The sequence below is a fragment of the Triturus cristatus genome, chromosome 1_1 (genome assembly GCF_964204655.1).
Source record: "Triturus cristatus chromosome 1_1, aTriCri1.1, whole genome shotgun sequence".
Taxonomy (NCBI): Eukaryota; Metazoa; Chordata; class Amphibia; order Caudata; family Salamandridae; genus Triturus; species Triturus cristatus.
Genome location: NC_140579.1, coordinates 161,061,744 through 161,205,922, shown reverse-complemented (window position 1 = coordinate 161,205,922; position 144,179 = coordinate 161,061,744). Strand labels below are relative to the sequence as shown.

Sequence of the window (144,179 nt, the reverse complement as noted above, 5' to 3'; positions counted from 1 at the left end):
TCGATTAGAACCGGAAATTCCTATGAGGACAGTTGGCCTGTTATACCCTTGAACATCACTATCGCCGAAGTGTGGGATAGTATTAAATCCAGCAAGGGTGGGAAGGCCCAGGGACCTGATGGGGTCCCTATTGACGTATACAAAACTGTACCTGAATTATGGGGCCCACTGCTGACAAAAGTTTTTAATACTGCTGTATGTTATGGGGTCCCACACACCTGGGAAGAATCCATTATCGTACCGATTTTCAAGAAAGGTGACAGGGGGGATGCAAAGAATTACCGCCCAATATCCCTCCTGGACTCCTCGGTGAAAGTCATGAGCGGGGTTCTCATGGTCAGGTTGGAAGAATGGGCCGAGTCCAATAATATCCTTGCGGACTCTCAATACGGTTTCAGGCCAGGCAGAGGAACATTGGAACAATGCCTTAACTTAGATTTAATCATAGGCAAATATACAAAGGCAAAAAAAGGATCGCTCTATCTCTGCTTTGCAGACTTGAGTAGTGCCTTTGACATGGTGGATCATAGTATCCTATGGTCCACGCTATTGGAATTGGGGGCCCCAGAGGCAATTGTCTACTTTTTAGCGAGACTTTATGCCAAACTAAACTCTAGTGTTCGCTACGGCCAGACCGGAGAGTGTACCCCCAAGTTTAGGGTTAGACGGGGAATCAGGCAAGGATGTGTGCTTGCCCCTTTGCTATTTATTCTTTTTATTAATAAGGTGGACTCAGTCTTAAAGGAAATTGTGGCTGACGCTCCAAAAATAAAAGATTTCAGCGTCCCCGTACTTCTTTATGCGGACGACGCTGTTATTTTGTCTAGGACCCCTATTGGCCTACAGCGTTTGATGGATAGGTTCCTGCTGTTTATCAATGACAGGAAACTGTTGATTAACAAAACTAAAACTTTTATAATGGAGTGCGGGGCGGTGTGTAAGAAACCACATGCTTATTTTTTAGAAGGCCATAAGGTGTCTACGGTGGAAACATTTAATTATCTTGGCATTACCTTTTCTAAATCAGGCAGCTGGACTAGTGAGATCAATAATGTCCAGGCTAGGATGGCGAAAAGTTCACATGGAGTGTTCAAATTCGCTACAAACATTGGAGATAAACGGATCAAAGATATGTTGACGATCTTTCAAATGAGATGTCTGTCCGTGGCCCTTTATGGAGCCGGAGTGTGGGGGCATACCAAGGCAGGGAACCTGCAAGTAGAGGAAAACCTCTTCTTAAAAAGGCTGTTGTGTTTACCTAAATCTGCCACAAATGATCTGGTTCATAGAGAACTAGGTATCTCCCACCTCTCAGATTTGTTAGCACTAAGGCCCTTAATGTTGTGGCGTTCTGTATGGTTAAAAGAAGAAACCTCCTTAAGTAGAGCAATTATCGGAGATTGTCTCTCCATTGACAGCCATATGAAAATTCCTTGGATTAAATATGTCATTAATTGCTACTCTGAGATTTATGGTATTAGCCTTATAAATGACTATAACGCCTCCTCCAGTCTGTCTAAAAATGTGATGAAACCAATTTTTATGAATTTTGTCCAAAAACAAAGGGAAAGAACTAGCAGAAATTTAAGTACATGTGTTTTTTATAACAGTTTTTGTGAAGATGAGGGTTTTCAGATATATCTGAGTTTAGTCACCCGGCCCTCCCATAGATATGTTATCACCAGATTAAGGTTTGGGACAGTTCATCATTTGGTGGCTTACCCATATATAAAAAAACAGCCGGTAGGCCCTTGCCCTTGCGATAACGTATCAGATCAAAGCACTATGCACTTTCTTTTATCATGTAACCTTTATGATAATTACCGTCGAGCCTACCTTAAACCCATCTTTTTAAAATATGGAGTGAGGAATAGGAAAGATGCTATGAAATTGCTTTTTAAACCCTATCCTGATGTATGCTTTTTTACCGCAACCTACCTCCTGTTAGCTATTAAAGTAAGGCCTGGTATGCTTTTTTAACTATTTATATTCTTAATTCATGTAACCTGTCTACATTTTAACCATGTAATGTTTGATGTATTTGATATGTATTTTGTTTTGCTTTTATGGACTTGTTTTAAGCTCCGAATAAAGCCTTATGAAACTGAAACTGAATGTCTATAACATTATATTTTATGAATTGCGTTTCAAAACTCATGTACATATGATGATGTGCAAATCGATATAGCATATCCACCATGCGTTTTGTGTACAGGCATTTTGCAATTGGGCAATCCGGTCGCTCCACTCCCAACGGACCACTTGTTGGAGGTTCTCCACCAGGGCTCTGGTGGAGTGGAGCCGCTTCTTCCATTTGAAGCTTCGCTTCACAACTCTCTTCTGGGGGCGTCCTGCCACGGGGCATCCGGTGTCTCAGCCGCTCCTTCACCGCCACCCTCCTGCCCTGCACGATCCAGTCTGCCTTTTTTCCCACCCATCTGCCCAGGGCCCTGTCCTGCAGACTGCTTTTCCTTCCTTGCCTTCGGTATTTCTCCCTCCGTCACGGGAGACCCGGTGGTTGGACTCCTGGGGCCGTAACATTTTTGCTTCCTTTAGTGCTGCTCTGCTCGCGCCCAACACACTTTGTGTCTTGACCAGGGCTACCTCTGACCTGTGGGATTCCGCAGAGTCCCTTCTGTCTCGCACCTCCCACAAAGGTGCCCGCGCTGATCTGCGGTACCATGTGCGGGATGGTCGGGAGTTGGCTGCATTTATTCTCCGTTCGGCCTTGGATGTCTCAGGTTCTCTCGCCCGCGCTATGGCGAGTTCTGTGGCCCTCCGCCAGCATGCTTGGTTGGGGGATAGCGTCTTTCAAGAGAATATTCGGGAGCATCTTATTGACCTGCCTTTTGATGGGATTCTTTTATTTAACACCCATGCAGTTTCCGCTATTCAACGACTCCTCGCGGGGCTCCGTCCTCCTCCCCCTCCGTAAAGCTTCGGCATGTCGGTCCTCAGGTGTCTTATGGGAGGCGTTTATCCCACCTTTCTCTTTGGAGCCTAGTGGTTCGGTTGGCCTGTCTGTGTGCTCTGTGTGGTTTGGAATGCCTTCAGGGTCCTTAAGTTGGCCCCTCTGTACTTTTGGCTGCTGGTACAGCCCTTCAGTTTTTGTGGTGAGTGATTTTTGGCTGTTAGTGAAGCCGTATAGGTCCTCAGGTTGGACCATCTGTGCATTTTTTTGGGCTGCTTGGTAAGCCGCCTGTGGTGATATCCTCGGGTCTTTTAACTTCTTGACCTCTGCGGCAGGTTTCCCGAAGAGGTGTTCCCCTGTTTTGTTTTGGGATGTGTCATACCCTAGGTGGGGTACTTGTAAGCTATTGTATAGCTCTGTCCTAAGCTGGGCGGGTGGGGATACCTCCTCAGGTTCCTCGCGTTTCCTGGCATCACTGTATACAGCTTGGTGCGGTCCTTTTTCTTCCGCCTTAGTGCAGCTTGGGCTGCTCCAGGTTCTGTCCTGCTCAGTATCCGATGATGTTTCTATCCTTCTTGTGCAGGGCTTGCCTGTCGAACATTTAACCTTTGTTCCTGCGGGATATCTGCTTCTGTGCGTTTTGCCTTCCCTCTTCAGCCTCTGGATCGCCAGATCGACTTTTGTCATGCCGTCTATGGCTTCGTGTCTTGGTGTTTCCACCTTCTTATCTGACGTTTCGGCCTGGTCCTCTGCCTTGTGTTCCAGGGGGGCTCGGATATTCCTGGTGTTCTCCTGTGTTCTGGTTGACTGCTTTAGGTCTGGACTACATATTTCTTGCTTCCCGGGGGTCGCTTCGTCCATCCCCCCCCCCCCTGCTGCTTTTTTGGGAGGTTCTTCTCCTCTTTATCTTCTGGCCAGTCCTTCTCTTCGTGGGCCGGGTTGTGCCACTGGGACGGTCATTCTCTGGGGCTTGTTCTGGGGTTCCCTTGCCTGTCTTTGTCTTGGGCTCGGCTTGTTCTGGGCACACTATTTCATAGTATTTACCAGCTGCCTGCTGCGCACGCCTGGTCATTATGGTCTGCCTCCGTGGGCCTCGGCGTGTACCCGTGTGCTCCTGTCCCTTGCTTTGCTGGAGCTTGGTGCGACTGTGTCTTCCTTCTCACGTATGCGCTTATCGGCTGTGGGGCCATTCCTGCCTTGTCCCCTGCCTCGGGCTGATGTCCGTTCAGCTGTCCCTTTTGATGTGTGTGTGTGTTCTCCTGAGGTGGGCTCTGCCTCCGTTGCACCTCTTCTCCTTGGATTTTGCGGGTGGTTATTTTCTTCCTTTGGAATTTTCTTGGTGCTGTCTGTCCCTCTGGGTTTTCTGGCAGGCGCCCTTTGCCCCTCGGGTAGGCTTGTGGTATCCTGGCCTTCCCTTCTCCTTGTTCTTGCATACTTCTGCTTGGTGGGGCTGGGCCATCCTTCCTGTCCCCATGACACATCCCCTCTTGGGGACCTGTGTTCTTCTAAGCTGGTGAGGTTCTCTCGCAGACCCTGCTCCCCCTCTGGGTATGGCTAAGGTATCTATTCGGCGTTAAGGAATCTGCGGCTAGTAGTCTCTATCAGATGTACAAGTTACTCACCTTCGGTAACAATGTATCTGGTTGAGACTCCTTCACGGCCCGCCCTTCCTTCCCGTTCTGCGAGGACCCTTCAGCTTGGTCTTCTGCACTCGCCTCCCTCCGGGTGGCTTTGTCTTCTGCAGGTGCCCTCTTTCTCTTCCTCCCTGGCGGGATGCTTCGTTCTGTTTCTTTTTCCACTCCTCCTTTTGTGGTCATTGGACGGTAGGTTCATGTGTACTTCTGCATCCATTCACCATGGTTATTCCAGTGTGGGGCCTACTCATACTCTTCTCTCTCTCTTTGTCATTGTTTGGGGTTCTTTGACTCCTCCGCAATCCTCTATGTTGGGGTTTCTTGGATGTTCCTCTGCAATTAGCTTCTTACGGGGATATGACACTCCTTGCTTGTGTTGTCTTGGGGTGCTTTGTCGTTACTCCTCTGTTCCAGACTTGTTGACCCTTACTGTTATAGATTGTGGTTGCGGATTTCTGTCGTCGGCCACGTCATTTTTGTCATGTTTTTTCCGCCTCCAGGGAGGTTATCGCCTTCACTTTGCGGGGTTGCTTCTCACAGTGGTGCTCTGCTCTTTCCTTTCCAGGATTTTCAATAACGCAGTGCTTGGCACTGTCCTTAATGGTGCTGTTTGTTGTGTCCAAATTTTAGTCTCAAGGTCCACACTTACCAGTGGCCTGCAATGTAAGTTAAATAATGAGCAGTTGGCAACGTAGAAGGTTCAAGCGTTTATTGGCCAGACAGAACTCTATATAGAGGAGCCTCATCGACCCTCACCCATCAGGTGCGCCGAGGAAGACTGAAGAATTACAGTCAAAACCAGACAGATATACTTTCAGTGAATACATGAAGTCAGCACATGGAAATCTACAAGTTGGCTCGGAAGAGAGGAAGACCCATATTTGGCGCATATAATTAGCTCAGCTCAGGCACAGGAATGTGCTTATCTCACAACTCGGCCTTGGGGCCTCAGACCGTTTACTTTCAGCTGCTCTTAGTAAATCACACTCCAAGAGGGAGGGGGATTGTGCCATGCACGGAGCTACAGAACAAATGTCTGCATCAGAGGTCTTTTCTGCCATTAACAAGCTTCTATTTCTTATAACAGAAACATACAGAAACATCCATATTATAGACTTAGCTGGAGGAAAGCAATGTAGCATAACAAGTCTCTTACTGAGAAGGCAAGAATAAGATAGAAGCTTCCACATTACAGAAACAATTCTATACACCTGAAGCTTGCACATTACAAAGATAGCTCAGTGGGTTGCAGCACATGAATAACAAACTGCGACTTCATATTGATTAGACATATTAGATACACTGGGCTTAACTATATATTTAACTCGATTACTTCATCCTAACCAGAGCATGATAAACTAAGGGTAAATGGTGGACAGAAAAGACCATGTGACCGAACAACGAGGGAGCCTCAAACCAAAATGGCCGTCGTTCTGCTCCCGGCCATTTTATCGCATTAGGCCTAACAGGAGTTTCGGACTATTGGTTAGGCTAAAACTACGCGGACTGGTTTTAGATATACTGTGCTAATCATATATTAATATTTGGTCACCACATGTTCTTCACCATTCGCTTCTTCCCTTTTTGTTTCACAGATTTTTTTCGTACACTGTTCCCATACTCTCACAGTTCTGTTGGTGATGGCTCCGCGTTGTGGCGTGGAAAAGTTCTCAGAAGAAAACGGACATCAGCGCGCTGGGGGTGGGACTTATGTGACCTCACTGACGTCACGTCCGCGGACGCCGTCAGGGCGGGGTCGCGTGGTACCCCCCGGCGCGCAGAGGTGCTGTGGCAAAGATTTTCCGGATCCAGGCTCACGCCTGGGGATAATTCTACGTTAAGGAATCTGCGGCTAGAATCGTCTCTACCAGATACATCGTTACCGAAGGTAAATAACTTGTACATTTGAGCAGGAAAACCCTTCTGGTGAGCATTCAAGCTCTGTAGGATCAGAAGGGGCCCCATCGGGTTGATGTTGATGACTCGGCGCGGTACCCGTGGGGCCTTGTAGATCCGATTCCGGATCTGGGTCGAAGTCGGTCGGAGGCCAAGTCGGTGCCTCCGGCGACGCAAGCCACATCCTCATACCTAAAAACTCTGAGTTGGATAGGTGTCACTCGATGTCGACTCCGGCGCCGATGAAGCCCAGGGGTTCTATGTCGCTGCCTGTGCGTTTTGAAGACGTTTTAGGCATGGGTGAGAATTAGGAGGGATCTTCGGACCCTCTTGAACATCATCTAAATGCTCCTATGGAGCAGATTGACTAGTATGATGATATTGGGATAGCCAGTAGACTGGGCACATCCCCAGCTACTGGTACGCTCTCTCCACCTAGTGTGGCTTAGGAGGTGGGAGTTTCTTATGCCATGGTGGTAAAGAGGGTGGCAGAGGTCCTTGGACTGGAGCTGCCCTGTGCAGGTCAGGACTAATCTCCTGACCGAAGTGCTCCAGCCTGAGGCTTCCACCTCCGAACCTCTATTACCCTTTAATGAATCACTAACAGATATCTCTCTAGGCACGTTTTTCAAGCCTAGCACAGGTGTCCTGTTGTTAGAAATGGGGTCGCTAGTTGGCAATGGCTGGGCACTTTCCAAGTAGGGACCCTTCTTCCTAAGTCAGAGTAAGCAGCCTACACCCTTTGATAACCCCTGCTCAACCCTGTGGTAACATAGCACGAGCAGCTAGGCTTATCTCAGAGGCAGTGTGTGAAGCATTTATGACCATAAACAGTAATACAATGAGGAACACTACAAATTGACACCACTCAAGTAGTTATAAAAAGTAGGTATATTTATATAGACTTAATCACAAGACCAATAACAGTAAAAATCCACAATACTAGAAAAATGGGGTTACTTTATAAATGCTGCAAAAATAGTTCAAGGTGCACAAAATGATGTTCAGTTCAATGCAGTGGTCTCTGCGACCCTTTTACTCACAAGGTATCTGGATTATGTAGCAAAGCAACAAAAATGTTGCTGCGGAGTTGTAGCGATAAATTTCCTCACGCTAACCAGCGATGCGTTGAATCCTTACCGCAAGGGAGGATGATGCGCTGGGTTGCGGGCAGGATAAAGCGTCAAACTTCTTCACGCTAAGCCGGTGATGCGATAAAATCCTTGCCGCTAAGGGAGGATGATGCACCGAGCCTGTTGCGTATGCGATCTTGCTGCGATGAAAGAAAATGGCGCTCCGCGAGGGAGCGACGATCCTGATGCGATGCGGGGAAAATGGCGAACACTCTGCGTCCGCGCTGCGATGAGCTTGATGCGATGATTTGGGGTTAGCGAGCCCTTTGGGGCACGCTAACAGGCAATGCGACAATCCTTGGGTTAGCGAGCGTTTTCAGACCCTCTGACAGGTGATTCAATAACTTGGGTTAGCGAACCTTTTCAGACCCACTGACAGGCTCTGCGACGATCTTCGGGATAGCGGGCATTTTCAGGCCCGCTGACGGGTGATGCGATAATCTTCGGGATAGCGGGCGTTTTCAGGCCCGCTGATGGGTGATGCGATAATCTTCGGGATAACAGGCGTTTTCAGGCCCGCTGATGGGTGATGCGATAATCTTCGGGGTTAGCGAGCGCTCGGCGGCAGCAGTGACTATTTTTCTCACGCTCACCAGCTGCAGCGGCCCGCTAACGGGGGTTAGCGACGATTTTCAGCACTCTTTTCTCAGCAGTAGAACTAGAGGCCCTGGAACTCACAGGAGCCTCACCTGCAGATAGAAATCCTCGCTGGGAGGACACAGGAGGCTGGTGGTGGAGTCTGGTGTGCCTGAGACTCCTGCAGGAGGCTAGCTCTCTTCTAGCCCTTGGGTGATTGCTGTAGCCACAAAATAAAAGTTCCTTCAAAGTCCTTTTCCTCTTCTTCCAAGTCCAGTAGTAACCACTGCAGGCCAGTCCAAGAAACAGCACACAAGCACAAGGACAGTCCTTCTCCTGCAGATTCCTGTAGTCACACGGACAGAGGTTCTTCTTGTTGTCCAGGAGCAATACCAATTGTAGGGGTTTGGGCACAAATATTTATACCCCCAAAGTCTTTGTTCTTAGGAGCCACAAGTCTCTGAACCCAGCCAGAACCAGTTCTGCCCAGCCCTGGAGCACTATGTTTACCAGGCTGCATCCTTCCTTTCAGAAAGAGGGGGTCTGCCTTCAGACGCACAGTGGGAGGTGGAGCCAGCATTCACCTTGCCAGGCACAGCCCTATTCAAGTGCAGAAGCTACCCCTCCCCTCACACCAAGGCAGATCTCTATTCAACCTAGGTCTGACTCAGCCTGCCCTGTCCCTCGAAAACCAGACAGCCAATACACATAATAGCAGAGCACACTGGAAGGCTTAGGCAAGAAAGTACCTATACTCTAAAAGTGGTAGTTTCAAACACAGAATATAAAAATAACCTTCACTAAAAGATGTATTTCAATATTCTGAGCTCAGGCATACTAAATTCGTTTTTCTACCATGTTCTGTGGGTCAGCTAGGACTATAGAATGTAATAGCCAAAACCTCCCATTCTGGCCTATGGAGAACAGGTAGCCTTACAGTAGTGAAAAACGAAATTGGGTGTAATTCACTACTAGGACATGCTACACAGATCAGAGCATGTCCTACCTTACATATACAATGCACCCTACCATAGGGGTGGCTTACATGATGCCAAGGGAAGGTTCAGGGGCTGGGAAGTTTGTGCACTTCACAGCCAAGATGGCAGTTCTGGACTGCACGCAGACACTGCAGTGGCAGGTCTGAGACACGCTTTACAAGCTGCTTCTGTGGGTGGCACAAACCAGTGCTGCAGGCCCACCAGCATCATTCGGTTTACCAGCCCTGGGCACACAGGGGCCACGCTACTAGGGACTAACAAGTAAACCAAATAAGCCAATCATGGATGTACCAATTCACATGTCATCTTTACAAAGGGAGCATTCGCGCTGTGGCACTGAATGGCAGTGGCACAGCGCCCAGAGCATCTATAACCAGCAAAAACAGAGGAGACACAGCGAAAAATGGAAGGGAGACTCATGCCAATGGTGCCAGGTCTAACACCTGTGAATAGGACAATTTCACACCGCCATCGACCGGTGCCGGGCAACCTAAGTATCCTCCGCCAACAACCCACCCCTGAGAGTTTGGTGGTTCAGGATTCACTGTCACATGGTGCATTCCCTCCCGCTCCTCCTGTCAGGGAATTCAAGAGGCTGGATGCACTTGGGAAGAAAATGCTTTCTTATACCAGCCTGGCATTGCGGTCAGTGAATACCGCATGCCTATTGGGCTGTATCTGAAAGACTCACGTTAGTGATAGATTCGTTACCGTAGAATATCCCCAGGCGTCAGACTGGATCCGTAAAGTTTTGCTTAGCAGTACCCCTGCACGTCAGTAGGTGGCGTCATTGACTCCTCGTCCGTCACTGGCATCGTAAGCGCTGAGATTACGTCACGGAGACTACTTAGGCGCCACCCATGCGCGCTGACGTCAGTTCATTCTTTTTCCGCGCCAGCAAGCGCATATCCGGATAGAGCACGTACCTTAGTCACGTTTTGACTACTCTTTTGAAATTTTTTGTCTCCCCTTTTTTCTCCTAGTGAACTTAGGGATGCCTGGCTTTAAGTCTTGTGGGGCCTGCCGTTGCAACATGTCGGTGGTGGACCCCCATGATGTCTGCCTCTACTGCCTGGAGACCGAACATGATCCCCGGTCCTGCCGGGACTGTCGAGCCATGGCCCCGAAAGCTCTGAGGGAGCGGCGCCGGAAGCTGCTGGAGGTCCGGCACTCGTCCCAACGCCGCTCCAGGTCCAGGGACCGTTCCCGGGACCACGTCGCTCCTCGGGCTCCAAGTCTTTGCCCTCGGATTCCGGTAAGCGACAACATAAAAAGAAGTTGAAGAAGCCTGTTCGCTCTCCGACGTCCCCCGGTTGGTCCTCGGATGCGGACGAGGGGGACAGGGGTTCTGCCCCTGCGGCCTACCTGCCTTCCCCGGGTCCGTCGGCGACTCCCAAACAGGTGCAAGAGTTTCTTGCCACCATGGACCGCCTTTTTAGACCATGGCTCCCGCCATCGCGCCTTTGGGCTCCGCGGTCCCGTGTCCAGATCCTGTTGGCCCGTGAGGTCCTCGACCTTGATCTTGCTACGGTAGCTCTCAAAACTAACCTACTTACCGAGGTGCTCCAGATGGCGTCGACTTCGTCGGAGCCACTGCTTCCCTTCAACGACGCCCTCACCAACGTCCTGTTGGGCACTTAGTCGCGGCCGGCCACAGGGGCCCCTGTGGATAAGAACGTCGCCAGGCGTCACCACACAGCGCCTGGTGACCCCGCGTTTCTGACCACTCCTCCCACGCCTGAGAGTCTGTTCATCCAGGCCTCGACGTCGCAGAGTGCCTTTCCCACGGCTCCACCGGATAAGGACTCTAAGAAGCTGGAGCAGCTTGATAAGCGGTTGTTCTCGTCAGCCAGCTTGGGGCTGCGGTCGGTGAACACCGCCTGTTTGTTGGGCCGCTATTCCAATGCGGTGTGGGACACGGTTGCTCAGGTGTTGCCTCAGTGCCCTGAGGAGGTCCATTCTGTGCTTTACCAGGCGGTTGCCGAGGGTAAGGATGCGGCTAAGTTCGCCATTCGGTGTGGTTTGGACACCGCTGCCTCGTTGGGCAGGGCGATTTCTACGACTGTGGCGCTGCATCACCACGCTTGGTTGCGGTCCACTGGGTTCTCGCCTGACGTCCAGAGCTCACTCATGGACATGCCCTTTGATGGCACTCACCTGTTTGGTTATAAGGCTGACAGTGCGCTGGAGCGCTTTAAGGACTCGCGGGCCACGACCAAGTCCTTGGGTCTTTCCACTAAGACCCCAGCCACTCCTGGGTTTTGTTCCTTTCGTGGCCAAGGCAGGGACGCCCAGGCACGTTCCTTCAACAAACCTGTGCAGAACAAGCCTCAGCACGGCTGGGGATGTGGCTTTGGCAGGGGCGGTTCGGGGAATCGGCATGGGGGCAGTCCACCTCCGCCCCTGCTGTTTCTATCTCCAAACCTTCCTAATCCGAGCTTTGTGGAGCACCCCACGCCGGTGGGTGGCAGGGTCCACCACCACCTCCACCACTGGCGTGCTATCACATCGGACAAGTGGGTGTAGCAGATCATCCCCGGGGGTTATTCTCTTCCCCTTCAGTCCTCCCCTCACGCCATGCCACCTCGGTGTCACCGCATGTCTGGGGGATCACTTGCTGCTTCTCCAGCAGGAAGTTTCAGCCCTCTTGGCCAAGGGCACCATCGAGCCCGTTCCTGGGCCAGAAGTAGGACGTGGTTGTTATTCCCACTACTTTCTGGTCCCCAAGAAACACAAAGGGGGCTTGCACCCCATCTTGGACCTCACGAATGTCAATCGCTTCCTCCGGAAGGAGATGTTCAAGATGTCTCTGGCTCAGGTCTTGGCTGCCCTCGACCCTGGAGACTGGATGGTAGTCTTGGACTTGCAGGACGTGTATTTTCACATCCCCGTCCTGCCGGCCCACCCGCATTACCTGCGGTTCACGATGGGCCGCGAGCATTTTCAGTTTGCCGTGCTCCCCTTTGGCCATACCAGCTCCCCTTGGGTGTTCACGAAAGTGATGGCGGTTGTCGCAGCTCATCTGCGCAGGCCAGGGGTGTCAGTCTTCCCCTACCTCGACGACTGGTTGTTGGAGGCAGGCTCGCCAAAAGGCAGTCGTCAACCACCTCCAGACTACGGCCGACCTCCTGCATTTGCTGGGGCTCCATCAACGTGCCGAAGTCGCACCTGAGTCCCTCTCAGAAGCTCCCCTTCATTGGAGCTGTTCTGGATTTGATGCTGTTTCGGGTTTATCCTCTCGAGCAGCGAGTCCGGGATATTCAGGCTATGATTCCGATCTTTCAGCCTTTATCCCGGGTTTCAGTCAGGATGACCCTCCGGCTCCTGGGCCTGATGGCCTCCTGCTAGTGCAACATGCCAGATGGCATATGCGGGCTCTGCAGTGGGACCTGAAGTTCCAGTGGGCGCAGCATCAGGGCAACCTGTCCGATCATGTCAGGATCTCGTAGGGCACTACACGACAATTGCAGTGGTGGCTCACGAATCGCGATTGGGTCAATGGCAGATCCCTCGCCCTTCCCCAACTGGAGCACACAGTGGTGACGGATGCGTACCTCCTAGGATGGGTAGGCCACTTGGGAGAGGTGGAGATCAGAGGCCTCTGGTCTCCGGCGGAGGCCCGGCTCCACATCAACCTTTTGGAGCTTCGGGCTATCCGTCTTGCACTGAAGGCATTCCTTCCCTCTGTCCGGGGAAGTGTTGTGCAGGTGTTCACGAACAACACCACCGCCATGTGGTATTGCAACAAACACGGCGGGCTGGGTTCCGGGACCCTATGTCAGGAGGCTCTACGCCTCTGGACATGGCTGGAACATCAAGGCATTACCTTGGTGATTCAACACCTGGCAGGTTCTCTGAACGCCAGGGCGGACGAACTCAGCCGCCGGTGCTTGATGGATCACGAATGGCGTCTGCACTCGGACGTGACGCAAGGTCTCTTTCAGCAGTGGGGAGAGCCTTGGTTATATCTATTCGCCACCGAAGTGAACGCGCAATGTCATCAGTTCTGTTCGTTGGAATTTCCAAGGCGGCACTTGCTAGGCGACACTTTTCGTCGCGAGTGGAGTTGCGGTCTGTTTTACGCCTTTCCGCCAAAACCACTTCTGCCCAGAGTGCTGAAGAAGATTCGGCACGACTGGGCCCAAGTCATGCTAGTGGCTTCGGATTGGGCATGAAGATACTGGTATCCCGAGCTACTCAGCATGGCGATCGATCCCCCGATCCAGCTGCCTCTTCGGGAGGATCTTCTGTCGCAGCAGCAGGGGACGGTCCCCAGCTGAACCTGTCCAGTCTCCACCTCCATGCGTGGAAATTGAGCGGCGGCAGTGGACAGCTTTTGACCTTCCTCCCGAAGTCTTTGATGTCATTCTGGCAGTCAGGCGTCCCTCCACTAAAACGGTATATCCCTGCAGATGGAACAAGTTTGTGGCATGGTGCACAGCTAAGACTGTGGATCCCCTTTCTGCCCCTCTTTCGGAAGTTCTTCTGTTCCTTCTTTCCTTGGCCCAGCAGGGCTCTGCTCTGGGCACCATCAAAGGTTGTCTTTCGACCATCTCTGCCTTTTTACGGCTTCCAGATCAGCCTTCTCTTTTTAAATCCCCGGTTGTTAACCATTTCCTGAAGGGCATTACGCACACGTTTCCTCCGGTGCCGTTCATAATGCCTCAGTGGGACTTAAACCTTGTCTTGACATATCTGATGTGCGCTCCCTTCGAGCACCCTCATACCTGTCCATTGCTTCTTCTTACTCTCAAGACGGCTTTCCTGGTAGCTATCACCTCTGCCAGAAGAGTGAGTGAGTGAGCTCCAGGCTCTTTCTTCCAAACCTCCTTTCCTTTCTGTTCATCCGGACAAGGTGGTGTTAAGGACCCGTCCTTTTTTGCCAAAGGTGGTCACGCCCTTCCACATTGGGCAGACCATCACTTTGCCTACCTTCTATCCGCCTCCACATCCTTCGAGGGAGGAAGAGAGGCTCCACCGTCTGGATGCAAAACGTGCGCCCGCATTCTATCTAAAGCGTACACAGCAGTTCCGGGTGGATGGCCAGCTTTGTTGGCTACGTGGGCGCCAAAAAAGGTCGGGCTGTGCACAAACGGACCATCTCTCGGTGGTTCGTTCTGTGCATCAAAGCATGTTACTCCTTGGCTAAGAAGGAGCCTCCTGTGGGGCTGCGTGCCCATTCTACCAGGGCAACTGCAGCCACTACTGCCTTGGGACGTGGCGTCCCCTTGCAGAACATTTGTCAGGCAGCTACATGGGCCTCGCTGCACACGTTTACCAAGCGTTACTGCCTTGACGCTTCAGGTCCGGAGAGACGGCTTCTTTGGCCGTTCTGTTCTCCATGACTTTCTGGTGTAATCTATTCGCAGACCCACCACCGGGGTTGGTATTGCTGGGATTTCTATTCTACGGTAAGGAATCTATCACTAACGTGTCTCTTTCAGATGCACAAGTTACTACTTGTATAACGATATATCTGTAAGAGACATTAGTTAGTGATAGATTACTTACAGCCCCACACATCCTCCCCGTTCTGCGACCTGATTCTAGGATTAAGGTCATCTCCCTTTCAGGGCCCTAGTTTCATGGCACCAGTGGTCAGTTTCTTGCATGGCTCTGCGTTCCTGGCGCGGAAAGTCGTGTAGAGAACTGACGTCAGCGCGCATGGGTGGCGCCTAAGTAGTCTCCGTGACGTCATCTCGGTGCTTACGACGCCAGCGACGGACGCGGAGCCGCATGACGCCACCTACTGACGTGCAGGGGTACTGCTAGACAAAACTTTCCGGATCCAGTCTGATGCCTGGGGATATTCTACTGTAAGGAATCTATCACTAACTAATGTTTCTTACAGATGTATCATTACACAAGTAGTAAGTTGTGCTTCTCCCACACCCTTTGAGAGACGCTTACACAAGTGATGCCGCAGATACCGGAGAAGGCCCGGGCCATACACTCCCAGGCAGTAAAAGATGTGAGAGATTCAGCAAAATTCACCATTAGGTGTTGTTTAGACTAGACTGATTCGCTGGCCAGAGGGATTTCGTTGACAGTGGCATTACGGCACCAGGCCTGGCCTAGAACATCTGGCTTCTCGGGTGATGTCCAGGCCAGTCTCATGGACATGCCCTTCGACAGGACTTGTCTTTTTGGAGAGAAAGCGTACTCGGCCTTGGAGCGCTTCAAGGATTCTAATGCTACGGCCAGATCCTTGGGACTCTAGGTCACACCCCGTGGCGAGTCTAGCTTTCACCCCTTTCGTGACTAGGTAAGGGGCTTTTAATCACGTCAGCCAGTATCCCAGCCACTGTCCTGCGTAGACTTCCCAAGTTGTGTGTGGACGCGGTTCATTCCGACCTCAGAATGGTAGTCAGATGTAGTCTACCACCCAGCCCACAGCAGCTGCAGCATCCAAGCACTCCTAGTTTGAATCTGCAAGACCATTTCACTCCAGTAGTAGGGAGAATTCATCTTCATCTCCTCCACTGGCGGTCCACAACATTATACAGATAGGTCTTGCTGATCATTCAGGAGTTCTATTTTCTTCCTTTTCCTCCTCTATTTCGTCAATTCAAGAAAGGCTGGTGGAGGATCAACTAACATTACTCCAAGAGGAAGTTACAGCTCTCTTGGCCAAGGTAGCTATAGAAAGAGTTCCGGTTTCAGAAGTAGGCAGTGGTTTCTACTCCTGCTACTTTCTGATTCCAAAAAAGAACAAAGGGTTGCGTCCCATTGAGGACCTTCAGACCGTCAAGCTCTTCCTCAAAAAGGAGAAATTCAAGATGCTCACATTGGCTCAGGTCTTAGACCGAGAAGACTAGTTGGTAGCATTGGATTTTCAGGATCGTATTTTCACATCCCCCATCCTGAAGACCCACGTGCGTTGCCTGTGGTTCAAGGTAGGACACGAGCACTTTCAGTTCACCATGCTCCACTTTGGCCCTACCATCACCTTGGGTTTTCACCAAGGTGATGACGGTGGTCGCAGCTCATCTACGTAGGTTAGGGGGTATCAGTCTTTCCCTACCTTGATGACTGGCTGTTAAAGGCGCCTTCGCCCCAGGCTGTTATCTCCCACCTCCAGACTATGGCAGACTTCCTACATTCACTGGGGTTCTCTATAAACATGCCTAAGTCACACCTGACTCCCTCTCAGAAGCTCCCCTTAATCGGAGCTGTTCTGGACACAGTGCAGTTTCAGGCTTATCGTCTTGAGCAGCAAGTCCAGGATATTCAGGCTATGATACCGATGTTTCAGCCTCTGTCCTGGATTTTGGTGAGACTGACTCAGACTGCTGGGACTTCTAGCTTCCTGCATCCTGTTGGTAAATTACACCAGATAGCGTATGTGGGCTCTGCAGTGGGACCTGAGTTATAGATGGCGCAGCATCAGGGGAATGGTTCAGATCCCAGAGAGAACTGCAAAAGCCCTGCAGTGGTGGTGGACAAACTGCGATTGAGTCAGAGGCAGGCCCTCTTCCTACCCCAGCCAGATCTCACAGTAGTGACATATGCGTCACTCCTGGGATGGGGCGGCCATCTGAGAGAGGTGGAGATCAGGGGACACTGGCTCTGGCAGAATCAGGTCTCCACATCAGCTTGTTGGAGCTTTGGGCAATCCGGCTAGAATTGAAAGCTTTTCTTCCCTCTTTCAAGGGGAGGTGGTTAGTGTACGTGTAGACGGACAACACCACCGCCATGTGGTAATGCAACAAGCAGGGTGGAGTGGAGTCGTGGACCCTTTGTCAAGAGGCCCTGAGTTTCTGGACATGGCTGGAACAGCAGGGTATAACCCTGGTGGTTCAACACTTGGCAGGTACTCTCAACAGCAGAACAAAGGAACTCAGCCGTCGATGCCTAGAGGATCACAAATGGCATCTCCAGTCTGAGGTGGTGCAAGGTCTCTTTCAGCAGTGAGGAGAGCCTTGGTTAGATCTGTTCGCCTCCAAAGAGAACACGCAGTGTCAGTAGTATTACACGTTAGAGTTTCCAAGGCAGCGATCGCTCGTTGTCGCTTTTTGTCGTGAGTGGAGCTCAGGTCTCCTGTACGCCTTTCCTCCCATACCACTTTTGCCCAGATTTCTGAAGAAGATCAAGAATGACCGGGCCCAAGTCATTCTCGTGGCCCCGGATTAGGCACGCAGAGTCTTGTATCCAGAGCTTCTTCAAATGAGCATCGATCCTCCGATCAAGCTGCCTCTTCTGAAGGATCTTCTGTCGCAGGAGCAGGGGAGGGTCCTTCACCCGAACCTGTCAACTCTCCGCCTCCATGCATGGAGATTGAGCAGCGACAGTTGATGATTTTTGACCTTCCTCCTGAAGTTTATAATGGTATTTTGGTGGCCAGACGACCCTCCACTAAGACGGTAAATGCCTGCCGTTGGCAAAAATGTGTAAATATTGTACAGATAGGTCTACTGACCCTCTTTCTGCTTTTCTATCTACTATTCTACTTTTAATTCTTACCATTGCCTAGCAGGGCTCTGCCTTGGGTACTCCCATGGGTTATCTTTCTGCTCCGTTTGCTTTCGTGCGGCTGCCAGACCAACCTTCTTTATTCAAGTCCCCTATTGTTAATAGGTTCTTAAAAGGGCTTGTTCTTATGTTTCCACCTACGCCCTTTGTCATGCTGCAGTGGGACCTTCATTTGGTCCTCACATTACCCGTGTGTGCTCTTTTCAAGCCGTTACATAATTGTCCCCTCGGGCTATCTTGATGGTAAGCAGCCATTCTAGTGGCAATAACATCTGCCTGGAGGGTGAGCGAAATGCTGGCTCTGTCAAGTAAACCTCTCTACTTGATGGCTTTTATGGATAAGGTGGTGCTTCACACCTGTGCTCCTTTCTTGCCTAAAGTGGTGACCCCATTTCATCTGGGTCAATTGATCACATTACCCATCTTTTTTTAAAACCCCCCCATCCCTCAAAGGAAGAAGGACATCTTCATCGACTTGACCCAAAAAAGAGCGTTGTCGTTCACCCTTGACTACACAAGAGAATTCCAGGTGGATGACCAACTCCTTGTGGGTTACGTGGGAGCTTAAAAAAAGTCGGGCAGTGCAAAAACTGACCATATCTCGCTGGGTCATTCTGTGCATTAAGATCTGTTACGCCTTGGCTAAAAAGCCCCTGAGGGCTTAAGAGTTCAATCCACCAGGGCAAAGGTTGCGACTACCTCGTTGGCTAAGGGTGTCCCAGTCCTGGACATCTGTCAGGCAGCTACATTGGGCGTGTCTGCCCAAGTACGCCAAGCACTACTGCCTGGACTGTCTGGTTCGCAGGACTCTTTTATATAAAAATTGTCCGCAGCCTACCCCTTGGATGGTATCGCTTGGTTATCTAATTCAAAGGTAAGGAATCAGCAGCTACAAGTCTCTATCAGATGAACAAGTTACTTACCTTCGGTAACACCTTATCTGGTAGAGACAATATCTGAAAGAAACACGTTAGTTATAGATTCCTTACCTTAGAATTACCCCCAGGCATCAGACTGGATCCAGAAAGTTTTTTCATCAGCAGTACCTCTGCCCGTCGGAAGGTGGCGTCAGTCGGCTCCGCGTTCGGCGTCGTGGTCGCCGGGATGACGTTGCGGCAGCTACTTAGACGCCGCCCTCGCACGCTGACGTCAGTTCTTTCTTTTTCCGCGCCAGCCAGCGCAGATCCAGGAAGAGCGGTACCTCGGTCATTTTTTTCACTGTTTTTCTCGACTTTTGTCGATGTCTTGTTTCGAGTCTCTGACTCCAAACAGGTGCAAGAGGGATGCTCTGTTTTAAGGCCTGCCGTTCCTGTAACCGATTGATGTCGGTGACGGATTCGCACTGCATGTGCCTCTTTTGCCTGGAGCGCAACCATGACCCCAAGTCGTGCTCCGACTGTCAGTTGTTGACCCCGAAGGCTTTGCGGGAGTGGTCAAGAAAGCTGCTTGAACGACTGCAGTCTGCTCCGTGCCGATCGAGGTCCCGGTCGAGAGGGAGGTCAAGGGACCAGTCGCGGAGCACCATCAGTCCGGCTCGAAGTCTTAGCACTCGGGGTCGGGTAACTCGAAGCATAAGAAGAAGTCGAAGAAGCATCGTCGCTCTTCACCTTCTCCTCGTCGGTCTGCTGACTCGATGAGGCGCGCGGGTGGTGCAACTACCGCGGCTCCGCGTGCGGAGCCTAAAGGGTCGACTCCGAGCTTCCCTCATTTCCGGGACCCGGAGCGACCCCAGCCCAGCTTCATACGTTCTATGAGGCGATGCATGCCATCTTTGGGTGGACTGACCCCGCATGCCCCCCTTGGATCCAGGCCTGGATCTTGATCGGCACCAGTTGATTTTATTACACCTCCACCGGCGCCGCTTCCGACGGCACCACTACCGTGCCTGACGCCGGACGGCCCCACAACCGGCGTCGACCCCAGCCTCCTTCGTGACGTGGACATGGCGTCGGACCGCCGTAAGTCGAACGCTGGATCCCGCGCCGGGTCGGGTTTTCCTGCCCCTGTTTACTTCTGGGTCCCCTTTCCAACCTGGCAACCAGAGGAAGATGAGGAGGATTGGAAGGGGTCAGGTGACCCTTTTACCTGACCAGCTTGGTTCTGAGCAGGACTGGAGAGAGGAACTGGGAGATGCTAGTAGTCTTGATACCTCACCCGACCTTGGCATTTTGTCTCCTACCGTGGCTACGGAGGAGGGAGCATCATATGCTGTGGTGTTGCGTAGGGCGGCCGAGGCTCTCAACCTTGAGCTTCCTACGGTGGCGGTCAGGACTAACCTCCTGACTGAGGTGCTTCAACTGGCGGCGAGCTCTTCGGAGCCCCTGCTTCTGTTTAATGAGGCCCTCACTGACATCCTTTTGGGCACCTGGTCCAGACCCAACACGGGGGCTCCCGTGGACAGGATGATTGCCCAGTGCCCCTGCCCGGCTCCGGGTGACCCCACTATCCTCTCCCAACACCCCATCTTTGTGGTCCAAGCCTCCACCTCCAAGAGCGCCTTCCCTACAGCTCCACCGGAAAGTGAATCCAAGAAGCTGGACCATCTTGGGAAGAAAATGTTCTCTTCTGCCAGCTTAGGGCTGCGGTCCGTAAACACCGCATGCCTCCTGGGCCGTTATTCGCACTCAGTGTGGGATACGGTGGCGCAAGTGTCTGGAGGAGGCCCGGACAGTGCTCTCTCAGGCTATCGCCGCCGAAAGAGATGCAGCAAAGTTTTCGATCCGTTGTGGGCTGGACACCGCCGACTCTCTGGACAGGACTATTTCAACGTCGGTAGCGCTTTGTCGCTACACCTTTATGAGGTCCACTGGCTTTTCAGAGGATTTCCAGAACACCTTGATGGACATGCCGTTTGATGGCCGTCACCTCTTTGGCGACAAAGCAGACAACGCCCTAGAGCGCTTCAAGGACTCATGGGCTACGGCCAAGTCCTTCGGCCTCTCCTCTTGTCCGGTGCAGTCTGCTTTTTGCCCCTTTCGTGGCTACGGAAGGGGTGCCCCGCTACATCCCAGCCAGGGCCACAGGCCGCAGCAAGTTACCCAGCTTTCGCGCAGCCAGGGACGTGAGAACCAGTGTCGTGGTTCCAGGGGCCAGAGGGCGGGCCAGTCCTCCAACCCTCTCTCTGCAGCAGCCTCCAAACCCTCCTAGTCTGACTTTTCAGGCCCATCAAATGCCAGTGGGCGGCAGGATTCGCCATCACCTCCCTCACTAGCACACCATCACTTGGGCCAGGTGGGTTTTGAAGATAGTCCAAAGGGGCTACTCCCTCCCCTTCGAGACTACCCCTCCAGCCATGTTACCTCGTTACCACCATGTGTCGGGGGATCATCTGGGACATCTCCCGCAGGAAGTTGCAGCTCTCTTGGCAAAGTGAGCCATTGAGCACGTTCCTGTCCCATAAGTAGGTCGTGGTTGCTACTCCCGCTACTTTCTAGTTCCCAAGAAGGACAAGGGCCTGCGTCCTATCTTGGATCTCAGGGATGTCAGTCGCTTCCTCCGGAAGGAGAAGTTCAAGATGTGGATGCTTGCTCAGGTCTTGTCTGCCCTCGACCCTCAAGACTGTATGGTAGCGTTGGACTTCCAGGACGCTTATTTTCATATCCCCGTCCTGCCCGCCCACCGGCGTTACCTGCAGTTCACGGTAGGCCACGAGCACTTTCAGTTCACCGTGCTCCCTTTGGCCTTACCAGTGCGCCTTGGGTGTTCACGAAAGTGATTGCGGTGGTCGCAGCTCATCTGCGCAGGTCATGGGTTTCAGTCTTCCCCTATCTCGATGACTGGCTGTTGAAGGCGGGCTCGCCACAAGCAGTCGTCTCCCACCTCCAGACTACGGCTGACCTCCTGCATCTGCTGGGGTTCTCCATCAGTGTGCCGAAGTCGCACATGATTCCCTCTCAGAAGCACCTCTTCATCGGGGCGGTTCTGGACTCGGCGCAGTTTCGGGTCTATCCTCCCAAACAGCGAGTCTGGGACATTCGGGCTATGATTCTGATCTTTCAGCCCTTGTCCCGGGTTTCGGTCAGAATGACCCTGAGGCTGCTGGGCCTCAATGCCTCATGGCCCCCTGTATCCTTCTGACTAATCATGCCAGGTGGCATCTGCGGGCCCTACAGTGGGACCTGAAGTTCCAGTGGGCTCAGCATCGGTGGAATCTGTCCGACTACGTTCAGATCTCGGAGGGCACTGCTCAGCAACTGCAGTGGTGGCTCATGAACCAGGATTGGGTCAGTGGCAGATCCCTCTCCCTTTTTCAACACGACCACACTAGGTGACGGATGCCTCCCTTCTGGGATGGGGCGGCCACATGGGAGAGGCGGTCAGAGGCCTCTGGTCTCCCGCAGAGTACAGGCTTCACATGAACCTCCTTGAGCTCCGGGCAATTCGTCTTGCACTGAAGGCATACCATCCCTCTGTAAGGCGAAGAGTAGTGCAGGTGTTCACAGACAACACCACCGCCATGTGGTATTGCAACAAACTGGGCGGGGGGGGGACGTGGACCCTATGTCAGGAGGCCCTTCGCCTCTGGACATGGCTGGAACATCAAGGCATTTCCTTGTTGTTTGAACACCTGGCAGGTTCTCTGAACGCCAGGGTGGACGAACTCAGCCGCAGGTGCATGATGAATCGCGAATGGCGTCTTCACTCGGAAGTGGTGCAAGGTCTCTTTCGACAGTGGGGAGAGCCTTGGTTAGATCTATTCGCCAACTAAGAAAACGCGCAAATGTCCGCAATCCTGCACGTTGGAATTTCCAAGGCGGCACTTGCTCGGTGACACTTTTCTTCGTGAGTGGAGTTGCGGTCTGTTGTACACCTTTCCATCTATACCACTTCTACCCAGAGTGCTGAAGATCAGGCGGGACCGGGCCCAAGTCATTCTTGTGGCTCCGGATTGGGCACGAAGAATCTGGTATCCCGAGCTGCTCAACATTGATCCTCCGATCAGACTGCCTCTTCGCAAGGATCTTCTGTCACAGCAGCAGGGGACGGTTCTCCACTCGAACCTGACCAGTCTCCACCTTGCGTGGAGATTGAGCGGCGGCAGTTGACGTCTTTCGACCTGCCTCCCGAAGTTTCTGACGTAATCTTGGCAGCCAGGCATCCCTCCACAAAGATGGTATACGCCTTTACATTTGTGGCATGTTGCACAGCAAAGGCTGTGGATCCCCTTTTTGCCCCTCTCTCTGAAGTACTCTTGTTCCTGCTCTCTTTAGCCCAGCAGGGCTCTGCTCTGGGCACTATCAAGGGCTACCTTTCAGCCATCTTTGCTTTCCTTCGGCTGCCAGATCAGCATTCTCTTTTCAGGTCCCCGGTAGTTAACCGTTTCTTGAAAGGCTTAACGCATCTCTTTCCACCAATCCCTTTCGTTATGCCTCAGTGGGACTTGAATCTTGTACTGACTTACTTAATGTGCGCTCCCTTTGAGCCGCTTCATAACTGTCCTTTACGTCTCTTGACTCTTAAGACTGCTGTCCTGGTAGCCATCACTTCTGCTAGAAGGCTGAGTAAACTCCAGGCTCTTTCATCAAAACCTCCTTTCCTGTCTGTTCATCAGGACAAGGTGTTTCTCCGGACCCGTCCATCCTTTCTTCCTAAGGTGGGCAGACCATTACTTTTCCCACCTTCTTTCCGCCTCCGCATCCTTCGAAGGAGGAAGAGAGGCTCCACCGTCTGGACCCAAAACGTGTGCTCTCCTATCTGGATCACACGAAACAGTTCCGGGTGGATGATCAACTTTTTGTTGGCTACGTGGGTGCAAAGAAAGGTCGGGCCGTACACAACACACCATTTCTCGATGGGTCGTGTTGTGTTTTAAGGCTTGTTACTCTCTAGCTAAAAAGGAGCCTCCAGAAGGGCTACGTGCTCACTCCACCAGGACGACCGCAGCCTTTACTGCCCTGGGAAGAGGAGTGCCTCTGAATGACATCTGTCAGGTGGCCACGTGGGCATCGCTGCACACATTCACCAAACATTACTGCCTGGACAGCCAGGTCCGGAGAGACGGCTTCTTTGGCCGTTCTGTTCTCCAGGACTTTCTGGTGTGAACTTGGTTCGCAGACCCACCGCCGGGGTTGGTATTGCTGGGGTATCTATTCTAAGGTAAGGAATCTATAACCAACGTGTTTCTTTCAGATGCACAAGTTACTTACCTTCGGTAACGATATATCTGTAAGAAACATTAGTTATAGATTCCTTACCGCCCCACCCATCCTCCCCGTTCTGCGAACTGATTTCTAGGGTTAGGGACATCCTTTCAGGGCCCTAGTTTTGTGCACCAATGGTCCTTGTCTTGCATGGCTTTGCGTTTCTGGCGTGGAAAGTCGTGTACAGAACTGACATCAGCATGCGAGGGCGGCGTCTAAGTAGCTGCTGCGATGTCATCCCGGCGACCACAACGCCGACGACTAATGCGGAGCCGACCGACGCCACCTTCTGACGGGCAGAGGTACTGCTGACGAAAAAACTTTCCGGATCCAGTCTGACGCCTGGGGGTCTCTTTTAACTGTACACCAAATTCTTCTCCTGTAATGGTCTGGGATTCTTTTAAAGCCGCTGCTAGGGGCTTCATTATCAAATTTGTCTCTCAAAAGAAAAAAACTTTTGAGGCTAAGAATTCCCAGTTGCTTGCCAAGATAAAACAACTTGAATACTCTTACTATCACTCAAATTCTGAATCCACATTACAGAGTCTTATTGAAGCAAAATTCACTTTTAATAAATTATCTACTGAAGCTGCATCTTCTTATCTTTTAAAGAGTAGCGCTCGGTATTATGGGGGTCAAAATAAGATGGGGAAACTATTAGCGAATTATCTGAAAATAAGACGTGAACGGACTAAAATAGAATCTGTACGGAATAGCGCAGGTGTTCCTATTTTTAAGGTTAAAGATATTTTGAATGAATTTGTTTCTTTTTATAAAAATGTATATACCCCTGAACGAAAACCAAATCCAATCGAAATTTCTGCTTACTTTTAATCCATAGTACCACCTTCTTCATACGACATTGACTTCTCTTCTTTAGAAAATTATATCGCCCTCTCTGAGATCACTCATGCAATCTCGGTACTGAAAAGAGGATAGGCTCCAGGTCCAGATGGATTCACTATTGAATTCTACGCTCATTTTGCAAATCTCTTACTCCCTCATCTTTTGGCTCTTTACAATACCTTTTCCAAGACAGGATCTTTATCTGGAACTTTTCAAGAGGCCATGATTTGCTTAATACCTAAAGAGAATAAAGATCCGTCGCTCTGCAAAAACTACCGGGCAATTTCCTTAGTTAATCTGGATTATAAGATCTTTGCAAAAATTCTGGCCCTCTGACTTGACCCTATTTTACCTAATCTTATTGGTCCGGAACAATCCGGTTTTGTAAAAGGTAGTCTTTCATCTGATAACTCCAGAGTCTTTTTTAATATTCTCGGTAAAGCTTCCTTCCTAAATTATCCCCTTGCTGCTATAGCCCTTGACACAGAAAAAGCGTTTGATAGGATTGGTTGGGACTTTGTTTCAGGCATTAAAATGGATAGGGCTTCCCTCTAAACTAATATCTCTTATTTCTTTACTATATTCCGGTCCCCGAGCTTGTTGTTAACGGCAAAACTTCTGATTATTTTCCACTATTTAGGGGAGTACGTCAAGAATGCCCCCTCTCTCCTCTTTTATTTATAATAGCGTTGGAACCTTTTTTAACAAAAATTAGATTAGACACTAAAGTTACTGGATTCCAGCTTGCTACCTCCCATGTTAAACTATCTGTATGTGCAGATGACATTCTTTTATATTGCTCTAATCCGTCTACATCCATTCCGGCTTTTCTCTCTCACGTTGACATATTCTCTCATTTATCCGGTTACCGTCTCAATTCAGACAAATGTGAAGTCCTTCCCCTAAATATACTTTGTTTGAAACAAGACTTCATACAAACAGGTTTCTCCTGGCAAACCTCTAAGATAAAATATTTAGGTGTTTTGTTCTCCTCAAACATTGCGGAAAAATTAAAGATAAATTTCGACCATCTTACTAAGATTCTAACCGACTCTATTGATCGCTGGCACCCCCTCTGTCTTTTTTGGTGGAGGCGACTAGACTCCATCAAGATGATGCTTTCTCCTTTGATTCTTTACCTTCTCTCCAGTACATATTCCCGCAACATACTTGAAGAAGATTGACTCTCTATTAATTAAATTTCTTTGGAAAAACAAACCCCCTCGAATAGCCCTATTGATTCTAAAGGCGGATAAGACAACTGGGGGTCTTAAATTTCCATATTTCAAATCTTATCATCTTGCCTTTTCTTTGAAGCAATCGTCTTGCTGGCTTTTTTTTTTTTTCCAAATTATCTTTATTGAATTTTATGAAAAAGAAGGAAAAAAAGAAGAAAATAAGAGGATCATAACAGGAGTTGGTAACATGGTCAAGTATCACAATGTACATAAAATGGTATTTCAAATGATCATAAAGCAATTACTGGCAATAGATGTACATCTTGACAATAAAATAACCTCTTAATCACCAGCTCAAGAGAGGATGAAAAGATAGAATGAGTAAAGGAAAGAGGAAAAGAAAACCAGAAGGGTAAGAGAAAAGACAGAAGAGACTGTCCAGAGCCTCGAGCCCTATACTTAACATAGCATAATACAGCAAATATCTGGCAAGCACAATTTTCATAAATGTAAAGCCCACATAGAAATTATAGTTCAAAATAAAGAGTTCATGGCGGCTTATGAGAAGCAAAGTATTCGTCCAGGGTAGACCACATTCTCCTCGTTGAGGGTTTCCAGGGCGAATTTTGCAAGACAATGTTATCTGCCCCCCTGAGGTGTATGACCCAGTTCATCCAGCAATTGTAGGATGCCTTGCTAGTATCTTTCCAATTGGTGAGTACCATTTTAACTGCAGAAATCAACAATAGATCAAGAAGAGCTCGGTCATCCTCCGACTGCAAATCCTCCTGTAAAAAAGCAGTTACCACGGTTGGCAAATCCCTGGGAAGTACACAATTAAATAGTTTATTCAAAAATAAGTAAACCTTATCCCAGAAGGGTTTCACTACAGTACAATGTAAAATAAGGTGAGCCAAATCTCCTCTGCCTTGATTACAATTCCAACACATGTCATCCTCCCAGATCCCCATGGAAAACAGCCTAGCCGGTGTCCAAAAAGCCTTATGTAATAGCCAGAATTTAGTTTGAGATAGAACTGGGGAAATCTTATTGTGTGAAACTGAACTCCATAATGAGGACCACGAGTCTTCGGTTAACTGAGTAGACGAAAGCAAGTTCCAGTAATCAACTACCTTAATATTAAGCTTTGAGGATTTTGGACGCAAAAGTTTGTAGATCTGGGAGACCTGATGGCCAAGCCTATTAATTTTCATTACAAATGTGGGTAACGATGGGGAACTAGGGGACAGTCTGGATTTCGCAATGGTAGCCCTCACTTTCAGGAAATTATAAAATTCTATTTCAGCTAATTGATATCTAGTTTGAAGTTCCCTGAACGTCAATGGGTATGCAGTATTTTCCAATTGATGGAGAAAAAAAATACCTTTTTTGCACCAGGAGTCAAGGAATAGGGGTTTACCATTATAAAGAATTTTGGAGTTTAGCCAAAGCGATTCCATGTTGGAACCCTTCATACTGACTTCCATGGTCCTATCTATTTTCAAGAGAGCTAATTTAGTGTTCTTAAAGATGGACCTAGAATGGGTGGCGACAAGACGATTGGCCGTGAGAATCGAAAGGTGGTTTATATTATTGAGGAGAGCCATTTCCACTTCCAACCACACTGGTATATAGTTACCAGGAGGAGAAACCCAAAATAGGCCTTGTTTCGCCAAGAAGGCGTATTGGTAGAGACGAAAGTCAGCCAGGTTAACGCCTCCCAGCGTCTTATCGAGCCTCAATTTTTGAATGCTAATTCTAGCTTTTTTCCCGCGCCAAAGGAAGGATGTTAAAAGAGTATCTAATTTATGATGAAAGGAGTCCGTCAGTATAAGAGGAAGCAATTAACTAAAGGGGTAACCAGCATCATGATAGTCACAATTCTCCCCCACCACGTGATAAATCATGGGGACCAGGCATCCAAAAGTTTCTTAATTTTCTCTAGAAGCACCTTCTCATTTTGATGCAGGGGGTCCATAATGTTGTTTCCAAATTCAATCCACAAGTATTTAATGTAACCCGATTGCCATGTTAAACCAGTCCCCCAACATATCGCTAGTGCAAAACACGTTTAATGGTTTAACTTCCGATTTGTCTCTATTGAGTTTATACCCGGAGTGTATAGAATATAATGCTATGGTTTCCATCAGGGCTGTTATTGAAGAATCCGGGCGTTCTGTAACTATCAAAATATCATCCGCATATGCGGCCAATTTGACTCGCACGCCATTGATATCAACTCCTGTAATATCTGTGTTGAGTTTGATGGCCTGAAGAAGAGGTTCCAATGCCAAGAGAAAAAGTGATGGAGATAAAGGGCATCCCTGTCTGGTACCCTGATAAAGAGGGAAGGCCTCCGAAAGTGACCCATTAACAGCTATACGGCCAGTCGGTTTTAGGTACAGTGACATAACCATCTTAATAAAATCATTACCCAAATTAAAGAAATGCAAACAACGTTCCAAGAACGCCCAAGAGACTCTGTCAAAGGCCTTCTCGGCATCTAACGTGATGGCAACAGAGGGTTCATTTTTAGTTGCAGCATTTTCTAATACATGGCATAACAGACGTGTGTTATCATTGGTTTAACGGTTCCGGAGAAACCCTACCTGGGAATTGCTTATCAATTTATGAAGGACCGAATTGAGCCTAACCGCAAGAATTTTGGCATATATTTTACAATCAACATTTATAAGTGAAATAGGTCTATAATTTTTTGGATATACAGGGTCTTTCCCATCCTTGGGGATAACGACAATGTTAGCTTCGGACATAGAGTCAGGCGTGTGACCTGTGGTGGCACTATGGTTAAAGACCTGTTTCATAGTAGGACCTAATTGAACTAAAAAGGATTTATAGAAGGTTGCCGTGAAACCATCTGGCCCTGGCGCTTTATTCTCTTTCAAGGACCTGACCGCCTTTTCTATCTCCGAACTATTGATTTCCATACCTAACATGGCAGAATCCACTTCTGAGAGTTGTGGCAGATTGAGATCACGGAGGAAATCAGTGCACCTCTCACTGTCAAAAGTCTGATTATTTGAATACAGGTCTTGATAAAATTGTTTAAAAGTACTGAGAATGCCATTATGTGTCGTATGAGTTTGATTATTGGCATCTTTGATTGAAGAGATGACATGTTGGTTTTGTCTATGTTTAAGGTATGAAGCTAAAAGTTTCCCTGCCTTGTTGGCCTCACATAAATTCAGAGCTTTAAATGTATTAATCCACACCCCCGCACGTTCACTTAATATCTTATTGTACTCATATTTCTTCTGTGTCAAAGTCAGCAATAGACTAGAATCATTTAAGGAAGCAATGTGGGCAGTCTCTAAATCTCTAATTTCTCGTTCTAGCTGGAGTAGTCCTTGGTTCAGGCGTTTATTTATTTTTGTTTTTATTGCAATGACTAGCCCCCTTACAGTGGCCTTCAATGCATCCCAGTGTATATTTATATTATTATCAGTCACCTTGTTATGTCCAAGATAGTCTGTAATGGCCTCCGCAATCTTCTCTCTGTCCTCAGGGTCTGACAAGACATCGTTGTTAAACCGCCATCTTTTAGGAGTTTGTTCCTTGTGACTTCCCGTTAATTTAAGAGAAATGCATGAATGGTCAGAAATCAACCTTGAGGCTATATCAGTAGACTCGATGAGGCAGGTGTATGCCCCAGAAACAAGGATATAGTCAATCCTAGTGTACGAGTTGTGAGGGGCCAAATAGAAAGTGTAATCCCTTGTGTCTGGGTGCTGGAGTCTCCAGGGATCTTTGAGATTAAGTTTAGAGCAAATAGTTGTGAGTACTGCGTGTGAGCTCGTGGGTTGATAATGGCAGTTGAGTTGGACTGCCTGTCAATTATCGGATCCAAGGGAAGATTAAAGTCTCCTGCCATTACTATAAGATCTTCCTGAGGTATACTATCTAACCTGTCTGAAACGCTGGACCAAAATGAGGGATCATCCGTGTTAGGACCATATATATTGACCACGTGTAATAAATCCTCGCCTCTCCTCAAGTGAGTGATCAAAAAACGACCTTCATTGTCGTGTGTATAGGATTCTAGCGTTATGTTAGCTGATCTTGAAATCAAGGTAATAACACCTCGTTTCTTCTTATCAGCTGGAGAGCATGCCATTTGCGAAATCCAGTTACATTTAATGAGTTTATTGTCATCCTCAGAAAGCTTTGTCTCTTGTAATATCACAATGTCACTTTTTGTCTTGGCTAAATACTCAAAGACCTTACGTCTTTTCACAGGGTGATTAAGACCTTTAACATTTAGAGACACTAGCTTCAAATCGCTCGATAGGGCACATTGTTTGTTAGTGGCCATCAGGAACGGTTTCAAATGGTGAACTCAATAAGTATGGGTCTTGACATAGGAACAAATGCGAATATTTTAAATACCACATAGCAGGGTTCATATGACAGCCATCAAATCATATATCTTCAACAGCATAATAAACTTGAAAGCCAGATATTCACATCCCGAAAATTGTACTAGGGATCCAGGGCACCAGACATGTCTAGCGAGTAGAAGAAGCCAGGAAAGGAGAAGAATGAAGGAAAAGGAGAAAAAGAAAAGGAAAGAAAGAAAAGTAGATGGAGAGCAGCCAAAGAATCAAATATAAAATCAGTGAAAACGTTATTGAGATCTTGGGCGCTCTCAACCCAATCACCCCCCTTCCCCCCCCCCCTCCCCTCCCCACCCCAACCTGAATACTTAGCATGTGGGAGGTGCGCCGACAGGAGTGTCCACCCGCACTCCAGAGGAAACAACATAATCAGATCATATGCAGAACTTCCCATTATCTAACTATCAACCAACCTTCGGCTAATATACAAGCCTAAATAGAAACAATTACCATCACAACCAATAAAGGACGTGTACATAATATCAAATTACTTATGAATAGATACAATACACCGGATCTTCTGAAGGGAACAATGTTAAAAGGTACAATGGAATCAACACTCGCATTACGCCGGACCTGGCGAGGACTTCCTCTTACTGGCAGAGAGCTGTGATGAATCCATGTCCTGAGTAGGAGGGCCTTCTAGATAATTTGCAAGGTCTCTGGGATCGTTGAAAAAAAGGTGTCTTCCACCATCAGTGATCTTAAACCTAGTAGGGCCAACAAAAGAAAACTGGATATTTTTGCTCCTCAACTTGTCCTTTAGGTTTAGGAAACCCCTACGTGTATCAACAGTTGGCTTCGAAAAATTGCTGGCTTTCTTTTGATCAATGTATTTATCCCCCTGTTTGGTTGAACATAGAAAAATACTTCATATCCCCTTTTAATTTTAAAGAAGCTCTTGCCTTTTCTAGTAATCTTTCTCTTTTTCGCCATCCTGTCATTTCACACACACATAAGATTCTTGTCCCGATTCGTCCTTCTTACCCGTCTTCCTCCTCATTCGATCAACAGCCCATTTGGCATAATAATTTATTACGCATTAAAAATCGTACCATTTACTGGAAAACTTGGAGACTAAAAGGATTGCTCTGGATTTCTCAGCTAATACACAATAATATTCCTATATCTTTTTTCGATCTAAAATCAAAATTTTCTTTACCACCCTCATGTAAACCTCAATATGATTTACTTTGTTCTTCACTATCTCAATATCTTATGTCCGTACCGCCTACTTCAAATCCCTCCTCTAGGTGCTTAACCCTCTTCCCATTAATATCAGTCCCCTCTTCAGCTTCCTCTTTATATAAATGTTTATTTCTTTCTTCTCATAGAGACAAAAGGAAGGCTGAATTGGCTAGGGAAAAAGACTTAGCAGAATGTTGGCCTACCCGTGTTTTGGACAAATTGTGGCTCAAAATTCATAAAACGTCTAGAGCTGCGAAGACCTCCCAAACCCTTTATTTTATTTACAATCGTATCTTATTCACTCCTGCAAAGTTGGCTTCTTTTTCTCCAAACTCCTCTTCAGCCTGTTGGTCATGTCCCTGTTCACAGGCTGATTTAAAACACATGCTTTTTGAATGTCCTCCCATTTTTCGTTTTTGGCAGTTAGTTTGGTCCCAAGTTTACAAAATCTTTAAAACCCAAATCCCTTATTCACCCACTAACATTTTTCTAGGCTCTTTATCTTCCTCCTGGCAGCATACATCTCCCACCCTCAAACTAGTAGATTTATTAATAGCAATAGCCCTCCACTTAATAACTTCCAACTGGAAACAGGCAGATAAAGTTACTTTCAAAGCGTGGTGGAATGCTGTTTGTTTTCATCACAGATTGGACACTAGGTATGTTATTTCCCTATCTCTGTCCATTAAAAGGGATACTTTATGGCTTCCTTTATCCACATATTTAACTTGTATTGCCTCAGCTAACGTTTTATCGGTTAACTTGTCTGATGAGTTTAAGAAACCCCCTTGAGGATCTCGTAGTCTTTATATTCCTTTTGTAAATACTTTTAAGGATAACTCCTTTTGTCGTACTGCTTATTAACATTATTCTGTAGATTATAAATGCCGTGTTTTATACATATAGAGTTTGAATTCAGGTGTTACTTTAATTTGTAATTTCAATTTATACTTTCAGAATATCATATTGTCTATTCCTTCCCCTTTTTCCCTCTTTCCCTGTTCCCCTCCCTCACTTTTCGCTTTTTGCTGAAATTCATAATCCTTATTTCTATGCACTGTAATATGCAGTTTTTCTTGTATTTCATTCACTTTTTCTTAATAAACTTAAACTTTAAAAAAAAAAGAACACGTACCTTAGTCACTTTTTGACTACACTTTTGAGACTTTTGTCTCCCCCTTTTTTTTCTCCTTGGTGCACGTAGGGATGCCTGGATTTAAGTCTTGTGAGGCTTGCCGTCGCAATATGTCAGTGGCGGACCCCTACGATGTTTGCCTCTGCTGCCTGGAGACAGACCACGACTCCCGGTCCTGCCGGGACTGTCGGGCCATGGTCCCGAAGGCCTTGCGGGAGCAGCGCCAGAAGCTGCTGGAGGTTCGGCACTAGTCCCAACGCCATTCCATGTCCAGGGAACGCTCGCCGGGCCGCAGTCGTCGCTCCTCAGGGCACCAAGTCTTCGCCCTCGGATTCCGGTAAGCGACGACATAAAAAGAAGTCAAAGAAGCGTGTTCGCTCTCCGACGTCCCCCCGTCGGTCCACAGATGCGGAAGAGGGGGACAGGGGTTCTGCACCTGCAGCTCCTTACCCGGGTCCGTCGGTGACTCCCGAACAGGTGCAAGAATTTCTTGCCCCCATGGACCGCCTTTTTAGGCCTCGGGCTCCCGCCGGCGCGCCTTTGGGCCCCGCGGTCCCGTGTCCAGATCCTGTTGGGCCGTCTGCGCCACCGGCAGATCCAGCTTCGGCACCACAGGATCCTGTGCCGTTGGCTCCAGCCCCGGCGTCATGAGGTCCGGCGCTTCCGGCCCCAGCGCCACCCTCTGCTCCGCCTCGGGTGCCGCAGTGGGTGCCGTTTGTCCCGCCCTTGCCCCGGTTCCAGGACCATTTTGTTCCTACCTGAGATCCGCATTGGGTCGCCGTTTCTGACGCCGTATGTTCCTTCCCCAGCTCCAGCTCTGCCGCCGCAGTCTGTTCCCCAGCAACAGAGGTGTAGGATGACTGGGAGGGGTCCGAGGACCCTCTTGCTCGTCCGTATGACTCCGAACAGGACTGGGTGGACGACTTGGAGGACGCCGGCGACCCGGGGTTTGCCTCTCTCCCGCCTACTATGGAGGAGGGCGCCTCCTACACGATGGAGCTCTGTCGGGCCGCTGAGGTCCTCAACCTCGATCTTCCTACGGTGGCCCTCAAGACTAATCTCCTCACTGAGGTGCTCCAGACGGTGTCCACTTCGTCAGAGCCCCTGCTTCCCTTTAATGACGCCCTCACTAACGTCTTGTTGGGCACTTGGTCGAGGCCGGCCACAGGGACCCCTGTGGATAAGAATGTCGCCAGGCGTCACCGCCCGGCGCCTGGTGACCCCGCGTTTCTGACCACTCATCCCACGCCCGAGAGTCTGGTCATCAAGGCCTCGACGTCGCAGAGTGCCTTTCCCACGGCTCCGCCGGATAAGCACTCTAAGAAGCTGGAACAGTTTGGAAAGCGGTTGATCTGAAAGAAACACGTTAGTTAGATTCCTCACCTTAGAATATCCCCAGGCGTCAGACTGGATCCGGAAGATTTTTGGTCAGCAATACCCCTTGCGCGTCGCTAGGCGTCGTCTGCGGCTCCGCGTCCGTCGTCGGCGTCGTGCGCCGGAATGACGTCGTTGGAGTACTTAGACGCCGCCCTCGCGCGCTGACGTCAGTTCTTCTTTTTTCCGCGCCAGTAAGCGCAGATTCGGGAGAGCTACCCCTTTAGTCACTTTTTGACTAACTTTTTTCGATCCTTTTTGATCTTGTCTCAACTCCGGTGCCGGTAGGATGCCTGGTTTTAAAGCCTGTGCTGACTGCAACCGCTTGATGTCGGTTACGGACCATCACCGCCGGTGCCTTTACTGCTTGGGCCTCGACCACGACGCGGCGTCGTGTTCGGACTGCAAGGCCCTGACCTCGAAGGCTAGACGGGAGCGGTCCCGTAAGCTTCTCGAGCTTCGCCACTCGGCTCCGCGCCCCTCTCGATGGAAGGAAAGGTTCAAGATGTTAACTTTGGCTCAGGTTCTAGCTGCCCTAGACCCTGGAGACTGGATGGTAGCGTTAGACTTGCAGGACGCATATTTCCACATTCCCGTCCTGCCGGCCCACCGGCGTTACCTGCGGTTCACGGTGGGCCAAGAGCACTTTCAGTTTACCGTGCTCCCCTTCGCCCTCACCAGTGCCCCTCGGGTGTTCACGAAAGTGATGGCGGTGGTCGCAGCTCATCTGCGCAGATCAGGGGTTCCAGTCTTCCCCTATCTCGACGACTGGTTGTTGAAGGCGGGCTCGCCCCAGACAGTCGTCTCCCACCTCTAGACTACGGCGGATCTCCTGCATTTGCTGGGATTTTCCATCAACGTGCCGAAGTCACACCTGAGTCCCTCTCAGCAGCTCCTCTTCATCGGAGCGGTTCTCGATTCGGCGCAGTTCCGGGTCTATCTGCCGGAACAGCGGGTCCGGGATATTCAGGCCCTGATTCCCATCTTTCGGCCTCTATCCTGGGTTTCGGTCAGGCTAGTTTAGCGGCTTCTGGGGCTGATGGCCTCCTGCATCCTACTAGTGCATCACGCCAGGCGGCGCATGCGGGCTCTGCAGTGGGACCTGAAGTTTCAGTGGGCCCAGCATCACGGCAACCTGTCCGACCATGTCTTGATCTCGGAGGGCACTGCACAGCAGTTGCAGTGGTGGCTCACGGACCGCGATTGGGTCAAGGGCAAGAGCCTCTCCCTTCCCCAACCGGAGCATGTCGTAGTGACGGATGCGTCCCTCCTGGGATGGGGTGGCCATATGGGAGAGGCGGAGATCAGAGGCCTCTGGTCTCCGGCGGAGTCTCGTCTCCACATCAACCTGTTGGAGTTGAGAGCGATCCGACTTGCACTGAAAGCCTTCCTTCCCTCTGTCAGGGGCAGTGTCGTGCAGGTGTTCACGGACAACACCACCGCCATGTGGTATTGCAACAAACAAGGCGGGGTGGGGTCGTGGACCCTTTGTCAGGAGGCTCTGCGCCTCTGGACATGGCTGGAACACCAGGGCGTCACCCTAGTGGTTCAACATCTGGCGGGCTCTCTGAACGCCAGAGCAGACGAACTTAGCCGCCGGTGCATGATGGATCACGAATGGCGTCTGAACTCCGAGGTGGCGCAAGGTCTCTTTCAGCAGTGGGGAGAGCCTTGGTTAGATCTATTCGCCACCGAAGAGAACGCGCAATGTCATCAGTTCTGCGCGTTGGAATTTCCAAGGCGGCACTCGCTCGGCGACGCTTTTCGTCACTAGTGGAGTTGCGGTCTGTTGTACGCCTTTCCGCCTATACCACTTCTACCCAGAGTGCTGAAGAAGATCAGGCGCGACCGGGCCCAAGTCATCTTGGTGGCTCCAGATTGGGCACGAAGGTACTGGTATCCCGAGCTACTCAGTATGTTGGCCGATCCTCCGATACGTCTGCCCCTTCGGGAGGATCTTCTGTCGCAGCAGCAGGGGCGGTCCTCCACCCGAACCTGTCCAGCCTCCACCTCCATGCGTGGAGATTGAGCGGCGGCAGTTGATGCCATTTGACTTGCCTCCTGAAGTCTGTGATATCATTCTGGCAGCCAGGCGTCCCTCCACAAAGACGGTATACGCCTGCCGGTGGAACAAATTTGTGGCATGGTGCACAGCAAAGGCTGTGGATCCCCTTTCTGCCCCTCTTTCTGAGGTTCTCCTCTTTCTTCTTTCTTTGGCCCGGCAGGGCTCTGCCCTGGGCACCTTGAAAGGTTATCTTGCTGCCATCTCTGCCTTCTTGCTCCAGGCTTTATCTTCAAAGCCTCCTTTTCTCTCTGTTCATCCGGACAAGGTTGTCCTTCGGCCTCGTCCCTCCTTTCTTCCGAAAGTGGTGACCCCCTTTCATCTTGGGCAGTCTGTCACCTTGCCCACCTTCTTTCCGCCTCCGCATCCTTCCAAAGAGGAAGAGAGGCTCCACCGTCTGGACCCAAAACGTGCGCTCTCCTTTTATCTGGACCGCACAAAGCAGTTCCGGGTGGACGACCAACTTTTCGTTGGATACGTGGGTGCTAAGAAGGGGAAAGCTGTGCACAAACGGACCATCTCTCGGTGGGTCGTTTTGTGCATCAAAATTTGTTATTCCTTGGCAAAAAAGGACCCTCCTGTTGGGCTGCGCGCCCATTCTACTCGGGCCACAGCGGCTACTACTGCTTTGGGACGGGGTGTCCCTTTGCAGGACATCTGTCAGGCGGCAACGTGGGCTTCGCTACACACGTTTGCCAGGCATTATTGCCTTGACAGCCAAGTCCGGAGGGATGGCTTCTTTGGCCGTTCTGTCCTCCAGGACTTTCTGGTGTGATCTTGGTTCGCAGACCCACCACCGGGGATGGTATTGCTTGGGTATCTATTCTAAGGTGAGGAATCTAACTAACGTGTTTCTTTCAGATGAACAAGTTACTTACCTTCGGTAACGATGTATCTGTAAGATACATTAGTTAGTTAGATTCCTCACCGACCCACCCATCCTCTCCGTTCTGCGAACTGACATCTAGGGTTAAGGTTATCCTTTTCAGGCCCCTATATTTTATTTTTGGCACCAGTGTCGGTCTTTACATGGCTCTGCGTTCCTGGCGCGGAAAGCTGTGTACAAGAACTGACGTCAGCGCGCGAGGGCGGCGTCTAAGTACTCCGACGACGTCATTCCGGCGCACGACGCCGACGACGGACGCGGAGCCGCAGACGACGCCTAGCGACGCGCAAGGGGTTTTGCTGACGAAAAATCTTCCGGATCCAGTCTGACGCCTGGGGATATTCTAAGGTGAGGAATCTAACTAACTAATGTTTCTTACAGATACATCGTTACCGAAGGTAAGTAACTTGTTCTTCTCTTCGGCCAGCTTGGGGCTGCGGTCGGTGAACACCGCCTGCTTATTAGGCCGCTTTTCCCACGCGGTGTGGGATACCGTTGCTCAGGTGTTGCCTCAGTGTCTTGAGGAGGTCCATGCTGTGCTTTCCCAGGCAATTGCTGAGGGTAAGGATGCGGCTAAGTTCGCCATTCGGTGTGGTTTGGACACAGCTGACTCACTGGGCAGTGCGATTTCTACAATTGTGGCGCTGCGTCGCCACGCCTGGTTGCGATCTACTGGGTTCTCTCCCGATGTCCAGAGCTCGCTCATGGACACGCCCTTTGATGGCACTCGCCTGTTTGGCGATAAGGCCAACAGTGCACTGGAGCGTTTCAAGGACTCGCGAGCAACGGCCAAGTCCTTGGGTCTTTCTGCTAAGAGCCCGGCCACTCCTGGTTTTCGTTCCTTTCGTGGTCACGGCAGAGGCGCCCAGGCCCGTTCCTTCAGCAAGCCTGTGCAGAACCAGCCTCAGCGCGGATGCGGCTTCCGCAGGGGCGGGTCTGGGAATCAGCGTGGGGGTCACTCCACCTCCGCCCCCGCTGCTTTTACCTCTAAACCTTCCTAATCCGAGCTTTGTGGAGCACCCCACGCCGGTGGGTGGCAGGATCCGCCACCTCACTGGCGCGATATCACATCAGACAAGTGAGTGTTGCAGAACATCCGCAGGGGTTACTCCCTTCCCTTTCAGTCCTCCCCTCCACCCATGCCACCTCGGTGCCACCGCATGTCGGGGGATCACTTAGTACTTCTCCAGCAGGAAGTCACAGCCCTCTTGGCCAAAGGGGCCATCGAGTGCGTTCCTGGGCCGGAAGTAGGGAGTGGTTGTTATTCCCACTACTTTCTGCTCCCCAAGAAGGAACCCCGGAACGTCAATCGCTTCCTCCGGAAGGAGAAGTTCAAAATGCTGACTCTGGCTCAGGTCCTGGCTGCCCTTGACCCTGGAGACTGGATGGTAGCGTTGGACTTGCAGGACGCATATTTTCACATCCCCGTCCTGCCGGCCCACCGGCGTTACCTGCGTTTCACTGTAGGCCAGGAGCATTTTCAGTGTGCCGTGCTCCCCTTCGGCCTTACCAGCGCCCCTTGGGTGTTCACGAAGGTGATAGTGGTGGTCGCAGCTCACCTGCGCAGGTCGGGGGTGTCAGTCTTCCCTTACCTCGACGACTGGTTGTTGAAGTCGGGCTCGCCCCAGGCAGTCGTCAACCACCTTCAGAATACGGCTGACCTGCATTTGCTGGGGTTCTCCATCAACGTGCTGAAGTCGCACCTCAGTCCCACTCAGAAGCTCCCCTTTATTGGAGTGGCTCTGGATTCAACGCTGTTTTGGTTTATCCTCCCGAGCAGCGATTCCGGGATATTCAGGCTATGATTCCGATCTTTCAGCCTCTGTCCCGGGTTTCAGTCAGGATGACCCTCCGGCTCCTGGGCCTGATGGCCTCCTGCATCCTGCTAGTGCAACATGCCAGAGGGCATATGCAGGCTCAGCAGTGGGACCTGAAGTTCCAGTGGGCGCAGCCTCAGGGCCACCTGTCCAATCATGTCCGGATCTCGGAGGGCACTGCACGGCAATTGCAGTGGTGGCTCACGAATCGCGATTGGGTCGGTGGCAGATCCCTCTCCCTTCCCCAACCGGAGCACACAGTGGTGACAGATGCATCCCTCCTGGGATGGGGAGGCCACTTGGGAGAGGAGATCAGAGGACTCTGGTCTCCGGCGGAGTCCCGGCTCCATATCAACCTTTTGGAGCTTCGGGTGATCCGACTTTCACTGAAAGTATTCCTTCCCTCTGTCCGGGGAAGTGTTGTGCAGGTGCTGACGGACAACACCACCGCCATGTGATATTGCAACAAACACGGCGGGGTGGGGTCCTGGACCCTATGTCAGGAGGCTCTGCGCCTCTGGACATGGCTGGAACATCAAGGCATTACCTTGGTGGTTCAACACCTGGCAGGTTCTCTGAACGCCAGGGCGGACGAACTCCGCTGCCGGTGCTTGATGGATCACGAATGACGTCTGCACTCTGACGTGGTGCAAGGTCTCTTTCAACAGTGAGGAGAGCCTTGGTTAGATCTATTTGCCACCGAAGAGAACGCGCAATGTCATCAGTTCTGCGCGTTGGAATTTCCAAGGTGGCACTCGCTCTGCGACACTTTTCTTCGCAAGTGGAGTTGCGGTCTGTTTTACGCCTATACCACTTGTGCCCAGAGTGCTGAAGAAGATTCGGCGCGAACGAGCTCAAGTCATCCTTGTGTCTTCGGATTGGGCACGAAGGTACTGGTATCCCGAGCTACTCAGCATGGCGATCGATCCCCCGATCCGACTGCCTCTTCGGGAGGATCTTCTGTCGCAGCAGCAGGGGATGGTCCTCCACCCGAACCTGTCCAGCCTCCACCTCCATCTTTCGGCCATCTCCGCCTTTTTGCGGCTTCCATATCACCCTTCTCTTTTTAAGTCCCCGGTTGTTAACGGTTTCCTCAAAGGTATTACGCACATGTTTCCTCCCGTACCGTTCATAATGCCTCAATGGGACTTGAACCTTGTCTTGACATATCTGATGTGCACTCCCTTTGAGCCCCTTCATACCTGTCCTTTGCGCCTTCTCACTCTCAAGACGGCTTTCCTGGTAGCTATCACCTCTGCCAGAAGAGTGAGTGAGCTCCAGGCTCTTTCTTCTAAACCTCCTTTCCTTTCTGTTCATCCGGACAAGGTGGTTTTAAGGACCCGTCCTTCTTTCTTGCCAAAGGTTGTCACGCCCTTCCACATCAGGCAGACCCATCACTTTGCCTACCTTCTTTCCGCCTTCTTCCAAAGAGGAAGAGAGGCTCCACCATCTGGACGCAAAATGTGCGTCCTCGTTCTATCTGAAGTGCACACAACAGTTCCGGGTGGATGACCAGCTCTTTGTTGGCTACGTGGGCGCCAAAAGAGGTCAGGCTGTGCACAAACGGACCATCTCTCGGTGGGTTGTGTGAGAAGTTGGTCTGATATATGATGTCATTAATTCTAGTGTACACCCTGTATCAGTCCAAACAACCCTTATGGTGATTGGTTGTAAAGTCAACCTTATAGACCAGCTATCCTAGTGGTAGCATGGACAAGAGCAGTCTTAGGCTAAACTCTGTATGGCATGTGAAGCCAGCTGTTATACCATATGTAATCCCTTCAATACCAAATGAAAGGACACCACAACAGATATATATAAAAAATAGAATGTATTTATTCTAGTCAAACCCTCAGCACTCTTTATGAGATTCGAGGTAAGTACAACACAGTCTTATTTAAGCATACATTAAGTCACACAGGTAAGTAATACAGTTAGGCCCTAGGGGCCACGCAAACCATATACTAAGTAAGTGGTATAAGAACCACTGTCAAGAACACAGGATAGGCCTAGGCCTAGGGAATCGCTGGGGCTACACTATACTACCAAAGGTTAGGAAGTGGGAGGCCCACGGGATTCAGGTGCAGAGTGGAAACACTCACGCGTAATGCGTAAAAGTCGATAGAAATAGAAGTTATTGGAATTTAACAGTTTTAGGACACTTCCGGAATAGCTAGGAAGTCGAGACTTGGAAACCAGACCCTAGGATAGTCAATACCCTTGTGAGTACTCAAGTTACCTAACCCACGGGCTGCGGGTGCATAGGTGTGAACTTGCGTCGGGTTTCGTCGTTGACTCCTATGGATGCCTGAAGGAAAGTTGCTGACAGGCAGTCAGTGAAGAGTGTCCGGTCGATCCCAAGGATGGAATGAAGAAGGAAGGATACCTGCAAGCAGAAGGGACAGAGTCTAGGTCACCAGCCAGGAGCCGGGAAGGAACCAGGAAGGAACCAGGCGATGTCGTGAAGATGCAGGTGAAGAGGTGAAGCTTGTCGCAGCAGCCACGGGTACCAGGAGGCGTCGAGGACGACCAGGACCAGGAGGTGAGCTGTCCCACGAAGGCTCTTGCTGTCGGCGGCGTCGAAATCGAGTCAGGACCCAACAAGCCTTGGCAAGCGGAACCCACGCAGGATGGAGGACTTGCTTTTGGTGCAGACCAGGAAGATCTGGGCTGCTTCTCTTTCACAGAGGAGCGGGTGCCAGTCTGGAGGAGCCGGACCAGTAAGATGAAAACAAAGGTTCGTCGTCGCAGAGGTCACTAGCCAACGGGCCAGCGACCGGACAACACGTCGAGCAACTCGGGTGCAGAAGGGCCCCACGCAGAACACGTGAAGTGTGGGGAGCTGGTCTTCTTTGCAGATGGTGCTCGGGATGGGGGCTTCTCAATTCCCCAAGCACAGCCTCGAGGAAGCCTTGGAAGTCGCGCTAGTCAGGTACTAGCCACTTTTCCCAAGTCGCCGGTCCCATGTCCCTCGTCGCCTCCACGGGTCTCAGCTTCGCTGTAGATGTGGATCTGGTTCAGAGGTGTCTGGAAGTCTCGGCGCTGGTCAGTCTCTGCAGTCGTCCCTCGTAGGATCAGTCGCAAAGCAAGCAGCGGTCGCTGGATGGTGCCTGGTTGCCCAGGGTGGTCACTCCTTCAGTCTTCAGTCAGTCTTCTTCCTGAGGTCGAATGTCGAAGGTCCAGAGTTTCTGTACAAGTTGCAGATTCAGGTTAATCTAATTTAGCAGGGCTCAGCTACCTACTGATATACTGGGCTAGTGGGCTGGGCTACCTGCAAGGTCCCTCCTAAGGGTGGGACCAGGAAGGGGAGTGGTTACACCCCCTTTCCTTTGTCCAGTTTCGCGCCAGAGCTGGGGCTGGAGTGCCCCAGCGCCGGTTTGAACTGGACTATACATGGGACACCTTGTGTGCCCCAGGCAGTGTCTCGTTTCTTTCAACCCTCCCTGCCCCAATACACTAAATCCTGTCTGGGGTGGTGCTCGCACCTCCCAAGGCAGGGAACCTATTGTCCAAGCCTCCCTCGCTGGAAGGACTCCCAGCAGCAGGAGGTCAGACTTGTGTCTGTGGCAGCAGCATCCATTTTGTGATGCTGGGGCTCTGGTTAACTTTAACCGGGTAGTAGGTCTTCAACATGTCTTCTCCCTCTAGAAGGGAGGAATACTATCCTCACCGCCAGAAATGGTGTGGGGGTAGTATTCCAAAGTGTTAGACACCTTACACGACATGTTTTGATAAAGCCAAACCATAGTTACCTTAACCGCGAGGATTATAAGGCACTTTAAGAGTATATGGTAGACGATATCATAGAACAGCTATAAGGACATGGTTCCGAAAGCTGCAGACAGGCTCAGCTCATGCTAGAGCACCATCTCACATGTTACCAAGCACTCTGCCTTCAGGATTGTTAAGGCCTGCCATAGGAGTGACTGATAGGTTACCCATGTGTCTATATATAAGGTATAGGAATACTACACCTAAGCAAGGGGTGATTACACGACCTTGCCCCAGCTGAGTGATCAGTCAGTTGTGTCATAATGGAAGGCCAGCCAGGGGTGGCATAATACATGCTGCAGCCCCTGGTAGGCCTAGGGTACACCTGTGCCCTGGGTACCTAAGGTACACTGTACAGGGCCCTAGAAGGTGACCCTTACCAATTGGGTTATGTACCTAAAGTACATAGTGTGAATTTAGAGAGAGAACAGCTGGGCTGTGGGTCTGATTAGCAGGCCCACAGCCACATCTAAGTCGAGAACCAGTGAAGCAAAAGCAAAAAGTGGGGGTGAACATAGAAAGCAGACCCTACTCTCCTACAATAGTTACCTCCCGGGAGGAGTCATCTGTCCATTGCATATCCAGGATCATCAGGGTGACTATAGGTACCATGATTAATAGCTGCAAGGTGTGCCGCCCAGTAGTACTTCTTGATGTCCGGGAGGCTAATGCCCCCATCATACCAGTTTAACGTAGCTTGGCCAGGGCAATGCGTGGTTTCCTGTCCCATAACAGGTCTCTCTGGAGGCCTTCGAGTTCGCTAAAATACTTCATCGGTACAGGGTCTGACGAGTTTTGTAGGGCGTACAGAAAACGGGGTAAAGACATCATTTTGAAAAGCACAGCTTTGCCCAGCAGCAGAAGGGGAAGTGCTTTCCAACTAGCTATATCTCGTTTCAATTTTTGTAGTGGCGGGAGGAAGTTGCGTTCATATCGGATCGTGCTGTCTAATGAAATAAATATTCCCAGGTATTTGAAGCCCACTGTGTTGACCTGGATGGGGCAGTTTATCGGCGGGGAAGGAGGGTCCCCTTTTAGAACATACAAGAGGGACTTGCTCCAGTTGACGGAGAACCCAGAGTATCTACCAAATACAGCCAGTATGTTTATAACCGCTATTAAAGACCTCCTGGGGGAAGCCAGGTACAATAGTATGTCGTCTGCGTAGAGTGAAATGCGGTCCTCCCCATCTTCGGGAGCAACGCAGACCCTGCATCTCTGAATCTAGTCGAATCCACGCCGCAAGGGGTTCCAAGGCTACGGCAAACAGGAGAGGAGAGAGCGGACATCCCTGACGGCTACCCCGACTCAATGCAAACGTGTCTGATTTTTTGTTGTTGACTACAACTTGTGCTAGGGGCTCATTGTATAAAAGGCGTATCCATTGAATAAATCCCGGACCAAACCCCATTTTTGCAAGGACTGCCAAGAGATAAGGCCATTCGATGATATCGAACGCCATGGTTGCGTCCAACGATACGATTACAGCTGGTTCTTGTATTGAATCTACTCTCCCCAGGACCCCATGAACTCTGCGCAGATTCAGGGCTGTGTTTTGGTGCGGGATAAAGCCTGATTGATCCGGGTGCACCAGGCCCCCAATAGTTTTAACTAGGTGGTTTGCCAGTAGTTTGGCTAGGATTTTGGGTTCAGCATTCAAAAGCGAGATCGGTCTATATGATGCACAGTCAGTTTTGGGTTTGCCTTCCTTATGAATGGTGACGAGGGTACGGTTCTTTGGTCCCTTGGCAGCTTCCCTGTTTCCTTGCTCTCCTCAAGCATGGATAGTAAGTGTGGTGCTATGCGGTCAGGTCTGAGCTCATACAGCCCGATGGGAATGCCGTTGGGGCCGAGGGCTTTTCCTGAGTTTAGTGATCTAATTGCATTTGCTATTTCGTCCGCAGTCAAGGCGCTGTCAAAGTCGCAGTCATCAGTAGAGTGTGGGGAGTTGTATGTCTAGCAAAAGTTTGTGTGAGTCCTCCTCGGAATAGGTTGCTACAGCAGTGTATACCGCACTAAAGTGGTTGGCAAATCTATCTGCTATGTCTTGTGGATCTGTCACGGAAGTATCCTCCAATCTTTACGTTCCGGAACAAGTATGCTTGCCCACTCCGTTTATCAAGCCAGGCAATCAGTTTACCCTCTTTGTCTCCCAAGTCATATATTCTGCCCAGTTTTTCCCTCCCCAAAGTTCTAACCCTATCAGTTACCAGAGCCTTATACTCATCTTGTTTGAGACGGATTGTGTGGAGTGTCTCCGTTGCAATCTCGGTTTCTAGTTCCCCTTCCAATCTATAAATCTCGTCTTCAGCTTCTGATATTTCTTTCTGTCTGTCTTTCTTCTTACCAGATATAAGAGACAAGGCCTGGCTCCGGATCACTGACTTAAAGGCCTCCCACAAAGTCTTGGGGAGTCTATTGTCTCCTCGTTTTCTTTAAAGTAGTCATCCATGGCCCTAATGAGAACTTTACAGATTCTGGGATCACGGAGACACCATGGGCTAATGGGGGCAATTCTCCCCACCCTCACTTAGTTAAGAATTATGTGTGCCCACAACGGGGAATGGTCTGAGATGCCCCTGGCTAAGTGCCTGATTTATTGAATATATGCAACTTGGGAGGCAGGAACTAGGATATAATCTATACGGGAAAGGCTGTGATGGGCCCCGGAGAGGAAAGTGTGTTGTTACTTTTCAGGGTTATATGTTCTCCACCCATCGACCAATCCTAGGATCTCCGGTTCGGGTGGGGGGTGGCGATCTAATATACCCGAGACCACTGAATTGAAGTCACCCCCAAGTACCAGCAGTCCCTCTGGTAACGAGAGTAAAATAGCGCTCAAATCCTTAAATGTCAGTCTGCAGGCCAGGTGGTATGTATATGGACATAAGAGTTATGGTGTGTCCCTCCAACATTCCCGTTATTCCGATGTATCTTCCCCTAGCGTCCGACCATGTGGAGTGTACAGTGAGTGAACACGAGTTTTTCATCATAATGCCGAGCCCCCTGGAACTAGTGGTGAATCACGCATGTGCTATCATTTTATACCCCCGTCTGTGCATCACTTTAAAGGAGTTCCCAACCAGGTGTGTCTCCTGAAGCATGACAATATCAGGTGCTTGCCGTTTAATATATTGGAGGACCACATTTCTTTTTATCTTATCCCCAAGTCCGTTTACATTCCAACTCAGCATTCTAATACTTTTGTCCCATTGCGTACTCATGAAGTGCAGTATCGTTGTTTATATCCTCTGTCATGATGCTAATATTTAGTGTGGATGAAGAAACAATAACATTGATAAAATAGAAACCCCTATCCCAACAACAGCCCCCCTCCCTGCTTCCCTGCACTCTGAGCGTAGAACTGCCCATTAAAAACTTGCAGAGTGCCTGTCGCCCTAGTGAAACTAAACGTAGATATGTAGGGGGCGTCTTACTCCGTTTCCCCGTCTCCCCCCTTACTAGTTACATCAGTGTAGTCCCCATAAAGAGTCTTATTCAACAGTTCAGTGTATACCAGTTCGGAAGCATGTCCCCGCCGGGTGGCAGTCATATTGAAACCCCGGTACCTGATTCACCACCGTTGGAAGCCTTCTTCGTCCAGTGCTGGTCTCATCTTTTTATAGAACTTTTCAACCCTTGGCCTGGGAGTCTGAGTCATTGCTACTATTATGCCCGTCTATTTGGCTCTCGAGCCAGTCAGAAGCAGCTTTGGATTGTTCAAAGAACCAGGCACGTCCCTCCGCCTCCACACGAAGGTGCGCCGGGTACAGCATAGCATATTTAAACCCCCTTTCTCTCAACTTCTTCTCTACCGCCTGGAAGGTTCTTCTCTGCTTTTGTCCCAGTTGCGTGAAGTCTGGGAAAAGAGTGAATGTAGCGTTGTCATAGCGCAAAGGGGCGGACGTTCTAGCATTTTGTAGGATCACAACTCTGTCTCTGAAGTTCAAAACTCTTGCCAGCATCGGGGGGAGGGGGGGGGACCTGGTTTCGGATGTCCTCCCGGGATCCTATGCGCCCTTTCGATGACCAAGAATTTACTGAAGCCTTGGGCTTTAGATGGTTCAGGATAAGTTCTTTTATAAAAAGATCTGGTGTTTGCCCCTCCGCTTTCTCCGGAACCCCCAATATGCGTAGGTTGTTTCTTCGTAGGCGCCCTTCATAATCGTCCAGTTTAAGTTCAGCGAATTTACGGAGCGAGTGAAGGTCCTGGACATCCCTCTGTAGGAGTGTAACATCGTCAGCAAGACTCATCGTGGAGATTTCCAGTTGCTTAACTATCTCATTCATTTTAGAGAGGTCTGCGCTTATGAGGGTAACCTCAATTGATATGGAGGCCATCTTGTGTTCCAGGGAGGTCTTTATCCCGGTTATGGCTTCCATAACATCTTTTAGTGTCAAGTCCTGGTTTTCCCCTCCCAGGTCTTCCGCAACTTTACCTCTAGCTTGGAGCTCTTGCATGGCCTCCTTGCTTAGGGTATAGCGATCCAGTTTGTTTGCTTGAACAGTTTTGGAGCCCCTCGCCCCCACTGTCTTGGCATTGGCCATTACTGCAACTTTGTAGGCCCAGAATCTATCAGTTCAGGTCCTCTCACGGCCCGACCCCAGCTGAGGCCTGCTCGTGCGAGTTCGGTTCTTCACCCCCGGCCAGCTCGATTTGGTCAAACTGCAGGCCAGGCACTCGGTAGAGAGGGAAGGCGCGCTTCTCCGATATCCCCGTTCGTGCCCTCTCAAGTATGGGGCTGCTCCAGGCGGCTGGAGCGTCCCGCTCCCATTCAGGTGGCGCGCAGCTTCACTGTGACGCAGTTAGCCCTCTTACTCGTTTCCTCACAGTGACCACCTCCCAGGTACTCAGGGGCATCTCAGGTGTTCCCAGGTCCCTCCGTTCTTTAGGCACTGCCGGAACGTATGCGGCACCCACGCCACTGGAGGGGGGTTGAGGAGGAGGGTATGGGCTGCCAATCTCTGCGATCGCGCCTTTGAGGCCTGGATAGGCACAGTGAAAACCAGATGGTAGGTGGGTGGGGGGAGCGGAGGGGGGCCCACCCCTTAGTACTTTTCCATGGTGATTTTGGCGCCATGCCACCAGTCCCTGCACCCCACCCCACCCCATATCCTCCCCGGTATCCTTTTCCACCAGTACTCGGTCAGGCACCCGCGGGTGTCTCTATCGGCACTTAAACTGCTTTCACGGTGGCCCATGCGTCTTGCCACTGGTACGATGTGCTCCGCTAGGTCCGGTGATATTAGGGTTGCGTGACCCCGTCAGGGCTCGGACACGCTGCCAGGCTGCGCCCCTTCGTCGGCGGCAGCCAGCACCCCAGCTCCCGGCTTAGATGTCTATACGGGCCCGTAGGGAACGGGACATGTAACTCTGCCCGAGAGCAACCCAAGGACTCCGGAGGCTCCAAGACAAGTTCGCTTGCCATCCGGTACGTTTCTGCTGGCGGGGGAACGGATTAATGGACCGGATAGGCGAGGAGGGAGACTGTGTCGACGGAGCCGATGGACTAAGCGGCCATTTCACTCCACTGCCTGGCCACGCCCCACATCGTTAATTTTCAAGTGAGAGTATCTGCACTTCTCAGCAGAGTTCTAATACGTTTAATGGTAGAGTACCAGCCCTTCTCTGTAGCAAGACGGTACTCTGGAATAGTAAATACCCACACTTTCCTATTTCCATTTCACGCATCTGTTATACTGTCCATGGAGTGCTCTCGAATGTTTTGTCCAATTGCAAATTATGTGTCATCTATCCTGAACTAAGTGTAAGCCTAAAGGGGCAGATGTACAATTTACATCTGAGCTTTACGTAGATTACAATTTGTGTACTAAAAAAGAAGTAATGCTGTTGGTCAAAATGTATGTATTTTTTAAATAGTGACATTGCTGTTAGGGAAATACGCAGCTGCCTTCTTTGAAAAAATTTTCTTTAAATGTATTTGCTTCTCGTATGTCTTGCAGGACTGTGTATTTGTTCTATCCTCTGATATTAAAAGTTTATTAAACATTTGAGTGCAAGTTGTTATTTATCCATTTGAAGACTGATCTGGTTAGTTCAGTTTTCTTCTCTTTTGCTACGTCAGACTGAAAATTAAATTTAGTTATTTACGTTAGATCTCTGTGAAGTTGCACTCAGCAGAGCTTCTGTTATGAACTGTGTAGGGCCCGGGCAGAATTCGGATGTCTCTTTCACTGTGCCATTTAAAATCGATTTGTTTTCTTTTCAGTACAAGTAAGATTCGATTTGAATTAATGTGCTATGAAATATAGACACATTATTTATTATCAGTCATAACTCGGGTCAGGTAGCCCGGCAATCAGGATTGTACAGCAGCATTTCGTCATCTGCAGTGGAATTTGCAAACGAGCCCCGAGTATGATCGGCACAGTGCATGGGGGCTGCACTTTTCCTACCATGTGATGTATGGTGTACCTCAACCATTAAAGTCCCAGACAGAAGCACATGTTATGAAACAAACATGAAGTAGTTATTAATTACTTACTGCCTTTTGTTTTTTTCAATTATAGGCCTGGTTCTGGGCGTCACGCTGCTAGCTTCCTTGAATGACTGCAGCTGCGCAGTATGGTGGGGCGGGCGAAAAGTCGAGAACTTAATCTGCATCAGTCCGACTCAGGAGGAAACACTTTCAATTCAAGGTCAAGGAGGGAGGATGATTCCCGGGCTAACAATTCATTATAAAGCAGGAATGCAGCATTGATTGGTAGCTGCCGTAGGGCACTCACGCTACCATGATTTACTTACGCTGAGCTGAGGCAAGGATGTCACGTCATCTCACCAGCTGTTTCTGGTGCTCCATGTGCGGGTAGAAGATCGTTAACTCGCACTACTAATCGTATGTTGTTGTCGCATGCACTGTAATAGGTAGACCCGGCCCTAAGAAATAAGTGCCGGTGCTATGCACCGGAAAGCACCAGCACAAATTAAGCACTGATGGTACCGCCCCCGGCGCGCAGAGATGCTGTGGCAAAGATTTTCTGAATCCAGTCTCACGCCTGGGGATAATACTACGTTAAGGAATCTGCGGCTAGAATAGTCTCTACCAGATACATCATTACCGAAGGTAAGTAACTTGTACTTCAGAACCTTGCCCTGCTGCTGCAACAGCAGATCCTCCCAAATGAGCAGCCTGAATTGGTGGACAGATGATTGAGCCCAGGAGGTCTGAATACTGTACTCTCTGTGCCCAGTCTTTGGCTACTAGACTGGCCTGGTCAGTCCCGATCTTCCTGAGCACTCTGGGCAGGATGGTATCAGTGCAAAGGCATACTTGAGTACCAAGTTCAACTCTAGGCAGAACATGCCTCAGAGTGAATTCCTCCATGGTAACTGCAACATGCAAAAGTGCTGACTTTGCACATTCTCGGCAGTGGCAAACGGATCGAGCCAAGGTTCTCTCCATTCGTGGAAGAGACCTTGTGTTGTGTAAGGAAACAGACTTTCAGAACGTTCACCCCCACTTTTTGCCCCTATGTTGACTACTATGCACTGGTGTAATGACTGAAATGCCCTGAGCGTTGCTAATCAGGACCCTGTGCATGTGTTCTGACCCTTAAAAAGGTACATGGTTGATTGGCTTGTCCCCAATTATCATAATTTGACTTACTTGTAAGCCCCTAGTATATGGTACCAGTGGTACCTAATGCTTGTAAGTTAGTGTCTCTCGTGGACTGCAGCACTAATTGTGTCACCACGAGTGTGACAAAGGCTAAAGTATGACTACCATCGCTGGCTGGCAGAGCAGATCTAAACTGCTAACTCTGCTTTGCCATTTCAAGCCATGGCAAAGCCCAAGACTTCCTTTTTAATATTTACAAGTCACCCCCTTAGGCAGGCCTATAGAGCCCTAAAGGCAAGGTGCATTATATTGAAAGTTTGGACCTGCAGTTTTTTGTCTTTTAGGTCCTAACAGTAAAAAACACAATTGTCTTGTTTTACTGTTGAAAGCCTAGTAGTCCCACTGGCAAGTACAGTTACAGATTGACTACTCAGCCCTGCTAACTTCTTAATGGGACTACTAAAGTTAGTACCCCATAGGTATCAGATAAGTTGGTGCATTAAAGCTGATTTAATAGTGAAATCGAATCTAATGTCACTGGTGGACAAAGAGCAACTTTAGTAAGTTGCCACCTTGTTGCGCAGGGTTTCCAGTGCCCATTTTCAGTTGCACACAAAGGTCTGTCCTTAAGACAATCTTTTGTCCTGGGGAGAAGTGTAAATGACTTCCAGGAAACTCTACAAAGGATCTACTGGGTGGGGGGGGGGGGGGGGGGGGGAGATATTATCTCCTCCGGGCAGGAACAGCTACAAAGGGTGGGAGCCTAAATGGCGAGCTTCAAACAGGAAACCGCCTTTAAAGGGCAAATTGCAAGCACCTACGAGAGGGCCTGCTCCTTTGTTCAGGTAGACAGGAGGGCGTCCGGTACAGCAAGGGGAAAACACTAGTCAGACCAGTTTTTAGCCACACTGGTAGGGTTGGCTACCAAGCTCCACTCACAGAGAGAGGGGTTCAGCCATCCTGGGAGTGGGCAGAATAGAACCCTCTGGGATAGCTAGATGCCACACTTCCCAGGGAGTTGTAATCAGGCTAATGGAATCTAAGTAGCCCATTGACTAGTGACCACACCCTCTCCTAAGGGCACTTTCCGGTCATAAAAGAGGCACCTCTGGCCCAAGAACTCGGATCCCTCCTAGATTGAAGGAAAGGATAGGATATCACTTATAAAGCACAGTTATACCCAAGAGTGTCAAGGCACTATAGCAGACATAGAGGAGACACGATGGAAGCGCGCAGGCAACAACCTAGGACGAAAAAAGCCAGGTATCTGAAAGAGACTATTGGTTATAGATTCCTTACCTTAGAATTACCCCCAGGCATAAGACTGGATCCGGAGAATTTTTTCTCAGCAGTACCCCTGCAGGTCGTTAGGTGGGGTCTGTCGACTCTGCGTTCTTCGTTGGCGTGATCGCCGGAATGACATTGCGGTATCTACTGAGACACCGCCCCTGCGCGATGATGTCAGTTCTTTCTTTTCGCGCGCCAGCCAGCGCAGATCCGAGAGAGCGGTACCCTTAGTCACTTTTCGACTAGTGTTTTTTGACTTTTTGTCGACATCTTTTTCAAGTCGTTCGACTCCCGGTGCACGCAGGGATGTCATATCGGCGGACTGGCTTCAAGCCTTGTGACTCTTGTCACAAGCTGATGTCAGTCACGGATCGGCACCTCATGTCAATCAATCAATCAATCAAAGACATTTATAGAGCGCACTACCTACCCGTAGGGTCTCAAGGCGCTGGGGGGGGGGGGGGGTGCCGCTACTGCTCGAACAGCCAGGTCTTGAGCTTCTTCCTGAAGGAGAGGTGGTCTTGGGTCAGGCGCAGGACGGCCGGGTGGGAGTTCCAGGTCTTGGCGGCCAGGTAGGAGAAGGACCTTCCTCCTGTAGTGGCTCTGCGGATGCGTGGGACGCCGGCGAGGGCGTGGCTGGCAGATCGGAGGTGGCGTTTGGGAGCGTAGAAGTTGATGCGGTTGTTGAGGTAGCTCGGGCCTTGATCGTGGAGAGCTTTGTGTGCGTGGGTAAGGAGGCGGAAGGTGATTCTCTTGTTGACCGGGAGCCAGTGCAGGTCTCTTAGGTGTCCGGAGATGTGGCTGTGTCGTGGGATGTCGAGGATGAGTCTGGCTGAGGCGTTCTGGATGCGCTGGAGTCTCTTCTGGATCTTGGCGGTGGTTCCGGCGTAGAGTGCGTTGCCGTAGTCCAGTCGGCTGGTGACGAGGGCCTGGGTGACGGTCTTCCTGGTCTCTGTGGGGATCCACCAGAAGATCTTCCGAAGCATGCGCAGGATGTTGAAGCACGACGAGGAGACGGCGTTGACTTGCCTGGTCATGGAGAGGGAGGAGTCCAGGATGAAACCCAGGTTGCGTGCGTGGTCCGTCGGTTTGGGTGCGGTGCCCAGGGCGGGGGGCCACCAGGAGTCGTCCCAGGCGGAGGGCGAGGAGCCCAGGATGAGGACCTCCGTCTTATCTGAGTTCAGTTTCAGGCGGCTCGTCGTCATCCACTCGGCTACCTCTCTCATCCCTTCGTGCAGGTTGGCTCTGGCGGCGGCGGGGTCGTTGGTCAGGGAGAGGATCAGCTGGGTGTCGTCGGCGTAGGAGATTATGTTGAGGTTGTGTTGGCGTGCGATGGCCGCGAGGGGGCTCATGTAGACGTTGAAGAGAGTAGGGCTCAGCGAGGATCCTTGAGGGACGCCGCAGATGACTTCGGTGGCCTCTGACTTGTACGGTGGTAGGCGGACTCTTTGTGTTCTTCCGTCGAGGAAGGAGACGATCCATTCCAGTGCCTTCTCCTGGATTCCGACGTTGCTGAGGCGCTGCACTAGGGTGCGGTGGCAGACCGTGTCGAAAGCCGCGGAGAGGTCTAGGAGGATGAGGGCCGCTGTTTCTCCGTTGTCCATCAGGGCTCGGATGTCGTCAGTGGCGGCGATGAGGGCGGTCTCGGTGCTGTGGTTGGCACGGAATCCGGACTGCGATGGGTCGAGAGATCCGTTCGTCTCGAGGAAGGCGGCCAGCTGTTTGTTGACGGTCTTTTCGATGACTTTGGCTGGAAACGGGAGTAGAGAGATGGGGCGGTAATTCTTGAGTTCGGTGGGGTCTGCTGTAGGTTTCTTGAGTAGAGCGCTGAGTTCGGCGTGCTTCCAGCTCTCGGGGAAGGTGGCGGTGTCGAATGAGGTGTTGATGATGTCCCGCAGGTGGGGTGCGATGACAGCGTCGGCTTTGTTGAAGACGTGGTGAGGGCAGGGGTCGGTCGGAGATCCGGAGTGGACGGAGTTCATCATGTGGACGGTGTCTTCGGTGTTGACCGGGGTCCAGGCGCGGAGGGTGGTGGTGGGTGGCGTTGCTGCGGTCGTGGCGTGCGTCGGTTGAGTGCTGAAGCTGTTGTGTATGTCCGCGATCTTGTTGTGGAAGTAGGAGGCGAGGGAGTTGCAGAGGTCTTGCGATGGGGTGATGTCGTTGTTTCCGGCGTTGGGGTTGGAGAGCTCTTTCACGATGTTGAAGAGTTCCTTGCAGTTGTGTGCGTTGTTGTCCAGTCGGTTCTTGAATGCAGTTTTCTTGGCGGTGCGGATCAATTGGTGGTGTTTCCGGGTGGCGAGCTTGAGGGTGGTCCTGTTGTCCGGCGTGGGTTCCTTTCTCCAGGCTTTCTCGAGGGCTCGGCAGTTCTTCTTGGAGCTCTTGAGTTCGTTGGTGAACCATGGGGCTCTCTTATTGCCGGGTCTGCTGGGCGGGGTCCTCAGAGGGGCGAGTTCGTCTGCGTCATGTGCCCTTGGTGCCTGGAGCACGGCCACAATCCAAAGTCGTGCTCAGACTGTCGGGCCATGAACTCGAAGTCTTTGCGGGAGCGGTCCCGAAAGCTTCTGGCGGCTGGGCAGTCAGCTCCGCGCCACTCGAGGTCCTGGTCAAGAAGAAGGTCGCGGGAATGGTCGCAGTCACCACCATCATTCCTCCTCGAAGTCTTCGTCATCGGGTAAGTCTAAGCACAAGAACAAGGTGAAGAAGTACCGTTGCTCTTCACCTTCTCCCTGTCCGTCGGCTGACTCAGGAAGTGGAAGGTCATTGTCCTTTGGCTCCGCCCGCTGAGCCTGCTGGGACGGCTCCGAGCCTCCCTCCCTTCCCGGGAGCCAGAGAGTCCCCTGCCCAGCTTCGTGCATTTTATGAACCCCGCCGGCCGGTACTTTTGTACCACTGTTCTATCCTGACGGTCCTTTTCGCCCTGAGTGGCAGCCAGAGGAGGGTAAGGAGGAATGGGGACTGGGAGGGGTCTGTTGACCCTCTGACAGACCAGCTGGAAGAGCCGGACTGGAGAGAGGAGTTGGGTGAGGCCAGTGGTCTGGATACCTCACCAGATCTTGGTATGCTTTCTCCCCCTACAGTGGCCACGTAGGAGGGAGCCTCCTACACTATGGTGTTGCGTGGGGCGGCTGAGTCCTTGGGCCTTGAGCTTCCTATGGTGGCAGTCAGGACTAACCTCCTGACTGAGGTACTTCAGCCGGTAGAGGCCTCTTTGAAGCCCCTGCTGCCGTTCAATGAGGTCCTCACAGACATCCTTCTGGGCACTTGGTCCAAGCCCAGCACAGGGGCTCCTGTGGATAGGATGATTGCCCAATGCCACCGCCCGGCCCCGGGCGACCCAATTTTCCTCTCCCAACACCCTACCTCTGAGAGCTTGGTGGTCCAAGCCTCAACATCCAAAGGTGCGTTCCCTACAGCTCCCCCAGATAGGGAATCCAAAAAGCTGGACCATCTTGAGAATATTATCTCCCAACAGCTTAGGACTGCGGTTGGTGAACACTGCATGTCTCTTGGGCTGCTACACCCATTTTGAGTGGGACACCGTTGCACAAGTGCTGCCACAGTTCCTGGAGGAGCGTTACAACAAACAAGTGATGGACGGAATGCTGACAATGCAGACATTCTCCCCCAGTCAAGAGATCTGGGTTAAATCCATCGTTCTTTTGCCCACTACGCCACCCCAGTTTAGACATGGCCATATGCAAATCAGTCTTGACCCTGTGCCTCATGGGGACAGTCCAGCCCGAACTGCCAAGCCATGTCTTCCCTGGACCAGAATCAAGCATCCTAGGACCGGTTTCTGGCTATCAGCCGTCATCAGCCAGGATAGCTTGACTCCAGTGGCGTAGTGAGCACGGGTCCCACGTCTGGGAATACCCATCCCACTTAGGGCGAAAAGCGTTACAACAAACAAGTGATGGACGGAATGCTGACAATGCAGACATTCTCCCCCAGTCAAGAGATCTGCGTTAAATCCATCGTTCTTTTGCCCACTACGCCACCCCAGTTTAGACATGGCCATATGCAAATCAGTCTTGACCCTGTGCCTCATGGGAACAGTCCAGCGCGAACTGCCAAGCCATGTCTTCCCTGGACCAGAATCAAGCATCCTAGGACCGGTTTCTGGCTATCAGCCGTCATCAGCCAGGATAGCTTGACAGTTCCTGGAGGAGGCCTAGGCTGTACTCTCCCATTCGGTCGCAGATGGTAGAGACTCCGTGAAGTTCGCCATTCGGTGTGGGCTGGATACCGCTGACTCACTAGGTAGTTTCTACGTCAGTAGCCTTGAGACGCACAAGTTTTGGGAGTACAGCATAAATGTCAGCATGTCCTTGCCAGCTCGTATGTGCTACCAGTTTGCAAAATAACCGTTTTCTCACCAAGCAACTGATTCAGATGGCTATTATTATGTACACAAAAAACGATGAGCTTTGTTGAAAGTAGATTTATGAATGTGTGTGTTGGCAACTTTGAATGAAAAAGCGAGTATATTTCGCACATTGCGATTTGGTCTTTGATAATTTGTTGGCGGAACAAAACCCAGCATTTAGTCCCAGGAAAATATATCACGCTCCGTGGCAAAGGAATAAGAAAGAATGCAAATGTGTAAACGCATGTGCTGGCCAAATAATAAGCCAGAATAATCAATGAAATATGAATCATTCGATTACAGCAACAGAAAAATATATCACCATTTCTCTTTCAGCTAGTATAAATTCACAGTATGGAGATGTGTTTACATGAACAACTCACGGGTTGTTTTTCATTCATGCTTTTATCTTTGCAGATACCAAAGAAACGCTATTTCCAATTAACAAAGGTCAATGTACCTTTAATTACTCTCCATTCTTGGAGGACTTGAAATTAAGCGAATAGGCATACAATACAATCAACATTTTGAGTGTAGTAGGGACATATTTAGGTCCTGATGAGTAAAGCAGTGGGGACTGCTTACGAAACATGTTGACCCAGTAGGGAGTATCTAATTGATATACATCCCTACGCAACCCCATTTTTTAACGTTCTCAGCTAGGGAATTGAATAAAGTTTGTTTTTTCCACTAGCTAGAGGATTTTTAAATTTTTTGTATTCACCCACTAACCCTATCACACTCACCATCACTTAACACATAGTCTACACATAGATTATCCTTTCACCCAACAACAGTGCTCCCATATACTTATTGGTCGAAGCACGCCCCGCCCCGTAGAGGGACGGGAAGACCCCCATGATGAAGCATGACACTATGGGAATTCATAGTGTGTGAGGGGTATTTTAAAAACATTTAGTGCCTTCATTGACATCACATAAGGCACTGCTTTACTATTCACTATTTAAAAGTAACAAAATACATAAAAATATTTTTTTATATCACAATTGGGTAGAACCATATTGTTTATTTGAAGTCTGACATAGGAGGAAGGTTCTACCAGGAATCCTCTCCACTCCCTCTCTTTGTTAATTTTCCGGTAAAGTTAGATATAACCTTACTCTCTAAAGTGGTAGCTTGGTCGAGCAGTAAGGCAGTATCAGAGGGCAGTGTAAAGCATTTGTTGTACGCACTCAGTCAGCAAATGGTCTCACACACTCAATAACTGAACTCTAGGCCAATGGTTTATATATAAAAAATATATGCTTGTTTTATTTTAGAACCAACAATCGGTATTAATATATACTTTCTCAGAATGAGATGCTTTATATAAATACTTTTTCAATATGCAATTGGCTTTTGTAGAAAGTTACAAGTGGTTGCAATAGGCAACACTATTTTAAACACAAAAATGCATTGAGTTCAGTGGAAGTTTCAAATTATTCGCAATAGATTACTTTTAGGATTACTTTTGTGATTCCAGGACTGGATCCTAGATTCAGTCCTGGGACAGTACTTAGAAACAAGTGCTATTTTAAAAGTTGACAGAAAATATTTCATAGAAAACAGTCAATGATTCCGTATGGAAAAAAATTCAAATTGCAGGTATAGTATGTTCTCGTTACTTTTGTAATCCAGTACTGGGCGCCTAGACTCAGTACTGGGACCTTTATCCAAAACAGGTAAGTAATTATGTTTTCACAATTTATACGATTTTTAAAGAATATTTAAAGTTTGCAGAAATCGACACTTAGAAGAAATTTCACAGAAAAACAATCAATGGTTTCCTATGGAAGAACATTGGGTTACTGGTAAGTACGGTTGTGAATATTTTTCAGAGTCAGTGCTGGGTACAAAGATCCAGCACTGGGAGCACACCTAATAGCAGGTGAGTATTTTCGTTTTCATTACTCTGCTGATTTTTGGTGAATATTTTAAGTTTTGAAAAGTCCACACTTAGAAGAAATTTCAGGAAAAACCAGTCAATGTTACCCTATGGAGAAATTGAGTTATCGGCTTTAAGGTAAGTGCTCGACTGGCAGAGTTAAGGTTCTGGGCATAGACTCAGGGGTCTCCGAGGGTCAGGTAGGTACAGTTGTTATACCCTCAGCGGCACAGGGGCAGCCGGGTGCAGAGAGAGTTAGGCCCGATGTTATCCTATGGGAGGCAGAGGGGGCCTTGGTTGGTGGCTGCTGACTAGCAGGCCACGCGTCTGTAGCAGCTGGGCTCCTGGTCAATTGCTCAGGACAAATGGGGAAGTCGATAGGTGTAGAGGGTACACTGCCAGGGCCACTCGGGCGGCTGGGTGCAGGGTGCTTTTGAGCCTAAGGGCGCTCAATTGGTTTTAATGGGAAAGCTCCGGTTTAGAGAAAGACTGCAAGCTCGGGGACGAAGATTCTTCAGGTGCCACCACCACTTTGAGAGGTAAGTTGGGTAGTTGGAGGATAGGTAGGTACCCCGGAGTTGGGCACAGGGGGCCACGGGGCGCCGGGTGCAGGGGTGCCTTTTGGTGTCGGGAAATATTACCCTCTGTTGATCGCGGTTGGGAGGGCACCTGGTTCTGAGGCTGCAGGCGTCTTCAGGAGCGTCGAGGGAAGTCCTTTGGTGCCGGACTCGGGGTCACAGTCGCCATGGGGTCGTCCTCGTGGTCTTTGTTCACTCCGGCACAGGCCAGGCTTGGCGGGTGCAGAGTGTGAAGGGTTCGCGGTTCCGGGCGGATGCCAGGGATTAGAAGTAGATTTTGAGTAGAGCCTCTATTCATGGGAGTCCCAGGGGCTTAGAGCCAAAAGGTAGCCAGGTCCTCTGGGGTTTGTGAGGTTGCTGGCCACAAGAGATGCCAGGTTGTAGCAGGAGCAGGTTCGAGGGTCGACAGGCCGGTAGGGCTGGGGCCAAAGCAGTTGGTGTCTTCCTCTTCTTAGCAGCTGCAGGGCAGGTCTTCTTTCTTCTTGCTCTTCTCTGTATTTCGGAATCTGGAATCTGGGGGAGGAAGGTTCAGGGTGCCCTAAATACTAGATTTAGGGGCGTTACAGGTAGGTGTAGGGCAGGGACCAATGGGTCCCAGTCCTGGGGTGGGTACACTCCCTATCCTGCCTCTCTCCTGTGGGAGGGGGGCAGAAGCATAGTCCTGATTGGGCAGGGCTTCCCATCTTCAAGATGGCGAGAGCCCGGAGATGTGCTTCACCTCGCCTCCCCCACCTGAGGGGTGGGGTTGGCAGGCTGGCACATCCCCTGTCCTTATTTGGGGTTTTCGGCCAAGCTTCCCGCCATTGGGGGGGGTCGGGGGGGTTGCAGTGGCCTGGGGAAGCTCACAGAGGTGGCATGCCTTTGAAGCTTCCCCCTGCCCATCCTGGGGGAGGAGATCTAGCACCTCGCCCAGGATGTGCATTGTTGCAGGCCCAGGAGAGCAGGGGCTCTCCTACCCAGGGGTCCAGCAACATGTCTGCTGTGTGGCAGTCTAGGCAGCCTCAGAACAGACGTGGATTGAAGGTTAGGTTTTAGGGGGCATCTCTAAGATGCCCTCTGGGGTGCTTGGTACATTAAATTCCACACTGGCATCAGTGCGGGTTTAATGTGCTGAGAAGTTTGATACCAAACTTCTCTGTCTTCAGTGTTGCCATTATGGTGCTGTGGAGTGACAAGCTCTCAGCACCATGTGCTCTTAAATGGCAGCACTGCACTTACAGTGCCAAGGAATGGACCTGGGTACTGTAGGGGCACAGGGCTCCTGCGCCCACACCACTGGCATAGGGCACCCAGCTAGAGGGGTGGCTGATGTATGCCATGGCAGTGTAGGTGGTGGGCATGGCACACAGGGATGTGTGCCATGTCGACTTTGTTTTGTCTTGTACCCAAACACCCAGCCTGCAAGGGCAGTGTGTGTGTGTGTGTGTGTGTGTGTGTGTGTGTGTGTGTGTGTGTGTGTGTGTGTGTGTGTGTGTGTGTGTGTGTGTGTGTGTGTGTGTGTGTGTGTGTGTGTGTGTGTGTGTGTGTGTGTGTGTGTGTGTGTGTGTGTGTGTGTGTGTGTGTGTGTGTGTGTGTGTGTAAGGGTACAGGGCCTCTAAGGGTGGCACAATGAGTGCTGCAGCCCTTAGAGGCCTTCTCTCGTCACAAGGCCCTGGGTACCATTTACCAGGGACTGACATGTGGCTAGGGTTTGCTAATTTGGGTTTTAGGTTATTAGGGAAGGAACATAGGCCCTGGGCACCTGATTGGCAGGAGTCCAGGGCACTCTCTGTCAAAGTACATTCAGCAATTCAGCAAAAAGTGGGGGCATACCATGCAAGAAAGATGGCACTTTCTCACAATAGGCCATGAGTATTTTCAGTTTACTGTGCTCCCCTTTGGCCTTGCCAGCCGTTTTGGGTGTTAACAAAAGTGATGACAGTGGTCACCGCTCATCTGCGCAGATCGGGGGTTCCAGTCTTCCCCTATCTCAACTACTGGCTGCTGAAGGCGAGCTTGGCCCAGGCTGTCGTCTCCCACCTCCAAACTACAGGGGACCTCCTGCACTCGCTGGGGTTCACTATCAACATGCCGAAATAACACCTGATTCCCTCTCAGAAGCTCCTTTTCATCAGAGCAGTTCTGAATACAGCACAGTTTCTGGCTTATCCTCCTGAGCAGCGGGTCTGGGATATTCGGGCTATGATACCGATGTTTGGGCTTCGATCCCGGATTTTGGTGAGAATGACCCTGAGGCTACTGGGCCTCATAGCCTCCTGCATCTTGCTGGTGGATCAGGCCAGGTGGCATATGCGGGCTCTACAGTGGGACCTGAAGTTCCAGTGGGCACAGCATCAGGGAAATATTTACGATTGCGTCCACATCTCGGAGGGCTCTGCACACCAATTGCAGTGGTGGCTGACGAACCAGGATTGGGTCAACGGCAGATCACTCACTTCCCCAACCAGAGTTCACAGTGGTGACAGATGTGTCACTCCTGGGATGGGGCGGCCACATGGGGGAGGCGGAGATCAGAGGCCTCTGGTCTCCGGCGGTGTCCAGGTTCCACATCAACCTTCTGGAGGGCCAGGCAATTCGTCTTGCACTGAACGCATTTCTTCCTTTTGTCAAAGGAAGGGTAGTGCAGGTGTTCACGGACAACACCACCGCCATGTGATACTGCAACAAACAGGGCGGGGTGGGGTTGTACACAATATGTCAGGAGGCTCTTTGCCTTTGAACATGGCTGGAACATCAGGGCATGTCCCTGGTGGTTCAACAGCTGGCAGGTTCTCTGAATGTCAGGGCGGACGGACCCAGCAGCCGGTGCATGATGGATTCTGAATGGCGTCTTCACTCGGGAGGTGGTGCAAGGTCTCTTTCAGCAGTGGGGAGAGCCTTGGTTAGATCTGTTCTCCACCAAAGAGAATGCACTATGTCTGCAGTTCTGCGCATTGGAATATCCAAGGCAGCACTCGTTCAGAGACGCTTTTTGTGCCCGCCTATACCACTTCTGTCCAGAGTGCTGTAGAAGATCAAGCGCGACCGAGCCCAAGTCATTCTTGTGGCTCTGGATTGGGCACGAAGAGTCTGGTATCCCGAGCTCTTGAACATAGCCATCGATCCTCCGATCAGACTGCCACTTCGAGAGGATCTTCTGTCGCAGCAGCAGGGGACGGTCCTACACCCGAACCTGTCCAGCCTCCACCTCCTTGCGTGGAGATTGAGCGGCGACAGTTGACAGCTTTCAACCTTCCTCCCACAGTCTGTAACGTTATCTTGGCAGCCAGACGTCCGTCCCACCAAAACGGTATACGCCTGTCGATGGAACAGTTTTGTGGCATGGTGAACAGCAAAGGCTGTGGATACCCTTTCTGTCCCGCTTTCAGAGGTTCCCCTCTTCATTCTTCCCTTGGCCCCACAGGGCTCTGCTCTGAGCACTATCTTTTGGCCATTTCGGCCTTTTTTTGCCTTCCTGATCAGCCTGTGGGACTTGAATCTGGTCTTGACTTACCTTATGTGCATTCCTTTCGAGCCACTACATAATTGTCCTCTCAGACTCTTGACTTTAAAAATTGTTTTTTTGGTTGCCATCACCTCTGCTCGCAGGGTAAATGAGCTTCAGGCTCTATCTTCGAAACCTCCTTTCCTTGCTGTCCATCTGGTCATGGTTGTCCTTCGAACTAGGCCTTCATTTCTACCCAAAGTGGTTACATCTTTCCACATAGGACAGACCATCACTTTGCCCACCTTCTTCCCGCCCCGCATCCTTCCAAGGAGGAGGAAAGACTCCACTGTCTGGATCCAAAGCGTGCGTTATCATTTTATCTGAATCGCACAAAACAATTCAACTCTTTGTTGGCTATATGGGCACAAAGAAAGGTCCGGCCGTGCAAAAACGGACCAGCTCTCGATGGGTCGTCCTTTGCATTAAAATCTGTTATTCCTTGGCGAAAAAGGAGCCTCTGGTAGGACTGCACGCCCATTCAAAAAGACGACTGTAGCCGGTACTGCTTTGGGACGTGGAGTCTGCCTCAGTGACATCTGCCAGGCAGCTACGTGGGCATCACTGCACACGTTCACTAAACATTAATGCCTGGATAGTCCAGTTCGGAGAGACGGCTTCTTTGGCCATTCAGTTCTCAGGACTTTCTGGTGTGAACTTATTCAAAGGACCACCTCCGGAGTTGGTATTGCTGGGGTATCTATTCTAAGGTAAGGAATCTATAACTAATAGTCTCTTTCTAATGAACAAGTTACTTACCTTCGGTAATGATATATCTGTAAGAGACATATATTAGTTATAGATTCCTTACCCCCATCCATCCTCCCTGTTCTTCAAACTGACTTCTAGAGTAAGAAACTCCCTTTCAGGGCCCTAGTTTTGTGCACCAGTGGTCAGTGTATTGCATGGCTCTGCGCTTCTGGCTTGGAATGTTGTGTAAAAGAACTGACGTCCGAGCGCAGGGGCAGTGTCTAAGTAGATACCGCGACGTCATCCCAGTGATCACGACGACAAACGCGGAGTCAACCGACGCCCCTACCGACGGGTAGGGGTACTGCTTAGAAAAAATTCTCCGGATCCAGTCTGACGCCTGGGGGTAATTCTAAGGTAAGAAATCTAGAACTAATATGTGTCTCTTACAGATATATTGTTACCGAAGATAAGTAACTTGTTCACCAAGGCTTGTTGGCTCTTTCCACTGAAGATCTTCAAACTCCAAGTAGCCCCTGCCTCCATCACTGTACAGCTCTAAGCATGTCATCCTGCCTAAATCCTCTGCCTCGTGGACCTTCGTCTCCTGTGTGCTGCTAGGGCTTCCATGCGACCTCCTGTGCCTGCTGCCAGAGGGTCCTCGAGGGGGCTCCATTGATCCCTGCTGGCTCTCCTGTGTGCTAAGGGCCAGCCCTGATTTACCCCTGCTGAGTTGGTCCCACTGACCTTGCTGGTCTGCAACCAAGCATCTTCTCCCAGGAACCATTGTTTGCATTTGCCACGGCTTGTTGGTGATCCTGCTGGCCACTGACCTTCCTGCACTTGTCGACTGGCGTGGGACAGCTCGTAAAAGGCTCCTGGGCTCCTAGAACGTTGCCTGGTCTCCACAGCTGCTGTTTCCTCTACTCCGTGCTACACCAAGAACCTTCAACCAGGGCTGGGGCTGGTATTATGCTGCTCCTGTGCCTCCTGGTCGCCTCCGGGGTGTATGGATTCTGTCCCCTCTGCTTTCAGGTTCTTTTAGGCTGGATTCTTCACCCTGGTTCCACCGGCCTGGTCCACAAGATGCTGTAGCTGCTGAACTTCCACGACCCTCCATTGGTGTCTACGTACGTTTCCGACACCACTTCACCCTGAAGCACCCTGCCTCCCTGGTGCAGGTATCCGTAGCTTCTGGGTATCCACGAGTGGGTTGACTCTCCAACCTACAAGAAGAAGCAAAGACTGCACCTCACATAAAGTTCAAAGTAGTAGAATACGGTGCACTCCTCTTCCAATCCCAGCGGTTGTATGGTATTACTGCAAAAGCAGACAGACTCCTGACAACACAAGAGAGTGGAATGGTGCACCCGGAAACACACTAATCAAAGAATCCTTCAGTCCATTAGGAAAGTTCCAACTTTATTGATAATCGTAAAATCCAATCTGTAAAAAACGTTCCAGCCAACGCATTTCGTTCAAGCAGTGTTGAACTTCGTCAGGGCTCGTATTTGTATATTTGTGAGTATCCCTCTTGTGTTAGATTGTCCACCAGTTGTAGTAAATTTATTTATATTAATAAATGTCAAAATCAATGAAAATGTTCCAGGGGGACAACTATCATTCCCCCAATCCAATACCCGAATCCGTATTGTCAGACGAAAACACAGCACTTCGGTCCTTCCTTGACCCAAGTGGTTCCTTCGGGGTCATTTGGGAAGGGTCCTAGAGCTCTAATTTTCCAACCGCGATTTATCCTGTGTTGTCCTATGGATGTCTGACCTGGTGTTACCACTCTGCATCCGCGCCCCTTGGGGTCCCTGGCTACTCACATAGAGTGGTTCCTTGCTTCCCCTGGGGTCATCAAACCTTGGGTACTAGTCCTGTTTTGGTACTCGCGTCTCATCCCACTATTTTAGTATATAGTTTGGCACCCTGGTTGGGCCATATGTGTTTTTCTATACTTTTTAAGGATTCTCAGTGTTTAATTGATATCTCCGGGTAGGAGATATACTAAGTTAGTGTCTAGTGTGTAATAATAAATATAAAGTATTTTTCTACTCACCTGGTATGGTTCTTTCTTGTGTGAAAAGCTTACTGACCGACATAGTGGTATATGCAACTGCTTTACAACCTCCTGGATAAGCCTTAGCTGCTCTCCACAGCTACCCTTTAAGAGTTTTGGTTTTCAGTGACCTAAACACTGTCACTAAGGGTTGCCTGGACTCAGTGCACAGTGCCTCATCGTAGGTGGACACTATTGTTGCGGGGATTCTGCTCATGCACAGAACTATGCGCAGGAAACCAGGACCTCAGTGAATTGTGATGTACCAAAAAACTCACCTTAGTACCTAGAACCCCTATCTGACTAGCATCTGTGTCTCATTCGCTCTCCGTACTATAACGAAGCTACCAATGATTAGACAACCCAGAACAAGCGATTTAGAATACTCTCAGGAATGGTGGGAATCAAGAACCTCTTTTCGTTGTTGTTCTTGTATCAGTCCACAACATGAGTAATCAGAGACTCGGAAAAGTTTAACATTTTTATTTTTAACTACGTGCTCTAAGATGCAGTATTTTGGCTAACATGAGCAAACACATTATAAGAAATAATACCATCAGCATTGTTACAATTCCATAGAAAACAAAGGGAGAAATCATATGACAATGATAGTGGAAACCGGTCCTATAATACCTTGTGTACCACCCTCCCCCGGCTAATAAGCTAGTTTTATAATAATAATAGAAGGTCTCTAGGTTTGAATGGGGAACCCCATACCTCCAAGATCAGCTTAGGTGAATCACATCACAGGATCAGCACTTCTCTCTGTGTGTGGAAAGGTTTTCTCCAAGAGTGCCAGCATCATGCATGCAATGCAATATTAAAGGCACTCGAGTTTCAGATATTTGCAGCTTTGTGCTTGTTGTGTCTAGAGCGTGGGCCGATCAACCTGAATTCAACAGCATACATTGTTATTTGACCTTGACGGTTTCTGCACACAGTGTTCAGACTAAGGTCGCGGTGCACGTCTAGGGATGTGAAAAACAGACTTTCTCATGTGAAGAAAAAGCAAGCAAGCAGTTTTACTTATAATAACAGCTACCTGTAGTGGTGTGTGCAAAAGCAGCAAAGTGGCAAGATGGCGTTAACATCTAAAACGCTTATGCTAACATAGCAATGTGTGCAGGCAAAACCCTGTCTCCACTACACTATACACTGAGCCAGCCTCCTACATAACTGTTCTTAGGGACATTGTGACTCGAGGTACCGCTCTCTCCTGATCTGCTCTTGCTGGCGCGGAAAAAGAAAGAACTAATGTCAGCGCACGAGGGCGGCATCTAAGTAGATACCGCTACGTCATTACGGCGACCACGACGCCAGTGACGGATGCGGAGTTGACCGACGCCACCTATCGAAGCCCAGAGGTACTTCTGAGGAAAAAATTCTCCAGGTCCAGTCAGACACCTGGGGGTAATTCTAAGGTGAGAAATTCATAACTAACCTGTGTCTCTTACCAAAGGTAAGTAACTTGTTTGTTAGCCCCTCTGACCTGCTCCCTGCCAGAGTTGGTCTCCCAAAGTGACTGGAAGTGCCCGCTTTTAACTTTGACACAAGATTTCTTGCAAAAGTTATCAAGTGTCAAATTTGTTAAATTTGCCAATGCTTGTTCACGGTAAAGTGAAAAGTTGTGATTTACTGTTTCTTCAAGTAGTTGTATCTCAGGAACCCTCTGGTTTCACATGGTGCTGGGCTGAGTTGCTGCGGGCGCCAGGGATCGAACCATGAGCACCGTGCTCTAGAGTTAGCCATCCTGGCTGCTGATCCCACTGAAGAGTCCACATATGCTACCTGGTGTGCTAGACATGAAGGGGGCCATTAGTCCCAGCAGCCTCAGAGCCAGCCTTTCTGATTTCCAGGACCGAGGCTTTACTATTGGGATCACAGCCTGAATGTTCTGTACTCTCTTTCCCAGGGGAAAGGCACGAAACTGAAGCATGTCCAGAATGGCTTAGATGAAGAGGAGCATCTGAGCAGTAGTTTGATGTGACTACAGCATGTTGATATTTAACCCCAAAGATGACAGGAGGTTTGTCTGGAGGTGGTTGACGACTGCTTGAGGCGAGCCTGCCTTCAACAGACAGTTGTCGAGGTTGGGGAAGTCTGGAACTCCTAACCCCCTAAGGTGTGCGGCTATCGCCACCATCACTTTCGTGAACACTCTACGACCACAGCAAACTAAAAATGCTCCTGTCCCACTACGAACTGCAAGTATCGCCAATGGACCTACAGGACGGGTATATGGAAATAGGCCTCCTGCAGGACTAATGCCACCATCCAGTCTCCAGGGCCGAGGGCAGCCAACAACTGGGGCAGTGTGAGCATCTTGAATTTTTCCTTCTGGGGAAAGTAGTTGAGAGAGTGCAGGTCTAAAATAGAATGGAGGTGCCAGAAAGTAGCAGGAACAACCAAGTCTTACTTTTGCCGTGGGCACCCTTTTGATAACCCCTTTGCCAAAAGGGCTCGCACTTCCTGCCGCAAACAAGACAGATGGTCCTCCAGTTGTGGGAACAATGGAATGCTCAGTGGAATGATAGGACAGGGCATACCCCTTCTGAGCAATTTGCAGGGCCCTGCTGTTCAATGGCATTGTCTGCCTACCTAGCAAGAATCGTTAGATCCTGCCTCCAGCCGGGTGGCTGTGCTTCAATAAGGGCATACTAAAGGAATTTGGTAGATGGAGCCATCAACCGGAGGCCATCTGTCTCCAATTGGATAATATTGGGCCTCAGCATTCTGCACCCGGCCGCACTAGTGCCACTGAGGGTGCTTTGAGAGTGCATTCTTGACCCTGGGGGAACCCTTGTTCTAACCCCAGAAACTCACCCCAAAGACCGAGTACTTACCTTTTAACCGATAAATCTATTTCTCTCCATAGGAATACATAGACTGTTTTTCCTTGAAACCTGTTGTGGAGTTAAACTGTATGAAAACCTGAAAAACTACAACTATACAAAATTGGTTTTACTTACCTTTTCTCCAGGAGATGTCCCAGTGTGATATCTAGGCATATCACACTGAGTAGAAAAAGTAACTTAAAAAGTAATCTAAAAAGTAACTGAAAAGTAATCTGTACAGACATTTCGAATCCTTGACATACCTGTATTTCAAACCACTGCATTTGAACTTGCATTTAATTGTAAACACTGCATAATATTTTACAAAGCATTTATTTCACTTACCTGTGCCAGGCTTGGATTGGTTCTAGAAATAAAATAACTTAATAATATTTGTATACAAAACGAACTGGTCTGAGTTCCGTCTGAGTGTGTGCAATCATTTGCTGATTGAGTGTGTACAACACATGTTTAACACTACCCTCTGATAAAGCCTTACTGCTAGCCCATACTACCACAAATAGAGAGAAAGGTCTATCTACTTTTACCTCTGCCTACCTCTGGGGTTCCACTGGACTCTGCACACTATACCTCCTTTTGGTATAGTATATACAGACCCAGCTTCCTACAGGGTATTGTCAACGTTCTTTTCATGTAACATGTTTGGATACATTTCACGATCCATCTTGCAATTCCTGATTTAGATATGGGATTGCCTTTGTGTGGTGGCAAAAAGGCAACAAAAAGTTGTTTTGTCATGTGAAATTCTTTTGTTCTTTCTACATAATATAGTAGAGCTCTTTTAATATCTAGTGTGTGTAGAGCTCGTTCTGCTACAGAATAAGGTTGAGTAAACAACACAGGTAACTCAACTGATTGATTGATATGAAAAGCAGAAACAACCTTAGGAACAAATTTGGGATTGGTTTTAAGAACTACTTTGTCTTTGTGAAGCTGAAAGAAAGGCTCTTGAATACTTAATGCCTGAAGTTCACCAACGCTTCTTAGTGAAGTGATTGCAATGAGAAAAGCAACCTTCCATGAGAGGAACTGTAATTGACACCTATGCATTGGTTTCAAAGGTGGACCCATTAACCTAGTAAGGACTATATTTACGTTACATACTGGTGCAGGTGGGACTCTTGGTGGTATTATTCTTTTTAATCCCTCCATAAAGGCTTTAATCACTGGTACTCTGAATAGAGATAAGAGTTGTCTGCTTTGTAAGTATGCAGCTACTGCTGCTAGATGCAATTGAATAGATGTATAGGCTTGTCCTGATTGCTGTAAATGTAAGAGATAAAATATGTTTTGCACTGAAGCACCAAGGGGATTGATTTGGTTACAATATATAACAAAATGTTTCCACGTTGCTGCATAACACGCCCTAGTAGTAGGTCTCCTAGCCTCCTTTAGGATGTTCATACAGTCTGGTGGTAATTGTAAATAACCAAACTATGACTTCAGGAGCCAAATAGCTAGGTTGAGTTATTTGGGATTTGGATGCCTGATTTCTCCATGGCTGAGTGAGGAAACTAGAGTTGAGATGCAGCTTTTGGTGTGGAACTACTGAGAGCCCAGCAGAGGGGTGAACCAAGGCTGACATGCCCATATGGGAGCTATGAGAATTAGTTTGAGGGATGTTTGTCTGAACTTCCGAACTACCAACGGAATGAGTGGGAGAGGCGGAAAAGCGTAAGCAAATATCCCTGACCAGTTCATCCATAGGCCATTGACTTTTGAGAGCGGGTATGGGAACCTGGAGGCAAAGCTTGGGAATTTTGCGTTTTGAGCCGTGGCGAACAGGTCTATGTGAGGAAATCCCCATTCCTGAAAGTAGGGGAGGAGAATCTGTGATTGAAATTCCCACTTGTGGATCAGCTCTCTGTTTGCTGAGAAGGTCTGCAATCCGATTGTTTACTCCTGGAAGATGTTCTGCTAGGAGATACATTTTGTGGTGTATAGCCCATTTCCAAAAGGCTTGTGCTAGGCGTGACAGTTGGAGAGTGTGTGTTCCGCCTTGTTTCTGTATATAGTACATCATTGTCATGTTGTCTGTGCGGACTAGGGCAGCTTTGCCTATGAGGTGAGTTTGAAAAGCTCTGAGCACTAGAAACACTGCTAGTAGCTCTAGGGGATTTATATGGAGATTCCCTTTACTTTAGACTCCATAACCCTTGGATTGTGTGATTCTGTAGGTGAGCGTCCCACCCAGCGAGCGATGCGTCTGCTGTTAGCACTGTCTGTGGAACAGGGTCAAGAAAGGGCTGCCCTTTGGATACATTTTGTGTATTCCACCACTGGAGAGAGCGATGGGTGCGGCCATCTACCAACACTAGATAGGTCAACTGACCCAGGGACTGGTTCCACTGACTTGCTAAGCATTCTTGAAGGGGATGCATGTGAAGTCTTGCGTGGGGAACAATTACAATGCAAGGTGCCATCATCCCTAGCAATTGCATGAATACTCTTGCGGTAATGATTGGTTGGGTTCAAACTGAGTGAGAAGGGACTGAATATTGTGAATTTTGGCTGTATTGGGAGAGGCCAGAGCTTTTTGAGCATTTATTGTGGCTCCCAGATAGGTTTGTGAGTTGGAAGGCTGTAGGTGATGTGAGAAGTTGGCCTGATGTATGATGTCACTAGTTCTAGTGTACACCTTCTATCAGTCCAAACAACCCTTATGGTGATTGGTTGTAAAGTCAACCTTATAGACCAGCTATCCTAGTGGTAGCATGGACAAGAGCAGTCTTAGGCTAAACTCTGAATGGCATGTGAAGCCAGCTGTGATACCATATATAATCCCTTGAATACCAAATGAAAGGACACCACAACAGATATATATATAAAATAAAGTGTATTTATTCTAGTCAAACCCTCAGCACTCTTTATGAGATTCGAGGTAAGTACAACACAGTCTTATTTAAGCATACATTAAGTCACACAGGTAAGTAATACAGTTAGGCCCTAGGGGCCACGCAGACCATATACTAAAGAAGTGGTATAAGGACCACTGTCACGGAAATAGGATAGGCCTAGGCCAAGGGAATCGCTGGGGCTACACTACACTGCCAACAGTTAGGAAGTGGGAGGCCCACGGGATTCGGGTGCAGAGTGGAAACACTCACGCGTAATGCGTATAATCGATAGAAATAGTACAGTTCTGAAATAAGCAGTTTTAGGACACTTCTGGAGTAGCTAGAAAGTCGAGACTCGGAAACTAGACCCTAGGATAGTCACTACCCTTGTGAGCACCGAAGTACCCAAGTTACCTAGCCCACAGGCTGCGGGTGTGAACTTGCGTCGGGTTTCGTCGTGGACTTCTATAGATGCCTGAAGGAAAGTTGCTGACAGGCAGTCAGTGCAGAGTGTCCGGTGGATCCCAAGGCCGGGATCAAGAAGGAAGGGTACCTGCAAGCAGAAGGGACAGAGTCAAGGCCACTAGCCAGTGACCACGTGGAACCAGGAGGGAACCAGGCGATGTCGTGAAGATTTCAGGTGAAGGGTGAAGCTTGTCGCAGCAGCCACGGGTACCAGGAGACGTCGAGGACGACCAGGACCAGGAGGCGAGCTGTCCCACGAAGGCTCTTGCTGTCGGCGGCGTCGAAGTTGAACTAGGACTCACCAAGCCTTGGCAAGCGGAACCCACGAAGAATGGAGGACTTGCTTCTGGCGCAGACCAGGAAGGTCTGGGGTGCTTCTCTTTTGCAGAGGAGCGGGAGCCAGTCTGGAGGAGCCAAACCAGCAGTGAAGATTTGAAGGTGTGTCGTCACAAAGGCCACTAGCCAACGGGCAAGCAACCGGACAGACGCGGCAAGCAGGAAAATGCAGAAGGGCCCCACGCAGGACTCGTTGAGTGTGGGGGGCTGATCTTCGGTGCAGATGGTGCTTGGGGTTGGGGCTTCTCAATCCCCGGTGCACAACTTCGAGGGTACCTCAGAAGCTGCGCTGGAAGATACTCGCCACTTTTCCCAGGTAGCCGGTCCCACGTCTCGTCGCCTCCACGGATCTCAGCTCGGCTGTGGATGTGGATCAGGGTCGGAGAAGTCTGGAAGTCAAGGCTCTGGTCGGGCTCTGCAGTCGGTCCCTCGTAGAACTTCAGCAAAGGGTAGTCTCTTGATGGTGCCTGTTTGCACAGGGTAGCCACTCCTTGGCCACAAGGGAGATTCTTCAGTCTTCTTCTTTCGTCGAATGTCGAAGGTCCAGAGTTTCTGTTCAAGTTGCAGGTTCAGGATAATCTAATCTCCTGGGGCCCAGCTACCACACTTATACTAATCTGGGGGGCTGGGTTGCCTGCTAGGTCACGCCTTATGGGTGGGACCTGGGAGGGGGGTGGTTACACCCCCTTCCCTTTGTCCAGTTTCGCGCCAGGACTGGGGCTGGTGTGCCCCAGCGCCGGTTTGAACTGGACTATGCATGGGACACCTTGTGTGCCCCAGGCAGTGTCTCGTTTCATTCATCCCTCCCTGCACCAATACACTAAGGCCTGTCTGGGGTGGTGCTCTCACTCCCAGCAGCAGGAGGTCAGACTTGTGTCGTGGCAGCAGCATCCATTTTGTGATGCTGGGGCTCTGGTTAACTTTAACCGGGTAAGTAGATTTCAACATGTCTTCTCCCTCTAGAAGGGAGGGATAATATCCTCATCCCCAGAAATGGGATGGGGGTATTATTCCAAAGTGTTAGACACCTTACACAACATGTTTTGATAAAGCCAAACCATAGTTACCATAACCGTTTAAGATTATAAGGCACTTTAAGAGTATATGGTATGCTATATCATAGAACAGCTATAAGGACATGGGTCCGAAAGCTGCAGGCAGGCTCAGCTCATGCTAGAGCACCATCTCACATGTTACCAAGCACTCTGCCTCCAGGATTGTTAAGGCCTGCCATAGGAGTGGCTGATAGGCACACATGTGTCTATATATAAGATAGGTATAGGAATACTACACCTAAGCAAGGAGTGATTACACGACCTTGCCCCAGCTGAGTGATCAGCCAGTTGTGTCATAATGGAAGGCCAGGCCAGGGGTGGCATAATACATGCTGCAGCCCCTGGTAGGCCTAGGATACACCTATGCCCTGGGTACCTAAGGTACACTGTACAGGGGCTAATAAGGTGATCCTATCCAAATGGGTTATGCACCTAAAGTACATAGTATTAATTTAGAGAGAGAACAGCAGGGCTGTGGGTCTGATTAGCAGGCCCACAGCCACATCTAAGTCGAAAACCAGTAAAGCAAAAAGTGGGGGTGAACATAGAAAGCAGACTCTACTCTCCTACACAACCCCCCCCCCCCCCCAAACTTAGGGACATTAAACTAACCTTGACCAGTTGAGTGTTCATGTTCTAAGTGGAAATATCTGGAGAGTCCATCTGCATTGGCATGGTCAGTCCCAGGTCTATGTTCCACTGTGAAGTCCATCCCCTGTAGGGAAATGGACCACATAAGAAGTTTGGGATTTTCACCCTTCATCTGATTTAGCCACAAGAGGGGCTTATGGTCTGTCTGAATCTTGAAGTGAGTGCCAAACAAGTATGGCCTCAGCTTCTTCAGGGCCCAAACCACAGCAAAGGCCTCCCTCTCAATAGCTGACCAACGTTTCTCTCTAGGGGTCAGCCTTCTACTTATAAAAGCAATGGGCTGGTCTTGACCATCTATATTAAGTTGTGAAAGAACAGCTCCCACACCTAACTCAGAAGCATCTGTCTGGAGTAGTCTGGACTTTTCAGAATAGGTGCACTGCACATGGCCTGCTTCAGGTCATCAAACGCTTTTTGACAGCTTACTGTCCACTGAACTTTCTTTGGCATTTTCTTGGAGGTCAAGTCATTAAGTGGTGTCACAATGGACCCATAGTTCTTAACAAACTTTCTGTAGTACCCAGTCAGGCCCAAGAAAGCTCTGACCTGAGTCTGGGTAGTTGGAGGAGTCCAGTCCTTTATGGTCTGGATCTTGCTCTCCAGTGGTTGAACCTGACCCCCACCAACTAGGTGGCCCAGGTATACAACCTTGCTCTGCCCTATCTGGCACTTAGTGGCCTTGATAGTGAGGCCTGCCTTTTGCAGGGCCTCTAAAACATTCCTCAGGTGGACCAGGTGATCCTCCCAGGTGGAGCTAAAGACAGCAATATCATCAATATAAGCTGCACAGTAATCATCCAACCCAGTAAGGACTTGATTCACCAACCTTTGGAAAGTGGCAGGTGCATTCTTCAAACCAAAGGGCATTACCACAAATTGATAATGTCCTCCTGGGGTCGAGAAAGCAGTTTAGGCCTTTGCATTCTCAGCTAGTCTGATTTGCCAGTAGCCTGCTGTCAAGTCAAATGTGCTCAAAAACTTATCAGCTGCCAGTCTGTCAATGAGCTCATCTGCCCTAGGTATTGGGTGGGCATCTGTCCTAGTGACAGCATTGAGACCTCTGTAATCCACGCAAAACCTCCTCTCTCTCTTACCATCTTGGGTGTGAGGTTTTGGCACAAGAACTACAGGACTAGCCCAAGGGCTCTCTGAAGGTTCAATGACTCCCAGCTCCAACATCTTTTGTACCTCAACTTTTATGCAGTCCCTGACATGGTCAGGTTGCCTGTAGATTTTACTCTTCACAGGCAGACTGTCACCAGTGTCCACCTCATGGGTGCACCAGTTTGTCTGACTTGGGGTCAGAGAGAACATATGTCTGTAGGATTTCAGAACTTGCCTGCAGTCCTGTTGCTGATGGACAGTGAGGCTGTCAGAAAAGACCACACCATCAACTGAGCCATCATCAGGGTTCTGAGTCAACAGGTCTGGGAGAGGGTCACTCTCTTCCTCCTGCTCCTCATCTGTAGCCATGAGTAAGCCCATGTCTGCCCTGTCAACATATGCCTTCAGTCTGTTGACATGAAGTACCCTGTGGGGGCTTCTGGGAGTCCCAAGGTCCACCAAGTAGGTGACTTCTCCCTTTTTCTCAACAATAGTGTGGGGTCCAGACCATTTGTCTTGGAGTGCTGCTGGTGCCACTGGCTCCAACACCCACACTTTCTGCCCTGGCTGGTAAACAGTCAGCACAGCCTTTTGGTCATGCCAAGCTTTTTGGAGTTCTTGGCTTGCCTCAAGGTTTTTAGAAGCCTTCTTCATATACTCTGCCATCCTGGAGGGGAGACCAAGTACATAATCCACTATATCAAATTTGGGTTGTCTGAGAGGTCTCTCCCATCCTTCCCTTACTAAACATAGGGGTCCTCTTACAGGATACCCAAACAAAAGCTCAAAAGGGCTGTAGCCAACCCCCTCTTGTGGGACCTCTCTGTAAGCAAACAGAAGGCAGGGTAAAAGGATGTCCCATCTTCGCCTAAGCTTGTCTGGTAACCCTTTTATCATTCCCTTTAGGGTCTTGTTGAATCTCTCAACAAGCCCATTGCACTGTGGGTGATAGGGTGTGGTGAACTTGTAGTTCACACCACACTCCTTCCACATTGCAGTCAAATATCCTGACATGAAGTTGGCACCTCTGTCAGAAATGACCTCCTTTGGAAAGCCCACTCTGGAGAATACTCCAAGCAGGGCCCTTGCCACAACTGGAGCTGTTGTGGTCCTCAGGGGAATAGCTTCTGGATACCTGGTGGCATGGTCCACTATCACCAGTATGAATCTGTGCCCAGATGCTGTTTGTGGGTCCATTGGTCCTACAATATCTATGCCCACTCTTTCAAAGGGAACCCCCACCACTGGTAGTGGTATGAGGGGGGCCTTTGTGGTGCCACCTGATTTGCCACTGGCTTGGCAGGTGACACAGGAGCGACAAAACTCCTTGGTATCTTCTGACATATGGGGCCAGTGAAAGTGAGGGACAAGCCTGTCCCAAGACACTGGCCTAAGTGTCCTGCAAGGGGAATATCATGTGCCAAGGTAAGAAGGAAGCCTCTGAACTTCAGTGGTATGACCAACCTCCTGGATGCACCAGGCTTGGGGTCTCTAGCCTCTGAATACAGTAGCCCTTCATCCCAATACACTCTATGGGTACCTTGAGCATTCCCTGCAGCCTCTGCAGCAGCCTGCTGTCTGAGGGGTTCAAGAGAGGGGCAGTCTAATTGTGCCTGCCTCGGATCTGCCCTGGAAGGTCCCCCTGTCCCAAGAAACTCTATCTGATCAGGTTCAAGTTCTTCTAGGACAGTTCCTTCAGGGCTCTCAGAATCATCCTCCTGTGAGGGCTGATCCAGTGCCTGAGGCAGGGGGGAAGGCACAGCCTTTACCCTACTGCTCTTTCTCTTGGTTTGTGACTGGTCCATAGTTTCAGGATCCAGCACTTGTTTAGTGGTGCACTTTTTGGCCTGTGACCTGGTCACAGCAAGGACATGTGCATCTATCCCTAGCATTTCTGCATGGGTCCTATACTCCACTCCAGACCAAACTGAAGTTTCAAGATCATTGCCCAGTAAACACTCTACAGGAAGGTCTGAACTAACAACAACTTTCTTGAGGCCAGTTACCCCTCCCCAGGAGAAGTTAACAATAGCCACACTATGGGAGGTAGTGGCATTGCTAGTGTTGGTCACTAGGTAGTTCTCACCTAGTATGATCTGTCCAGGGTCCACAAAGGCAGGTGTCACCATTGTGACACTAGCCCCAGTGTCCCTGTAGGCCTGAGCCATTCTTTGGTTGATAAAAGGAGTCTGTCTGTACTTGCCCAGGTTACTGGGGCCTACAGTAGAGGACAAAGCTAGGTCCCCATCACAGATCAGAACAGCCTGAGTAGGTATTCTGACTAGGCCAGAATCCTCCTCAGTTCCCAGGGTTAACCCTACTACACCCTTTTTCTGGGAACCACCACTTACAGCTGAACTAGGGGGTACAGTTGCCTTAGGGGCAATGGTGGTTGGGGGCTTATCCTTTTTGGTGCACTCACTAAACCAATGTGAGTTGGACTTACAATAGTTGCACCATGGTTTCTTTTGGCCATCTTTCTTTTTATCCTTTTTGGGACCACCCTCCCCCTGAGCCTTTTGGGGGCCTGGTGAAGACTTCTGGTCTTTTTGTTTCTGATCATTACCCTTCTGGTCTGCCTTTTTCTGATCACCGCCCTGGTTCTGGTTTTTCTGCTTAACTCTAATCCTGACCCATCATTCTGCCTTCTTTCCCAATTCTTGGGGAGACGTCAGATCAGAATCAATCCGGTGTTGATGCAGTAGCTGGTTTTGACAGTTGTTAAGGATTTGTTCTCTCATGATCAAATTATACAATCCTGTATAGTCCTTAACCTTACTTCCCACTAGCCAGCCTTCCAGAGCCTTAGTGGCACAATCTACAAAGTCAGTCCAGTCCTGAGTCTGTGTCTTCTGGGTATCCCTGAACAACAACCTGTATTGTTCAGTGGTTAGGCCAAACCCATCAATTAGAGCACTCTTCAGGACAGTGTAATTGTCTGCATCCTCATCACTAACTGTGAGGAGCTTGTCTCTACCTTTCTCAGAGAAGGAGAGCCACAAGATAGCTGCCCACTGACTTTGGGGCACCTGCTGTACTTTGCAAGCCCTCTCCAAAGCAGTTATCCATTTGTGGATGTCATCCCCACACTTGTAGGGAGGGACAATCTTGCTCAGGTTTCTATTATCATAGTGCCTGTCTCTATCCTTAGGGATATTGCTGCCACCAGTGGGTTCTAACCCACTTAACTTTTGCTCTCTAGCCAGAGCAAGCTTCTCCTTGGCAAGGGCAAGTTCTTCCATCTCAATCCTTAGATTAGCTTCCCTCATTCTGGCTTCATGCTCTTTTCTCTGGGGGAAAGTCATTCCCCTTTGAGAAGAGGCATTAGAGATGCTAGAGACATGGGAGTGGATGGATTCCCTTGAAGGGGATCTGTCTCTCCTGCTTCTCTGGTTAAGCCCACTTGGGGGTCTGTATGGGGGGGCCCCATGCAAACTCCCATGTAAGCTTAGGTTAGCCTGGCTAAGTCTTCCTCCTTGGCCCTGGCTGTCTACCTCTTCATCTGAAGTCCCCTCTGACTCATCTGTGGTGGGTAGACCCTCCCTTGTACCTAGGGTACCAGCCTGTGAGGCCCTAAGAGCATCATATTCCTCTAGGAGCTGCACTAGCTGAAGGAGGGTAGGGTTTTCACCCTGTTTTAACTTTCTGGAGGTACACAATTGTCTCTTCTCCTGAAAAGTTAGGGTATCATATCTAGAGGGGATCTTTCTCAGATCTGCCCCTCCTGAGAGAGAATCTCCTTGATCTCCTCCCAGAGACATGATCTAGTGAGGGTGTGGTGTGTGCACCTACCTACACTAGTTGCTTCTACTAAACCTCTCTAGTAGTTGCAGTCAGGGTGTGTTAATCCCTTCAACAACTAAGTCCAGTAGGACTTAAGTATTATAATCTGTTATATGTACCTAAACAATATCTGTGTGATCTTTCAATTTAGTATCTCAAGATTACAATGGTATTACAACAGCAAGCTCAGATCCCAACCGCTGCTCACCAATGTGAGAAGTTGGTCTGATGTATGATGTCACTAGCTCTAGTGTACACCTTATATCAGTCCAAACAACCCTTATGGTGATTGGTTGTAAAGTCAACCTTCTAGACCAGCTATCCTAGTGGTAGCATGGACAAGAGCAGTCTTGGGCTAAACTCTGAATGGCATGTGAAGCCAGCTGTGATACCATATATAATCCCTTGAATACCAAATGAAAGGACAACACAACAGATATATATATATAAAATAAAGTGTATTTATTCTAGTCAAACCCTCAGCACTCTTTAGGAGATTAGAGGTAAGTACAACACAGTCTTATTTAAGCATACATTAAGTCACACAGGTAAGTAATACAGTTAGGCCCTAAGGGGCCACGCAAACCATATACTAAAGAAGTGGTATAAGGACCACTGTCACGGAAATAGGATAGGCCTAGGCCTAGGGAATCGCTGGGGCTACACTACACTAGCAACAGTTAGGAAGTGGGAGGCCCACGGGATTCAGGTGCAGAGTGGAAACACTCACGCGTAATGCGTAAAAGTCGATAGAATAACTAGCAGTTAGAAATTAACAGTTTAAGGACACTTCTGAAGCAGCTAGAGATTCGAGACTCGGAAACTAGACCCTAGGATAGTCACTACCCTTGTGAGCACCGAAGTACCCAAGTTACCTAGCCCACGGGCTGCGGGTGCATAGGTGTGAACTTGCGTCGGGTTTCGTTGTGAACTTCTATGGATGCCTGAAGGAAAGTTGCTGACAGGCAGTCAGTGAAGAGTGTCCGGTGGATCCCAAGGCTGGGATCAAGAAGGGAGGATACCTGCAAGCAGAAGGGACAGAGTCAAGGTCACTAGCCAGTGACCACGTGGAACCAGGAAGGAACCAGGCGATGTCGTGAAGATTGCAGGTGAAAGGTGAAGCTTCTCGCTGCAGCCACGGGTACCAGGAGACGTCGAGGACGACCAGGACCAGGAGGCGAGCTGTCCCACGAAGGCTCTTGCTGTCGGCGGCGTCAAAAGTCGAACTAGGACTCACCAAGCCTTGGCAAGCGGAACCCACGAAGAACGGAGTACTTGCTTCTGGTGCAGACCAGGAAGGTCTGGGGTGCTTCTCTTTTGCAAAGAAGCGGGAGCCAGTCTGGAGGAGCCAAACCAGCAGTGAAGATTTCAAGGTGTGTCGTCACAAAGGCCACTAGCCAACGGGCAAGCAACCGGACAGACGCGGCAAGCAGGAAAATGCAGAAGGGCCCCACGCAGGACTCGTGGAGTGTGGGGGGCTGATCTTCGTTGCAGATGGTGCTTGGGGTTGGGGCTTCTCAATCCCCGGTGCACAACTTCGAGGGTGCCTCAGAAGCTGCGCTGGAAGATACTCGCCACTTTTCCCAGGTAGCCGGTCCCACGTCTCCCGTCGCCTCCACGGATCTCAGCTCGGCTGTGGATGTGGATCAGGGTCGGAGAAGTCAAGAAGTCAAGGCTCTGGTCGGGCTCTGCAGTCGGTCCCTCGTAGAACTTCAGCAAAGCAAAGGGTAGTCTCTTGATGGTGCCTGTTTGCACAGGGTAGCCACTCCTTGGCCACAAGGGAGATTCTTCAGTCTTCTTCTTTCGTCGAATGTCGGAGGTCCAGAGTTTCTGTTCAAGTTGCAGGTTCAGGATAATCTAATCTCCTGAGGCCCAGCGACCACACTTATACTAATCTGGGGGGCTGGGTTACCTGCTAGGTCACGTCTTATGGGTGGGACCTGGGAGGGGGGGTGGTTACACCCCCTTCCCTTTGCCCAGTTTCGCGCCAGGACTGGGGCTGGTGTGCCCCAGCACCGGTTTGAACTGGACTATGCATGGGACACCTTGTGTGCCCCAGGCATGTCTCATTCCTTTCAGCCCTCCCTGCCCCAATACACTAAATTCTGTCTGGGGTGGTGCTAGCACCTCCCCGAGCAGGAAACCTATTGTCCAAGCCTCCCTTGCCGGGATCACTCCCAGCAGCAGGAGGTCAGACTCGTGTCTGTGGCAGCAGCATCCATTTTGTGGTACTGAGGCTTTGGTCAGAGTTAAACAGCAAAGTAGGATTTTAACATGTCTCTCCCTCTAGAAGGGGGGAATAATATCCTCATCACCAGAAATGGTATGGGGGTATTATTCCACAGTGTTAGACACCTTACACGACATGTTTTGATAAAGCCAAACCATAGTTACCATAACCGCGAGGATTATAAGGCACTTTAAGAGTATATGGTAGGCTATATCATAGAACAGCTACAAGGACATGGTTCCGAAAGATGCAGACAGGCTCAGCTCATGCTAGAGCACCATCTCACATGTTACCAAGCACTCTGCCTCCAGGATTGTTAAGGCCTGCCATAGGAGTGGCTGATAGGTACACATGTGTCTATTTTAAGGGTAGATATAGGTATACTATATCTAAGCAAGGGGTGATTACACGACCTTGCCCCAGCTGAGTGATCAGCCAGTTGTGTCTGATTGGAAGGCCAGACCAGGGGTGGCATAATACATGCTGCAGCCCCTGGGAGGCCTAGGGTACACCTATGCCCTGGGTACCTAGGGTACACTGTACAGGGTCCAATAAGGTGATCCTTACCAATTGGGAATGTACCTAGGGTACATGGAGTCCTTTTTAAAGAGAGAGCAGACAGCCTGAGACCATGAATGGCAGGATCTCAGGCCAACTAAGTCGAAAAACCAGCTAGACACTTGGCAAAAAGTCGGGGGTAACCATAGTCAGATATCCACCTTCCTACACACCTAAAGTACATAGTATTAATTTAGAGAGAGAACAGCAGGGCTGTGGTTCTGATTAGCAGGCCCACATCTAAGTCGAAAACCAGTAAAGCAAAAAGTGGGGGTGAACATAGAAAGCATACCCTACTCTCCTACAGGTGAGACTTCAACGCGTTCACTGTAAATCCTAGTTGGTGAAGTAAGTGAATAGTGATTTGAGTATGTTGGGACACCTTGGTAAGTGCTGGCTTTGATGAGCCAGTCATCCAGGTATGGGAAGACGTGGATGTTCTGTCTTCTCAGATGGGCTGCGACTAGTGCCAGGCATTTGGGGCCAGATGTACGAAGTATTTTGCATGCACAAACTGGTTTATGACCCGTTTGCACATGCAAAAATACCTAAGGGCCATGTACAAAACCTAATTAGCGAGTCGCAATTTATTTGCGACTCGCGAATAAGGATTTGCGACTCGCTATTAGGAAGGGTCATTTCAAGGGCATCCTTCCTAATAGCGAGTCTGAGCCCTATGTATGACTGTCGCAATTTACCACTTACTTCAAGTAGGTGGTAAAGCATTCGGAAATGGGGACCACTGTCTGCCCTTAAAAAATGAAACGAAAACATTCCATTTGTCTTTTAAATGCATCCTGTTTTCCTTTAAGGGCTGCATTTAAAAATAAAAAACTGCTTTATTTAAAAGCAGTCCCAGACAGGGAGGTCTGCTAAGCCCAGCTGGCCACCATTTCTGGGAGGCCAGCCATTTCCAAAGGGGTCGCAAATTGAGAGTGGCTCATTCATATCCATGAGCATCACTTTTTGCGACCCCATTGGGAATTTACAATTTTTCACAATTTGCGACTCGCAACAGCAAATGGTTGTACATCTGGTCCTTGGTAAATACCATGGGAGCAGTGGTGACTTCAAACAGTAGTAGTTTGAATTGATAAAGGTGACCCACTATCATGAATCAGAGGTATTTTCAATGAGCGGGATGAATTAAAATGTGGAAATATGCGTCCTTTAAGTATAGAGTAGACCAAGTCGCCCCGCTGTAGAAGTGGGAGCACTTGTTGAAGTGCCACCATGTGGAAATGCTCTGAAAGTATGTAGTGGTTTAGCTCTCTGAGGTCCAGAATAGGTCTCAAGGAGCCATCCTTTTGGCGACTTAGAAAATATAGGGAGTACACGCCTGACCCTTGATATTGTAACGGTACAGGCTCTATGGCTCCTTTTAGCAAGAGAGACTAGACTTCCTGTTGGAGTAGGTGTAAATGTTCTGGTGACATTTTGTGAGAGCGTGGTGAAATGTTTTGAGGATTGTCGGTAAGCTCCAAGCAATAACCATATTGGATAATTCCTAACACCCATTTGTCTGTGGGGATAGATTGCCAAATGGGGAGAAATTGTACAAGACGTCCCCTGACAGCTGTTAAATGATTGGGGGGGAAGTGTAGGCAAGTCCCTGTTTGTTAGGAAAGGGAGAATTACGTGGTGTAGAACCTTTGCCCCTACCTTTACCGTTGTTACCTCTGTATCCTTCTCTAAAGAAACCTCTTGTAGAGGAAGATTGAATGCTGCCTTTGTACGAGGCGGTAGTAATATCTGATGACATGGTTTTTGAACCTCAACGATAAAAGGAGCGACTAAAGGAACCACAATTAGAAGGGGACTGCAGAGTTCCAATGGACTTGGCTACTTCTGTATCTTTTTTCATTTTTTTAATGATCTATCTACTTCGGGCCTGAAGAGCTGGTCCTTGTCAAAAGGAGCATTTAAAATAGTCAGCTGAACTTCAGGTTTGAAACCAGAAATCCTTAACCATGCATGCCTCTTTAATAATACACTGGTGTTGAGCTCTCTAGCTGTGGTGTCTGCAGCATCTAAAGCACATCTAATTGATGAATTTGAGGTGAGCTTCCCTTCCTGCATTAAATCTTGAGATTTTGCTTTGTGCTCATCTGAAAGATATTGTAGCAGTTGCTCCATTTTGTCCCAGTGTGCCCTATCATAACTGGCTAGTAGGGCCTGGGTGTTAGCATTGCGCCAATGATTTGCTGCTTGAGCGGCTACTCTTTTACCAGAGGCATCAAACAGTTTTGACTCTTTGTCTGGAGAGGGAGAGTCTCCTATAGTTTGTGATTTGGCCCGTTTATAGGCATTAGAAACAACCAAAGAGTCTAGTGGTAACTGCCCTTTAATAAAAGCTGGATCTGAGGGAGCAGGTTTATATTTTTGTTTATTCTGGGTGTGAGAATACAAGAACGCACAGGATCTTTAAAAATATCATCGGCATGTCTCATTATACCTTTGAGCATGGGTAGAGTGTGGCTATCCCTTTGTGTGTTACTGAGTGTTTCAAATAAGAAATCGTCCTCCAGAGATTCCTTGTGTGATTGTACTCCACGATATTCTGCTGCTCTAGCTAGTAATTCTAAATATCCCACATTATCATCAGGAGGGGAAGGCTTTGCAGGGTAAAGATTTGGGTCGTTATCTGTGGGTGAATCAGTGTTGTAATCCTTCCAGGGATCTACTGGTAAAATGTTGTCCCTGCCATCTCTGTCATCATCATCATCATCATAATCAGGTGGTGGTGGTGATGGAGAGTTAGATGGTGTAATGAGTAAATGCTTCAATGATGGAGATGGTGGTGCAGAGGAACCTGGTGGAGGAGGAGGAAGAGAGGGGTTAGTACCTACATTATTCTTCTTCAAAGGAATATGATCAAGTGTGTCCTCTGATTAAGGTTTGTGTTTCTGATGCAGTTTAGAAAGGACATGTCCTGTATGTGGATTTATATAAAGATCAATTTGTTTCGGTCCAATTTCGGTGGTGTGACGTTGAAAATCTGATCACGCGGCTTCGGAAAAACATTTTTTGGTTTTGGCGACGAGGACTTCGGTGCCGGGATGGAGAGACTTTTCGGCACGGAAGATTTCAGTTTCGAAGCAGTCTTTGATTTCAGTGTCAATGATTTTGGCTCCTAAGCGGTTTTCAGCTTCAAGCCTGAAGGTTTTGGCTCGGTACCTGCCTTTGGCCAACTTGATCCAGAGCCGGAAGGCTTAGTGGCGTGATTTGGTGCCGAGCCGGAAGGTGGGGTATCAGAAACATCTTCTCGGTATCAACAGTGGCCTGACAGGTTGTGTGGAACCAAAGCCTTTTGCTTGGGCTGTTGTGGAGTTTGGGGCAAGGGGTGTTCGGTACTCATTGGACGCTGACCTTGTGGCAAGTCTTCTTCCATCTCAGAGTCCAATTCCGGAATAGATACAAGTTCTTCTTGTTCTACCTTGGCCGCCTGTGCGTCGAATTTGTGCTCGGATCCTTAACCAAAGATGTCCAACATGTAACCGAAGTTTTGTGTCTGCATTTCACGACATCGAGCCAGACGATCACAAGCGTTTTCTTCGATTGGAAAGATTTACACGTGTCGCAGTCCTGTTCGTTGTGCTCCGGGGACAAGCACAAGTTGCACACTTCATGTGAGTCTGTGCGCGGATAGTTCGCGTGGAACAGAGGACAGAATTTGAATGGAGTCCATTCCATCAACTGTGGGGTGGACCGACGTGGTTAGGCCAGATGGCCTTCCCGAAGGCATCTGATCGAAATTGAGGTTTACCCAAGACGCATATGATACGCGGAGAAGTGGGAACGCATTAGAAAACAATACCGACACGGGTAGAGTGGATTGCGCACCGAGGTGAACCCGAAGAACAGTTTTGAACCGGAGCGCAGCAATACACATCCGAACCCGATGGCGGAAAAATACTATCTAACAATGGAGTCGATGCCCGTGTGCACTATCACCGAAAGGAGGAGTCACCTTAACTCGTGTCTGGAAAGGCCTCTTCAAAAAAAAAAAAACTTGCAAAACATCCAGACCCAACACTAGATGGCAGGAGTATGCAAAGCATGTGATCTACAGCTCACGTGCCTCGAACATCTCAATTATTTTTCATTTTGTTGCAGGACATCCATGCCATTCCAGGGATTCTCTATAAGCCACAATATCACCCGAGCATCAATATTTTATACAGCCTTTTCATAGTAGCAGATTCCTGTCCCCACAGGCCCAAGCATGTGCATCAGGTGGAGACTTCTGCAGCTGAAGGAAGCCTGGCCCAATATAGCATTCAAAGCTTTGCTACAAGGTCTGGCAATGGAAGAGACAGGTTGTAACACCAGCCAAGTAGAGTTCATGTACCAGGAGCACCTGAGTAATGGTGTTGAGACAGAGCAGGTGCACGGTCCACAACGATCAAGCAGGGGTCAATAAATTGGAACTAAAACGTTAAAACATTGTTAATAAGTCTATCAACCCAATATGCATATATTAATAACATCACAACAAAATAGAAGTGCAACATGTTGTCTAATGACGATGCTCTTTTGCGGGGTTCCAGGGCTGCAAATACCATTACGTGCTTCATATATAAGCTGGAAAGTTTCTTACCTACCTGACAATCACCTTTTCCCGAGATAATGTTGAAAACACATATTTTTATCTACCCTCACATACAAAAACAAGCAAGTAACTAAACTACAGTAGGACTATAAATAGTCACTCCTATGATTTAGTTTCTAATTCTGAATGTGACAAAAATATGGATGTGGCTGGGCAAAAGAATAACTTGCTTCAAAGTCAGAATTTCCAGGATTTTGGGAGCTTGAACAATTTACTTTATAACTGCCTCACCCACTGCCTGATTTAAGATGAGTGTCCCACAGTCCCTAGCGACGCTAAGCAACAAGGCCCAGCCCTGTGTTTATCACATCTTCAACTCCTACGTCTTCCCAGAAAATAGAGTGAGGGGATGGCCCACAGCAGTCCATGTCATGTTCTAAAGCCCCTGTGAACAGCCTCCTACCTTTTGCAAGTTTTGGCTCAGGAAGTCCAACTCAGCTTGGTTATGAACGGACACGAGATCAGCATGAAACCAGGTACAGATGCGCTGGGCTTGGGGCCAGGTAGAATGATGCTTAAAAAATTCATATTCAGCATCCTGGTACTTCACCCACTCCATACTGCCTGCGAAGAACACAAAGGTTTTACTGACATGCAGCAGTTCTGAGGTCACTCTGCACTGGCACCCGACCTTATTAGGCAGACCATTCGCTCACTAATGGCATGTCACAGCAAAAGAGAAAGTATCAACTCTGGATCAAAGGGCAGCTGTCTCTTCCTGTCTGGGCTCAATGCCAGTAAGGTGCACACATCAATTTGATTTAGTTCAACGTATTTAATACCACTTAATTTCCATTCTCTGCAGCATCAACAACAAATAATAATGCAGATAATTCCAATGTATATGGTGATATTTGTGGCACTATGCGGATCGACATAATTTTCGCACATATTAAAAAATATAACTTTGGACAACAAGAGAGTGCTAACTTGTTGAAAATACTTAAAAATCAAAGTTGACTCAAAGTACAGTGGTTCCGGGGACAGAATGACCCGACTATGAATCATTTTGGGCAAGTTATCCAAATACACAGATAAACAGAAGGAAGAACTAGAGTAATTGACTGGGCCCAAGGTAAATATAGGCGGGTAACTGATTTATGGGGATGTTTTTCACAGAGTGGTTCAGAGTGACATTGGAAAGACCACGAGAGCAAAGCTTGAGTTGTCTCTGATGTCCCTCAAAACCCAGAGATGAAAAGCATCACCGTAATTCACTTTTTACCCATCTATAATTTTATGTCATGTATTGCCCTCAAAGTCATCGGCCCCTGTTTTCAGCTGCTATGCAGGGGCAGAGGAGTAATGGGGGAGCCATACATAATATGGCCTCAATTATGTATCCCTGTCCCAAAGATAAAAAATAAAATAGAAAAAATACCTCACCTGCCATCCTTGACCAACCCCAGCACCTTCCCCCCCTTTACTCTCCTACAGCTGTGTTTTCTGCGTTCATTCAAAGCAGACATGCAGCGCTGTGCTGCCATGGTCTCAGAGAGCCCTGTCAGCCTGGTCTGGAAGACCTTTATGATGCAGCAACAGTGGGCAACGAGTTTTATCCACTGTTACTATGTCATAGCAGTGACTTATCAGTTTTAGAAACTGAAATAAATGATAGAGGCTCTATCTGAGTAAGTGGCGTAACTAGACCTACTTAGATAAATAAATAGCCTGAACGTTCAGGTTACAAGAACCTAACCTAGGGGTGTCAGGAAGACAATTGTTTCCCGAAGAACACCCAAGGAAAAGAGGAAGAAAGGGGCAGAACACTTCCTTTCTTGAGTCCCCTCACTCACCAGGGTTTCCCCACGGTGACATGCTTCATCATTGGGGTCCTCTCAGTCCTCTACGGACTGAGGCGTGCTGCAACTTGCGGATTACGTAGGAGCACTAAACCAAATTATGTGTGGTGCAAGTGTAGTGGTGTGGAGTGGAACAAAGTGAATTAAAATAATCAACTAGTGGGCCAAATACATTTTATTCTTGCTCCTAGCTAATTGGTTAAAAAAGGTGGGTAATACGCTAGAATAACCTACTGTAATGGGTAAGTGTACCTAGCATATGGTCAACTAGTTTCGAGCTTCCCCAGCTCTTCCTCAGGACTACACTGGGACCAGCCCAGTGCAAGTACCACTCCTAGTAGACCTAATTCCGGTGCAAAAATAAGTGAAAAACGCTGCACCTAATAAGCATGCGTTAAGGACAATACATACGTAAATGTACGCCTGGCAATGTCTGTAGGGTATAAAAATACAGAAGTTAAAGGGACAAAAAGGAAACAAAATATGCAATGTATATAAAAAACAATGGCGGTTACACTATACACCAGTGTTGTAATACTCATTTACTATTGGTTCTTATTGTGCCACTGTGTTGCTATCCAGCAAATACATCCTTCATGCGGGCGTTTCGCTATAATGTGAATAAAAAGTGTCTATGAATGCACACAGTGCACATACAAACAAAAACATGCGTCTGACACGACAAAAAACACATAAGACTGACATATGCACAACAATACATACATCTTAAGAAACAATGCTATGCCTCATGGTCAACGGAGGGGGTGTGGAAACTCGTACACCTAAGGAGATAGTACAAGTAGTTGTTAAAAGGTTGTAGCACCGTCTTGTTGGCAGACCTTGTGCGTGGAAGAAATACGAAAAAAATGCGATCTCCGTTAGTTAGGGGGAGAGGGTAGATCTTCCCCCAGGGGTGTTGTCACTCACTTGTACTTTCGAAGCCACACTCTGGAACACCTACTGGAGACCAACCTCGCGGACCGCATACTGTGTGGTTCCGAGCGAGGTGCCTGTTATCTACGAGAAAGGTGGTGGAAAGTAAGGAAGGACTTCCCGGTGGCGATCCTTTTTGCGGGGCGGCCATGTTGGCAAAGGAAGAAGTAATTCTTCAATAAAGGCAAAAAAATAAATACAAGAGTAAGGACCTAATCAAATGAATTGCTTGCTCTACATGGTGACTAAAATAACTTTAGTTACAGAGGATCATAATGGCTGTGAGTGCTAATTATCCAAACCTTCTTGTTAAGAAGACGTAGTTAGGGATAGAATCCGCCATGTTGGATCAGGAAGGGTTCGAAAGCCCGAAAACACGCTCATCCTGTGAGATGGTATTAATAGCCCTCATAATAGTTGTATAGGTTGGTCATGAATAGTGAGTGACCAACCAGTGCTTACAAAAAACGTTGTTGAGACAAAATCACTGTCAGAGAGAAAAAGTCTTAATGACACAGGGTAGGGGGCTATACCAGTTCCTACTCACATTGGTAGTTTAAAAAGAACCGGGTCACGTTCCAGTGATGCGCATCTTATTTTAGATAGTGTCATATACTTATATATACAAAGGATAGGCTGATATGAAGAGTATTAAACAGTTGTCATTCATGGAGAGGTTGCCACATTGATCTTTTCAATAAAGTTACATGGATTCAGTATTTACATGAAAAAATTACAAAAAATGAATTGACAAGAAAACCTTAGTTGGAAGTGAATTGGCCCCATGGTATATCATCGTTAAGGCCATTGTCATCCGATCGTAGTTTGAAGACCCAACGTTGTTCTTTTTCATGTAATTTTCTTTCAGTGTTGGGGTGGTTATTGATATGTTCAAGGATGACCCAGCTGAAATCATTGGGTGTGTGTTGTTGTTGTAGGAAATGCGTGGTCATTTTGGTGTTGCTATGTTTACATCTGAAATTGCTTCGGTGTTCAATCATTCTCGTGTTCACTTTCCTTGTGGTCATCCCCACATAATGGAGATTACACACGCAAGTGATGAGGTATATTACCCCTGTGGTGTTGCAATTCGTGAATGATCGAAGATTCCATGTAACGCCATTATTGTAGGTGACAGTTTTTGTTGCGCTGGTGAGGTGACATACGCTACAGTTACCACAAGGGTAGTGTCCCTCTGGTAATGGGTGGAGTAGGCGTACAGGTCCTACAGTCTTCGTTGGATTTGGCCTGGTGTGTACCAGGTAGTTCCTCAAGTTGATGCAGCAACAGTGGGCAACGAGTTTTATCCACTGTTACTATGTCATAGCAGTGACTTATCAGTTTTAGAAACTGAAATAAATGATAGAGGCTCTATCTATGAGTAAGTGGCGTAACTAGACCTACTGCCACCTGTGGCGGACACTAAGTTTGCCGCCTGGTGCAGGCAAGAGGGGGTGGAGGGGGAAGTCAGGGGTGGCTCATGAACAACTTGTTCCCGGGGTGGGGGAGGTTGATCATTGAGGGGGGGGCTGGCGGCCGACGGAGGACTTATTTTCGGGGGCAGCTGGTAGTCAAAAGACACGACTTGCTCACCTCCGCAGGCCCCCCCCCCCCAGCTACACCACTGATGAGTTATGCATAACATAGAATCATATAAGGATAGAAGTCAATAACATGGTTGTTTTCCTCCCAGGGGTACCAAGTGATAAACAGATAACGAGAACCATTTTCTGTTTTTTTTTTATTCTTAACACAGGCTAAACTCCTGTCAAAAAGATCAAAACATGGGCAAAGCATACAGATGTGGGGACTCTACACCAAAGTCTGTTTTTCTTTTACCACTGTACTACCAGAAAGCATTTAATAATAGGTGTCCTCTCCAAGAATAGTCTTGGCACAGAATTAAAACAGTCAATCTCAAATATGTAGAGTCTAAAAATAAACACCGCCTAAACAATTAGGATCTCAAGCAGTTTATCCCAAGTCTCAGGCGTTCCTGGTGTCCTGCTGACCCAATGTCTGATCACCTGTGCCTGTTGCCTTTATGACTTATCTGGTCCATTTGTTTTTTAATAGAACAGATAAGCATTGAAAATGCAATAGGTCTCTCCTTTGATTAAGTTAAAGCCATTTGCTTTGCTAATGGTATTGTATAGCAAAGCAAATGGCTTTAACTTAATCAAAGGCGAGACCTATTGCATTTTCAATGCTTGTTATTTTAGAGCGTTCTCTGTGCGGATGCTCTGCCTCTGGGCCGTTAACATGCCATCTTTCTTCTCTTGTTTCGGCAGTGTTGCAGAAGAGCTCTGGGAGCCCTTTCTTGCCCCTCGGTGTGAGGATAGGCTTGCTGCTCTGACTACAACATCCAGAATGCATCTGGGATATGTTGCAAAGTCATCCTGTGCCCTGGGCACCCCCCAACTTTTTGCTGACTGATGTTGGTGGTACCCGATTTTGACTGACCCTGTGCTCTGCCTAACCAGGCCCAGGCCCAGGGCCAGTGCTGAGCTGAAAGGAACACATTAGAATACAATTAAAACACCCAACATACACTAGGGTACACTATGGTATGGTGGGGTACACCTGTAATTGGCATGACCTACCCCATAGGCCCCTAGTATATAATAGGGCAGGGGATTGAAACTACCTAGAAGTCCCCAGTACCCTGGGGTATAACAGTTTAGAGGCCAGCAGCTTTTCCTGCACTAGCATGTGTGCAGTGCTGAAGCCTGAGGTCAGTTTAAAAGCAGCACTGGGTGCCAGGACTGCTTTTAAACAGTAAATTGCGCCCAAGCTCGACTTTGGTGGCAGGGGCACTTAAAAATGGAAAACCTACAATGTTGTGGCATATTAGGGACCCCCCAGGGTCTCCCCTAGGTATCCCACGGGTGGGGGGTCAGTTATCTATAAGGTACACCCTTATAAAATGAGTTTTTATATGCCTGGGTAAAGTGAAATTTCACATTTCACTCCCCACATTGTGTTAAAGTGCTGCTCAAATTCGACTTTGATGCTAGGAGCACTGGGTAAGGAGGATCTGCAATATTTCTGCAGATTCAAAACCCCTAAAGTCTCCCCTAGTTGAACATGGGGTGGGGGTCCTGTAGAAATTAGGGAAAGACTTATACAATATGTTTTTATAAGCCCTGGTGCTAGAAAACTGGCCCAAGTCATTTTCCTCATTGCAAACGCCATGGCCCATAGGTCAACATGGTAGGAAGTTATTGATGAATAAATATTGATAGGAGAGGACTAGCCGGACTATTCAAAGACTTCCCAGAATGGTAGTAGTAAATCCAACAATATTATATTGTTAATTTTCCCCCTAAAGCATACATACACGAAGTTATAAGACTTTCTTGTTTGCAAGTCCAAATTCATCCTTTCAGTGGTCTGCCCTGATTGGTCAGAGTTAAGTGGATTAGCCAGGCTGCTTTGAAGAGGTGATAAGGAACCCCTAGGGTTAACCGCTTTGCTGGGAGGGCAGTGTACTGGTCTATAGGAATGCCAGGCCAGGGGGTGGCGTCGTAAACCATGCTTTTCAAAGGCAGAGGGGAGGCCTGGGTTTCAGTTTCACTCTTACACTCTTGACCCAGAGTCAGGGCTAGGCTTAAGGAAGGTATGTGCAGATGGTAGGGGGAGAGGCCATGGAAATAAGCCACCCCAGGGGGTGTGGTAGCCAACTCTTACCTCCTTGCTGGAAAATCAGCCATTATGGATTTGGAAGAATTAATGCACTCTGGGACAAAATAATGCCACACTGTAAAGGATGTGGTCATAACTATGAGGAGTTACCCTGCCCTCATTGGTCAGAAGTGACCTGTGATTGACCCAGAGAATTTTGAATAAGTATCTGAGAGGGGCAGAGCCCTCCAGATCTGCTGCTTGAAACTTACTGAAGCAAGAAGTGCCCTGCTGTGAAGTTTTGCTGTGCAAAGATTTCTAAGGCCTGACCTCTGAAGACTGCACCAACTGAAACTGCAGCCCTGTGGATTACCTTGCTGCAAAAAGACTAAAGAGTGGACTCCCTGCAAGCTACAGGTTAACAGAGCTCACCTGGACATCCCCACAAAGAATCGCCAGCCTGGAGTACCAGTGGATTTGTAGGGGTTTTGTTCAAGTGGATTGCGGAATTGAAGTTTCACACTTTCAAGGACCCTCTTGGAGATTCCAGAACCTTGGACTGTGTGTTTGATACTTTGGGACCCACAAGCAGAACTTCAGGAAAGAGTTCTAACTGGACCCGCCTGCTGGGGAAGGCAACACATTTGGTGAGATTCTCCAGAACAATTTTAAAGGTGTCCCTGTCAGAGAAAACGAAATGACTAAAAGTGGTTTCTAAGCACTAGAAAGTGACTAATCTTTAAAAATTCATATCTCTGGTACAGTGGATCTTTTTCGTTTTGGTGTCATTTAAAAGATAAAAATATTACCTATTTTTATAAATTGGTGTTGGATTTTTATTTTGTGTAGTGTCTTAATTATTTACTGAAATTGTGTTTTTAAATGCTTTACATACCTGTCTTTGCTCGCAGCCACGTTACCAAGGGTTGAGCATAGGAATAATTTTCTAAGACCTATGCTGGGTCCTACCATATGGTAGTGGCCTTATTGCCAGTGGCAGACCTACATTTGCCCCTACCAATAACCCACTTTCCAACAGGATACTAATCTAAACAGCCAGCTGTTAAGGGGGTAAAAATAATAGTTTCAGAGATAGGAAGTAGTCTAAAGTGGCAGATGCTAGGACGGCCAAACAGGGAGGGTGTGGAGAAAGAGGGGTGGAGGTATAGGGAAGAGATAGAATTAGAGAGGAGAGGTTGGAGGGGAGTGGGGGAGGGATGGAGAGGACCGGACTAGAGGGGATTGGTCGGGAAGGGGATGGGAAGAGAAGAGGGGAGGGGGGAGGAGAGTAGAGTGGAGGCTAGTTAAACTTTAAGAGGGAGAGAAAGAGAAAGGTTTGAGAGAATGGGAAAGAAGGAAACAGGAGAGCGAAGAGAGAGGTCAAAGAAGACTGGGGGTAGGGTTAAAAACGGATGGGGAGAGTGGTCAAAAAAGAGTAGGGTAGAAAATAAAAGAGGGCATCGCAGAGGGTGCACGGGTGTGAGACAGATGAGAGGGCAGTCGAAGGCGGGAGGGGAAGAGGGGTCTGGAAGGAGGGGTTCCGAGTAACATGAGAAGGGGGTCCGGGGAAAGCCGCCGGCTGTTGGGGGAGAAGGGGCCGTCTGAGGGCAGGACTGGGGAGGGAGACAGCAGCTGCTCCGGAAGAGTGAAGGGGGGGACCCTGGGGCTGAGAAGCCAAAAGTGTCTGAACAGGGCAGAGAGACGGGGCTGAGAGAGGGAGGGAGGTGTCTGAGGCCAGGACTGCAGGGAGGGAGGAGCCGCTTGAGACAGGCAGAAGGGACCCCGGGGCAAGAAGGAGGGGGGCACTGACCAGGGCAGGGAGACGAGCTAGAGAGGGGAGGAGAGGGAGAGAGGGCAGTCATAACAATAACAACTGGTAGGGGAGCAAAGGACAGCACGGACACCATAATGGATTAAATAAACATTTTAACAACTCTGGGCCTCATTCCACTTAGAGACTTTTGTTTTTTTAACATAGTGTGCATATGTACAACAAGAGAGGCTGAAAAGAGTAATGCTAAATTGTTACAGTAGGTACTTGACCACGAACGAAGCCATAATGCATGTGCTAACAAAAAAAAAAAAAACAAAGAGGGAAAGGGGGATATGGAGACAGAAAGACGACGATGACAGAAAAGAGGAGAAATAGGCAGAAAGATATTTGCTGCCCTCCCTTGCTACTACTGGTGAATAAAATGTGACAACAAACGCTTTTCACCGGCCAGACTCCAGCTGGTTATATCAGATCAGCAACTTGTTGGTTAGAGATAGATGGGTGGGAACAGTAGGTAAAGGGCCGATAGGGTACTAAAACAGCGACTGCAGCACAGTGAGATATTCCTTGTTCCCGTCCCCTCTGCCAGCTGGAAAAGTTAATGGGCTGAGGGAGCAGAAATAAAGGGAGGTTTAACAGTGCTTAATTTGAGCCAGTGGTTTCCGGGGCTCAGCATCGTCACAGCACTTATGACAGGTGCCACATGGTGTCACTGTTTGCAAAATTTAGAGATAAGCAAAACAATAGTTGTATTAATTCGATATGCATTTAAATGACTAATGCCTGCTGCTCAAACCATTCTTATAGCTTTAGGGGCAAGGCGTTGTAACACTTTTAGAGTGCGGTGGTTAGGAATTGTACTGTCGCTGGCAGCGCTGAAAGGGGAAATGGGTGATGCAGGCTGTGATGCCCCCCTGACGAGGGCTCTGGCATTTATGTTTTTATTTTTTATTTTTTACACATTTAGCACTGGAGGTTTAGGCGCATTCCTGGCCCCCGGAAATTATCCTAAGATTGGTGTTGATTTCCTTGGGGCTGTGACGCACATTGCATAGGCACAACTTCAGAGAAATAAATTGTTCAGAAGAAGTAGTTGCGGCCCAGACTGCGGGTGCTGTCCGCGAGAGCCCTCACTGTACTCGTGCTTTGGACATTAAAAGCCAAACTTTCTGACTTTGCCAATGCTTGCTTGATGTTGCGGTTAATGTACAATTCCTGCAGTTTCACGGTGCTGTAAATAACAAAGGGCCGAAGTTAATTGCAACCACTGAGTGCAAACCACTCGCTCCTAGGTCATTTGCCAGATAATATGACTCGGGCCCTTTAATTCCGCACGCCCAGATTTACCGCTCCCTTGTGAAGTTGTGATCTGCATCCGCCACCGAAGTGAAACCAGTTGCACTAACACCCTGCACCCCGGGGCACGCCGGTGGGAGCGGCTCTGCCACGCTTGTATGGCGCCACAAGCAGTTTAACTGAAGACGTGCACCCTCCCCCCCCCCCCCCCCCCCCCCCGCCTCCCCCGGCACGGGCTTCCTCGTGCGGGACTGTATCTGAAAGAAACACGTTAGTTAGATTCCTCACCTTAGAATATCCCCAGGCGTCAGACTGGATCCGGAAGATTTTTCGTCAGCAATACCCCTTGCGCGTCGCTAGGCGTCGTCTGCGGCTCCGCGTCCGTCGTCGGCGTCGTGCGCCGGGATGACGTCGTCGGAGTACTTAGACGCCGCCCTCGCGCGCTGACGTCAGTTCTTCTTTTTTCCGCGCCAGTAAGCGCAGATCCGAGAGCTACCCCTTTTAGTCTTTTTTGACTAAATCTTTTTTGATCATTTTTGATCCTTGTCTGTCGACATCTGGTGCCGGTAGGATGCCTGGGTTCAAGGCTTGCGAGGATTGCCATCGACTGATGTCGGTGACCGATCACCACCGCCGGTGCCTCTACTGCTTAGGCCCCGACCACGACACGGAGTCGTGCAACGACTGCCAGGCCCTGACTTCGAAGGCTAGGCGGGAGCGGTCCCGCAAGCTTCTCGAGCTTCGCCACTCGGCTCCGCGTCGTGCGCGATCCCGGTCCAGGAGGAGGTCCAAGGATCGCTCGCGGAGCCCTAGCCGACGCCATCGATCGTCCGGCTCCAAGTCGTCGGGTAAGTCCAAACGCTCAAAGAAGTCCAAGAGGCGACACCGCTCTAAGGACTCCCCTCGCCGGTCGCGCGACTCGGCCGAGGGTCAGGGTGGTTCCACCCCCGCGGCTCCGGCGGAGCCGCAGGTGCCGCGTCCGCCCCCATACCTTCCGGTCCCTGGGACTGACGCGGCGCCGGCGGAGATCAGTGCCTTCCTCTCGGCCATGAGGAGCCTGGCCCTGCCGTCGACGCCCGATGGCGCGCCTTCGGGCCCCGCGGACTCGACTGGGCGATCTTGCCTGCCGGCGGCTCCGGCCCCGGCGCCGTCGACGACTCCGGTCTCGACGCCGCAGGTCCCCGCGGGGCCCATCCCTGGGCCCCAGTCGACGCCGGTTGACCTAGTCACTCCTCCACCGGCGCCGACGCCTGAACCACCGACGCCGTCACCGGCGCCGCCGGCGCACACGCCTACACCTCCGGCGCCGCCGACACCCCAGTTTAGCCCTCATCCGGACCCGGCGCCGCAGCGGCGTCGACCGACGCCGCATCCGACGCCGCTTGAGTCCTACCATCTCTACAGTCCGGTTCCGATCATTCCTCCTGTTTATCAGGAATCGGAAGAAGGGGGCGACTGGGAGGGGTTCGAGGACCCTATGGCTGTTCAGTCACAGCTTTCTCAGGACTGGGCAGATGAACTGGGGGAGGCCAGTGGGCTGGACACCTCGCCAGACACTGGATTCACTTCTCCTCCGACCGTGGCTTCGGAGGAGGGTGCAGCATTTTCTGTGGTGCTGCGCAAGGCGGCCGAGGCCCTTGGGCTCGAGTTGCCTGCCGTGGCTGTGAGGACTAATATCCTCACTGAGGTGCTTCAAACCTCAGCAAGCTCCACTGAGCCTCTGCTGCCGTTCAACGAGGCCCTCACTGACGTTCTGCAGGGCACCTGGTCCAAGCCCTCCACAGTTCCTCCTGTGGATAGGAACGTTGCCAGGCGCCACCGCCCTGCTCCGGGCGACCCCAGTTTCCTGTCCCAACACCCCACCCCCGAGAGTCTGGTTATCCAGGCCTCTACCTCCCAATCCTCCTTCCCGACCGCTCCGCCGGACCGGGATTCCAAGAGACTCGAGCAGTTTGGCAAGAAACTGTTCTCGTCCCTTAGTTTGGGCCTGCGATCCTTAAATACCGCCTGTCTCTTGGACCGTTATTCCCATTCCCTGTGGGATACGGTGGAGGACGTGCTGCCCCTGTGTCCGGAGGAGGTCCGGACGCGTCTTAACCAGGCTTTGGCCGATGGGAGGGATGCAGCACGGCACGCCATACGATGTGGGCTTGACACCACGGACTCGCTGGGTCGAGCGATTTCAACCACGGTGGCGCTCCGCCGCCACGCCTGGATGCGGTCCACGTCATTTTCCGGGGATGTCCAGACCACCCTCATGGACATGCCCTTTGATGGCACTCGCCTGTTTGGTGAGAAGGCGGACAGTGCGCTGAACCGCTTTAAGGACTCCCGGGCTACGGCCAAGTCCTTGGGCCTCTCGGCTCCGCGGGCGCACACCTCCGCTTTTCGCCCCTTTCGTGGCCAAGGAAGGGGCGCCTCCTCACGTCCGCAAAGCCACCAGCCGCAGAACCAACCTGCGCGCGGTCGCGGACGTGGCTTCCGCCGTGGCGGAAATGGAGGCCGACGTGGTCAGCCCACTTCCACCCCGGCAGCATCCGCCTCAAAGCCCTCCTAGTCCGAGCTTTCAGGCCCATACCACGCCAGTGGGCGGCAGAGTTCGCCATCACCTGCTCCGCTGGCGGTCCATAACATCGGACAGGTGGGTGCTGCAAATCGTCCGAAGGGGCTACTCCCTCCCCTTCGAGACGACCCCTCCAGCCATGCCACCGCAGCACCACCGTATCTCGGGGGATCATTTGCATCTTCTCCGCGAGGAAGTTTCGGCTCTCTTGGCCAAGGGGGCCGTCGAGCGCGTTCCGAGTCCAGAAGTAGGTCGTGGTTGTTATTCCCACTACTTTCTGGTTCCCAAGAAGGGCAAGGGGGGCCTACGCCCTATCTTGGACCTCCGGAACGTCAATGCCTTCCTCCGAAAGGACAGGTTCAAGATGCTAACGTTGGCTCAGGTTTTAGCTGCCCTAGACCCTGGAGACTGGATGGTAGCGTTGGACTTGCAGGACGCATATTTTCATATCCCCGTCCTGCCGGCCCACCGGCGTTACCTGCGGTTCACGGTGGGCCAAGAGCACTTTCAGTTTACCATGCTCCCCTTCGGCCTCACCAGTGCCCCTCGGGTGTTCACGAAAGTGTTGGCGGTGGTCGCAGCTCATCTGCGCAGATCAGGGGTTTCAGTCTTCCCCTATCTCGACGACTGGTTGTTGAAGGCGGGCTCGCCCCAGGCAGTCGTCTCCCACCTCCAGACTACGGCGGATCTCCTGCATTTGCTGGGGTTTTCCATCAACGTGCCGAAGTCACACCTGAGTCCCTCTCAGAAGCTCCTCTTCATCGGAGCGGTTCTCGATTCGGCGCAGTTCCGGGTCCATCCACCGGAACAGCGGGTCCGGGATATACAGGCCCTGATTCCCATCTTTCGGCCTCTATCCCGGGTTTCGGTCAGGCTAGTGTTGCGGCTTCTGGGGCTGATGGCCTCCTGCATCCTACTAGTGCATCACGCCAGGCGGCGCATGCGGGCTCTGCAGTGGGACCTGAAGTTTCAGTGGGCCCAGCATCACGGCAACCTGTCCGACCATGTCTTGATCTCGGAGGGCACTGCACAGCAGTTGCAGTGGTGGCTCACGGACCGCGAGTGGGTCAAGGGCAAGAGCCTCTCCCTTCCCCAACCGGAGCATGTCGTAGTGACGGATGCGTCCCTCCTGGGTTGGGGTGGCCATATGGGAGAGGCGGAGATCAGAGGCCTCTGGTCTCCGGCGGAGTCTCGTCTCCACATCAACCTGTTGGAGTTGAGAGCGATCCGGCTTGCACTGAAAGCCTTCCTTCCCTCTGTCAGGGGAAGTGTCGTGCAGGTGTTCACGGACAACACCACCGCCATGTGGTATTGCAACAAACAGGGCGGGGTGGGGTCGTGGACCCTTTGTCAGGAGGCTCTGCGCCTCTGGACGTGGCTGGAACACCAGGGCGTCACCCTAGTGGTTCAACATTTGGCGGGCTCTCTGAACGCCAGAGCAGACGAACTCAGCCGCCGGTGCATGATGGATCACGAATGGCGTCTGAACTCCGAAGTGGCGCAAGGTCTCTTTCAGCAGTGGGGAGAGCCTTGGTTAGATCTATTCGCCACCGAAGGGAACGCGCAATGTCAGCAGTTCTGCGCGTTGGAATTTCCAAGGCGGCACTCGCTCGGCGACGCTTTTCGTCACGAGTGGAGTTGCGGTCTGTTGTACGCCTTTCCGCCTATACCACTTCTGCCCAGAGTGCTGAAGAAGATCAGGCACGACCGGGCCCAAGTCATCTTGGTGGCTCCGGATTGGGCACGAAGATACTGGTATCCCGAGCTACTCAGTCTGTTGACCGATCCCCCGATACGTCTGCCCCTTCGGGAGGATCTTCTGTCGCAGCAGCAGGGGACGGTCCTCCACCCGAACCTGTCCAGCCTCCACCTCCATGCGTGGAGATTGAGCGGCGGCAGTTGATGCCATTTGACTTGCCTCCTGAAGTCTGTGATATCATTCTGGCAGCCAGGCGTCCCTCCACAAAGTCGGTATACGCCTGCCGGTGGAACAAATTTGTGGCATGGTGCACAGCAAAGGCTGTGGATCCCCTTTCCGCCCCTCTTTCTGAGGTTCTCCTCTTCCTTCTTTCTCTGGCCCGGCAGGGCTCTGCCCTGGGCACCCTGAAAGGTTATCTTGCTGCCATCTCCGCCTTCTTGCATCTTCCTGATCAGCCTTCTCTTTTCAAGTCCCCTGTGGTTACACGCTTTTCTCAAAGGCATTACACACACGTTCCCTCCTGTCCCTTTTGTAATGCCTCAGTGGGACTTGAATCTGGTATTGACATTCCTGATGTGCGCTCCCTTCGAGCCTCTTCACAATTGTCCTCTTCGTCTTCTGACTCTTAAGACTGCTTTTCTGGTAGCCATCACCTCGGCTAGACGGGTGAGTGAGCTCCAGGCTTTATCTTCAAAGCCTCCTTTTCTATCTGTTCATCCGGACAAGGTTGTCCTTCGGCCTCGTCCCTCCTTTCTTCCTAAAGTGGTGACTCCATTTCACCTTGGGCAGTCTGTCACCTTGCCCACCTTCTTTCCGCCTCCGCATCCTTCCAAAGAGGAAGAGAGGCTCCACCGTCTGGACCCTAAACGTGCGCTCTCCTTTTATCTGGACCGCACAAAACAGTTCCGGATGGACGACCAGCTTTTTGTTGGGTACGTGGGCGCTAAGAAGGGGAAAGCTGTGCACAAACGGACCATCTCTCGGTGGGTCGTTTTGTGTATAAAAATTTGCTATTCCTTGGCTAAAAAGGACCCTCCTGTTGGGCTGCGCGCCCATTCTACTCGGGCCACGGCGGCTACTACTGCCTTGGGACGGGGAGTCCCTTTGCAGGACATCTGTCAGGCGGCGACGTGGGCTTCGCTACACACGTTTGCCAGGCATTATTGCCTTGACAGCCAAGTCCGGAGGGATGGCTTCTTTGGCCGTTCTGTCCTCCAGGACTTTCTGGTGTGATCTTGGTTCGCAGACCCACCACCGGGGATGGTATTGCTTGGGTATCTATTCTAAGGTGAGGAATCTAACTAACGTGTTTCTTTCAGATGAACAAGTTACTTACCTTCGGTAACGATGTATCTGTAAGAAACATTAGTTAGTTAGATTCCTCACCGACCCTCCCATCCTCCCCGTTCTGCGAACTGACATCTAGGGTTAAGGTTGTCCTTTCAGGCCCCTAGATTTTATTTTTGGCACCAGTGTCGGTCTTTGCATGGCTCTGCGTTCCTGGCGCGGAAGGCTATGTACAAGAACTGACGTCAGCGCGCGAGGGCGGCGTCTAAGTACTCCGACGTCATCCCGGCGCACGACGCCGACGACGGACGCGGAGCCGCAGACGACGCCTAGCGACGCGCAAGGGGTATTGCTGACGAAAAATCTTCCGGATCCAGTCTGACGCCTGGGGATATTCTAAGGTGAGGAATCTAACTAACTAATGTTTCTTACAGATACATCGTTACCGAAGGTAAGTAACTTGTTCTTCACTCTGATAAGGGGGGAGTGGGGTTAATGCCCCCGTGCCACTGAAGATGCATTGCTCAATAACCTCTCCTTCAATGTGAGGCAGCACACTGGGTTAATAGACCTGCAGTCTCTTCGTGGTGCCAGCTCAGACTATACTTGTTCCATAAAGTTAAACAACGCCGATAAAAATGCCAGTTTGGAGGTTGGTAGTGGGGGTGCATGAATGTCTAACGTTAACGGCATTCAAAAATTAAATCAAATTAATCAAAAAACTGCCCCTTCTCTCCGTTTCGGCCCAGCCTCTCATCTTTTTCATGTCGATCGATCACAATGTAATGGCCTATATGCCAGAGACCTCGTGGCTATCGCGCTGCATCGCGCAGTAAGGCTCTCAGACACACGATGTGGTTTCCAGCGTGGTCCCGACTGCCGATTGCGGGCCACGCCTCTTTATTTATACCTAGCGCATGACGTCATCCGTCAGCGCTCGTTTCTCACCTCCGACGCGGGTAGACTATACCGCTACCCGACGTCGGAGGACACTACATTCCTTCTAACCTTTATCAAAACAAACAATAAACATTTTGACCTAGTAGGTCTGTTACCAGTCACTGGAATTCTAGTCCCAGGTCCGTCACACCAGGAAGTCAGCCAGCTGGGAGGACGGCGCCGGATTTCTTCTCAGGCTGTATCCGGACTGCTGTCCCCGCACTGCTGGTGTTGTCGGGACCACTCCTTGCGAGGCTGCGCCCCCTGGGGACCGCTCCTGAGGGCTGGGCGACCTCCCGCCTGGTGTTCCTGGCGGCGACGTCGCACTCTGGTCTGGGTGATCGGAGGGGGTGGGCCCCTGACTCCCTTCTGACCCTCCATCCGCTGGCAGCTGACTCGGCCAGTCGCCCTGGCGTTCCGACGGATGCTGGTCTGAGGTCCCGGGGTGCACTCTTTTGAAGAACGATATGTTCCTGGTTACCTCCTCGGTCCCTCGCCTCGCGGTGACCAGAGTTCCAGTTCGGCGGACTACTGTCCAAGGTTTGTGTTCAAAGGGGAGCCGGAATTTGCTCCCAGGATACCTGTCCTTGAGATAGACTCTGTCTCCAACTTGAATGGTTGACATCCGGGCTCCCCGGTCGGCACTGGCCTGTTCATTGGTGTGGGTCCTGTTGGCTAGAACCTTCCCCGCGTCGATCTGAGGCGGAATCCAGCTTGGGTGATGCGGGATGGTGTCTCTCACTATTCGGCCCATGCTCGCCGGTCCCGGGGCTGTCTCTGTCGTGAGATGAGGCGTCAGCCGGTATTCTCTCAGGAAGCTGTAGATGGCCCTCTCGAGCGGCGACCCTTCGGCGTGCGCAATGCGTACCACTTTGTTGAGGGTCCGCATGAACCTCTCCGCTTCCCCATTGGCTTGAGGCCAGCGCGGGGTCACTTTCCGGTGGTGGATTCCCCACTCCTTCAGATAGTCCTCAAATTCTTGCCCTTGGAAGGGTGGGCCGTTGTCCGTCTTGACCACTTCAAATATTCCGTGCGTGGCGATAGTCTAATCGAACTTTGTGATGACCTCCGCGGCGGTCTGGCTTCCCACCACCTCGACCTCCGGGTACTTTGTGTAGTCGTCGATGATCACCAGGGCATAGCGTCCATCTGGGAGGTGCCCAAAATCTGCGCTCACCTTCTCCCACGGTCGTTGCGGGTTTTCCTCGGTGATGACGGGGTGGGGATGCTCCGGCTGACCTGACGCCTGGCACCAGGAGCATGTTCGGACCGTTCGTTCCACCATAGGGTCCATCCCCGGGAACCATACCTTGGCTCTCAGCCGACTCTTTGTTTTCACCATGCCTTGATGGCCCCGGTGTGCCAGGTCTACTGCTTGCTGGGTCAGACTGGATGGGATCACCAGTCGCGGGCCCCGAAGAAGACACCCGCTGGTGTCAACCGAGAGTTCATCCTTGACCCGCGTGAGCGACTCCAGGATGGCCTTGGCTTGCAGCGTTCGTCTGGCCATGGAGGACTGGATGGGGCGCCAGTCATGTGACTGGACGGCCGTCAGGACTAGTTGCAGACATTCGTCCTCCTGGGTGGGTGCTACGATCATGTCGAGGCTCATGGGCAATGGCCGGGATCTCTCTGATACCATCCGGACATATTCTTCCGTGTCTTCAGCATCCTCCTCTTCCGCTTTAGTGGCTACTCTGGGATGTCTTGAGAGGTAGTCCGCGGGATTCGAGGAGCCCGGCTTGTACTCTACTGTGTAGTCGTACTCCTGTAGCTGAAGGATCCACTTTTCGATCCGCGGCGGGGGTTTTGATGCCGATCCCTGAAACAGGGGGATGAGGGGTTTGTGGTCCGTGGACACGGTGAATGGATTGCCGTACACGTAGACGTGAAAATGTCGGCAGGCCCAATGGATGGCGATCGCTTCTCGCTCGATCTGCGAGTACCTCTGTTCTGTGTCCGTCAAAGAGCGGCTCGCATAGGCTATCGGGGCCCACTCACCATTCTCCTGCAGCTGTGCGAGGACTGCTCCTAGCCCATACGGGCTGGCGTCCACTGCCACATTGGTGGGCCGTGCCGGATTGAAATATGATAGGGTGGTATCAGCCGACAACGCCGCCTTGGTGTCCTTAAAGGCTTGCTCCTGTTCTGGTCCCCATTGCCACGGGGTGGTGGAGTTTGTCAGTTCCCTGAGGGGCTTCGTGAGGTTTGACAAGTCCGGGACAAACCGGCCGCAGAAGTTCACCATCCCTAGGAAACTCCTTATTTCCGAGATGTTGGAGGGTGCTGGAGCGTCCTGCACATCTTTGACCTTGTCCGGGTCCGGGGCGACTCCTTGGTCGGAGAATGTGTATCCAAAGAAACTGATCTTCTTCTTTAGGAATTGGCACTTCTCCCTGTGTAGGGTCAGTCCGGATTCTTTGATCCTCTGGAGGACCCCTCGCAGCCTCCGGTGGTGGTCTTCTATCGATGAGGCGTACACCAGGAGATCATCGCTTACGTTCAGGACCCCTGGCAGCCCGCTGAGGACTTCTCGGATAGCGTTTTGGAACACCTCCGCGGCGCTTGAGATTCCGAAGTTGAGGCGTCGGTACCGCCTGAGGCCGACGTGTGTCGAGAAGGTAGTGACGTAGCGAGAGTCTGGGTGCAGCGGCTTTTGTTGATATCCGGACCTAAGGTCCATCTTTGAAAACCATCTGGCACCGTTCAGTTCTCCCAGGATGTCGTCAATGGTGGGAGTTAGGTGACGCTCCCTCTTCACTGCGGCGTTGGGGAGGCGCATGTCCACGCAGATGCGGACCTGCCCCGGCTGCTTCGGTTTTCTCGCCACTACGATCGGGGACACCCACGGGGTGGGTCCGCTGACCTTCTCAATAATCCCCTGTCTCTCCAGTGCCTCTAGCTCGTCCTCCACCTTCTTGCGCAAATGAAACGCAATGCGCCTGTGTCTCAGCGCCACCGGTTGGACCGACTGGTCGATGTGGAGGGATACTTCTTTACCTTTGAGGCATCCGATGCTCTTGAAGACGTCTTCGAACTCCTCTAGGATAGCCTCTAACTCTTCCTCCTGCACCGCCAGGGCGAACGATATCAGCCTCAGCTCTTCCGCTGACTGCCCACTGATCAGCATTCCATTTCCTTCAGGGGTCACGTATACTGTGGTGGGTATCTTGACATCGTTGTGGCATATCTCCGTCTTGAAACACCCCAAGAGCGGGATTGGTGTTTTCTGCCCATACGCAAACACTCTGATTCTTGCTTTGCTCAGTGGGGGGCTGGGATTTAGTTGTTCATACACATTGGCTGCCATGAGCTCGATCGACGCCCCCGTATCTATGGTGGCTCTCACGTCCTGGTTGTGGATCTTGACTTTGCACCTTGGGAGTCGTTGTCTCTTCCGTCGTGGTTGGTCTACCGCGAACACGTAGTGGACCGGGTAGTCCCCTGCGTCGTCATCCATGTCCTCTCCGTCCTGCTCTTCCGCCACCGTCTGGGCCGCCTCTTTCCGTGACTTTGTGGACCGGCAGACTGCCGCGAAATGGTTCATCCACCTGCATGCACTGCATCTTTTCCCTCTTGCTGGGCAGTCTTGCAGGCGATGGGGCGCGCCGCCGCAGTATCCGCATCCCTTTTTCCTGTCTTGCGGCTTTTTCCCTGCGTTTTGGCGCGATTTGGGCCTCACCACGTTGGTCGTGTCCACCGCGTTGACTTGCTCCGTCTTGACAGGGCGGTGGAGCGCCGCCTCCATGTGCGACGCCCTGGCTTGCGACAATTCTTTCGACCGGCCCAGAGTGAGGATGTCCGCCAGAGGCTTGCCGTCCTCCTGAAGAATGTTGACTCTGAGTTTGGACGAGTAGCATCCTTGAATAATCTGACCTCGGATCTCCTCCTGTTCATCGCGAAAACCACACGTGCTGGCCAGTTCCTTCAGGCGCCCATGGAATGCGTCCAGCGATTCTTCCGCTTCCTGCTTGGCCTGGCGAAATATGAACCGTTCGTAGTCCCTGTTCGCCATCGGCTCGAAGTGCGCATTCAGGGCATTGAGAAGCGTGTGGTAGGTCTTAGGTGTTGCCTCCACCAATGTCTTGTAAATGCGATGGATGTCCTTGCCTCCCAGGTGAAGAAGTAGGGCCCTGCGCCGCTCTCGGGCTATGCCCGCCCCTTCGAAGTAGATCTGGAGACGATCGGTCCAGTCTCTCCATCGTGGGGCAAGAGAGGAGGAAGTGCCGTCGACCACAAATGGCTCAATGGCGGGAATCGACGCCATCTTGGCGCAGTCGCAGATACACTCCGCAGCACGTGCGCTCCCTACCTTCCTGGGACAGCGACAGCCGCCTGGCTGAGGTCAGGATGGACACCCTTAGGGCCTCTTCAGTGTCCTGGCCGTGTCAGGCTTCGCAGCGGGGTCCTCCGCTCACCAGTGTGCCGGGCGCGAATCTCCGTAGGCTCCGCCGGCCACGTGCGAGGCGCACACCCATCAGCAGGCACGCCCCCGAGGAGATGGGCCCAGCGTGGGGTCTCCCACCCTGCCTAGGGCTCATCGCAGGCGAGCTGCACCCAGGCGAGACAGCAAGGGGCCAGGGTCGAGGGCACAGCAGTGGTGCACGAGGAGATGGCTGTCAGCACCATAGCATGGGGTCGTTTCTGCCCCTCGTCGCCAGTGTAATGGCCTATATGCCAGAGACCTCGTGGCTATCGCGCTGCATCGCGCAGTAAGGCTCTCAGACACACGATGTGGTTTCCAACGTGGTCCCGACTGCCGATTGCGGGCCACGCCCCTTTATTTATACCTAGCGCATGACGTCATGCGTCAGCGCTCGTTCCTCACCTCCGACGCGGGTAGACTATACCGCTACCCGACGTCGGAGGACACTACACACAAGAGTACCACGAAGCCCGGTGATAACAATGACTTTCCCTCCCGCCAGTAGATCAAAACAAGCCAGTTAGGTGATCTTGAAGTTAAATATTGCTGAAGTTTATCATAGTTTTTAGGATCCCGCAATATTATTGCTTTTAGCCTACAGACCGTAAACACCATCATATTACGCGGCTACTAGGGCCCAAGCGCCAAGAAGCAAATGTGTTTAAAGAGTGTGCTGCGGTTACACAATTACTTTTATTCGTGCCCGGTTTACCTCGATAGATTAGTGACACCACTAATTGGTAATAAGGCTGTATATTGTAATAAACATAATAAACGTTGCGAGCGCACAGAGGTGTGTGAGGGATGTGTGTGGACGGTGTGAGCTATGGGGATGGGGTAGTATATTGTTGAATGTCAAGAAATTCCAGAGACAAACAAGATTATGTGTAGGAGTTTTAGGTTTCCATAATAACCATTAGCAAGAATCCAGAGATGGAGGTAAAAAAAGCACTGGCAAAGACAACGTATTAGCATTTAATGTGCTGCAGCATAAAAACTGCTATTTTGCATGTATATGTTTAGATGCATTTATAAATTAAAGCCAGACTGTAAATTAACGCCAGATCTATTGCAGCTGCAGTATATGCCTCGTAGATATGTATGTATGTGCGTAAACATGTGTATAGGGACGTACGGACAATTTCTAAATTTATTACAACCTGCTGCAGTTAAAAATCAAACGAGGAATTCCAACCCTACACTGTGCAGTGTGCTACCTATTTAGGCAAGCGCTTCAGCGCCCCACATTGGGTAGTAAGCGCTATGTAAATGTTGCAACACAATACAGATGTGTTTTTTTAGATAAAACCAGGAAATACGTAGTAAAGCTAAAAGTGGGAGGTGAGGGAAGGGATGATAAGGGAAGAAAAGAAACACGCAGGTCAGAGTCCAGTGAGTGGGAGAAGGAGCGGATTGGTCTGAGGGCAGGAGAAAGGGGTGCGGGGAAGACATGTGAGTGGGATGAACAGTGTAAGTGATACAAATTCAGTGACACGCTTGTAAAAACATTTGACATGTTGTCCCTGTATTTGGCTTGGAAAATAATTTGCGGCGTTCCTACTGAAATGTAAGTGCACATGCTGGCAGTGGCGCTGACACGTTGTTATTCGAACCTCGCGAGTGGGTGCTGGGGATTACCATGTAACATATCTGCTTTCCTGCACCTTATCCTTGGGCTGTGCTCCGGCAGCTCGTGCACCTGCAGAGCCTCCATAATGAGCTCATGGCCCTTCACATTAGCAGCTTACCGCATCCCTATTCTACCTGTTTTTGTGCTTTAATTGTCGAATGTAGAAATACGGAACTCGAGAGGCCGTGGAAGGGACTCGAGGCGACCAATATTACTTACACAGAACCAAAGAAAGCCATGTAAGAGAGCGTCGTATATAACTGAACTCATCCAGTATTGAAGGACATCAAACACAGAAGACAGCACTGAGGGGCGAGCACAGTCGGTTCTGCGGACTGTGCCAGTGATGTCATAGCACGGCTTGGTGTCACAGTGTCAGCCACTGCTGCAGAGCAGTACGATCACACCGCGGGCAGGATGGTCAGAGTGTGCCCATCATGCGCTTCATCCATGAATCGAGCAGAGTTGCAAGTGGGGGAGCGGGCACTTGGAAAAGAAAGGAACACGTCCACTATTTTTTAAAGCGTGCCACGCTGCCCCAAAAAAACATTTTATAAAGCAAAAGGTGCAAGCGGCGCACTTGGAAAATATCACGCACGGCAACCATTGCTACTACTAGTACGCTGGGGTGGGGGGGGGGGGAATAATGAAACGCCGCAAGCCCTCTGAAGGTACACAAAAGGTTTAGAATAGGAGCAAACATCATCACATTAGGTGCACAGTGCAGGATCCCACTCCCAGCGTCCATATCAGCCCGGCTCACGCCATGCAAAAGTACACAGTTAAATAGATAGTAAAGGTAACATGACACCGTTTTCACTGCAAGCATTCTCACACTGCTCGTCCACCCTCGCTGTCCTGCCTACATAAACTGAAAACTCCCTCACACCGTGACTGCGAAGGGCAGATTCCACGATGCTTATCCGGGCATGATTTACAGGCAGGTGGCCTGTTTGGAGCTCCGTCCCCGCTCCGTGCCTCGGCTGAGACCACCTCACGCCACCCATAGCGAGTCCTGTCCAGATCACAAGTCCGGGCCCGGCGCGCCTTGTCGGTCTCATAAAGCCTGCCATTAAAATATTTTTTTAATCCTGACCTCTAAGTCACAGCTAATAAACAAGAAAGGCATTGAGAAATTGAAACACAAACTGGATGCAGCTGCTAGAGGGGGCCTTTCTGCGCAATGTTTAACAGCATCCTTTAATTTCGAGGCTATGAATCGTGCCGATACCACAGATTGCGTGCCAACGCGTTCATTTCACTGTATTAACATTTCCCCTTGGTGGCTCTTTGGCGCAATGGCGTCAGAAGAAGGGGTCGGCGGAACGAGCCAGACTTTTTAATGTCAGCTCAAGTACTTTTTATTATTTCATTCCTATCACCATCCACTTCTAAAAGCGAGAAACAAAGAACAGCTCAAACGCTGTCGGTCTGTGAAGGTGTAACAAGCGCTCGCCATTGCCTCGTCCTCCCCGTGACCCCGTGCGCCTCTGAGCTCCGTGCCTGCTTCACAGCTGTTGTGAAGACTTTTCTTATCTGCTTGTTAAATAAACAAGCTGATAAGAAAAGTCATCACGACAGCCGTGAAGCTGGCGAGGCAGTCCACCAAAAAGCCAAAGGGAGGCAACGAAAACCCCTCCTTTCCAATGGGAAGCCAGCGTTTACCATAAACGCTGACGCCACCCAATGGAAATTAAGGGCGGGGCTCGAGTCCCGTTCTGGAAACTGACTTATTTACTATAGCTCTCGCAGGCGCGGAGCGCATGCGCGCTCCAATGTCAGGCGAGACCTAAAAACAGAGGGGCAGCTTCCACTCTCTTGTCCCAAGGGTGAATAAACGTTAGGGACCTATAACGTGATTGATCATTCACAGTCAATATTTTTCAGTGGTAGCAGTACCCACGGGACTGGGATCAACCCGGACACCCGTTCCCACTGAGAACTGGTCCTGTTAGGGTTAGGCTAAACTGCAGCTTTAACCAATGATATATAATTACATGTGGGAATCTCGGGACGTCAGTGCTCACCTGTCCATCTGTGAACCACACATGACACATACATATACATGCCTACATACTTTCATCATACATTTTTCTACCTAGCATTAGACATGATGACAGAATAAAGCAAATGTATGACAGTCATGGAACTGAATAAACTTTTATACCGTTAAGAGCAGAAGACCGCCTTCACCCGTACCCATCCTCTCTCCAAATGTGGGTGCACTTCGTGTGTACCCTAATCATGAGAGCATAGCAGACAGGGCAGGAAGGCATAACTTTTTCAAGCCTGCAGATTCTTCCCTCTTAACACAGACTTCTCTGCTTTTTTGACTCTTCGGTGTCCTCTTTCTTCTTAGGTCATCAGGATCTGCTTCTCTGGTGCCAGGGGCTCCCCTAAATACTGAATTTAGGGCGTTAGGAGAGTTTAGAGTAGTTGCCAAGGGGCTACAGACTCTTGGGGTCATTACGCCCCCTATATAACCACTTCCTTTAGGAAGTGGGCATAACCCGGTCTCAGAATTCCAGAGTGTGCCATCACAAAGATGGCTACTTCTGAAAAGGAAAATGCTACTTACCAGTATGCATCTGTTCTTGGCATGTAGAGCTGCAGATCCGCATACTTTTGCATAGATCGCCATCTGGTGTTGGGCTCGGATGTTTGCACTTTGTTATTGTAGAAGTCTTTGTAGTCAAGAGATAGGTGACTCCTCCTTTGGCTAGTAGTGCGCATGAGCATCGACTCCATCCTTAGATTGTTTTGCCATGAAGGGTGGTGATGGAGTTAGTTAGAAATAGAAAAGATGTCCATGTGTAATGCATCTAAGTAAGATAGTACTGCAACACATATAGGTGTCCAGGGAGGCGGGTGGGCGTATGCGGATCTACAGCAGCTCTACATGCCAAGAACAGATGCATACTGGTAAGTAGCATTTTCCGCTCGAGGCATATGAGCTGTAGATCGCATACTTTTGCATAGACTATACAGCAGTTCCCCTATTAGCGGTGGCTACCTGTATGGGTTGCAGTAGTTTGAAAAAGTGTTCTTAGTACAGCCTGGCCCACTCTAGCTTGTTGTTTTGCCTGCACATCTACCCAGTAGTGTTTTGTGAAAGTGTGCGGTGTAGACCATGTTGCAGCTTTGCAAATGTCATCCATGGGGATGTTTCCTAAGAATGCCATGGATGGCCCTAGTTTGCGTGTGGAATGCGCTCTAGGGGGAATGGATAATGTACGCTTTGCTTTTTGGTAGCATATTTGAATGCATTTAACGATTCACCTGGCAATTCCAGCTTTTGATATGGGATTGCCCTTATGTGGTGGTGAGAAAGCTACAAAAAGTTTATTCGTTTTCCTGAAATCGTTTGTCCTTTCAATGTAGTAAAGAATAGCTCTTTTGACGTCAAGCATATGAAGAGCTCGTTCTGCTACCAAGGCTGGTTGAGGAAAAAAGACTGGGAGCTCAATAGACTGGTTAAGGTGAAAGGCCGAAATTACTTTAGGTAAGAATTTAGGGTTTGTCCTAAGAACCACTTTGTTGGGATGTATTTGCAAAAATGGTTCTTGTATGGTTAATGCCTAGAGTTCACCCACTCTTCCGAGAGATGTGATGGCTACAAGGAAAGCTACTTTCCATGTGAGGAACTGTAACTCACATTTATGTAAAGGTTCAACTGGGGGACCCATGAGCCTAGTAAGGACAACGTTTAGATTCCATACTGGAGAGGGTGGAATTCTGGGAGGGATTATCCTTTAATGGCCTTCCATGAATGCTTTGATGGGAGGTACCCTAAACAACGACAAGTATTGTCTGTTCTGTAAGTAAGCTGCTAATGCAGCAAGATGTAATCGTATGGATGTGTATGCCAGATTACATCTTTGTAGATGTAGGAGATAACAGATAATGTTTTGAGTGGAAGCATCTAGTGGATTGATTGCGTTGTTATTGCAGTAAATTACAAATCTTTTCCATTTAGCTGCATAGCATGCTCAAGTGGTAGGATATCTAGCTTCTTTAATGACGTTCATGCAGTCTGGTGGGAGATTGAGGTAACCAAACTAAGATTTCAGGAGCCAAATCGCTAGGTTCAGTTGCGCTGTTTCTGGATGTGTGATCTCTCCATGGTTCTGTGTGAGAAGCTTTGGGGAAAGGTGCAACTTTTGGTGTGGGACTACTGAGAGTTCCAGTAGTGTTGTGAACCATGGATGTCGGGCCCATGTTGACGCAACTAGGATCATTGTGAGAGACTGTTTGAGTTTGTGCACCAGTAATGGAATGAGTGGGAGTGGCGGAAAAGCTTACGCAAATCTTCCTGACCAATTCATCCATATCGCATTGCCTTTGGACAATGGGTGTGGATACCTGGAGGCAAACTTTGGGCATTTTGTGGTTTAAATGTGTGGCAAAGAAATCTATGTCTGGGTGGCCCCACATTTGAAAAAAAAGATGAAGAACTTGCAGATGAAGTTCCCATTCGTGAATCTGCTGTTGACGACTGGGCAGATCCGCAATTTGATTGTGAATCCCAGGTAGATGCTCTGCAAAGAGGTATATTTTTTGAGGAATGGCCCATCTCCAAATGCTTCATGAAAGCTGCAGAGAGTGTGTGCCGCCCTTTTTTTGTATATAGTACATTGCTGTCATGTTGTCCTTTTGGATGGGGACAGCTTTGCCTATGAGAGGTTTCTGGAATGACTTTAGGGCGAGAAATATGGCCAGTAACTCCAGGTGATTGATGTGGAGGAGCTTTTGTTGAGGGGTCCACATACATTGTATGGTGTGGTTTAAGAGATGAGGTCCCCAGCCGGTGAGCAATGCCTCCGCTGTTAGCACTATTTGTGGAACCGGGTCTAAGAACGGACGCCCTTTGGTAAGATTTTGCATGTTCCACCATTGCAGAGAGCGATATGTGCGGCCGTCTACCAACACCAGATCTGAAATTGACCCTGAGCCTGGTTCCATTGTTGTGCTAGGCATTCCTGTAATGGACGCATCTGGAGTCTTGCGAAAAAGATGATTAAGATGCAAGAGGCCATCATCCCTATCAGCTGCATGAACACTCGAGCTGGTAGTGAGTATTGCGGCTGAAATTTTGTTATGAGGGCTTGCATACTGGTTATCCTGGTTGGGTTATGCAAGGGCTTTGGAAGTATCTATTGTCGCACCTAGATACTGTTGGGTGTGGGACGGGTGTAGATGCGACTTGGTGAGGTTTATTGTGAATCTTAAGTTATGTAGCAGCTGTATTGTGTTGTGTGTGTCTTGTACACAATGGTTGCGTGACTTGGCTTTTATAAGCCAGTCGTCTAGGTAAGGAAACACATGAATGTGTTGTCTTCTTAAGTGGGATGCTACCACTGCGAGGCATTTTGTAAAGACTCTGGGTGCTGTTGTGACTCCGAATGGTAGGACCTTGAACTGGTAATGTTGTCCGTCCACTACAGATCGTAGGTATTTCCTGTGAGCAGGATGAATAGGAATGTGGAAGTAGGCGTCCTTGAGATCTAGAGTGGAAAGGAAATTGCCTTGTTGAAGCAGGGGGAGGACCTGTTGTAGCGTGACCATGTGGAAGTAGTCGGATTGTATATACAGGTTTAGCGGTCTGAGGTCTAATATTGGCCTGAGAGTGCCGTCCTTTTTTGGAATTTTGAAATAAAGGGAGTAAATCACTGTGTTTTGATGATGTATGGGAACCAGTTCTATTGCATGTTTTTGCAGGAGAGAGAGAACCTCCTGCTTGAGAAGCGTAACATGTTCTGGGGACATTGGACATTGTTTGGGAGGTATGTGGGGTGGAGTAGAATTGAGTTCCAGGCAGTAACCATACTGGATAATTTGTCTTACCCTCTGTCTGTGGTGATGGAATTCCATACAGGTAGGAACTGTGATAGTCTTCCCTCGACTGGAGTGGAATGGTCTGGGGGGAGTGGAGGGAAGTCACTCTTTTGTGGTGGGGGAGTTGCGGGTATTAGAACCATGCCCTCTCCCTCTGTTGTTGTTGTCTCTGTAATTCCCTCTAAAGTAACCTTTGTTAGGGGAAGTTTGAGTGCTTTTATAAGTGGAGGAGGTGGTTACTGTTTCAGTGGTCATGGAGGAGCCTCTATAAGAGGAGCGATGAAAAGAACCTCTACTAGTTGTTGCTTGTAGAGCTCCCATTGATTTGGCATGTTTAATCATTCCCTTGAGCATAGGGAGAGTATTTGTTGTTTTTTGTGGCTGGGAGAATGTCTCTAATAAAAAATATTCCTCTAGAGCACAGGTCTTCAAACTGTGGGGCGTGCCCCCTGGGGGGGCATGGATGGGTTCCCAGGGGGGCACAAAGGCCTCTGCAAATACATGTAAATGAAGACGCCTGGAAGTGCAGCGATGTTTATTTGCTGCATTTCCAGGCTGTCTTCATTTACTCTGAAGCCCTCAAGAGTGCTGTGGGGCCAGAGGTCAGTGGGTGTGCTGCTGGGGGCTCGCTGGGCAGTATCTGGAGTCTTATTAAGACTCCAGCACGCCTCAGTTTTTCACAGGTCTTTAAAGACCATTGGCACATTTACATACCTTTGGAAACTGGTTACCGAGGCTTAGTTTTCTTTTCTGTTTCCAGTACCCCCTGGGCCCCCACTCTGCTTATTTTTACATTGTATTTTACATTTACTGCTGTAGTGTGAGAAGGCATTTCAAGAAAAGGAATATAACGTAGTGTTGCCAATAGAAAAAATGCCAGCCGTGTATGTTTAAAGAGCCTGCAAAGACCTTGCTTTGACACTAAATAGGGTCTTAAATAAAAACGTATGTATTCATTTGTAATGTGACTTTGTCTGTTCCCTTTATTTTCAGTCATGAATCATTCAGGCAGCCCTAGAACACATTTAAAAGACTTTTATATTTGCTTTTTGAAGTATGCACAGATAAGTGCTGAAAATAGGGCTTTAGGTACTGTTTATTTTTGTACCATCTGGGACATCAAAATAATGAGCTGGCAACCCTAATCATAAGACTGAAAGTTTGTTGCAGGATCAGCACATTATTTCCTTCGCCCTCGATTCCATGATTAATACCATAATAGCAATAGTTTAACTTCTATCTGAAACCCTACGCCCCGTCAATAAAATGCTGATTAACTTCAAGTGTCTGGGAATTCACCCTGCATTTAGACAACTCACTCCTCATTCTCACCCTTCACTTTCACGCTCACCCTGCACTCACAGCGCATAGTTATGTTTTTTCCGCCGCATTTGCCACATAATCCATCATCTGATGCATAATTTGCAGATTAAAAAATGCAGCAACACATGTTACCTCACAGGGGAAGGCCCATTCTAAAGGTTGACTGGTCACCTTTCTGTTGCTTATTTCTATATGTAGGTGTTAATGTGGTAATTATGAGGGGCAATAAGGGCCAGGACAATGTTAACAAGTGTAAAAATAGCAAAATAGCGCAGTAATGCTATCACATGCAGCATAATTCGCCGTTGCTTGCTGCAGAATTTAGTCAACCATGCTGCATAATTTGGCTTTCTCCTGCCACGTAATTCCAATGGCCCGGTTTATAGTGCTGTGAGGTTCCAGCCTGTGGCAGAAAGCACTGTGAATATATAAGTCATTATTTTAAATCAGTATTCACCTACTCTAAGCTAGTCTGCTGCAAAATGATGCAGTGATTGAGATAAAACAAGTTCTTACAGAATATACCTTTTAGTAATAAGTAATCAAACTGTATCTAATGCAGACATTTTTGTAAGTGTCTCCAATATTCCAGCTGATAACTCCTTTACATTACATATTAAAAAGAACAGATCTTTGCCACCATAAAGCTTTAAGCAGATCCACTGGAATTATTTAGCAGAAGAGGACAACATTATGAGACACGTTTGACTAAATTATGCAGCAAGAAAAGGTAAATTATGCGGCACAATGCGCCACATTTTGTGGTTGCATTACTTCATTTTTTGTCATTTTAACTCATGGTAACGCTGTCAGGGGAAATATTTCACCTCATTAGTACCAGTTTAACACCCAAATACAGCAGTAAGCAACTACAAGATTACCAGTCAATCTATGCAAAGGGCTTTCCACTGGTCCGGAACACTTTGTCACGCTTTAAGTAACTTTTGTTCCGTTTGAGCTAGAATCAAGTTTTTTGTTGTTGAAATCTGCAGATTATGTAGCAAATGCAGTAAACTGATAATTATGTGGAAAACGCTGCTGCTGCAGGAACTCATAATTCCAGTGGCACTGGCTTTAAGTGACTCAATCAATTAATAGCGGATAAGAAGGCTGGTTTCTTTTTTAACTTTCTGCACTACCACCACACACTTCAATTTCAGACAGAGGCATCTCAAAGTCAGTATTAACCACTCAGCTGCAGTTTTTTTGTGAAAGCTGCGTCCATGGGGTGCAAGGTAGAAGGCCAGCAGGGTTGCATTCAGATGCAGAGCCCTAATCCTCTTGATCCTTGGGGCCTCACAGTAATGGTCCAGGAGACAGAGGAAAGGAGCGAGATTCATAGATATTGTCAAAGAGAAGGCCCAGAATAGGGAGCACTGTATGCGGACTCATTTTTATGTTTACAAATGGCCAGAGACCACTTCTTCAGAGAGATACCCCAAAGAAGGGGACAATATAAGTGTTTTTGTTTTTTTAAGAGGGGCATTCATTAGTGAAGCTGGTACGGCTGCCAAGTGTGTAAGTGGCCACTGCTGGTTATCATAAAGGAGCAGATGCAGCAGTAGTGGGGCCCAGGGATTTGGGGGGGCCCATTGCATCACAATTATGACTGTCTACCTCTAAAAAAGGGGCATCGGAGCTTATTGTCCTTTCAAGCATTAGGACAGAGGTGATGATCCATCATGGTGGGGAAGAGGTAAAAGAGGCAGAGTAGATAGCCTGCTACTCAGGACTGCAGTTATCATTAGTGCAGCAGGTATAGTTGCATTGGGGTCAAAGAGTGTGAGGGGCTCACAACACCCTAATTATGGGGAGCAGTTTGTTTGGGATATCTGTTTCTGTTTGATGCATTTGCTGTTTTATAAGTCTCATATTTAGTGCGGTTCATAAGCTATAGAAAAAGTATTCCTGAAATCATCTCATAAGCCCTGCTCCCTGCACGCAGCCATGTCCCTTCTGCTCCCCCAATCCTTGCCATAACGTTTTGAAGGGGGGGCCCGACCTCTAAACATTTTGCTTAGGGGGGGCTCAGAGTAAAAAAGTTTGAAGACCTCTGCTCTAGAGGGTCTGAATGAAGTTGAACCCCATGGTATGGTGCAGCTCTATTTATTCGTTGTGCAAACCCTACATTATCATCTAGGGGGGATGGTCTGGAGGGATATAAATCTGTCTCAGGCACATCTGGGACATTGTAATTGTCCCAAGACTCATGAGGTGGGGTACTGTGGGTGTTATCATCAGTATCTGTATGATGTGGGTCTATGTCCTCATCCTCACCCCCTACATCCTCATCATCCTCTTGTGGTGCAGGTGAAAGAGGAGGCACTGGATAGTGAGCTGGAGAGTATAATGTTTGGGGGTTGTGGAGGTGGAGAGAAAGGCCTCATAGGTGAGGTTGATGAGTCTTTTTTCTTGGAGGGTATCTCAGGTAGTTCTGAGTAGTCCAATTTTCTCTTAGCCGGTATGGAGGTGACTTGGCCGGTAATAGGGTCAATATGGAGTGTTCTTTGCTTAGGATCCGGTGGATCTGGATTGAAAAGTTCTTTGGATCCGTTGTCTTTTTTCGGCGCCGAGGACTTCGGCTCTGAGTGGTGTTTTGGCCTGTCTTCCTTAGCTTTAGGAGGGGTTTTTGTCTCCTTCTGCTTAGGTGGACTTTTCAACTCTGAAGATTTAGGCTGTTTTTTCGGCTCCGAGGACTTGGATTGAATTTGCTTCAGTGCCAAAGAGTCTGGTACCTTGGGTTTCTCTTTAGGTGCCGAAGATTCTGGCGTCGACGGGATCTTGGGTTTATGATTCGGTGCCGAAGATGGTTTTTCGGCACCGTGGCTCGATCCTGAGCTGCCTGAAGGCTTTGGAGCCGGGGCTTCTGAAGTCTTGTCTTGGTGTCGACCCAGACCCGAAGGGGAAGGTGTTACCGGAGCCTTTTGTTTCTTGGGGGCAGGGGTGTCGACGTCAGTACTCGCGCTCCATTGACCTGGAGTAATTGTCTGGTCTTCTGAGTCCGATTCGTCGGCTTCGGAGACGCTGGCCTGTTCATCTCCTGTCTCTGGTTTCTGATCGTCGGTGCCTGCCTTGAAGATGTCTCCCGGCATGAGACTGTTGATCTGGACATTTTGTGACGTCGAGCATGGCGATCACGTATAGTCTTCTTGGACCTGAAAGCCACAGGGCTGACAGTGTTGATTCTCGCAGACCTCGCGGAGATCTGTGTGTGGGAATTTAGCTCCACACTTGCATTTTTTAAACGGAGTCCTTTCCATATGTTGGTTGATGGCGCCGATCGGCCCAACGGCCCACGTCGACGACCGTAGTTGAAATTTCTTTGGAACCAAATACGCTTCGAGCGAGATCGCGATCGAAACAATACCGTCGAGCGGTGAGAGTTTTGCGCGTCAAAGGGGAATCAAAACTACGTCGACCCAGAGCGCAGCAAATTACATCCGAACCCGATGAGGAAAAAAACAATCTAAGGATGGAGTCGATGCCCATGCGCACTACTAACCAAAGGAGGAGTCACCTATCTCGTGACAACAAAGACTTCTACAATAACAAAGTGCAAACATCCGAGCCCAAGACCAGATGACGATCTATGCAAAAGTATGCGATCTACAGCTCATATGACTTGAACATTGTGTTCAGCTCACAGTAGCTCACCTTGGGGGTGGCACCAGCCTGGAAGTGGCAAGCCTTCCTCACTAGCCAATTCCCCCCTCCCCACCCCGTCCAGCTGCCAAGGGGACTCTGGACAGGCGGGTGGCTTCCTGTCCTGTGAGGACATCCAGATTCACATTCCAAAACCGGCAGCTTCTTTGAAGCTTGCCGGCCCAAGGAGGCTAATCAGCAGGTCATCCTGTGAGAGGGGTGTTAAATCCTCTTCTCTGGCAGGTCTTTGTTCTGAGTCTCCTGAGAGCAAAGGCTCTCACCCTAGGAGGTCAGAACAGTGCCTCAGGTGGCAGGCTGGCAGAATCCAGTCAGCAAGCACACCAGAAGCTGGTAGGTTTTCAGGGGGTTCCTCCAAGGTATCCTCTGAGTGCATGTATTGATAAATCCAACACTGACATCAGTGTGGGTTTACTAATGAGATGTTGATACCAAACAGCCCTATTTTCAGTGAAGCTATCTTATAGTTTGGGAGCTCGTTTTCACCAGTGTCCAGCACATTTTAAAAAGGCTTCCCTGCTCACTCATACCCACAGTAATAGAACTGACCAGCACAGGTATGCCCTCACATGTAATATTAATATTAAGCACCCTGCCTTAGGGCTGTCAGGCCTGCTGTAAGGGCGACTTTCAAGTATTACATTGAGTGTTAGGGACATGGCACACAGGGATGTGTGACATGTTGTATTTTCACTTTTGTCTGCACCAAGACACGCAGCCTGCAATGGCAGTCTTGCATGTGCTTGGTGAGGGGTCCCTTAGGGGTGGGACAATTTGTGCTTCAGCTCTTAGGGACCCTCTTTAGTACCTCAGGCCCTAGGTACTAGGGTACCATTTACTAGGGACTTGGAGGGTGCTAAAGGTTTTGCCAATTGGGGAAACAATTGTACAGTTTTCGGAAAGAGCTCTGGCATTGGGGACCTGGTTATCAGGAACTCAGTGCACTTTCAGTCAATATCGCATCATGTACCAGGCCAAAAGTGGGAATAACTGTTCAAAAAGGGGCACTACATCAGGGTAGATGCATCACTGTTCTTGTTATCTGTCTTTGAATGGCCCATCTCCGTATCTGCTGTGCCAACTTTGATAGGGGGAATTACTTTGTTCCCCCTTGATTGTTGAGGTAAAACATTGTTCTTTTACTGTCTGTTTGCATTTGTATTTCTTTCTTTCACAATTGCCTTTAAGGCTATGAACACAGTTTTTAACTCAAGGAGGTTTATATGTTGGACTGATTCTTGTGAGTTCCATTTTTCTCTGACATTGAGTTTCCCCATGTGAGCTCTCCATCCGATATTTGAGGCGTCCATGGTAATGGTCAGTGTTGGAGCTGTAGTCATAAAGAGTCTTCCTTCGGTTACATTTGTCTAGTTCCACTAACTCATTTCCTCCTGTATTTTTTGCATGACAACCACTGGATCCTCCCAGCCGCTTGTCGCTTGTGACCATTTGCTCTGTCTCCATTCTTGGATCCGTCTCATGTGAAGCCTTGCATGGGGTATTAGTGGTATGCATGAAGACATCTTTCCTAATAATTTCCCCACAGTCCACACTGTCAGACTGATCCTTCTGGTACCAGAAAGCTTCTTGCGTTTTGGTTTGTATTTTTTTCTTGCATGGAAAAGCATTCCTCTGAACTGTGTTTATTTTCGCTCTCAAAAAGAGTTTCTGTTCTTCTGGCTTGGGTGAAGACTTCATAGTTAAAATGTATATGGCTTCCCCTGCTAACAAATGTATCTCCTAAGGCAGGGACAAATCACTAAATTGTACTAGAGAATCTTAGGCAACTATATATTCCTACAATATTACTCATCTTAGTATCATCGGGGCATCAATAGCAATGACCGAGGATCCAAGAATTTTCAAATTAAATACATTTATTTTGCAAAAAATAGTATCTATATTCATTTTCATGTGCAATATATCATTAGCTTAAATATCTAAAAAGTATCACCAATATCATATTTCATAGTCATTGCAACCATACATGCATTCATACCCTCTCATCCTTCTACACAGTACAGCTAATCAGACCTTTCCATATTTATCGTGAATGTATTGTGAATCCCAGTTTGTGCAGTATCGTCATCACTGGTCTTATGTATTCTTTGCACTTCGGCGGTTTGTTTGCTCTTACCATCCAGTCGTCTAAGTACGGGTAAACAGGTATTCCCTTTCTTCTCAGATGCGCAGCTACAGTCGCTAGACACTTTGTGAATACTATTGGAGCCGACTTTATGCCGAAGGGTACTACTTTGAATTGATAATGTGTCTTGATTATCACAAACTGTAAGAATGTCTTGTGATCTGGGTTTATTGGAATGTGAAGATAGGCATCCTTTAGCTCTATGTTTGCCATGAAATCACCCTATTGGGAGTTGAGGAATGACTTCTTGTAGCATTGTCATTTTGAATTTTTGTGTTCTTCTAAACTTGTTTAAGAAACCGAGCTATAGTATTGGTCGCAGTGTCTTGTGTAGTTTTAGAGCAAGTAAGTATGTTTAACAGACTCCTTGATTTTTCTCCTTGGAAAGTACTTTTTCTGCTGCTTGTTTTTGTAGCAGTTCCTTCACTCCTGTTGGAGACATATTATCTCTTCCTTTGTGTGTGTTTTTTCTTTTGGATATCATGTTGGTGGCTGTTTCTCCAACTCTATGCAGTATCCATGTTGGCTTATATTGAAAGCCTACTTGTCTTATGTCACTTTCCTCCACTCATGGGGGGTGTTTTCTATTCATCCTCCCACTGGTGTTGTGTGTGGGTGGAAGGCTAATTTTGGTAAATCATTTTGTTGTTGCCGCCCCTCCTGATTGCAGGGTCTTCCTCTTTTTGGACCATGAAAGGAGTGTCTTTGTGCTGTTTGGAATTGCCACTGATGTGATGTTGACTGTGGCTGGCCCATGCATTTAAAGCTTTGGTGAGGCGTCCTGGTTTGAAACCCTCCTCTTCCGGCAGGTCTTCAAGTCAGGACAATTTCCCTTCTTGGTTGGCTCCTAAACTACAGGGCCCTCATTGACTTGGCCGTATCGTTGTCATTTTTAATTTGTTGCAGGGTGTCATTTGCTACTTTGCCAAACAAATGCTCACAATTGAAAGGGCTGTTAACTATGTTGGCCTGCACTTTGTTTTTGAAGCCTGAAATCCGTAGTCATGCATGGCGTCTTAATGTTGTCCTTGTCACCAACAGTCTTGCAGTCGTATCTGCAGCGTCTAATGCTGACTTTAGGCATGTGTTGGCAATGCCTTTTCCCTCTTCAGCTAGGGCTTTTATCTTTTCTGATATTCTTCAAGTAGGTGTTTCATTAACTCTGCCAGTTTTGATGGAAATATCTATTTAGCTATGCATTTGAGTTTGCGATTCTCCACTGAGTAGCAGCTCCTCTTTCAAATTTTTCTTCCCATCATTTCTGTCCTCTTGCTTTCTCTATCTGAAGGAGGTGGCAGGAATATTTGCTCTCTTCATGGCTGTGGATACGATAATTGAGTATGCCACCACATTGCCCTGGATGTATGCTGGGTCTTTAGAGGAGTGCTTGTATTTTTCTCTCAGTTGATCCATGATGCTTGGGAGCATTGGGAGGAACTAGGTTTTGTTTTGTGACAGTATCAGTGTCTAAAGTAAGAAACAGGTCTGAGCCTTTTCTTTATCAAGTTGTGCTCCATACCGCTCAGCTGCTTTTTTGACCAGTTGATTGTACAGTCACATCATCTGGAGGCAATGGCATCGAAGGATAGGTATCAATGGTTTCTTCGGAGGTTTCTGCCTTGAGATCCTGCCACTGGTCTTCGATGCCTTCTGATCCATCAGTGTCCTGGTATAGACTCTAAGCTTCTGTCTCTTCTTTTTAATAAGAGTTCCTGTTCCTCCGGAGGCTCAGGTGTTGGGGGGGGGGGTTCTAATTCCCCAGAATCCTTTTCCTCTCTCTTTCCTTCTACCAAAGGTTTCAATGGAATCCTAAAAGCCTGTAAAGAGGCACTATATTCCTTTTTCTTTTGTAAGATAGTTGCCATCTCACCTTTAGAGTCTCCTATTCTTGCACTCAACTTCGAGGGCACATTCCTCGGCATTGAGGGTAGATGTTGTTCTATTTTTCTATGTCGATGTCCAAAAATCTACTGTTCTTGAACAGCTACTGTCTTCTTCTCTTTATCTCTGAATCGATCGTCTTTTGATATTGAATTTTTTTCTGCAGTTTTTCCACCTGCGGTATCTTTTGTATGGGACCTGAGGGGATATTTGTGCCTTGTCTTTGGCTCGTCGGCAAGATTTTCATTGCCGAGACACACTTATGTTTTTGGGAGTCCGTTTTCGACTCAACCAGCATTATCTTTTTGGAGTTACCTGTTCGTGCTGTTGACAACTCCCAATCTTTGAGGGAGAAAGCTTCCTTTTGCCCCTGCATAGCGTAGTGTGCATGTCTTGGTTTGTCTCCAGCCTTCAGTGTCTTTGCCTTAAACTCTGGGCAGGCTTTGCAGGATTCCAAATCGTGGTCCATTGTCATGCAAAGATTGCAGACTTGATTGCTGCCCCTTTGAGCAACCTTATGGTAGCCCTGTGGGCAAAAGTGAAACTGTGTCTTCTCAATTTCATGACTAGCAGGGATCCTCCTGTCTGCGCATTCTCCCTCGAGGCAAGAAAAAAAAACCTCTTACTTTGAGTTTTGCTTGAAGTTTTAAGAAATTCACTTCCTTTGATATGCTGAAGTTTTTCTTTAATTTCCTTCAAAGGAAAAATCCCTTTGCTTCTTCTTATTCCTCGAGCAGATTGGAGATCTTCTGATGCTTTCCAGACCCGATGGCGAAAAAAAGTATCTGAAGATTGAGACCAAGAGTAAGACTTCCACGGAGGGCTTCTGATGTCAGAGGAGGATAGAACAAACACCAAACAGTGGGGACTACTGGGGACAGCAACAAAAAAAGGAGAAAACAGAAAAAGGAATACTACATATAATAAATTCCGGACCCAACCACTAAATGGCGGAATAATGCGCAGAATGTGAATCCAGAAAAGATACATGCTACAAAACCATTTATAATGCTTAGCAATGGCACGTACTGCAGTAATAAGCACTGAATAAACACAAGCATTCTTATCAAGTAACAATGATGTTTACAGTTCCACCAAGTGAACCGGATTTCTGCATGATAATCCTTATGAATAATTATTATTGACTTACATTTCAATCCAAGTCAGTGAGAACTAGGAATTCAAATTTCCAATATGGGGAGTAAAATTCCCATCAACGTTCTTTACAATGAGAACTGTAATGCAACTCACTGGGTATTCCGAAATCTTACTGGAAATTTAGAACGTTGCTTTTGATTCATCAGCAATTTATATTTTATATTTAACTGAGATTTATAGAGCACAAATCTGGTGAAGAGGCATCAGAGGTCATTACAACGTATAATAAAATCAAACAGCTCGCACAAAGCGAGGCAAGGAGTCAATTAAATTAGCAGAAAGTAAAATGTATACAACATACACAACAGATAAAATACACATAATATATAGCTATTTAACCATGATTGTATTGTTGCAACCTAAACACAAGAGAAGGGAATATATTATATTGAAGTATCCTATGTTTTTAAAAAGTGGACCTAGTAAAGATTTTGCAGATCAAGAATCCATCATGTTTTAGAAACCTTTCTGAAAGAAGACCACAAGCATTAGAATTCAAATTCGGAGTTTAAGGAATCTCAGTTATGTAACCATTAGAAAAAAATGCTATACTATGTGAAAGAGAGAGCTAAGCTATGAGAGAGAAAGAGTAAACCATGAGTGTGCCTACCTTGGGTGACCTCTGGCTCCTTCACATCGGACCCTTCAAAACAAAAAGAGCGAGCATCAGCTTTGAAATAAAGGGGCAACATTTTTCTCAAAGAATGATAGGCTTAATCCTCAGTCAGATAGGTTACTCAGAGGACTTGAAATGACACTAAGCGCATCTGAACATTACAGCAAGAGAGGAATCTGTTGCCCGTTCAATGGGTAAAAAGGAGTAAAAAAAAAAGGGTGAAGAGGGAAGAGAAAAGAAAGGAATGTTTGGCAGCAAGGACCTCAAGCAAGGATGAAGAGAAAGGTCTGAGCTTGGGGTGTGTTGAAAGGCGACACAGAACGAATGATCCAATGTCTTGATGGATGAAGGAAAGAAAATTAGTGGAGACAGAGCAAAAAATGAGAGGGAAATGAGGACTAGGAAATCTGGAGTAAGGAGAAGCAATCAACACTAATAGTTATTGTGAGGAAATAGGGTGTATTATATGGTGTGTTAGGGCGACCTCACCATGTGATACACTTATCAACCCCTTTAGGACCAGTGGAGACTAGCTATTTACGGTCACTCAATTAACAAACCGGCAGCGTTATTTGCTGTCTCTCAATGTATAAATCAGTAGCAAATCTGTGCCTGATAGTTAAACAGGATCCTTATTTTATATGTGCTAGACGTGAAGAACTGTTATTTGCGGTCACTTGATTAACAAAACGGCAACCTTGTTCGCGGTCTCTCAAATTATAAACCAGTAGGGAATCTGTAAGTCAGTATCCGGGCGACTTTTTCACCAGCAGCACACATCACAGTCGTCCGTAAATAGCTGGTCTCCAGGTCTAGCATATATAAATCCTCAAAGCTGGATGTATCCAACCGCCAGTTGAACTATACTGCAGTTGTTAATATTAATAAGATTTCCATTAAATCAAAAGGGTCTTTTTAAACAACGTTTTCTACGTCCTGAAGATGGTCTAAAGAACAAAGCCAATATTAGACCGAAACGTCGATTTGACACCTATTTTCTGCTCAAATGAAAGAGAGGCAATAGTTGCTTTATATATACTCAATAGATTGCCTTAAACAGAATTTTCAAAAAGGTGTTCACAAATGTGACTGTGAAGGATTTTTTATAGTTTATGTAAACATCACTTCTGGTTACATTGTGTTGTTGTTTATGTACCCTATACGAATGAATTCTTGATTAATACTAAATTTTGTTTGAATATACACACCTGTGTTTCTTCTTTTCTCTCTTTCGTTTCATGTTGTTTGAGGATTGACTCAGACAATTTAATGTCATTTCTTTTAATTGACTATTTGATTTATTCTAATGTAAGCTACTTGAACAAGAACTTACCCAAAACTACCTTGAACAATTGAATTGTTTCTTGAAATAAATCCATTGTAGGTGTACCTACCTGCGTGTTATGATAGGGGCGCACTTTGCCTTTTTGTGCCAAGGCACGCTTTCCAACAGGGACGCTGTGTGCAAACAGGGAAAGTGTGTTCTACTATGTGGAATGCGCTGCCCTCAGGGCAGCCGCAAACTAATGCTGCACTGGGGGCAGTGTTTTCAAGTGAAATACAGAGGCTTCAAAGCCGCGCTGTGGTTCACAGTGCAGGCGGCAACTCGCCTGCACTTTCAAGAAGGATTTGCGAATCCCATGCATGCAGGTGAGTGAGTGACTGTCTGCCTGCAAGAGGATGTCTGAGGGGTCCCTGGGACTGCCTTTGATCCCTCGAGAGGGATGCTCCCCCTTTTTGTGACGACTTTCAGTGCGCCTCCTGACAGCTTCTTTGTCTTTGTGCCCATGTCCACAATACAGTGCCGAAGCAGAGGCAAAGAGATTCCCTCATTTGCCCGTGACCCCATGCAAATGAGGTAGCACCCTCTTGAGATAGTGCTGGGGCTACATGTGAGCCAGTGCTATCTGTATTACTGAAGGGGACGCACAAGCGCCTGTGGCCCATTCTTTCAAACCATAGGACCCTTAGATCGACTAAAGCGGGTGCATATGCCCTTTGAGTCCCTGGGCACTTTCTGTAATACGGCCCCAGGAGCCTCCAGATGCCAGACTACACCTAAAACTCCCTACCCCCTCCCACTATATATGCAAAAATTACCTTTAGGCATCTTGCAGATCCAGTCCACCTGGGCATCACAGTGCATGGCCACCCAGTGCAGTTTTACCCGCTCCAGAATCACTGCACCGGATGTCGTCGTCGCCATGGCTACTGCTGTCAAAGTTATGGTAGGAGTACTGGAGGAAAAGAGAAATTGCTAGTGTGGTTGGGATCAGAAACACCACATTTAATTTCAGAATATTGTATTCATTTTATTCAAGAACCAACATAACAAGGTGAGCTGTCAGTCATATTCGTACATTCTCATATAACAAATGGGAGTAATACTACAGAAAAAGAAACCAAATTGTTACAATCGGCATTTCACATTGTCCCTTGCATGGTGAAAATACACTAAAGGTACGGAGTAATGATAGTATGGCAGGCGACTAGGGTTTAGGCCCTTAGTATAAACGCACTAGAGGGAAGGAAAGGAAAAAATAAAATATAACAATAAGAAAGTAACAACAATAGCAGAGAGTGGCCTGAAGAGTTAGACCTCAATCCACACAAAGCTACATTGTTGAGCAAAGAACATAGGTGGAAGGAAGGAAGGAAGGAAATAAATGGGTGTCGCTAGACAAAGGTGTAATGAGAAGTGCTCTTGATGAATACTTGTTGAAGTATTTATCTAGTTTGTTCTGTATGTGGCTGAGGGTACTGTTGAGCCATGACATGTTCAGCTCCTCTTATGTATCTAAACCACTGCCATCATGCATTAGCAGAGGATTTCTCCAGATCCAGATTCCCATTGGCTAGAATAGTTTTATGTGCAAGGGGTAACAAAAGGTCAAGTAACAAGAGTTCACTCCTCCCTAAACCAGTTGATTCCATGCATAGAGAAGGCCCTAGAACTGTGTAGGTAAAGTATTTATGTGGTATGAAGTTTAAAATATTGTGTATAAAGGAATATATTTTGTACCAAATTTCCAAATTAGGGGGCATTCAAAAACAGATGTGCAAGGTTGCCAGGGCTTGATTTAGAACTCCAACAATATTTATCTGATAAAAGTCCTAATTTTCAGAGTTTTTTAGGGGTCCAGAAGGATTCGATTCCAGCGTTGGATTAATTTATACATGCTTCCAAACGGCACCTTAGAAGTGCCCCCGGAAAACCTACCAGCCCGTGTGTTGGCTGACTGATTTATGCTAGCTTGCCACCAGAGACTAGTGTTTGACCCTCAAGGGTGTGAGCCTTTGATCTCAGGAGGTCAGAAAAAGCTGGTTCGGGAACAGGGTGACAACACACTCTCCCACAGGATGAATTACTGATTAGCATTCCAAGGCAGAGGAGTTTCAAAGAAGCCCACGCCTTTGAAATGAGAGTCTGGCTCCCCTCTCAGGAGAAGTAGCAGACCCCTTTTGTCCAGAGCTCTTTGGCACCTGGACAGATGTGAACATTAGCAAGCCAGGTAGGCATGCCACCCCCCCGGCTAGTATCACCCGTAAGGTTCCAGGTGCACCAAAAAAACAGATCCTGCCGTCCCAAAACATGAAGACTGACGTGAAGAGTCGCAAGAACAGAAGACCCAGCTGCTAACTTGGCGCAAACCCAGTCGACCTACATGCTGACTTCGGCAATTGCTCCAAAAGATGACTTATCCTGTAGCTGCGGAGTCTCCAAAATCTGGGAGACCTGCCAGCACTTCACCAAGGAACCAATAACTCCCGTGGGACACTGGAACTATCCATTGTATTCTGCAGACTGCCAAAGAACTGCAAAGACTCTGGAACAACCACATTTCGATGACGCCAAGCACTACTGCACCCGAGCCCCCCAGTCCATGTTGAAGTGGGGTGGTGTCAGCGTGGTCCCCAAGCCCTCAAGCTACAGATTCCTCTGTGAATTTGTCACTCGTGAACTTTCAGACACATCCTGCAGTCTCTTTGTGCAGGCCCCCTAAACCGCGAGTGTTGCCGGACGAAGAAACTGAAGGAAGCTGGCTCTGTATATACTAAACTAAAATGAGGTATAGTGTGCACAGAGTCCAGTGGAACCCCAAAGGTAGGCAGAGGTAAAAGTAGATAGCACCTTACTCTCTATTTGTGGTAGTGTGGGTGAGCAGTAAGGCTTTATCAGAGGGTAGTGTTACACATTTGTTGTGAACACACTCAATCAGCAAATGATGTCACACACAAAGACTGAACTCAGACCAATTTGATTTGTATAAAAATATTATTTAGTTGTATTTATTTCCTAAAACCAAGCAAGCCTGGCACAGGTAAGTGTATTTCATAATGTTGAAGGCAGGTTGAACAATACAAGCAAGATGAATGAAAATTACTTTGTTACAGGTTTGTAAATGCTTTCGATACAGTGGAAATTACTGTTGGATTACTTTGAATTACTTTGCAGATTACTTTCTGGATTACTTTTTCTGCTCAGTATGATACACCTAGATATCACACTGGGACATTTCCTAGAGAAAAGGTAAGTAAGCAATTTGTAGTTATTTGCAGTTTTTCAAAGTTCCATACAAAACCAACTCAACACCTAAACTTTTTCAAGGAAAAACAGTCAATGTATTACTATGGAGAGAAATTAAGTAATCGGTTAACAGGTAAGTACTTTGTTGTGGGAGTTGGTATTCTGGGGTTAGAACGAGGGTTCCCCCGGGGTCCAGGATGCACTCTCAAAACACCCTCAGCGGCACTAGGGCAGCCGGGTGCAGAGTGCTGAAGCCCGATGTTATCCAATGGGAGATAGAGGGCCTCCGGTTGCTCACAAGCAGGCCACAAGGTTGTGGGAGCAAAGCTCCTGGGGTTTAGCTCAGGGCAAAGGGGGATGCGTTTTAGCACACAAGGTGCAGCGGTGCAGCGGGTGCAGGGTGCTGTTTTGGCGTTGGGTGCCCTGTTTTCAACAGGAAATCTCGTTTTTGGTTTTTAGCTGCAGGCTCGGTCTAGGAAGACTTCTGGCAGGCATCAACAACTGGGCTGGTAATATGAAGGGCTTGGGGACGTAGGTGCACCTTGGGGTCTTTTCTCCAGGGCGCAGGGCGGCTGGATGCAGGGGTGTCTTTTGAGGTTGGATTTCACCTTACCGGGCCACTCACAGTTGGGGGCCTCTGTGCAGAGGCTGCAGGTGACGTTGGGAGTCCTGGAGGGGTCGGCCCATGGTGGACTCGAACTCTAGAGTGCCGGGGGACCTCGCTGGGACTGGTGGGCCACCCGAACTCAGGCCATAGGCGACAGGTGCAGTGGTGGTTCCAGGCATCAGGTTTCTTTGTCCTCAGCAGGCTCCGAGTCTTGCTTTGGAGATTCTTTTGAACAGAGCTGCTGTTCACAGGAGATCCGGTCTTTGTTGAAAGTAGTCAGTCCTCCCAGGGGTTCTGGAGGTCGCTGGCTGCAGGACAGTGCAACTTTTGGCACAAGATCTCTGGAATCTGAAGATGGGCTGGTAGGGCTGGGGCCAAGTCAGTTCTTCTCTGCTGGGTGTCTTCTTTCTTCCTCCTTTGTAGATTGTGGGTATCTGCCTTCTTGGTTCAGGGCTGCCCCCTAAATACTGTATTTAGGGGGAGTTTTAGGGGTCGACAGAGAATATGGTTGAGGAGCTCAACCTCACCCCTTATCTCCACTTAGAATTTAGGGAGTTAAGGTCTCTATGTAAACTTAAAAACATAACCATGGGTCCCATCCCTCCAAACAGCTGTTGGCAGGGTTTGCTAAGGACCATCCCTCTGAGAATGGTGAAGACCTCTCAGAAGGGGAAGAGGATGGAAGGGATGAGGATAACTTCCACCCCCCCTTACTTCCTAGGGAGAACAGGGCCCTGGTGCCCCTGACTCCAAGAATAAAACTCACAGCACCTAGATCCAACACAGGTGGGTCAGGTGCTTCCGAGACCATTGAGGACAGCATAATGAAGAGACTAACCTTTTAGTGAGGTTGGCCAAAAGATTATACCTAGAGACCCGACTCTAGCACCCATCAATGGTGGCAGCAACTTAATAAATAGGGTCACAGAGCAATCTTATGATCCCAAAATCCCCAAAGGGATTGCCCCTAAATTTGAGGATGGTGATGATATCACCAAGTGGTTCACAGCACTTGAGAGGGCTTGTGAAGCCAGAAAAGTAAAGAAAACTCACTGGGGCGTACTCCTTTGGGAACTGTTCTCTGGCAACTGCAGAGACAGACTTCTGACCCTTAGTCCTATGAACTAATGAAGGGCACCCTGATTGAGGGATTTGGACTCACTACTGAGAAGTATAGAATTAGATTCAGGGGGGCTCAGAAAACTCCGAGTCAGACCTGGGTGAAATTTGTAGACTACTCAATGAAAACACTAGGTGACTGGTTGACTGGAAGTGAAGTGCAAGATTATGATGGTCTTTATAATTAGTTTATGAAAGAACACATATTAAGTAATTGCATTGATGAAACGTTGCATCAGTATCTGGTAGACCTGGGTCCAATTTCTCCCCAAGAACTGGGAAAGAAGGTGGACCACTGGGCCAAGACAAGGGTGACCAGGACGTCCACTGGGGGTGACCAAAAGAAAGGGGTTACAATACCTCCCCATAGGAAAGACAGAGCATCTTAAAGATGAAAGTAAGGAGTCCCAGGTAGCTCCCCAAAAACCTGTCCTGGAGGGTGGGCCCAAAGACACCTTACAAACTAAAACTGGGTACTAAGGTAAGAGTTGGAATCCCAACAAGGTATGGTGTCACAACTGTCAAAGGACAGGACACCACACCAAGGACCCTAGCTGTCCTAAAATCCAAGCCCCTAGTGTAGCTCCAGGGGTCGCAAGTGTAGCTTTGGAGGGTGGTTGCTCAGATGAGGAAGTCCTCCTAGCCTTCAACTGGAAAATGGGCCCAAAAGGTGAGTTGTGATTCCAGAGGGTTGTAGACACTTCCACCACCTACTGGTGAATGGAATCCGAGCCACTGCCCTGAGAGATACCTGTGTATCTCAAACCAGTATGCCCCAGGGGAAAGAAAAAGTGTAAGGGCTATCCTAGGGGAGGTCCCTGTTAGGCCTGTGGCTGTAGTGCCTCTAGAAATAGCTGGTTCCCTCAGTTGGAGAAAGGTGGTAGTCAATAAAGACCTCTCCCTTGTTTATCTCCTTATGAATGACTAGCATGGGTTGGTCTGAGCAAAAGAGATGTAATGGTCCAGTGCCTGACCTCATCCAAGGAACCTAGGGGGCTGAACCTGCAGTTAGTGCAGATAAGCCCCAAAAGAAAAATAAGAGTGTAGGAAAGGTGGACAACTGTTAGCCATAGTTCCAGTGGGCCTGGGAGATTCTATCCCATTAAGGGAGAAATCCAAAATTGGCACTGGTGAAGTCCTCCCTAGCCAACAAAAAGACCTGGGGCGGAGCTTGGCTCGCATCGAAGATGGCAGCTTGAGCCTTGGGCTCCAGCACGCAGCATAATTATCCTGCATTGATCCTGCCCTTAACTGCTAGTAAACGCAGTTTGATTACAGAATTGAGCGCTGGACTGAACGCGCTTCCCAGAGCTGTGACGCCAGACCCGGAGGACCCCGCAGGCGCTGAGGAGTGGCTGACGGAGATGCGCGTGGCGCTGGGCCGCTGATCCCCGGCCGTCGAGTTGTCTGGGGCGGGCCTGCGTCGCTGTGCGTGCGGCCCGGGATCGGGCGGAGCCGCGGCCTGTTGCGCCGACCCTTACGACTGTGTCCCTGAATCGAACGGCGTAGCAGGTACGGCGCTGGGAGGACGATGGGAGCTCCTCCCTGATTATCGGCCCGGCAGGAGTGGCGCTGGGGAGTGCGGTGCCCCCCCCCCCTGACTTTGTGCACCCCCCCCCCCCCCACGACTTTGTGCACATCTAGGCCTGGAAGGGCCGAAAGAGGAGGCGGCGCTGTCGCGGGTGGCACGGGTGCCGACAGGGCCTGTGCAGACAGTCTGGGAGCTGCAAAGTGAAGTCCGTGAGGCTGTGCGGGGAGCGCTGTGGCCCTGCACGACGGGCACTCTGCGGGCGCAAGCAGTCAGGCACCCCGTGGGTCCGCATCTGGAGCGGCTTCACGGCGAGGATAGGCGGTGGAAATTGCAGCAGAGATCTGTGGGCCGCGGTTGCCCTGTGATGCGGTGGTGTCTGGTCGGCGGAGGCTCATTCGGGTCGCAACAGTGGTGATGGCCTGGTGACAACACCTGGCCCGTTGAGGAGGTGCTGGCGGCAGGTGACTGTACGGAGCAGGGACGAAGGGGGCCTGCGGCGAAACCTGAAGCTCGATCACGTGCAGCGTTGAGTGAGTTGGACAGCCGCAGGGAGCGCGGACCTACGGGTTGAGACGGGTATTGACATGGCGTTAAAAGTGGTGACATCTCCCCCTGGCTAAGCGCTACTCCCCCCGTAAGTGAGCGGTGAGACGCAGAGGTGGCACTGCTACGCTAGCAGTTATAAAGTGTCCCATCACAGGGATGCCAGGTGGTGATGCTATATAAGGGGAGAGCCACTGACGGCGCTGTACCCACACTTGGTGTCCCCCGTGATTTGAGGCGATAGGGGATTACTCCGGAGGACGCATACTCCGTAACCGTGCACCCCAGGTGGCATCTCAGAGTATAATCCAGTTCGAGGGGAGCGGCGCCACTCGGAGGCGGCTGCAGCAATGGGCAAGTCAGACAAGTCCCAATCGAAGTTGACATTTGAGCAAAAACGCCCTCAAACTCATGTTCCGACTGAAGAGGCTGCTAGCGAGCCGCGACCCCGCCGGCAGAAGAGCAGGATATTCGCGGGTTACTGCTATCTATGGAGAGAGGTTTGCAGAATGGAATCAACTCCCTGGGCGCAAAGATTGATGCACTCTCCTATAGAATGGATCGTATGGGGGAGCGAATTGACAAGCATGCGGAGAGACTTGATCAGTCGGACCAACGTATTGCCGAGGTCGAAGAAGCTCAATCTTCGTTGGACGCAGGCCACAAGCAGCTCGGGCGACTAATGCAGGTGCTACAGGATAAAACAGAGGATCTTGAGGCACGTACTCGTCGCTGTAACTTGCGCATTACAGGCCTACCGGAGACGACATCAACAGGACGCATGGAGTGCTTTGTGGAGACGCTGTTGGTCGAGCTGCTTGGCCGGGAGGTGTTCTCAGGGATGTTTGTGGTGGAAAGGGCACATAGAACACTGGGTCCCAGGCCTCCTCCGGGTGCGCCTCCGTGGCCGATCATAGCAAAACTACTGAACTACCGCGACAGGGATGCGGCTCTGCATGCGGCGCGGGAGAAAAAAACACTAGTATATGAGGGGTCGACCATCTCGCTCTATCCCGATTTCACAGTTTGCTCCAGCTAAAAAACAGTTGCGAGAAATGGGGCTGGATTACGCGATGCTGTATCCGGCTAAGCTTCGTGTTAATAGACAAGGGAAATCACACATCTTCCTGGATCCAAAGGCACTGCAAAAGGTGCTGAAGGTGTTGACTCGAAGATTCCTCGGGAGCGGATCGATGCCAAAAGGGGTCCACCTCTCGACAGCCCCAACCCTGGTGCTATTAAAGCACAGGTGAGTGGGATGGTCAAGCGGGGGAAGGAAAGGATGGGAACAGCAGGGAGGGAGATCTGAAAGGAAAAAACACTCAACACATTAGCTCTGCCAGAACACTGCGGGGTTAACTCAGTCTGTGGAGGGTATTGAACCTGTCGCACCTGTAAATCAATAAAGCTCGTGTTCTCCAGGTGTATTCATCCTGGGCTTCACACAAGCAACACTAGTTCTGCGCGCTATTTTTGGCTTCTAAGGATAAAGGGAAGGCATCATAAAAACACGCACCTTTCCACAGTAATCATGCGATATAACACACCACCACACACACGTAACCATACACACCAGAATTGTAGTCGTGCTTCACTTCACAGGGGAAGAGCAGAATGCCGCCTCTTAAACCCCCTGTTAATACACAAATGAAAAGGAATTAAAATGCCTCTTTTAATTCCATGAAACGTAGTACATGTTCAGAACTGTATTCCACAAAACATAGGGTCCTAAGCACCTAGTCGTTCTAGTCTTGAGCTGTACCTCAGACAGGAGTACCTAGGAAGACATAGTTCAACATTCACAAGTATGATGCGTCACTTATTTTCAGAACAAGCGTGGACTCAGCGTCCGCCTCAATGATAGCTGAATGTCAAGGCAAGGTTCGGTATGGTGTAACTTGACTTTTGTCAGAACAAGCGTGGACTCAGCGTCCACCACAATGTTAGCTGAACTGCAAGGCTCGGTTCGTAGTGGTGCAAGTGCACCCTTACCCTACACGGGTTGAAGGCTTGACTCGAATTTGTCGGAGCCTCGGAATCCTCGGCTGCGTCTCAGAATAACCAGCAGCGAGTGGAACGCTGCGTGGTGATTTAACCTGAAGCAATTTCCGGGTTAACCACGTGAGCGGCGTCAGTAGCGGAGGCGCCGGGAATCATGGGGGATGTCGTTTTGGGTTCTGTGGCGCCCGTCCACTTCCGTGTTTTCTGATTCCGTAGTTCCTTTGTTGCGCCCCCACCATCCGAGCGACCATTCCCACAGGGCTTGCGCCTTCAACGTTTCTTGAATGCCTTCACCGCTGCGAGGTATGTTCTTGGGGCTCTTTGGTTCGTGCCGGGGGAGGAGCGTGACAGAAGGACTGGAATTAAGAACAGAGGCATAGTCCGGAGAAACAGCGGCAGAGTGAGGAGACGGAGAGCGTGCTGGAGCTTCAAGACTGATATGGGCGGACTGGCAAGCATTGGTTGTAATTATTTTGTATTTGGGAGGCCACTGAGAGGGGGGTTGTTTGAAGGGAACCGGGTGGGCAAGGTGCATGGAGCTGCGTTGGGGAGGGGGGGGAGAGCTTGCTGAAATAAGGTCACAATGCATGAACGACAGACTGCCAAATATTAGGGGGTGGGAGCGCGCATACGTGCCCGGTCCCCAGCTGCCAATTCAACATGGGGAGGGGGGGTGTGCGCTGGTTTGGCGCGCTGCTTTGGGCTGCGGGCGGCACAGTGAGGTATACAGCGATGGGATTCAGATAGTGTGGTGGGGCAGAGATAGGTTTGCTGCGCTTGGAGGTCAGGCCTCAGTACACAGTGACAAACCGTCATATACTGAGGACTGAGCGACCTCCGCCCGCGAGTGCGTTCCACCATACCTAGGGGTCAAGTTGTTTAGGGTAGGGAGGTGGGTGGTGTGAGTAGTCCCACGATGGGATGAGGCAAGGCCGAGTTGTGGGTGGTCTGCTGTGGGAGGGGGGGGAGGGGAGTGGGTTCAAGTTGTTTTCTTTTAAGAGGTTTGACTGTCAGTATGCTATGATGTGTATTATTTGTTGTATCTGGCACGTACGGCACGCAGAGGTAGACGATATGTGCTACGGACGGGACAGTAATGGCTAGTAAAGCTGCCACAAGCGGATCGCTCGATTCTATCAGAGCGGTGACCTGGAATGTTAGGGGCCTAAACGACCACCGGAAGCTGCGCAAGGTGTTGCACTACCTCAATCAACATGATATTGATATAGCCTTCCTACAGGAAACGCACCTCCCCAATCATAGTCAGATGCTGCGCACCAGAGGGTTGCTGGGAAATACGCATGCTGCTGGTTTTACAACTTACGCCAGGGGGGTGCCAACTTGGTTCAACCCTAGGTCGGGTTGCAGAGCGCATTTGTTCTCAACGGATGTAGGGGGCAGGTTTGTGTTCTCGCGATACCAGGGTAAGGGACTGGACTTATTATTGGTTAATATTTACGGCCCTAACTATGACTGCCCTGAGTTTTACGCAGAGCTAGCCAACAGGGTCAGGGACTGTGGCATTGCGCACATGCTATGTGGAGGGGATTTCAACATGGTCATGAATCCACGTCTTGATAGATCGGGAGGCCCGATCAGATCGCAGACAGCAGCAGCTAAGACAATCAGAAGGGAGATGCTCTGTATGGCCCTTTCGGATGTGTGCTTCACGCACTACTCTGCTTATCATAACCTTCATACCCGTATAGATTATTGGCTTGTATCGCCGACACTACTCAGGTCCGTACGTGTCAGGTGCTGCCGCGTACCCTATCGGATCATTCCCCTATATTGCTCACCTTGGCTACACCCAGAAAAACTATACCACCATTTACGTGGCGGTTCCCCCCATACTCACTTCTGGACCCCCTTTTCAAAGAAGAAATGGCCGAGGTGATTACAACGTTCTTTGATGCCAATATTGGCTCAGTGGATAGTTTTCAAACGGTGTGGGAAACATTTAAGGTTTATATTAGAGGGGTGTCAATGGCTAAGCATTCCGGGGTGCTGCGTTCTTTCCGGCAGAGGCTGTCTACATTGGAACGCAAGCTGGGGGAATTAGAGGCTAGGCAGCAGTCGGACGCGTCGGAAGACATTGCAGAAGAGCTAAAGGCTCTACTGGCAGAATATCATGAGGCTGCGGATGCGGAACTGCAACATTTAGGGAAGTATGCCACTGCCAGGGTTTATAGGGAAGGTGAGAGGCCTGGATCAGTACTAGCCAATATACTAAAAGCCCGCAGAGGCAAAGCAGTGATTACCAAAGTTAGATCGGACGCAGGGGCAATGCTGACGGAGGAAGCAGATATAGCCGCACGCTTCAAGTCATACTATGCTAATATGTATGCCTCCCGACAGACGGATATGGAAGAAAGCATACGTGACTACTTGGATCATATTCAGCTACCCTTTCTCTCCAATGAGCACAGGGAGTTTTTAGCTCTACCCATAGAGAAAAATGAAATCCTGGAGGCGTTGGCGGGTATGCAGGCGAATAGCGCCCCGGGAGCGGACGGTCTTACGGTGGCTTTTTACCGCTCCTTTATAGACCTACTGCACCCGCATATATCGACACTGTTTGATGATTTGTGTGTTACAGGCCATATGCCACAGTCTATGCGAGAAGCCATTTTGGTTGCTATCCCCAAACCAGGTAAGGCTTTGGAAGAGTGCAGTTCATATCGGCCGCTGTCCCTGCTAAATGTCGATACTAAATTGTTCGCGAAGGTTTTGGCCACGCGCCTCGCGCTGCTTACCTTGGAGCTGGTGGCTCCGGAGCAGGCTGGATTTGTGCCTGGCAGGAATCTCACGTATAATTTGAGGATGGTGTTTGGCGTTTTGCAGCATGTTAGGCGGGATTCACGGGCCCTTGCGGTATTCTTAGATATGGAGAAAGCCTTTGACTCGGTAGAATGGCCCTACATGCGACAGGTTCTGACTAAAATGGGTCTGGGTCCTGTCTTTTTACAAATGATTGGGGTGCTATATCAGGGACCCACAGCGAGGATCCGACTGGGAGACTTGGTCACGGACGCTATACCGATCTCGAGGGGGACGCGCCAGGGCTGCCCCCTTTCTCCCATATTATATGCTCTTATAGCAGAACCGTTAGCATGCGCTCTCCGCGAATATCACAGCCTAAGAGGAGTGTGCTTTCCATCATATCGGATCGTGGTCTCCGCATATGCAGACGACACTCTGCTCTACGTTAGGGACCCTGAGAACAACTTGGCACCGGTACTGCGTGAGGTCGTGCATTTTGGGGCAATTTCTGGGCTAAAAGTAAACTGGACTAAGTCCATTGCTTTCCCGCTGACAACGTCCACCATGCCGTTTGAAATGGAGTACCCGCTTCAATGGTCGGATGACTCGGTCAGATACCTTGGGATACAACTACATAGGGATTCAGAGGTAGTATTCACTGAGAACTATGGGAGAGCCATTGATAAACTAGAGGATGATGTGGAGACCTGGATCGGGCTCCCCCTGTCACTGATGGGCCGGATATCCATTATAAAGATAGTGGTGCTTCCCAGATTTTTATTTTTGTTTGCCAATATTCCGATGGTACTGCCGTGTGCCTGCTTTGCTAGGCTAACCAGATCTCTGTTGCGACTGGCGTGGGCGGGGAAGCAGGCTTGTGTTAGTTGGAGCGTCTTGACGCTGCCCTACCATATGGGAGGCCTAGGGGCGCCTGATATGGAGCTATACTACAGGATAGCACAGGGAGCTCAGGTGCATAGTTGGGTGCATGGCGAGGATTCAGTCCCATATCTAAAGCTAGAGAGACTGTTTGCGGCGCCCCTCCCGCTTCCGGCGGTCATTTTTGAGCCGGCTGACCGTAGAACAGGATTCTTAGATTCATTAAACTCAACTCGACATGCATGGAATTGTATACTGCAGCAAACGGCGGGGGCACTACTATATTCTCCGGCAATGCCCCTTGACTGGGCGGTCTGGTTGACCCCTTGCAGGGAGCGCGGGGTGGTGCAGTCCCTTCGCGGGTTGGGTATACACCTGTTGGGGGACCTCTTCATGGATGGCATCGCTAAAACATGGGAAGAGGTGGAGTCGACAGTGGAGACCTATACTCAGTTACAGCGCTTTCAATTCCACAGGGTCAGGGGCGCTTGGCGACAACACCTAGGGGATGATATGGTTGAGCCCCCTGAGATTCCGGAATTATCGTATCTCATTAAGCATAAGAGCCCCCGTAGGATGATGTCTAAGCTATATGGCATAGCTATGTCACAGAGATCCCAGAAATATATCAAGGCTAGATTAGCCTGGCAGAGGGACTTGGACTCAGTAATTGACAACGCCATGTGGTCATATGCTGTGCTGGTACACGACGCATATCCTTGCATGGCAAGCATAGACTGATTCATTTTAAATTTGTAAACAGAGTCTGTTATACTCCGGAAAGGCTACATAGGTATGGCCTACGTGAGGGGTCGGCTTGTGAGAGGTGCGCACACCCCGCTGCAGATTTCATCCATTTAGCGTGGGACTGCCCTGGGGTGGGCAAATTCTGGGAGGCTGTATTTCGGCAGCTAGGAGAGATAGCGGAATTAGATCTTACCCCGGACCCGGCAGTGGCATTGCTTGGACACTCGAGGAGGCTGCCAAGGGCAGCACGTAGGCTCGTAGACATGGGTATGGTAGCATTGTGTTGGATGCGAGGTCCCTTGCCCACAATAGCACAGTGGACACGGGACGTACTTTACTGCTGCACGCAGTCAGAGGTGTTCAGCTAACTGCTCCCTCCGCGAAGTCGACCAAAGAACTTCTGGGGATTGTATGCTGACTATCTCAGGAGCGGTGGGGCAGGCGCGAGGCTCAGGACTGGGGAGGATGGCGAAACGGCCTCGGAGCCGGTCGCCCCCGATACAAGCTGAAGAGTGGTATTAGACGGATGATGGAGCTGTGAGAATGGGTGAGCAGGGGGGTACTTGCATTCCAGGGTGTCGTAGACGGGCGGGAGGACACAAAGGGTCACTTGCTGCTGTTCGCCGGTCTGGGATAGATGTCAGGTATGGCAGGCTCTTCTGAGAGGAGAAGCCATGTTTAGGCATTTAGCACGAGGAGAAACCTCTGTGGGCAGCTGAAAGTATACCTCAACAGTTGTGGGTAGGGGGTGGGGAGGGTGTTGGATCTTTAGTTTTGTGATGTTTCAAGCAGAAAACTCTGTGCCCCTGATGGGGGAAAGACTATAAGAAATGACATAGAGGACTGCAATACTTGATAGATATATCAAATCGCCACTTTTGAACACGGTGATGCCCAGCCTCCGGGATGTGGGATAAGCTATGATGTGAAGTGATTGTCAGTGACGAAGCAGCCGGCCTCAGGGTTGTAGGCGAGCAGCTGTGTATGCCAACATGAACGTTCAGTCAAAAAAAAAAATAATAATAAAAAAAAAAGACCTGACTTGTCAGGCAACTGTCCAGCCTGAGTTGGTGGTCCTCAGCTGACAGAACAGAGGGCAGAAGTAGGGTGTTCACTACAAAGTGTGGTGGCCCCCTACCCTAAAACAGCAAACAGGCCACCAGAACCCAAAGAAGCCTGTAAGGTAGCCACTTCATCTACCAGTGAAGAGCTAAAGGTGTGGCTCTGGGCACTGTCAGTAGCCTTTGCTGTGTGTAAGCCTTCATGGCAGCACTGCCCGTGGCATTGGTCTGAGTTCAGGTTTTGAGTGTGTGACATCATTTGCTGCCTGAGTGTGTACAACAAATGCTTAACACTACCCTCTGATGAAGCCTTACTGCTTACCCAAACTACCAGAAATAGAGATTAAAGTGCTATCTACTTTTACCTCTGCCCACCTTTGGGGTTCCACTGGACTCTGAACACACTATACCTCATTTTGGTATAGTATATAGAGAGCCAGCTTCCTACAAAAGGTCACATGGTCATTCAATTGGAGAATGGGCAGATGCAGGAATGTGCCCCTTTTTGACATGGTCACCCCCACATGTTGCTTACAGGTGCTGATGTTCTTGAGTGGATGTACTATGGAGCCTGCTAACCAGGTCCCAGGGTCAGTGCTCTTTCCCAAAAACTGCAAACATGTTCAATTGTACACCAATTAGCAAAGACTTTAGCACCCCTGTAAGTCCCTGGTAAATGGCACCCCTGGTATCCAGGGCATGGGTACTAAAGGGACCCACACACAAATTGCATGCAGACTGTCATTGCAGGATGTGAGGAAATGGTGCAAAACTTTCCGAAAACACAAAATGGCACACTCCCTCTGTGCCATACCAAAGTACACTGCATGCACTATATGCAAGTCACCCCTACAGCAGGCCTTAAAGCAGAGGTAGGGTACATTATATTACATGTGAGGGCAGATCTGCATGAGCAGATAGGCCTCTGTGATGTCTAGTTCTATTGTTAGACATTGCAAGTGATCAGGAAGCCATCCTAGATATATGTACTGGGCACTAGTCATTACGAGTTACCCAGCTTCATAATGGATTTACTGAAAATAGTGGCGTTTGGTATCAAATACCTCGCCTTAACAAATCCATACTGATGTCAGTATCAGATTTATTCTGACATGCACCCAGAGGGCACCTTAGGGGAGCCCCCTGAATCCTACTTGTCTCTTAGTGTGCTGGCTGACTGGTATCGTCCAGCCTGCCCCCACTGATGGGTTTCTGATACCCTGCAGGTGACCCCTGAATCATACTTGTCTCTTAGTGTGCTGGCTGAATGGTATCGTCCAGCCTGCCCGCACGGACGTGTTTCTGATACCCTGAAGGTGAGAGCCCATGCTCTCTGCGGTCAGAAACAATGCCTTTCCAGAGGAAGGTGATCAGACCTCCTCCAACAGGATGACTAGCAAATTTAGCATATCAAGTCCAGAGACTTCAAAGACTCTGCTGCTTTTGATATGCGCCCCCTGCTTTCCCACAAACCTGGAAATGCCACACTCTGCCCTGGGGCACATTTGACACCAGAGCAGGCGGAAAAATTAGATAGTCAGATGGCATGTTCACTTACATGCTAGTCACACTCCTAAGGTGGGCTACCTGAAGTAAACAAAGAAAGAAGGGTTTCACCATCGTGGATTGGGTGAAACTAGGAACTCTGTGTCAGGAATATGCCCACTCCTCGCAGGAAGTGATCATATAGGGGGTGTAGTCTCCCTGACGCCAGGAACTGAGATTATTCTACTGGGAACCAAAGAAGGACTAAGAGCCTACATCGTAAGAACTGTGGACCAGCTCTGAAATTGGCGCAAAACCCTGCCTGGCTGCTTCCGTCCCAAGAACTGCAAGGACCGAACTCGTCCAAAAGCTGAGCATCCTCCTAAAGCCTTGGAGGACATTCCAGTGCTTCAAAAACAAGCCAGCATCTTCCTTGGAGTGGAGGAGTCATTTCCCTGCAGCTGCAGGCAAAGACCGCACCTGTTTGGTACACTATCCTGCTGACCACCGGGTCCAGAGGGAGCAGCATCCCAGAAGAGGGTCTTTGTAACTCCAAGTCAGGCCTGTTTACCAGAGCCTCAGAGCACCAATACTCTGAGTACTGGACCAATTGCGGCAACCAAGGCTTAATGAGTGTCTAGTCCTGACACCACCACCACCACAAAGACTGACCTACCAACGAGAGACATCAGAACTGATGAGGCCTATGCCGTCCTTTCTTCCCCCTCCAGGTTGACCGAAGAACCGTGAGAGCCTTAAACTCAAGTGGCCAGACAAACAGCCCAGGTTCACGACAATCGACACTAACCCCTTGCTCCAGAATACCTCACGACCACAACCCCACTTTGTGGCCCCACTTGCAGCCTTTCTTTTTCAAGTACCCTTCCAATTACTTAAACTGTAGTGCTCGATGTCTACCAACTTGAGCAACACCTCTGCACCCGGGCACACCAGACCAGGTAAAACCAAACTGCTGGTGGTTTCTTGGGCTTTGGCCCCTAAGCACCTTAAGTCTCAAAAGGCAACCTCAAGAAACTACTGCAAATATATGTATGCAGTGCATGTTTCTCCCATAGGATAACATTACCGCGTTCGAGGTTCGTACCTCAAAGCTGTCATTTCTGCATTTTACTGTTATTTTGTAAAAACGATAACTCGAAAAGGACTTACCTGATCCAGATGATCTTGGTATCTAAAATTATATAAAAATGTGTTATTTTTCTAAATTGGTCTCAGATTTATTTTTGTGTGTGTCTTTTATTGACACTGTGTGCATAACAAAGCTTAATATTCTCCTCTAATAAGCCTAAACTGCTCAACCACACTACCACAAATAGAGCACTTGGGAATATTAAAGTAAGCTCCTGTAAACCAATAAGGGTCGCCTAGACTCTTTGCATGTGTAGCCCTCCATTGGTACACTACATAAATAGCCAGCTTCCTACAGGTGATGACTGCCAGAGATTTTGGGACTTCAAAGAAGCACATAAAGCCAACAATGTAAAAGGCCATTGCGACTGCAGGGAAGGAAACAAATTACTTACCTGAAACAGGTGGTTTGTAGCTTGTAGTGCTGTAGATTCACATGCTGTGCACAGTCCTGCAATCCTAATGTTGGGTCAGGGACATAAGTTGTTTTTCTTTGAAGAAGGGCTTTCGGTTTCGAGGTTACTCATAATACCTCCCCAGAAATCCGCATCGCATGACGACACATTCTCTTTCAGATTGTTTTTTTCTTGCTATTGTGTTTGTGATTTGGAGCATACATGGCACAATCTGTACAATGCAGGATATTCAGGAATGAGTAAGACTACATTAATCTGTGCACACTCAATATAGGGAATGAGCAATAGTCTACAGATGCTGAAACTTCCACCAATTTTGGAATTATATATGATCAAAAGGTATGGGAATGAGAGGGGGGGGGTGTGTGTGTGTGTGTGTGTGTGTGTGTGTGTGTGTGTGTGTGTGTGTGTGTTTTCTACTGAAATGTATGAGACCAGAGACATAAACGCAACTACTATAGAATATATTACGTAAAGAATGTGGAAATTAGTATGACTATATCTAGGTGTGTAGAAGTTCTCAATGACAAAGATGGGGAAACAAATGAAATTCACAGGTCAGTGATTTGAGATCTAAGGAGAACCAACTGAAGTATAAGCAAAAAAAGGCGTAAGGCAGGAGTAACACTTGGGTATCTGGAATGAAGCACTTCTAATATATTCAGATAGTAACAGTGTAAATGAAGGAAGCTCCATTTATTGTGTCAGTTGAGGAAACTGAGCAACGCCATGTCAAATGCATGGTGTGAAGCTACTCACTCCCAATCCATCGCTCCAGGTCCAACCACTCTCGCTGCTGGGGTCCCGTCTGTTCAACCCAATCCAAAACCAGTGTCGGTCACGTGTGTCAGACTCAGGCTCTCTAAACAAAGACAAACCACAAGGAGATTAAAGAGGTTTAACACTTGTTCACAGTAATCACTCCCCACATCTAGATTTTTGGGTGAAAAGGCAAAACAACTGCTGTCATACTAACATGCATTATAACCAAACCTAAAGTGCAGGTTACGGAGGGGTAAAATGGGGACGATGTAAAGCTCTAAAACAGTGTGGAGTGGCTAACCAGAAGACCTGTTGTGGAAGGCTCAAAGATTAACAAAAGGAATTTCTCCTTCAGAAATACCTCCTTCAAGCAAAAGTGACATGACTAACAGCACTGGCAAAGCCAATCGGTCTCACATTTATAAACTATTGGTTTTCCCAATGCTTGCTTGTAAAACATTGCTTTAAAAAAAGCAAAAGATAGAAACATATTTGAAAATAATGCAGTACAAGTAAATATATCTTAAGGTAACTCAAAACTGAACATTTAATTCAAAATGTTCAATCTTTATAAACTATATGTTCATTTTTAAAATGACAGAGGAAACCAAACAGAACTTCTGTTGAAGGAGACCCACTTTAATAATACCACAGAGGACTAGCACGGGTACATAAGAGCATAACAGCTGTCTGAGGAAGTGGCAGATTTAAAGGAAAATGTGTCAATTATTTTGCACATGACTCGCATCAGGAATTAGGAGAGTTTCCGAGGTTCTGGAAAGATCAAAACAGCAGTGAGATGTTTTCCTTTAAGGCTTTGACATTTTAGTCTATCGCGGCTGGGGTGCCATGAATAGCTAGCCGGCTGGAGTCAAAAGCAGGACTTACGGGTATCGACAGGCAGCAGCAGTACGTAACTTTCAGAAAAGCAGTAGGAAGCTGCCTTGCAACTTCACGTCCCATTGGCTCTTCTCTGTTGCTGGTTCATACATAGTTTCCTTCCCTCACCTTTTTTGTGTCCTCCCGTTTACAGTTCCTCTGTACCCTTGACCTCCTTGCTGATCTACACTGAACTTGCTCTAGGGATTCTGTTAGCTTTTGTTTTGGCTTTCCACCTCTCAGGCTTTTCGACCCTTTGCCTGC

General features: G+C 49.2%; 1 protein-coding gene across 1 annotated transcript; it reads right to left on the bottom strand.

Annotated features, from left to right (window-relative positions):
- Window positions 1-26,332: 26,332 nt before the first annotated feature.
- On the bottom strand, window positions 26,333-143,126 carry LOC146869901 (lymphocyte antigen 75-like). Its single transcript, XM_085640739.1, has 5 exons — window positions 143,034-143,126; window positions 125,546-125,682; window positions 123,440-123,472; window positions 85,257-85,417; window positions 26,333-26,572 (listed from the first exon to the last, which is right to left on the bottom strand). The coding sequence occupies exons 1-5, from the start codon at window positions 143,042-143,044 to the stop codon at window positions 26,333-26,335; spliced, it is 582 nt and encodes a 193-aa protein (XP_085496865.1). The 5' UTR covers window positions 143,045-143,126.
- Between the last annotated feature and the right edge of the window lie 1,053 nt (window positions 143,127-144,179).

Bases quoted from the DNA above. Each gene is read 5' to 3' on its own strand.
- LOC146869901 (XM_085640739.1), bottom strand. The intron at 123,473-125,545 runs GTAATTTTTGCA...TTTGTTTTGAAG, and splicing joins GATCTGCAAGATGCCTAAAG to GGTCCGATGTGAAGGAGCCA. The intron at 85,418-123,439 runs GTAGGCACACTC...TGTTCTTCGCAG, and splicing joins GGAGCCAGAGGTCACCCAAG to GCAGTATGGAGTGGGTGAAG.